We start from the raw sequence: 142,349 nt of genomic DNA, 5'->3' as shown, positions 1-142,349 counted from the left end.
GACATAAGACAGGTCCAACATCTTTGGAGTAAAATACATTATGGCTTTAAACTTTCTATAAAATATACCAAGTGTGGGAGTTTGATCAAGTTACTTAACTTTATAATGTTCTATTCAGGAAATTTCTCAGTTACAAATAATATGAACATGAGGTAGACTTTAAAACTGATTGCAAATTATTTTCATTCAGCAGTTTTGCTCATAAGATGTGATTTTATTGGTCATATTACCAAAAAGTGGAGCTTCCATGTGCAGAAATATGAAACTAGACCCCTACCTTCCACCTTACACAAAAATCGATTCAAAATGGACCAAAGCCCTAAATCTACAACCTGATACCATCAAATTAATAGAGAACATTGGAGAAACTCTGCAAGACATAGACATAGGCAAAGACTTCTTGGAAAAGACCCCAGAAGCACAGACAGTCAAAGCCAAAATTGACAAATGGGATTGCATAAAGCTGAGAAGCTTCTGCATTGCAAAAGAAACACTCAGCAAAGTTAAGAGGCAACTGACAAAATGTGAGAAAATATTTGCAAACACTGCAACAGATAAAGAGTTAACATCCAAAATCTACAAAGAGCTCAAGAAATTCAATAACAGAAAAATGAACAATTCAGATAAGAAATGGGAAAAGACCTGAAAAGGCATTTTCAGGAGAGAAAATTCAAATGACCAACAGATACTTGAAATAAAATGCACAGGATCTTGAGCCATCAGGGCAATGCAAATTAAAATCACAATGAGTTTTCATCTTACTCATTTAGAATGGCTCTCATACAGAAATCAACTCACAACAAATGCTGGCAAGGATGTGGGGAAAAAGGTGTCCTAATCTACTGTTGGTTAGAATATAAATATTTCTAGCCTGTGTAAAACATATGCAGATACCTCAGAAATCTACCATATGATACAGCTACCCCATTCCTGAGAATTTTCTCAAACCAAAAGAAATCAATATATGAAAGTGTTATCTGTACCCCCACATTCACTGCAGCTCAATTCACAATATCTAAGATATGTAATCAACCCAGATGTCCATCAGCTGTTGACTGGATAAAGAAATTATGGTATATACACAATATAACCTTGGCAACTCATGACTAGAGCCTAGGGGGATTACTGACACCATAAACAAGAGTGTCAAATTGTTAAGTCAACAACAGGAGACACTGTGTACTTACGTCTCATGTGGGATTTGTCCTTAATGTGTTGTCCAATGTGAAGTAATGCTATAACTAGTACTGAAACAGTATTTTACACTTTGTGTTTCTGTGTGGGTGTAAACTGATGAAATCTTTGCTTAATATATACTAAATCGATCTTCTGTATGTAAAGATAATTGAAAATGAATATGGATGTGAATGGAATGGGAGAGGGAGCGGGAGATGGGAGGGGTGTGAGTGGGAGGAAAATTATGGGGGGGAAGCCATTGTAATCCATGAACTGTACTTTGGAAATTTATATTTATTAAATAAAAAATATAGAGTATTACTAACCTGTAAAGAAATGAAATCCTGTCTTTTGGAACAAGATGGACACAACTGATCCAAGGTAACTAGTAGAGTACCTAAAATTTAATGTATTCAGGTGAAATGGACATCTTGAGATTCAGTGATTATTTACAGTCCTTGTCTCTTGCATTCTATTTGTTGAACTCTTTTACGTAATGTAGGGTTAACTTTATGATCATAAGTAAATTGAAAATAGATCTTTGTAAAAATCAAGAGTAGGAATGTGAGATGGACGAGGAAGAAGTGTTGGAGCTTTGGTAAGAAGTATCACTATGTTCCTAAATCTGTATATATGAAATACATGAAATGTATAACTTAAATAATTTTTAAGGTGGAGTTTGTTTCTTCACTTTTTGTTTCTGAGTGAATCATGTCACATTGATTGGCTTGGAGATCATTACTATTAGAATGCAAGTTAAAACAAAGTAGCTGAGTCTCAAGTTTTCTCATTGTGTGACAAAGCCTAGGCTGGGTAGGCTGCTTGATGAGAGGCATGTGTCCCAGTCTCTTATGTTATAGCAGTACACTGCAGACAATCCCTAGCATCAGAGCCTTCCAACTGAGTGAAAGTGCCTGAACATGAACGAGCCTATTTGAGACCCAATAAGGAACCAACCAGCTGGGGCTGCCCAAATCACTCACCCACAAAATCATGAGCTAAATAAATGGTTGCTTCAAGCTACCAAGCTTTATAGTATTTTGTTGCAAAGCAATAAATAATTCACACATAAAATCTGTGAGAATTCAGTTAGATGATTCAGCTAGTTTGTGAATGAAAGCATGGCAAGTGTAAAATTCTCCATAGTGATTTGTAATGTCTCAATGAAACTATATTGAATGACAGTCAATGGAAATACCTCATCTGGTTTTCAACAGTAAGAAATAAAGAATATTCCTTTTTAAGATTGTGAAGGAATCTATAGGTCATGCTAAGGGCTTGAAGCCATTTTTTTTCAGGCCAGAGTTTGATAACACAAACACAAAATCGGGTCAGATGAATTCCTTAAGACACAATTCTTATCTCTAATGCACATTTATTGAAGTTGAAATTTTGCAATACTGTATAATGCCAAACTAGAAAACATATAAAAATTGTATACACTGTAACTATTTGAATTTAAGACAAAAATTTTTAGGTTTCAACTTTGTCTTCTTAAAATTATCTAGACCAAACATTTGTATCAGTCCTTTTTCAATTCCAGAAAGCATTAATTTATTTTGGCATGAAAGCATTCATGGATGGGGCCAGCACTGTGATGCAGCAGGTTGATGCCTTGACCTGAAGCGCTGGCATCCCATCTGGGTGCTGGTTCTGGTCCTGGCTGCTCTTTTTCTGATCCAGCTCTCTGGTGTGGCCTCTGCACCCACCTGGGAGACCTGGAGGAAGCTCCTGGCTCCTGGCTTCGGATCAGCTCAGTTCTGGCCGTTGTGGCCATCTGGGGAATGAGCCAGCAAATAGAAGACCTTTCTCTCTCTGTCTCTTCTTCTCTCTGTAACTCTGTCTTTCAAATAAATAAAATAATAAATCTTTTAAAAACAGAAAGAAAATATTCATGGATGTCACTGGAGATCTATCTTTTATAAGTAAAATTCTATTTCTGGGAAAATAAAAGCCAAATACCAGAAAATATACCCCCAAACTATGTTTTGCAATAGAAATATTATATCAAAATATGTTATATACTATACATAGTTTGTTTTATAGTATGCATTTAATCACTGAAACTACAAATAAACACTAGAAATACAAAAAAATATTGCTTTGCTTTCTAGATAACAAATATTATTTTATCTAATATTTTATCTTATCTTATCTTAACTGTTCTGCCTCTTTCCTACCACATCAGTAAATTGAGAGTGTTTAAATAGGCTATCTTTTTCTTTTCTTTTTTAATTTTTTTTTGTTTGAAAGAGAGAGTGAGAAGAAAAAAGAGATACAGAGATATCTTCTATCTGCTGGCTCACTCCTCAAATGTCCACAACAGCCAGATCTGGGCCAGACAGAAGCCAGGAGCCAGGAACTCCATCTGGATCTCCTACATGAGTGACATAGGCTCAAGTACATGTGTTGTCTCCTGCTGCCACCCAGGAAGGTTAGCAGGGAATTGGATCAGAAGCAGCGCAGCCAGAATCAAGCACATGTAGGCTTCACAGTGGCAGGTTAAACTACCATGCCAAGATATCTACACTGAAGAAGGGTCTTCTTACTTTTTACTTTAAAGATTTACTTTAAAGATTCTATGATTTTTGACACAGTTTTCTATATTCTACTTAATATCCTTCAAATAAACTAGCCATTTAATTTAAAAATGCCACTCTCGTCACCTGTATATTTCTTATTTTCTTATAAAATTCTACACATAGGACTAATTCATTAAGTGACAATCTTCTTTGTGGCTCTGAGCAGTGAATAACCCAGACATCATTTTATGGTATCTATTTGATATAAGCCTCTTCCTGTCAGGAAAAGACAACCAAGAATGATTGTCACAGGCACCCCTTTAACCTTCATATTGATTCACCATCTTTGATTTATAAAGTATACCATGATTTTCAATTAATGTTATTCAGCTATATTTGATTGTTTCTGTGTTTGAAGATTTTCATTATTGATTTGTCTTAATGGAAATTACAAGGACCCAGTCTGTTTTATGCATTTTTAAGACATATGAATCAGTTTCTTACATTTAATTCTTAAGATATTTCTTTAATAGAACAAAAGATTATAAGACAATTTTCTTTAAATATTATTTCATGTTTTTTCATATAGATTTTGAATCTCATATTGAGTATCCTTTTAAAAGGTGAAACTTAAACTCCCTAACAGGAAGAGAATTCTAATAAAATACCAAGTCATTGGGATAGGCTCCTTAAGTGTCCCTAAAACTGACAATAGATTATGCCATGCACAGAGATAGGAGACCAGCTGCAGCATTGAATTAGAGCAGTCCAAAAACACTTATCAAAATCAAAGAACCATATTAACCACCCAGTTCACAACCTAGAATTCCCTTTATTAATGTAATGCCTTTTGCAACAAAATGAGTGCAACTGGAGACTATTATGCTTAGTGAAATAATCCAGTTCTAAAAAGACAAATATCATGTTTTCTCTGATATACGGTAGTTTACATAGAATACCAAAAAAAGAAAAACACACATGTATAAGAATGAAATTGGCATCTTATTATTTGATTATTGTTTTTAGCCTTTGTCTGTACTCCTGTGGAACATCAATCTTCCAGCTTTTTACTTATTGAACATTATGATTAAGGTGCATTAACTTTATGAATATAAAATAAATTGAAATTATGTTATCACAAAAATAAAGGAAATAAAAGAAAGAAATGAAGGAAGGACTTTAAGGGTAGAAGTATGGTTATCTTCTTAGGATCGTATCTATGAAATGCATGAAATCTGTTCTCTTTATATTAATAACAATTTTTTTAAAAAAATTAAAGATCCTGAGCCAAACAGGACAATACATGAATAAAATACAGTTTAATTTTTAAAAAATCTGCTTCAGATACTGTAGTATTCAGCTATAGCATCTTTGTTGCTACGAAGTTCCATTGAAGATTCAGATACTTACCTAAGTTTTAGAAACACTAATTTGGACAAATTATCAGAAGCTACAAGAAAGTGATCCATGAAATATAGGACACTGAGACTAAGCAGAAAAACAAGATCTTTATTAACATAATATCTTTGTATGGTCTCTTCAGAGAGAATTGAAGCAGTAAAAACTGAAAGACCATAGCAACCAGATGTTAAATAAGATTATAAATGAATAATTAAAGTATAACCATAGGCAATGTCTCAGTTCTTTTGTGCTGCTATGAAAATATACCTTACAGTGGGTAGTTTATTAGAAAAAGAAATTTATTTCTTACACTTGTGGAAGTTCAAGGTCACAGTACCAAAATGTTCAGGGTCTGGAGTGCCTTGCTCCTGCTCCAAGCCAGCAACTTGTTGCTGCATCTTCTGGAGAAGAAATGAGCTGTGTCCTCACATGGTGGAAGACAGAAGGAGAAGAGAGTCAAATGCTATATGAAGTCTCTTTTATTAGGGCCTTAATCCCATTCATGAGACAGCAGCCACAGGGCGTTGTTAGCTCTTGAAGGCCCACCTTGTAACACCATCACATTGATCTTTATTTTTTCATCTCTCAAGTTTTGGAGTGGACATATTCAAGCCGTAGTAGAGAGGTAATGAATATTAAGTAAAATAAATATTGATAAGAAATAAATTAGAGTTAGTAAAAGAATAAAAACAAGAGGTTCTTTTTAGAAGTAAAAATTTACATACAAACTTGCACAAACAAGGTACCATTCCCTTAATTATTCAAAATGATTATTAAATTATATTGTTGCTCTAGTCTTTAAAAATGGGGGCAATTATAATCTATTTGAAATAAAGGGCCATAATGTAATAATGTAATCACAGAATCCAAGTTCATCAAATCTATGCCACTCTGTTTTTTTGTTTTGTTTTAATATCTTTACCCTGAAAAGTCATCTAACACTGCATGTATAATTGTGTCTTATAATTACTGTCATACTCCTTTGTTGTGGTTGTTCAAATTTTTCTGTTAATGCCTTCTGATAAGATCAAGCAATCAATAGAACCATTGATTCTCAAATTAGAGTACATTGAATATTTTACAAAAGTTATTTCCACCTCCCTACTAACAACTCAAGATGGTAGGACAAACCTCTAACTATAATAAAATTGGGATTTTTTAACCATAATGTGAAAGTATTTAAAGTTGAACTTTTCCAAACTGCTACATGATTGTCATTGGCATAACACATACACACACACACACACAGGGTCAAGACAAGAACTATGGTCTTTTAGAACTTACACTTGCTAATGGTACACCATCACTTCTGTCATATTCTACAGATCACAAAGAAAAAGTGAATCAACATACCAGAAAACACCAAAAGAGAAATTATCAAAAGATAGTCAATGATAATATCATCAAGGCTTGCTACTGTGATGCTTTATTGTGAATGTTTCTGTAAGATCAGTCCTAAATAGGACTTTTACTAAAAGCTGAGGTCCACCAGTGTAAAATATACAGGGAAAATGCGTAAGAAATAGAGGGGCAAGAGTAACACAAGATATGTAACATAGAAATGTCATAAACAGGAACTCCACTGACGAATATTTTAGCCAGTGACCTGGTGAGCGTGAGGGGAAACTAATTTTCAGAAAGTGATGGTTCATACAGGAGGAAGATAGAAAAAGTGAAGAAAAATGCATGATATTGGTACTTGAAAATCAGATTATTGGCAAATCATTGCCTTGCTAAGTCCAAATTTAAAGCAAACAGAGAAACTTAAAAATCAGTTTTTAGACTTCAATGGCATATAATTCTTTTTTTTATTTCATAAATGTGAATTTACAAAGTACAACTTTTGTATTGTTGTGGCTTCCCTCCCCCCACAACCTCCCTCCCTCCCGTGGACCTCCCCTCTCCATCTCCCTCTCCCATCCCGCCCTTTATCAAGTTTCATTTTCAATTACCATCATATACTGAAGATCAACTTAGTATACACTAAGCAAGGGTTTCAACAGGCTACACTCACACAACCGCACAAGGTATAGGGTATTGTTCGACTAGTAGTGTTTTTACGTTTCATAGTAAAACACATTAAGGATAGAGATCCTACTTGGGGAGCATGTACCCAGTGACTCCCATTGTTGATTTAACAATTGGCACTCTTATTTATGATGTCAGCAATCACCCGAGACTCTTGCTATGAGCTGTCTAGGCTATGGAAGCCCCTTGAGTTCACCGACTCTGAACTTGTTTATTCAAGGCCGTGTCACAGTGGAGGTTCCTTCCTCCCTTCAGAGAAAGGCGCCTCTCTCCTTGATGGCCTGTTCCTTCTGCTGGGGTCTTGTTCACCAGAATCTTTCATTTAGATTGTTTTTTGCCACTGTGTCATGGCTTTCCATGCCTGTGAGACTCTCATGGACCTTTTAGCCAGATCCGAATGTCCCAAGGGTTGATTCTGAGGCAGGAGTGCTGTTTTGGGCATTTGCCATTCTATGAGTCTGCTGTGTGTCCTGCTTCCCCCGCAGGATCATTCTCTCCCTTTTAATTCTATCCTTCATTATTTGCTTACACTGGTCTTATTTGTGAAATCTCTTCGACACATACCCTATCTTTTTGATCGGTTGTGTATTTATACTTATCACATTACCAAGTGCGCTGGCATTGGTACATGCCTCCTGGATAAGATTGAGTTGAAATCCCCTGGCACATTTCTAGTTCACCATTGGAGGTAAGTCCGAGTGAGCATGTGCCAACCTATATATCTCCTCCCTCTCTTATTCCCACTCCTATGTTTAACAGAGATCACTTTTCTGTTAATTTTAAATGCCTAAGAATGATTGTGCATTGATTACAGAGTTCAACCAGTGGTCTTATGTAGAACAAATCGAGCAACAACACCACCAACAACAAAAATACTAAAAGGAATAAAATAGTAAGTTGTTCCTCAACAGTCAAGACAAGGGCTGATCATGTCATTGTCTCTCATAGTGCCCATTTCACTTCAATGGGTATCATTTTAGATGCTCGTTTAGTTGCCATCGATCAGGAAGAACATATGATATTTGTCCCTTTTGGACTGGCTTAATTCACTCAGCATGATGTTTTCCAGCTTCCTCCATTTTGTTGTAAATGCCTGGATTTCATTGTTTTTTACTGCTGTATAGTGTTCCATAGAGTGCATATCCCATATTTTCTTTATCCAGTCATCCGTTGATGGACATTTAGGTTGATTCCATGCCTTAGCTATTGTGAATTGAGCTGCAACAAATATCAAGGTGCAAATGGCTCTTTTTATCTCCCCTTTAACTCCATTTGGGTAAATTCCAAGGAGTGGGATGGCTGGGTCCTGTGGTAGTGCTATATTCAGGTTTCAGAGGACTCTCCAAACTGTCTTCCATAGTGGCCTTACCAGTTTGCATTCCCACCAACAGTGGATTAGTGTCGCTTTTTCCCCACATCCTCGATAGCATTTGTTGTTGGTTGATTTCTATGTGTAAGCCAGTCTAACCCGGGTGAGGTGAAACCTCATTGTGGTTTTGATCTGCATTTCCCTGATAGCTAGGGATCCTGAACATTTTTTCATGTGTCTGTTGGTCAATGGCATATAATTCTAAGATAAATCAATTGGAATGTTTTTCAAGTCAAATATTTATGCTTTTGGTCAAAAAAACATTACATAATAACCACACTTACCTAAATTGTTTACACAGTACTTAGACAAAGAGGTTTTCTCATATCTGTGTTTTTCAGTGGTCAGAATACTTGATACTGCTCCTTGTGCTCACAGAGGAAGGCTAGAAGACATTTTGTCCTGTGAAGTATACAGTGCATATCTTTTTGGCTCTTATTCCTTTCCTGAAATTCTTTGCCTCCTTCCTTTATACCAAAGATTTAGCTTGGGCCTTCACAAGCACTCCTGAAATCTCCTAGTGAGCTATTGCAAAGCAATAAGAACAAGAGAATCCATGAGAAAATGTAAGTGATAAAGACTGAGAAAATGCTCAGTGCTTACTACCACTGCCTTTCAAGTTTTACCTGACGTGAAATTCTTGCTCTACCATGATTTCTTAGGGCATTTCTTAAATTCATGTTCATAAGGAAGTTTTGGAATTTACAAATGGCCAAGGAGCCCTCATCTTGGTTCTGCAAGGTGGCCCATGATTGTATTAACTGACAGGTGATTTTTATTTATTTGTGCTTTGAGAGGCAAAGAGATAGAGACAGACACAGAATTCCCATTTACTGGTTCAGTCTCCAAACATCTATAATGTCTGGGATGGGCCAAAACAAGGAGTGGTAAACTCAATACAGATCTCCCACATGTGTTACAGGGACTCGAGTCATCACCTGTTGCCTCCCAGGGTCTGTTATTATAAAGAACCTGGAATCAGATGCCAAATGTTTATATTGAACTCAGGAATTCTGATATGGGATGTAGGTATCTCTATCAGCATCTTAACTGCTAAACCAAGTATTCAACCCAATAGGTAAATATTTGCATACATGGCAACCCTACCAAGGAGATGTAATTAGTAAAGCTTGCCAATGACGCGTATTTATAACTTTGACTGGAAACATAATTGAAATTTCTCTGTAATGTTGACTGGGAAATGGTGACATTTAGCTGTCATTCACTGTGCATTTTGGGAGGAAATTATGTGTGTTTTATTTTTTTTTTAACTTTTATTTAATGAGTGTAAATTTCCAAAGTACAGCTTATGGATTACAATAGCTTCCCCCCCATAACTTCCCTCCCACCCAAAGCCCTCCCCTCTCCCGCTCCTTCTCCCCTTCCATTCACATCAAGATTCATTTTCAATTATTTTTATATACAGAAGATCAATTTAGCATATATTAAGTAAACATTTCAACAGTTTGCACCCAAACAAATACACAAAATTAAAAACACTGTTTCCGTACTAGTTATAGCATTAAATACCAATGTACAGCACATTAAGGACAGAGATCCTACATGAGGAGTAAGTGCACAGTAACTCCCATTGTTGACTTAACAAAATGACACTCTTGTTTATGGCGTCAGTAATCACCAGAGGCTCCTGTCATGAGTTGCCAAGGCTATGGAGTCCTTTTGAGTTCGCTGACTTTGATCTTATTTAGACAAGGCCATAGTAAAAGTGGAAGTTCTCTCCTCCCTTCAGAGAAAGGTACCTCCTTCTTTGATGACCTGTTATTTCCACTGGGTTCTCACTCACAGAGATCTTTCATTTAGGTCTTTTTTTTTTTTTTTTTTTTTGCTACATTGTCTTGGCTTTCCATGCCTGAAATACTCTCAACGGTTTTTCAGCTGGATCCGAATGCCTTAAGGGCTGATTCTGAGGTCAGAGTGCTCTTTAGGACATTTGTTGTTCTATGAGTCTGCTGTGTATCCCACTTCCCATGTTGGACCGTTCTCTCCCATTTTTATTCTATCAATTAGTATTTGCAGACACGAATCTTGTTTATGTGATCCCTTTGACTCTTAGTCCTATAATTATGATCAATTGTGAACAGAAATTGATCACTTTGACTAGTGCAATGGCATTGGTACATGCCACCTTGAAGGGATTGAATTGGAATCCCCTGGCACGTTTCTAACTCTACCATTAGGGGCAAGTCTGATTGAGCATGTCCCAAAATGTACATCTCTTCCCTCTCTTATTCCCACTCTTATATTTAACAGGGATCACTTTTCAGTTAAGTTTCAACACCTAAGAATAATTGTGTGTTAATTACAGAGTTCAACCAATAGTATTAAGTGGAACAAAAACTACTAAAATGGATAAAGTATTAAGTTGTTCCTCAACAGTCAGGGCAAGGGTTGATCAAGTCACCGTTTCTCATAGTGTCCATTTCATTCAACAGGTTTCCTTTTTGGTGCTCGGTTAGTTGTCACTGATCAAACAACCCACTTAAGAGATGGGCCAAGGACCTCAATAGACATTTTTCAAAAGAGGAAATCCAAATGGCCAATAGACACATGAAAAAATGTTCAGGACCAATAGCCATCAGGGAAATGCAAATCAAAACCACAATGAGGTTTCACTTCACCCCAGTTAGAATGGCTCAAATACAGAAATCTACCAACAACAGATGCTGGCGAGGATGTGGGGAAAAAGGGACACTAACCCACTGTTGGTGGGAATGCAAACTGGTAAAGCCACTATGGAAGTCAGTCTGGAGAGTCCTCAGAAACCTGAATATAACCCTACCATACAACCCAGCCATCCCACTCCTTAGAATTTACCCAAAGGAAATTAAATTAGCAAACAAAAAAGCAGTCTGCATCTTAATGTTTATTGCAGCTCAATTCACAATAGCTAAGACCTGGAATCAACCTAAATGCCCATCAACAGTAGACTGGATAAAGCAATTATGGGATATGTACTCTGTAGAATACTATACAGCAGTGCGCTTTAGTAACAGGTTTGGATTGGAAGCTTTTGGAGTTAAGAAACATTGCCTAACATTTCTCTCTCTTTCATACAATATTGAATAAATGATCCATAAGTATTGGGTAATTGCTATAAATGTCTTCTTTCCTTCAGAATATTAATTGTATCCAATGGTGCTCAATTCAAATCAATTCAATTCAACAAACTGTATTGACAAGTTCTCACTGCATTGGCATGAGACTCATTTACAGCTTGAGCTTTCTGCCCCTAGGCAAATTCTAAAATATTTCCCCAAACTGAAAAGTAGCAGTGTCAGATACTTTGCCAGTCATCAGCAAGAGCTACGTTGGAATTAGCAAGACAAATGAAACAGCCTGGAGAGTCAAGCAAATACTCTTCTTGCTCTTCATTAGTTTCCACTTCTGGCATTCTTTCACTTCACTACTTGTCCAGGAAAACATAACTAAGCCAAGGTCCTAGATTGGCTAGAATTCCAGCCTCTGGCTAAGATTTGAAGAAAACTATCACACTTGAGTAGGTAACTGTGACTTATGTGGTGAGATCTCTGATCATTTATTATTTTCCTCCAGATTCTCTGTAATTTGTACATTCATGAATATAAATTATACGTGCAAATAATATGGTGCTTTAAAAAGTTCATGGAAAATGGCATTAGAGGGTAAGTTCATTGGATACAAAATGATATTGAAATCCATTCTTCTTCATATGCATTTTCATAAACTATTAAGACCCCTCATATGCAGGATTTCTCTTGTTTTGCACAAAATATCTTATATTTTAACTTTATTTCCTACAAACTGTTTCAAATACTCTTGTACATTCTTACTCCTAAGTAATCACTATGAAACCTAGTCAGTGATGATTCTGTGATGCAACTTTCTGAAAACTCTTCTGAAATTACTTCTACAACCAGTTTACGAGCTACACAAATTAGGCAAAATAAACGTTTCCTTTGTTATCAACCATGTAAGACAATCGGTTCCATTTCTCTACTATCACAGTTAATTTGTTATACTTAATGAATATTACCATGCTGGATTCTCTGCCTTATTCTATCACCTTGGTTGATAAAGAATTACTTATTTTGTAAAAAAATTATAACAACAACACAAAACTCTTCTCAATGGATTCAGATTTTGAACATGGCATCGTGTAGCTTTCAGTGCACACATATTTATTTACTATTAAACCCTCAGAAAGAGTTAAGGCCACGAGGAGAGTCAGAAGAGGTCACAAATTAAGCAGAACTGATACAAGTAAGAAAACAAAGAACATAACCAAGGAAAAAAATGAAAATGTATTCAGTATAGCACAAGCCAGCAAATACAGAAAGACCTACACCAATGAGTACACTGAAGATTCTTAGAATCAATATGATGAGATCTATTAAATCCATGACTAGCTGGGAGTCTCAAGAGAAAACTGAGTTGGTGCTCAGGTTATAAGTAGAAAATAGAAATAATTTCTCAGGGACTCACAGAAAGGTGACCTTGTGCAGGCAAATGGATAGACATGTGTCAATACAAGACTAGTCAGTGCAAGAATGTGAAAGTGGTAAGAAGGTTACAGTGGAAAAGAAAGGTCAGATTGATGCAGGGCACTTTTTGTAATGGAGACTAACAAGAGTCATTCCAGAACGTGTGGGAAGAATTATCCGAGGGCACCCAGAGCCAGGACTTTAGCTCTGTTCTCTCCTTCTGTGTTTGTAACCAGTGTGACCACACCACCCTATTTATACCACTGCTTGACGCTGTTATTCTCTTTCCATTTCCAGCATCAGGACCTGTCATATCCAGACTGGATAACTGTAATCTCCTCTCCCGTAGACTGCCCAGTGTGAGCAGATGCTGTGATAGCTCAAATTGTTATCTGTTACAATCAGAAAAAAGATACAGTATATGAAATACACTTTGGTAAGAGAAAATAAATCCCAGGTCCTTTTCTATGCCAAGTGAAGTGTGATATGAAAGCTTAGAGTATTAATAATTCTAACTTGACAAGACCTATGGTAAATAAAACCTCATATCTGAAGATCAGATAAATATTCTTAATTATGGCAAGAAGAAGATAAACATTAGTTGTACATAAATTTTCACATGGATGTTGAATCAGGGAGGTAATGAAAAGAAGTCATGTTCTGTAAACATTTATTTAGATTCTACCATATACATAGAGAAACATCAAGATAAATAAAATATCATTCCCACCATTGAGAAAACTCATTTTAATTGAAAAAAGAATGTCCAATGTGAAACTTGGCTCCAGATAACGGACAATAAAAATTTTATCAGCTAACCTCTGGAAAAAAAAAAAAAACCAGTGTATTTAGGCTTCTCTTTTCAAAGAAAAGATTGTATCAATGTAAGGCAAGAGCAAACAAAAAAAAAAACACAAAATGGATCTATTTTTGAAGAAATATCTCTCATTGTCTTATGTATGCTTTATCAAGGTAAGGAATGATCTAACACTCAATATGATGCAGGGCTAAGACATTTGGAGCAGATATGATGGTAAATATATATTAATCTTGAAGTAAGCAAATTCATTAATTAGATTAAAGTCTTCATTTAAGAAAACATTTTAAGTTAAACAAGTTTGATGTTTTTAATATACACAGATCTAGGAACAAAGTGATATTTCCCATCCCTCCCACCAGTGCTCCAACCCTTCTTCCTCCTCCCTCTCCCATTTCCACTCTTGATTTTTATAAATATCTATTTTCAGTTTACTTAATGATTGTAAAGTTAACCCTACACTAAGTAAAAGAGTTCAACAAATAGTATGAAGAAAAAAAAAAAAACTGTTCCTCAACAAAAGAGACAAGTACTGTAAACAATCATTGAATCTCAAAATGTCCATTTCAATCCCATACATTATATTTTATGTACTCTATCAGTTACCTCAGATCGAGGAATACATATGATAGCTATATTTTGGGAATGGCTTATTTCATTAAGTATAATGGTTTCCAGTTGCTTCTATCTTATTGCAAAATACAGAATTTCATTTTTTTCACTGCTGAATAGTACTCCATAGTGTATATATACCATAATTTCTTTTTCAGGTCAACAGTTGATGGACATCTGGATTAATTCCATGTCTTAGCTATTGTGAATTGTGCTTCGATGTACATAGGGGTACAGATAACTCTTTCATATGCTGATTTCTTTTGGTTTGGGTAAATTCCCTGGAGTGGGATGGCTGGATCATATGGTAGGTCTATATTCAGATTTCTGAGGTATCTACATACTGTGTTCCACAGTGGCGTCACCTGCTTACAATATCACCAACAGTGGATTAGAGTATCTTTTCATCCACATCCTTACCAGAATTTGTTGTTAGTTAATTTCTGTATGAGAGTCATTCTAAAGGGAGTGAAGTGAAACCTCACTGTGGTTCTGATTCTCATTTCCCTCATGAATAGTTATTGTGAGCATTTTATCAGTGCCAGTTGGTCATTTGAATTTTCTTTCTTGAAAAATATCTGTTCAAGTCCTTGGCCCATTTCTTCCCTGGATTGCTTTTTTGTTGTTGTTGTTGAATTCGAGGTCTTTATAGATTCTGAATGTTAACCCTTTATCTATTGCATTGTTTGCAACTATTTTCTTCCATTCTGTCCATTGCCTCTTCAATTTGCTGAGTGTTTCTTTTGCAATGTGGAAACTCATCAGAGCACATATTTTACACAGAATTTTCCTCTAGTTATTAGGAGCAAATACATTTCTTCAACAGTGAGCAAAGCATTGAAATACCAGACCTGCCACTTATTAGCTGTTTGACCTGGAAAAGTTTCAGAGACTCAAGCTTTTGTTCTTTTGCTTTCAAAAGGTAAAAGTAGCATCACCAATTCATTAGGAAAATGAAATGAGAAAAGAGTAGAACTGACCTCAGTTCCTGCTACAGTGAACACCGGTTATTATATTAATAACACACAGCACTTTCTGTTATGTTAATGAAAAACTGTGTAAAAGTCCTGTGCTCACCTGGCACTCAGGAAGTCTCTGCATCATTTACACTTGCATAGAGAACAAGCGCAGACACAGAAGTTTCCCTGACTGCTGTCTGTTCTGATTAGTCTTACTGAACTCCTCCCTTGCCACTCCCTTTCCCAAATTTTACATATTCTCCACTATCTCATAATACATGTTAATGTAAATTCTCACCTTGGAGTTTCTTCATTGATTCTTCTCTTCATTTTGAAGCAAATATCTCCACGCTCCTAACGCTGTTTTCACAATACTGAAGACAAAAGCAATGAAGAATGGAACTATTTCAAATCTTCTTGGTTGCATGGAGTCTGACTTCACTAAGAATTATTGGAAGGGACCCTATATCTTTTCCAGGATACTCTTGTATTGAAGATATCACTAGCAGTTGTCTTTGATCTTGGGAAAGGTATAATTCATATGTTAGTCACAGATTCTACATATGGAATATGAAGCTATCCATATATACCTTTGAAACACATAACAAATGTCAATTACCCTCTGTTTCTCTTACTGGGAAAAGATTTGTTTTTATCTTAAAACATGCTACCCTAATTATCAACCAGAAGTTCCACATCTAAAATTTTTTGTTATGAAAGGCATTCAGTATCGCACCTATGATGCCTACATCCCACGTTGGAGTACCTAGTTTCAACTCCTGGTTTCAGCTCCAGACTCCAGTTTTCTGTCAATGTAGACCCCAGGGGAGAAGCAGGCTACCACCCATATGGGAACCCTAGATTGTGTTCCTGACTCTTGGCTCCAGCCCTGGCCCAACCCCAGCCATTATAGGCATTTGTGGAATGTACTAGAGAGTTATAGTTTTCTCACTCTCTCTCTTTCTGTCCCTATATGTCTCTCATCAAAATAAGTAAAACTGAAGTGAATAAATACATATAATACTAATGAATCTAAAATTAATTCTCTTAGTCACAATTTATGACTGTTTATATATTTATCTTGTTCTATTTAATAATGCTATCTATTTTGGAACATCAAGGTCTACATTTTTTTTGATTCTTTATGCTTGTGATAAACACAGTAAGTTATTAAATTTCTGTGAATTTCATAGCACAAGAACTAGAACCATATTTTATTCAAGTCTTTGATGAAAATATTCAGAAAATTATCAAAATATATAATGAAAGAGATTTTAAATACAAAAAAATTCAGTGCTTTTATTTATGTATTCTGCCATGAATTTCCACCTTCATAGTAAAAATTGAGTTGTTATAGTAACTTAAAGAAGATTCAAAATTGAAGTTAATTTTATCTTGGTTGAAAATACTATATACAATAATTAAAATATACTATTATTTTAATATATATCCTAAAATAGCTCTATACAACCTAAATAACTAAAATTGATCATTATTTATTTTTTTTATTTGAAAAGCAGAGGTACATCAAGAGAGTACAGAGAGAGAGAGAGAGAAAGAGAGAGAGAGAGAAAGGGACCTTTCATCCACTGTTCACTCCCCAAATGGCTGCAAAGATCAAGGTTGTGCCAGGTAAAAGCTAGGAGCCAGAAGCTTCTTCCAGGTTTCCCATGTGGGTGGCAGGAGCCCAGGGACATAAGTCATCTTTGGCTGCTTTCTCAGGCACATTAGCAAGGAGCTGCATCAGAAGTGGAGCAGCTGGGACAGGAACTGGCACCCATATGTGATGTCAACACTGCAGGAGATGGCTTAACCTGCTGTGCCAAAGGGAGAGCACTCCAAAATAATCTTTCATTTATCATTGTTCACTATAACAAAATTCACTTTAAATTATGAATTAAAATAACCACTTTCCATTGTACTAATTTATGATTTTAATTCTTACATGATTAAAATTCATTATTATTTGATTAAAAACATTGGAAGGTGATAATTTAAGAACAATGATAATCATAGTGTGAGCTCTTTAGATGATGGCATCACATTATAGTTATTTACATACAACCCCTGGGAATTATCAATGTTTGTATTAAGAAACAGAGCCATTGGAAAAATACGACAGTTGCAAATTCCTCTTCCAAAAAAAAAGTCATTATTATGTGTTATAAAATGAAGATGCATTACACAAAACTATTGCAAAATAATTCTTGCTCAGAAGCACATTTGACATTTAATTATAACTAAATGGTATCATCTGAGAGAAGAGAGAAGTTAAAAGAACCAAAACAAACTTTTTATTTTGCAGATTAGGCCCAAATAGTCTGCCCCAAGTCCCCTAACAACTGAGTGACTTGAAAGTGGAGATTGTGCAGTGGCTTCAGCCTTCATTATCTGCATGGTATTCAGATGCATCGTTCGATTTATGGCCCCTTGCACTTAAACTTTCTGCCTGTAGGTATAGCTGTTCAACTTTGGAAATATTTCCTATCAAACAGGTTCCTCATGCTTCAGTTTTACATTTGCATGGCTATTAAAAAGTAATATATTTGTCATTCAGCATTCTTCATTGGTAGAACTCATAATACTGCCATTTAAATACACACTCTGTAGTAGTCAAAATATTTATTATAGAAAAGCCACTTTCTACTCCACTTTGTTATTATATTCATACATATATGAGGTTTTCTCCTAAGGCAAAAGAATTAGCAATTCTGATTGAGAGAACACAATTTAAAGACCATTTAAAATGATTTAACATTTTTTAATGTTCAGTTTTAATATGAAGGGAGAAAAAGTCATTCCCCCAAACTAGTACTTTAATTAGGGCAAATTGAGAATTTTGTTCTGGCTATTAGGAAAGAAGTTCCTCTAAATTGGCAATAATATTTTAAAAATTTTTGTTCACAAAATAAAGTCTCACAAAGGATGATAAGCTAGAAAATGGTCTAAATTCAAGAAAATGGCCTCTCTTTTTGTGTGTGCTTGTGTGTGTGTGTAGGTATGCATCTGTCCATTATCTTTCTCAGTGAGTTTCTTAGAGCTACTTCGTCAGTTGTTGTGAGTTGATCATGTATACAAAGTATGCATGAAATCATGTCCTTTAGTCTTGCACCAAAACGAAGTCAGTCAGTGACTTTCAACAGTGTTCTATGGACTGGCAGGTTGCCATCTGGAAAAACTGACAGCTCCCTTAGGCCCATGGCACAGCATGGCTGCAGATAACATTAGTAGTTGAAGGAGATGGAAATAAAAAACACAAGTTACTTGACACAAATGAAATGGCACAGCCAGTTAGCTTTTAAAGTGGCAAGGGAAAAAAAAAAAAGATCAGGAACCACTAGTCTTTTAAACAATTAAATTCAATATTCTTTTTCTCAAAATGACATTTAGAACTTAAGAAAGAGTGAAATAATAGGGCCAGCATTGTGGCACAATGAGTTAAGCTACCATTTGCTACAACAGCCTACCATATCAGAGAGTCTGTTCAAGTTTGGGCTACTTTGCTTTCAATCCAGTTTCCTGCCCATGCTCTTGAAAAGGTAGCAAAAGATGGTTCAAGTACTTGGGTCCTCTGCCACCAATGTGGGAGAACAGGGTGGAGTTTCTGGTCCAAACTGGGACATGCTTGGCTGTTGCAGCCATTTGGGGAGCGAACCAGCAGGTGGAAGATTCGCTAAATCTCTCGCTGACACTCTTGCTCTCATTCCTTCTCTCCCTCTTTCAAATACATTTATTTCAAAAACTTAAAATGAAAAGAGTGAAATTATTTATGTTTGAACTACTTAAAGGAGCATACTGATCATACTCAGTAATTTCTTAATGATGACTCATTTAAACTGATTAGCATAGATGTAGTCCAATATCATACCAAGAACTATGGATAGGGATGGGCGTTTGACGTTGGCTAATATGCTACTTGGGATGTCCATATCTCATATTAAAGTTCCTGGGTTCAAGTCTCAGCTCCGCTAACTTTCTGTTAGCATGTACCCTGGGAGCAGCAGGCAATGGCTCAAGTAATTAGGTCCCTGCCACTTACATGGGAGACCCAGATTGAATTCCTATTTCCAAGCTTTGGCATGGCCCAGGTCTAGCTGTTGGGGCTTTTACAGAGTAAAGCAATTGATGAGAGCTCTTTATTGTCTCCCTTATTTTCAAGTAAATAAATAAATATGCTTTTAAAGAAATCTTTTTTCCTTACAAAAAGAACGGTGGTTATATTATTTTTTCAATTCCATTGTTAAGGTACATAATAAGAATATGAATTCTGATTGCTTCATTGATTTTATACATAGTGTTTTATTTTTTGCACTTTCAAACAAGTATAATTTTTATGGACTGTTTTTCCTTAAAGATACAATGTAAAATTTAAATACTCCTCCTAAAATATTTTAAAGTAATTTGTATATGGAACATGAGATAATCAATTTTCTTAAATCAAAGAAAAGTCCTATAAAAACACAATTAAAAGTTCTACAAAGTACACAATGTAAACCTTGTAGTACTTCCTAACTAATAAATTTCATTATAAATTTGCTTATTTCCTGGACATGCAAAGTCATTCTCATGAATAATTTTTGTTTATATAGTTAAAATTAATCAAGCCAACAATCCCTCTTTGATTAAATTAAATGCTTGCTACAAATGAGATGGAAATAATGTAATGCATGAGTAATGTATTTTAACAAAATGTAGAGTATAGACATTATATCTGGGTACCGCTGTTAAAAAACCATGCTGCTGTTTTTTAGTACTTTAAAATTTGCAGGCCATTTTATAATCTATTGAGTACTGTGGTGTTTTAAAAGCTTAAAACTAATTATATTAGTTTTTTCCAGGATCTTATGGAATTAATAGTGTTTTATTTAATTTACAGAATTAAAAAAAGCATTATTAAAGTAACTTTTCTAAATTATTTAAGGAATAGGTAGAAACCAGAATCTAAGACAAGAATTTGCACTCCAAGTTTTAGTTCCGTCTAGTAGCTTTATCTTGCTGCTATGCTGTACTTATTCTGCACACATCTTACCAAGGTTCACAACATTATTGGTATCATATGATTTTCTAGCTATGGATGTGCAAACAGTAAATGACAAAAACCTAGAATTTCAAACTAAATCAGCACTTTGAGTGGCTGAGTCTTCTGCTTTCCTGGAAGCAACAAGATGTGAGGTAGTTGAGTTGTCTGGAGATAGTTGAAGCTAGTCTGGTGATGGTGGTGGGAAAGGAATAGAGTAATGAGTAAAGATATGAGCTCACTGAGTATGCAGAATTAGCAGTATTTGTCAACACACTGGATATGTTTCATAAGGAGAAAGATTTGGTGATTATTTTCCACAACTGTTAAGCTGAGATCAAAGAAATAAGTTGTTCAATAAAACCTAATAGGAGCTCATCCTGGGTAAGATGAGAAAGAATCATAGTTCCATAAAATAAATGTTACTGCTATTCTTGGTAAATCACTTTGCTAAGACTTACTTGAGGTGTTTCTACTTGCCCCATCCCTTTCTCCCACCACACACAGCTCTGTTGCTAGATTTCCTGCAAAGTCAATAATACTTGTTATAATAAGCATTGATAAGGAAATCAGCATCTTTAAATTCACATTTTAGTGCTTCTGCTAATTAGTTTTGTGATCTTTGTCAAATTCGTTTGACTAACTAGTCGATTTTCTTATTGAAACAATGAGGAAAGAGCAATAGATCTTTCCTTGGATGTTAAATTTGTGGGTATTTTACCCTGGAAACATTGGAAACTGTTACTATGGGAAAGAGGGGTGCTCTCCTGAGTTACAGAAGGAATGATCCGGTGGTTAAGAAGAAACAGAATTCAGATGCAGTAGAGCTGTCCACATCTGGCAAAGGTAAACTTCTTTCTGGCCTTGCCATTAGTGACCCAAAGGCCTCCACAGCTTCCACAACACTCTTGCCCTCTTTCACTCTGCCAAAGATCAAATGCTAGCCATCCAACCATTCAGTCTTGGCAGTGAAAATGAAAAACTGGGAACCATTTGTGTTGGGTCCAACACTTGCCATGCAAAAGATGCTAGGACCTGAGTTCTATAGGATGAATTCTCATCATCAAATTTTTCTCCATAGGTAGACTTATCACTACTGTGCACATAAACCCTGGAATAATCCTGTAAAACAAAGAACCCTTGTAATAAAATTCTCTCTCTCCAGTACTCAGACCACAGAGGTTTTCTGCTGTGCTGGAAACTTAGTTTGAGAAGAGCTCAAAGGAGGTAGAGCCCAAAAGCCTGCCATGGATGGCGATGTTGAACAACATGGTGGGTTGACCATAACAGATGAATGAAAAGTGCAAAAAACTGACAAAAATCTAAGGCACAGAAAAAAGGATCCTACAAAAAAGTCTGAACATTGAAAGTAAGAGTTCAATTTAAAAATGCCTATGTTACATAATATTTCCCAAAGACAGCCATGAAGATATTTAAATGTAGAAAGAGTGGAAATCACTATGTACTAGTATATGACTAATAGCTTTGCTCTATTCATCGCCTATTCAGTCAGTGGTTCTCTATCTGTCTTGTAAACACTTAACATCTTCAGTTCAGGGCAATGGTGTTTAAAGGGAAATTGAGGGCCCAGTGTTGTGAAGCAGCAGGTTAAGCAGCTTTCTGCAACACCAGCATCTCATGTCAACACCAGTTTGAGTCCCAGCTGCTCACTTCCAATCCAGCTCCCTGCTAGTGTGCCTTGGAAGGCAGTGGAAGCACTTGGGTGTAAATCTATGGGAAACCCAATGGAGTTTGGGGCTCCTGGCTTGAGCCTGGCCCAGCTCAAACTATAGTGCCATTTGGGGAGTAAGTCAGTGAACACATGTTTTCCCTCTGTGTTTCCTTCTCTCCCAGTCACTCTACATTTCAAATAAATAAAATAAATGTTTTTAAAAAGTGAGCAGGTTATAGACCATGCTATAGAATGAATGGCTGTGCCCCCCCAAAATTCAAATATTGAAACCCTAATCACTGTGGTATTTGGATTTAGGGCCTCTTGGATGTGATAGGGTTGAGATGAGATCATGAGAGTAGGGCCCCATGATGGGATTAGTGCCCATAAAAAGAGATTAGGGGATCCGAGTAGTCTGTCTCTATCATGTGAATGTAAAACAAGAAAGCAGCCAGCTGTTACCCAGGAAGAGGGCCCTCACCTGACCATGCTGGCACCCTAATTTGCACCTTCAGAACTGAGGAAATAAATGTTTATTGTTTAAGCTATCTAGTCTATGATATTCTGTTAAAGAAGCCTGAAGTGACTGTAATTTTTAAACTTTAGGTCAGATTTTTAAATAGTATCTATACTTTTCTATAACTCTGAGTCAAGGATGAAAATCACCATGTGTTTTGTTATGTTTAAAGATGTGAATTCCAAGTCCCCTCAATCTTTTACAGTGAAATGCTTAAACAGAGAAAGAATTCTGTAATCACACAGATCATAGTTATATTTCATTCTTGGCTTCAGAAATTAATAACTATTTAAGCTATCTGTATTTTAGCTTTGTCATCTGAAATCTGTTCTGAGCTAAAGTCAGGTTGTCCATACTGTTGCCCAAATATTTCTTTATAACTCCCCTCAACATGAGCATGCCTATCTTACAGTACCCAGCACTGTATTTAAGAATAAAACACCATTATCTCCCAAAACAGTTCTTGTAAGCACTGAATTGATCTGAAAAATTTAGGGAAAAAAGAAAACAAATGATCCAAAATATTTTCTCTTGCTCTCAGACATATAATTTATAAAATCAGCTATTGCTGTATTTCAATGTGACAGGTATAGCAACCTCAACTATGCAAATGCTAAAATAATCTTAAAACAATTATTTTAAATGAAATTAGTCAAGGGAACATGCTTCAAATGTATATATATATGTATATATATATATAAACATCTACATTTAAATATATAGGTATATTTAAAAAGACATTTCAAAAGATTTGTGTAAAACTAACATTAGAATGTAAGTTTAAGGGCCAATTTCAGCTTCAGTCTAACCCAACAAAAGCAGACATTTGGAGAACAAACTCATCTATAGGAGAACTCTCTCTCTCTGTATCTGTCTTTCTCCTTATCTTTCAAATGAAAATGTAAGTAGAAGTTTGAACAAATTTTAAAAGATCTATGGAAAGAATAGATAGTATTCCTTACATAAAGCTTACTATTCATTATAGCTAGCATAAAAGTAAAATCAAAGAATCCTCTGATTTTTCTGAAGAACTTTCAGAAAAATTCTAACTTCTTTTTTATAGAGTATTAATTTTTTTGGAATTCATGTATATGCACATTTTTGTATATGTGTACAACATAAATATACACTCATGTATGTGCATATATACATATATGTATGTATATATACACACACACACACACACACATATATATAGACATGTACTTATTTGTGTGGAAAAGAACAGAATGCCTGCTATATACATAAATGACCATGATATAACTTCCTTTCTGCTCTTACTTCTTGGTTATTACTTTCATGAATGCAGAAGGAGCAAGGCAATCCATTTGAGAGCTACAAATTCTTGTCTAAAGCATCTAAGTGTACAAGCAGCAGCATCCTCCAAGATGATGTTTCACACTCAGAGTTGAATTATAGTTTTCTTCTCTCTTTTCTAAAGATTTATTTATGTATTTGAAAGAGTTAGAGAGAGAGTGGGAAAGACAGAAACAGAGAGAGACACACACAGACAGAGATTTTCCATCAGCTGGTTCACTCCCCAAATAGCCACAAGGGCCAGAGCTGAGTCAGGCTGAAGTCAACAGCTTCATCAGGGTCTCCCATATGGATGGAAGGGGCCCAAATGCTTCAGCCATCCTCCATTGTTTTTCTCAGAAGGCCATCAGCAGGGAGTCTGGACATAAACCAGCACCCATATGGGATGCCTTGTCCCAGGCAACAACTTTTTTTTTTTTTTTTTTTGGACAGGTAGAGTTACAGACAGTGAGAGAGAGAGAGAGAGAGAGAGAGAGAAGGGTCTTCCTTCCATTGGTTCACACCCCAAATGGCTGCTACAGCCAGAGCTATGCCGATCCGAATCCAGGAGCCAGGTGCTTCTTCCTGGTCTCCCATGCGGGTGCAGGAGCCCAAGTACTTGGGCTAACCTCCCCTACTCTCCCCGGCCACAGAAAAGAGCTGGACTGGAAGAGGAGCAACCTGGACTAGAACCTGGAGCCCATATGAGATGCCGGCGCCGCAGGCTGAGGATTAACCAAGTGAGTCATGGCGCTGGCACCGCAGGTGACAATTTAACCTCTCATGCCACAACACCATCCCTGAATCATAGTTTTCTAATGTATATGCTTTGATAACTTTGTCAGGTACAGTTCTGAGCAAGATTTCTGATAGAAAAATGTCTAATAAACTCATGTTTAATGTTGGTATTCAGTTTTACTCAATGTTTTACTCCATTTTTTAAAATTGTTATCTATCTATTTCTTAATTTTTTTTTTATTTTTTGAGAGGCAGAGGAATAGAGGGATAGGCAGGCAGGCAGATGGAATCCATATATACTGTTTCAATTCTCAAATGACCAAATAGCTGGGGCTAAGCTAGGCCTATGCCAGAAGCTGTGAACTCAATCCAGGACCCTGACATAGATATCAGGGTCCCAGCTACCTGAACCATCATCACCCAATGCTTTCTAGAGTTCATATTACAAGAAAACTGGAATTGGGATCAGAGCCAGAACACGAAACTGGACACTCTGTTATGGGATGCAAGCATCCCAACTGGCATCTCACCTGCTATGAAAAATGCCTGCCCCACTGCTGTAACTTTGTTCAACAAAAGAGGAACATTCCTAGAACCAAAGAACATTATGCAATTTATGTCATATGCTAACATAAATAAGTATATTCAGAAAAACTGGAACTCCAGTGTTTCTTCATTTTGGAGAATTCCTCCACTATTAAATCATGTGTCCCATTTTAAAGAATGTTCCCACATATGATCTGTATTATTTGTATGTCCTATCTATAATCTATTAGAAATATTAATGTTGTTTAAGGATTAATGAAGTGTGATCCCTCTCACACTCTAACCCAGTAGTGTGCAGTTTTGGCTGCATATCAAATTTTCCTGGAGAACATTTAAAATCCCAAGGCAGACAGAAGCCATGTCCCATACGAATTATATCAGAATAGGTGGGGCCTATTTTTAAATCACCCTTAGTGATTCCCAAGACTGAGAAGCATTAGCTAATGTGACTTCACTCTGCTCACTTCCTAATCCCAACACTGCCTTCGTGAAGCAATTACTTCCATTTCCTGCCTTGATCAAGAAGAAAGAAGCAATAAGTCAATTGACAGGTAGTAGAGGTAATAGTACTTGGAAAGGTATTATCTTTGCTAAAATCAGCTGTAGATTATAGCGACTGACTTAGCTACTGATACAGTTAGGACTCTGGATAAACTGGATATTTTTCATATTTTATAGAGCACCAAATGTATCTGTTAATGAAAAATTTCAAAAATAATGCTCTATAATTTTATTTATTAATAATTCACATAATATATATAGTATACGCATGTATGTGCATTGTGTATTAACTTTGTACACTAAGTCTTTTTATTGTGGGCTAATCCCAGGAGGCTCACATGCTGTTGGCATGGGTGGGGTGACCATGCTCTTTGCAGGAAGTATCGGAGACAAGTTTCTGTGAACATATCTGCCTTATTAACGACCACACACACCTTTTAAAGGGCAGGCAGAAGGGGTGTAACTAATTCAGGGTAACACTAATTCTATAGGATAGAACCAATATTGGCACCACTATGCTTCTCCAGTCAGCTTGAAGATCACGTAGCTAGGAAAGCTTTCTAGGTGGTCCTAATAGCCTGGGCCACACGTGGAAGCTGTACCTGATTGACAATTACAGGGCTCTTTAACAGGGTATTGGGGTGGGAAAAATTGTCTGGGGCTCCCTCTGCCTGCCAGCAGTCAGGTTGTGGGGTCCCTCCCTTCCCAGGAGGCACGGTGTGTTATGCCCTCTCAACCTCCTGCCTGGGCAGGGCAGGCAGACTCCCCACCAGGTACAGTATCACCCACATTGTATCTACATTTATATTCTAGTTTTATCTAAGATACTAGAAAGTCTGAAAAGCAGCCTCTGGGCTGATTAGTTGTTGAGCATCACTGTTGTTTTTTTTGTTTTGTTTTGTTTTGTTTTGTTTTGTGTTTTTAAGATTTATTTCTTTATTTGACTGTTGAGGAACAGCTTACTATTTTATTCTTTTTAGTATTTTTTTTCTATGTAACACCATTGATTGAACTCCTTAACTAACACAGAATTATTCTTAGGTGTTTAAACCCAACTTAAAATTGATCCCTGTTAAAAAATAAGAGTGGGAATAAGAGAGGGAGGAGATGTACAGTTCGGCACACGCTCCCTCAAACTTGCTCCTAAGGGTAAATCTAAAAACTTGCCATGGGAATCCAAACCCCATTAAGTTGGCAGGTACCAATGCCACCTTACTAGTTAAAGTAATCAGTTTAAGTTCATAACTGATCATAATGATAGGATTAAGTGTCAAAGGGATTACATAAGTAAAACCAAGTGTCTACTAATAATAATTGCTAGAATTAAAAAGGATAAAACGATGCAACATGGGAAATGGGATACACAGCAGACTCATAGAATGACAAATGCCCTAAACAGAACCCTGGCCTCAGAATCAAGCCCTTAAAGCATTCACATCTGGTTAAAAAGCCTATGAGAGTATCTCAGGCAAGGAAAGCCAAGACACTGTGGCAAAAATGACCTAAATGAAAGATCTCTGTAAGATGTCGGTGGAAAGAAGGGGCCATCAAAGAAGGAGGTACCTTCCTCTGAAGGGAGGAGAGAACTTGCACTTTGATTATGGCCTTGTCTAAATAAGGTCGGAGTTTGTGAACTCAAGAGGCTTCCATAGCCTTGGCAACTCATGACAAGAGCCTTGGGTGATTACTGACATCATAAATAAGAGTGTCAATTGTTAAATCAACAACAGGAGTCACTGTGCACTTGCTCCCCATGTAGGACCTCTGTCCTTAATGTGTTGTACTATAAGAATTAACAGTAAAACTAATCTTCCAACAGTACTTTATACTTTGTGTGTCTGTGTGAGTGCAAACTATTGAAATCTTTACTTAGTATAGAGTTGATCTTGTATATATAAAAATAATTAAAAATGAATCTTAATGAAGAATGGTATGGGAGAGGGAGTAGGAGATGGGATGGTTTGTGGGTGGGAGGGTGGTTATGGGGCGAAGAACTGCTCTAATCCCAAAGCTATGCTTTTGAAATGTATATTTATTAACTAAAAGTTAATTCTATTAAAAAAAGAAGAAGAAGAAGAAGAAGAAAAGCAGAGTTAGAGAGAGGTAGAAGCAGAGAGAGAGAGAGGAAGAGCACGATATCTTTCATCTGCTGGTTCACTCCCCAAATGTCCGCAATGGCAGGAGCTGGGCCGATCCAAAGCCAGGAGCAAGGAACCAGGAGCTTCTTCCAGGTCTCCCACGCAGGTGCAGGGCCCAAGGACGTGGACCATTCTCTGCTGTTTTCCCAGGCCATAGCAGAGAGCTGGATCAGAAGTAGAGCAGCTAGAACTCAAACAGGCCCCATATGGGATGCCAGCACCACAGGCGGGCTTTACCAGCTATGCCACAGTGCTGGCCTGAGCATCACTTTCAACCTTAGCTTCTTAACCTCAGAGTTACTCAGTACAGAAACAAATTTTAACAGTCACACCAAAGTTTTGGAGGAAAGCATTAATGAAAAATAAATAAATAAATAAGGGAGTAACTTGAAACATGTAATGAGAAAAGAGATCAAAAGCTAGATATAGGGGCCCTTGCTGTGCCACAGTGGGTTAACGCCCTGGCCTGAAGCACCAGCATCCCATATGGGCTCCGGTTTGAGTCCTGGTTGCTCCTCTTCCGATCCTCCTCTCTACTGTGGCCTGGGAAAGCAGTAGAAGATGGCCCAAATCCTTGGGCCCCTGCACCCGCATGGTAGACCTGGAAGAAGCTCCTGGCTTCGGATCGGCACAGCTCTAGCCATTGCAGCCATCTGGGGAGTGAACCATCAGATGGAAGACCTCTCTCTCTCTGCCTCTGCTCTCTCTGTGTAACTCTGACTTTCAAATATGTAAATAAATCTTAAAAAAAAAGCTAGATATAAGTTTCTTTGTGTAAGTTGTCACTCCCACCTCTGTCCTGAGATGACAGTTTTCTAAGAAAACGGACCAGGTTAGTGATGTGGTGCAGCAGTTTAAGCTAAAGTCTGTGGGGCTGGCATTCCATATGGATGCTGGGTTGAATCCCCACTGTTCCACTTCCAGTCCAGCTCCCTGCTAATATGCCTGGAAAAATAGCTGAGGATGGCTCAAGTCCTTGGGCAACTGCACCCACATGGAAGACACGGAAGAAGCTCCTGGCTCCACAGCCTTTTGGGATTGAACCCATGGATGGAAGATCTCTCTCTCTCTCACTCTCTCTCTCTCTCTCACTCTACCTTTCAAATATATAATATCTTTTAGGAAAAAATGAAAGAAAAAGAAGAAAAAAAGAGGGAGACAGGAAGGAAGGAAGGAAGGAAGGAAGGAAGGAAGGAAGGAAGGAAGGAAGGAGGGAAGGAAGGAAGGGAGAAAGGGAGGGAGGGAGGGAGGAAAGAAGGAAGGGGACATTTGTTTTGTTATTGTGTAAAATTGAGTCTCAAGGAAGATCTCAGAGAGCCTCTTCTCTAGTCTGTATTCAAGCTTACATGATGGTCTCTGGTCTCCTTACCACAAGCCCTTTTCTTTACTTCATTTTTGGACTTTGACAGTGGTCATTACTTGTCTATAAGAAGTATCCCCACGTGTCTGTAACACAAGCTACAAAGAGATGTGAAGTGACTAACAAGACATTTGTCCAAACTTTCTCCCTGTGTGCTCTTATTTCTCTGTAGCCATGTAGTGAAAACACTGCTGCCTAGCATAGGAATTCTGTGCTTGAATATAATCAGATTCCCCTTTCCATGAGAAGAGAATAAGCTTAAACTTCTCAATATTTTTTGAATGTGCTACTATTATTAAATGTTTACTTTAATAGAATGTATCAGTCATGAGGGAGAAGAAAGAGAGGAAAATAACTCAAATGGTTAAGCTGCGTTGTTGTTTAGCACAAACAACAAAAACAGGAACCATTCAAATTTCCTTTTGCCAATTGGCAATTGATTATGAAATCTTGTTTTTTAACATAGTTTCTAGCTTCAATCTATTTCAGCTCAACAAATACGCAGTGTGCTAAAAGCTTAAGTATTAATAATAATTCTATTTTGAAAAAAGAAAAACATGCCCTGGGAATGCTTCCAGTATAGCAATGCATAAACCACTTCTTGGTGCAATGGAAAACTAAAGACGATTTAACTGCAGTGAAATGTAAAGACAAGTACTATTAAATGAATTGTTGACAAGAATTAGTGAATTTGAACATTCTAAGCTTCTGAATTCTCAAGGAAATACTGAACATGTAGCATTGTGGTACATTATTTTTCACAAGACCCAAATCCCTCATTTAACAGAATAGAGAAATCTTTTTCCATAAAAGTTCAATATACTTTATAAGTTAGCTGCCAGACAACTGCAGGATTGTGATAAGGAAGCCTGAGTTCTTTCTGTAAGCACATCACTTATTAATTTTCTACCAAGGAAAGCAAAGTGTGTCTTTCCTTACTTATTACATGATGATCCAAGACCAAATACTACCTTCCTTACTGACAAATCAATAGGCAATTAGTTGAGAGTGGGATCACCAAATGAAGGGGCTACTTAGTGTCTTGACAATTTAATCAAAGAGAAAACCCCAGCTTTTTACTAATATTTTCTTGTCAGTCCCTCACTAAAAAGCAGCATTTGCAGTCTGATTAAATTTTGGGTGTTGAGGTATATGGGTTTTGGAGAATTAAATTAACTCATGACCTACCAAAATGGGCCTTACTCTCTTTTGCTTTAGGGAAAGAAAAGTATACTATATTAAAAAAAAAAAAACAAAACAAAACAAAAACAAAAACAAAACAAAACAAAACAAAAAAAACCTGAAAGCGTAAGTGTAGAATACGGGAATAGTTCTGGCTGTCAGTCAATTGTTGAGTAAGTCTCTGGTCATATGCTCAGTTTACATTATCTAATATTTTGTGAAAAACAAGGAGAAAGATTGGAGAGTAGTTAATCTTGATGGAACAGATTCTAGTTCTGAAGGAAAATTCATCATAATTGAAGAGAATGTGGATCAAGGAGTAGTCATAGTTATAGCAGTTTAAAATTGTCTTTAAATTGACTTCATAGGGCTCATGCAGAAAAAGCTAAAGCAGAACATTGTATGAAGTATGAAACTGAATTTATTCCTACTCTCATAACCTTACTCCCCTCAGCAATATACTTATACAAAATATTGGTTAAGATTTACACATAAAGTGAACATAAAAGTAAATAAATAGACGAGGAGATTTGATGCCAGAAATAGATGGGCATAACTGCATTACATCACAAGAGGAGGGGTTTCATAGGCATATGGGGGTCTGCAATACATCAGAATTTGAGGAAATAACTTCTACTCCCAACATCCTCTCTTTTGCCAGGAGAGATGGCAGATAACGAAAGTTCTTCAAAATATTCATGCAAATTGGAATTAAAACATATACAAATATACAAAGTAATTTAAATTACACATAATGTCTTCCATGAACTTTTTGAAGTTCCCTCATGTAGCTGTCCTGAGAAGGGTTAAAATTATCCCAGCTCAAACTATATAGCTCAAGCAGAAAAAACCCATTTAACATTTGCAACACATGTTAAAAAATCGGTGGCAAAATGTACCGGTATTGTTCGATCTAAAATAATTATTTGTGGGGCCAGCGCCATGGCTCATTGGTTAATCCTCCACCTGCAGCACTGGCATCCCCTGTAGGTACCGGGTTCTAGTCCTGGTTGTTTCCCTTCCAGTCCAGCTCTCTGCTGTGGCCCGGGAAGACAGTGAAGGATGGCCCAAGTGCTTGGGCCCCTGTACCCGCATGGGAGACCAGGAAGAAGCACCTGGCTTCTGCCTTCGGATCGGTGTAGCTCCGGCCGTAGCAGCCATTTGGAGGGTGACCCAACATAAGGATGACCTTTCTCTGTCTCTCCCTCTCTCTCACTGTGTAACTCTACCTGTCAAATAAAAAAAAAATATTTGCAATGATGTGAAATTCTAATGGTCTCTCTTCTGTTCAAGACCGGAAATATAATAGAGAAGAAAGACTCTTACCTGTTTCATGAAACTACTGTCTCTGTGCATATGATTCTAAAGAATCAAATCTGGGGTACCTCTCCTATGAAAATTTGTTCCCAACAGTTGCAAACTAGTAGAGAAAAGAGGTCCACATTTTGGTTATTTCTAAAAATGTCATCACTGTCCTGAGGAGCTTTCTTGTCTGGACATTATCCCCTAACTTAACCGGCAGTCTCAATGGGCACACATGGTGCCATTTCAGCTACAATGACATGTCCTCTGCACTCAATACTTGATGAGTCTGAACTTCTTCATGCTGTCAAGTAGGCTACAGCAGGAACTGTCACCCAGGCAGTGAAACTGTTTTTGAGCAACTATCACAGAGGCCCATTATTCATCTAGTGACAGAGACTTGCGATGAATGTTTCTGAAATGACATTTCAGATGACAGGGGATGAAAATCCCCAAGTCAGAGACTGTAGTTCTTGGGTCTCCAGAGCAGCATTGATGTCAGTTAAACTGGATATGTGCAAAGACATTGCAACATGGGCAGCCCACAAATCAATTTATTATCACAGGCCATGAAACTCACTTGTGGCAAAATCAATACAGAATTTCAGGCTCCTTGATAAAGAATCCAAGACTATCTTACTTATTCTTTTACTTTGTAAATGTTACCTTTAAGTTCAATGGAAAAATGTGGGTGTCAGACTTTTTAAAATTTATGCAGTAAAAGTAATAACCTAACATTAGATGAGAAATCCATGATGTTTCCTGTGCATAGGAGCTTCAACAAAGCAACCTCATACTTGAATAGAGAGATAAAGATAGGTATTAATGACAAATGTGATTGATTGAAAATCACATGGATCCAAAATGGATAGGTTCTTTAAAGTAATATTTACATAAAAATGAAAATGTTGTGCTACTGTTTTATACCCATAAATTTCAAATATTTTAACCACCGCAAAATAGTTATAAAGCCCAAGGAAAACATATGATGGCGAGCACCAATTTCTGAGAGGAGGCTGGCATCATAATAATTAGTTTAAATAATAATAAAACTAGCAATAACTATTATGGGTCAACACTTATTTTGCCTACACAGTGCTAAATGTATATAAATATATAAAATGTATTTTTATATAACATACTGTGTATAAAAATATTTATCATATATATAAATCTTCATAATAACCAATGAGGTAGATACTGTTAATATCATTTTCAGAAGTAATTATGTAACAGATTTAAGTAACAGCACAAAAATGCAAAGTTAATAAGTAGTTGAGCTAAAACAGGAACCAAGGCAATCTAACACCGGAGCATGTGTTTATAGACAATATGGAATACTCAGGAAATTTGAGCCCTCCCAAGTCAACTATAAGATTTTGTATCTGAGCTCAAGAATTTTCCAGACATTGCCTAGAAAATGGCCAGACCCTCTTCTGATGACACCTGATACCACTTTCAAAAATGCTGCTGTAGCCATAATCATACTATATGTTAGCTTTGGAGCTCCCTAAAATTGCTCAAATGGCAATGAAGTTCACAATAGTGTTATTTAAAATAAAACATTTGTTTCTAGGACAAACACTATCACCAATTTAGCAAATTCCAGAGACAGAGACATTCCAAACAATTAGCATATAAGCCTTACTAACGTATATTTTGCAAGAAGTATATCCCGGTGGAAATTAGCTAAAACAAAAAGAAGATACCAATTTGCCTTCTTTTTTAACCTTGACAATTACACACACACACACACACACACACTCCAGCACTCCAGAAGCTAAATTCTAGGGTTGATTTGGCAGTGCTACACAAATTCCATTCCTCAAATTAATTTAATATTGATTTACTATTATGTTACTGCCTCTTTCGCTTTGAAACTTATGATGTAATTGCACTAGTTTGCTAAATTAAAAGCAGTTTTCACAGAGGCAGTGTTAGGAAACAGATGGATTCCTATTCCTGTTATCAGAAAGCACTTCCAATTTATTCTGGCATTCTGTAGAATGAATGGAGAACCAATATGAAAGTTGGAAAACCAAATCAACACACCTTCATGAGACCTCAACCTAGACCATGGTCAGCAAATTACCACAGAGCCAGAGAGCATATTGTCTTTGCCATCCTAAAAAGTGTACTAGGAGTATCAGAATAGTAGTATATCAAGAACTAACTGTACATATCGCTATATTCAAAGGTCTAGCTGTGTACTTAATAATATTGCTCCAAATTTCATAGAAATTCAAGCATTGTACATTAGTCTATTACCAAACAAATAATGTTTTAAATTTAGCTTCCTAGTCATAAATGGAGATTTAAAAAAACAAAAAGGATGCTAAGCTGAAATCAATTTCTGTATCATGTTTATAACTGCAAAGTTGAAACTGAGTTTAACTCAAACTCCTAAAGTCAAGAACATATTTACTCTGAGAAAAGCTATAGGAAGGGGCCAGTGCTGTGGCATAGTGGGCAAAGCCTCCGCCTGCAGCGCTAGCAAACCATATGGGCACTGGTTCATATCCTGGTTGCTCCTCTTTTGACCCAGCTCTGTGCTATGGCCTGAGAAAGTAGTTGAAGATGGCCTAAGTCCTTGGGCCCCCACACTCACATGGGAGACCCCGGAATAAGCTGCAGGCTCCTGGCTTCTGATCTGCGGAGCTCTGGCCATTGCAGCAATTTGGGGAGTTAACCAGCGGATGGAAAACTTTCTCTCTATCTCTCCTTCTTTCTGTCTGTAAATCTACCTGTCAAATAAATAAGAAAAGCTTTTAAAAAAAGTTATAGGTTTAGAAAACTGTATAAACTTGTTGCCATTTATGTTCCCAACTATTTAAGACAAGAACTAGTAATGCGCTTATTTTATTTTGTTTTGTTTTAGGTAAAAGGGCAAAGTACACGCATAGGGTAAATTCACTAGGATACACTTTCTTTCAATATGGGCATGAGCAACAAGATTATGAAAAATGAAGTAAAACATCTCTCATTGTGAAGGGATCTCAATTTATTATTAAAAGCCTAAATCAGACACATATTATAATATATATTCAATCTACAGTACCCACTTTTATATCGTATATTATAGAAATAACTGGGTAAAAGAAAAAGTACCATCACCTCATCCACTATTATTTTTAAGATTTATTTATTTATTTACTTGGAAGTCAGAGTTACACAAAGAGAGAAGGAGAGGCAGAGAGAGAGGGAGTCTTCCATCCTCTGGTTCACTTCCCATTTGGCCGCAACAGCCGGAGCTGTGCTGATCTGAAGCCAGGAGACTGGAGCTTCTTCCGGGTCTCCCATGCAGGGGCAGGGGCCCAAGGACATGGGCCATCTTGTACTGCTTTCTCAAGCCATAGCAGAGAGCTGGACTGGAAGTGGAGCAGCCAGGACTCAAACCGGAGCCCATATGGGATGCCGGCACTGCAGGGCAGCTTTACCTGATATGCCACAGCGCCGACCCCCACCTCATCAACTATTAAATGTAAGCACATACACATTGATGTTTATTTGCTTTCCTTTCTCCTTAGGTCCAGTATTCTTGACACCTCATCCCCAGATGCCCCCTGGTAAGGCACCATGATCAGGTGTGCAGGCCTCCTCCTATCTTCTACCCAGTTTGGTTTTCATTCTCTTCAGAGAAAATCTGCTTTAGCTTTTCCCAGAAAGGAAACTCACTTCTTTTGCCCACAGTCGTGGATTATTATTAAAAATTAAACCTGATCCAATGACATACTAACATAATTTCAATGTCCCTATTGCTATGTTCAAAATCAAATTCATTGGCAGGATCTGGGAAGAGAGATTGGGGAGACTGTGTAGGTTAAGGATCCTTGAAATTCTATGTGACCTCAAAATCTGACCACCAGAACCCAAAATTTCAATCATATTACTGACATAAAAATTTACTCCAAAATGATGTACATAACATATTCTTACATAAGCAGGACCTATCCAGAGAAATGCATATGAATTTCTTTAACACATATTTAGGATAAGTCAAAAAACTGTGTGTGAAAATTAGATTGAGATTTTAGCTAATTACAAGCAAAATTAGATTCAAGTATACATTATGTGACAACCAAAAACAACAAAAAATAAAGCCATTGTTCAATCATTTGGTTCATGTGTTTATTTGTTTCATAAAACAAATGGTGCTTAAATACTTATTACATATAGAAAGCTTACTTAGCATTGGGTATACAGTAGGAAATATTAGAGACATACTCATCCTGCCTTCCTGGAGTTTGTAGTTTATCAACAAAGGCAAACGATTAAATAGGTTATTGCAATATTATGTGGTAAGATAAGAAGCTCATGGGTTATGGATGCTCCAGGCTCTAGAAACTTGAGTCAAGCTGGAGAGTGGACTAAGCAAGAGTTATCTTAGGAAGGGAAGGGGGAAAAATGATCTGTGAAGTAGAAGCAGCCACTTACAGACCCAGAAGCTAGGGGGAGTTGGGCAATCAAGAAACTGAAAGTAAAACTCAATTGAATTATGGAGTGTGACCATGAAAGCAGAAAGAACCATAGAGAGAAGAGACCTGGAAAGAATTCGTAAGCAGAGTTCAAAAGTGCTACCTTTATCTGAAGAGTAACAGGAACCTTGTCAAAACTGTTTAAACACAAGTATGAAGTTGTGGGATAACATGATTACCATGTTTTATAAAAGCCATTTTATAAAAGCTTTATGAAGCTGGGATTAGTGTTGTTACACTCAATTAGGAAAAGGATGCCTTGACTATGATCCAAGTATAACAGAGAAACAAAGGTGAGATCCAACCCCTAAAATAAGAAAGAAAAAAAAAATTCCTTTCATTACCTCTGGAGACTTTTCTGTGTCCCAGATTTTGGATGGGAAAAGGAAATTTAAAGCACAAAACAAAAGCAAAACTAACTTATTCCAGGCACAGTACTGGGGTCCAGATTTATTTAAGGATATGCAAGCGAAAATCCTGAACTAATTTATTTTTAAACAGGACCCAGGCTAGTAAAAAGCATGGATTACCCATAAAAACAAAATAAAAGAAAAAAGAAGCAAATTGACTCTGTAATTTAAAAATGCTGTAATAACTGAAAGTTACATACATTTTTTAAATGGAAAACACACAATAAAAATAAATGGAGGCTGCATGCATAGTAATCTGTTGGTTTAGATTTCCAGAAAGTTTATATGAGAAAAATTCTTAAAAAGATGACAAAATATGTAGATTTAAAGTGACCAAAGAGATCATGAATAAATGTTTTCAAAGGGTAAGGTTAGAAACAAGATGGGACAAAGAACCAAAATGAATTTGTAGAAATGAAAAAATATCATTGCAATGACACAGTCATGAAAATGGAACTGAGAAAATTACTCATTATGTAGCACAGAAAAAATAAGAGGGAAAGTATGAAAGATCAGGCAAAAAACAGAAATTAGAGTGAAGAATTGCCACATGGATTCAATATATGGTCCAGAGAGAATTAAAAAAAAAAAATACATACATCAAAGCAACAGAAGAATGAATGAGAAAATTACTGGGAATTTTCCAGAAATGTCAAAAGTCAGAAATATTGGAAAACTACAAATCTCAACAGAATAATACATAAACATATGGTAAAATCCAAGCACATTTTAGGGAAACTACAATGGAAATCTAAAGAGCAACAAAATAAAAACACATATTATCTCCAAAGCAACAATTGCATTGAGAAGAGTCATCCCTAAAGCAACAGATGAAGCCAACTGAATACTTTTGACCCTCCATATCTACAAGTTCTCCATATGTTGATTCAATTAAGTCAACTTTGAACTGAAAATCATTGAAATAAATTTCAAAATTTCCAAAGATGCAAAACTTTAATTTGTGAAGCAACCAAGCGACTTATTGAATGCATGTAAAGTGAACTGAATTGTGGGCAGTGAATTAGGTATTATAAATAATCTAGCAATTTTTAAAAATGTATAAAAGAATGTGTGTAGAGCATTTGCAAATACTGTGTTATTTTATTTTGAGGACTTAAGCATTCATGGATCCTAATATCATCAGCATCTGGAAGAAGACATTCTTCTAGAAAGAATCCCTTCCAGATACTGAGGGACAACTCTGTGGTGTTCATTGTACTTCAGCTGTCATTGTAGAATCCAGAGCTCTATACATTGCCATAAAAACTGAACGCAAAATGTATTTTTGTGCCTTAAAAAATAAACAAGTTTGCTTGCATTTTTCATTCATATAAATTCATTAACGCAGCCACTAAATTTAAATCTGACAAAAGGAAATTAAACACAGTATGACAAGTTCTTACACAAGAAACAAAGGTGAGACTATTATGAAAAGTGGATGAATAAAATTTACAACTGGAAAGCATTAAAAACGTGGATCTAATATGCCAGATGAGAATACCATGCAAAATGAGAGTTTAATCAGAGTTAAAATGCTGAAAGGGCCATGTGTTCTTCACAAGATTGGCTGAAATGGTAAGCTCAGATTTAACCCAATTATGTAGATTAGAAAAATATAACCACTATAGGATGGAAATACATTATATGAGTGTAGCCTTCCAATAAGTAGAAAGGCATACAGAAAACAAATAAACATTAATCAAGGTAAATACAAGAAAGGAAGGGATAAGAAGTAGCAAAGGAAGTTCTCCATAAACAAAAGAAATAATATAATATAGAAGAATTAGTTTAGAATATATCAGTAATCATGAAAAATGAATTCAATGCATAACTTAAAATATAATAATTATGGGGCAGGCATTTGGCACATGGTTAATTCACCACTTGCAACACCCACATTCCATATCCATGTCCCAGAGTTCAAGTCCTGGCTCTGCTTTCAATTCATCAGCAGCAGGTGATAGCTCAAGTGCTTGCATCACTACCACCCCAGTGGAATATCCAGATTCAGTTCCAGGTCCCTGGCTTTGGCCTGGACTAGCCCTGATTGTTGTGGTCTCTCTCTTGCTCTCTCTTTCTGGTTAGGTCTCCCTCACTTTTCCCCAAACTTCTCTCTCTGCCTTTTGAATTAATTAACTAATTAAAGAATTCTCTACTGTCCAAGTAAAAACAATTTTTAACAAGGCAGAAATGATCAGACTGGATTTTTTTGATGACCAGTTTATAAGTGGCTCATTCAGACTTAATAGCACACATTTTTTAATAAGATTTATTTATGTGAAAGTCCGAGTTACAGAGAGTGAAACGTCCATCTGCTGGTTCACTACTCAGATGGCCACAACACACAGGGCTGGGCCAGGCCTGAGCCAGGAGCTTCATGCAGGCCTTCCATGTGGAGCTCTTGGACCATCTTCCTTCAGTTGCTTTCCCCAGGCTATTAGCAGGGAGCTGGATTGGAAGTGGAGCATCTGGGACCAATATGGAACCGGTGCCCATATAGATACCTGCTACGCCACAATGCCGGTGGGTGACAGACAGCACCCCCATGGCTTTTCAGTTTCTTTTCTGCAGACCCCAAACCCCTGTCCATTGAGAAACTTCTCAACCTTCTTCGGTCTTCCTCAACCTCCCTTCAGCTGTTAATCTTCCTCAACCAGCTCACCCTCAGAGGCCTATGCAAACTAGCTCAGCCCTGCCTAACACCCACTCACTCTCACCCCCAGCTGCCTTAACTATATAAACCTCGGTCTGTAAGAGAACACGGTTCTCTATGGTGCATTCTCTACCGACGCAGGTAGGGTCGCTGAATAATCCTGTTCTGGCTGGAGTCTGTGGTCTGCCTCCTCCTTGTGTTGCTCTTCTAACCTTATAACTGGCCTGCATCACAATGTTGAAAGCATAGAGTGAAAATCAGACATACACTAACAAAACAAAACGAAACAAAAACTAGAACAGGAATAGTAATAAAACAAAATAGACCTTCATTGAAAAGAAAAGGTCAAAGAGAAAGTATATCTAGTGTAACCAAAGAAACCAAGCCTAAAAATATAAAATTTCTGAACCTGGATGCTGAAAATGTGGCCCACCAAAACAAATAGAATGAAGGAAGGTGGAAATGTGCTCACAATCCTAATTGTGAGTCCTCATCTTATACAAATTGTCACACAAGTATACAAAATGTGCACGAAATTGTTCAGATTAGCTAAGTTTATTTAGGATGAAAAATAGCCTGTTTTTCCATAAACATAGAAATGGATAAGTAAATGAAGAAATATTTGTAAAACGCAAACTTAGCTTTTGCTAAAAAGGATAAATGAACACACCAATCTAAATGTCAGCATGATCAGTTTCAATCAAAATGTTGAAGAAAAATGCGTTCATTGTGCTATCTCCATAACTTTGGATGGCATAATATACATCATTCATGGATACATATGGAGATGAGGGAGGGAAAAGAAGAATACAGAAGAGCTTCTGAATAGTTGCTATGTCTAAAGAAAGTGAGGGCACTGACAAACCACAACATTCTCACTGAACCTTTTCATTGAATCTCAATTTGAACAAAAGGCATCAATTACCTTCATGTTCAGAAAACCTTACAGTATCAAGGAACTAAAGTTAAAATAAAAAATATTTTTAAATCCTTGCCTTTCCTAGGACTAATCTCAAATTAGCCAATGATTAAAAACTAGCCTATGTAATGAAATGCCTTAGGATTTACATTATTGCCTCAGAGGTTCTGGAGGTGTTTGGGAGGTGTCAAACTGATAACATCTTAATTCTGCTGAGAACAGTTCCACTTGCTTTGAAAGCACATCACATAGGTTGAAAATCTAATATTAAAACATTAATTTAAAGCAAAGTCAAAAACAGTAAATGTGTGTCCATTCAGTGTTTGGTTTCAGCATCCTGGCAAAAGATGAGAAATCAAAGATGGTCTCTTGTTTTCAGGTAGGCAGCTTGATCCTAACAGGTCTTCACTCTTCAACCTTCTCAGCTCAGCACAATCCTCAGGCTACCATCAACTTAGGCCCCCCTGGCCAAATAGGGAGTAAAGTAGCCTGAACCCAACCCTGAGAGATAAAATGCTCTTTGCACTGCATCTCCAAATAAAGCCTAGGTGCTAATGATTCACTAGAATTCATAAGACATGTAAAAAGTTCCAGTGTTTTAAAATCTGTCCCAATTAAAAAAGAAATTTTATGTGGCAGTGTAGTTCTGTCTACCTTGGCTCTGCAGAAGACTCAACTCGCAAGCGTCTCAATTAGGCACGTAAAGAACCAGGGATTCCTCATTTAATTACTTCAAGGTGGTGTTTTAGAGGTAAATTTTCATAATAGACTTTACATTATAGGACAGGAGGCTAGAAAATATTGATAGTGGTAGTCATGGAGGATAAACCAAAAATATGAATCTAAAGGGGTGGGATTGTGATGCCTTAACAAAGGGCACAGGAATAAGGGTCACAAGGAATTAATGAGCACAGAATATAGTAGAGCCTGAGCCATTATGAACAATATGGGGGTTTTCCTAGAACCACAGTATTCTAGGCAGAGCATTCAGTTCCTGGAATGGGTGATGTCTCTGTCCACATTTTAAAGATCTTTTCATATCAGAAAGTCACTCAAGATCATCCTGCCTTATTATTCTGAAGGGAAAAGGAAATTCATGTGATTAATAAAAATTCCCTACAGAAAATTAATGACATAGTGAAAAAAACTAGTTCAAACCAATACAGTCACAATGATTTTATTTCAAATTATTAATAGGATATGATTTTCCTTACATTTAATATACTAAGTACATGTTATACACAAATGGATTTGTTGGTAAATGAGGAATATATTTAATTACCTCTCATTACTGGTGAAGTGCCCATGTAAAAATAACAAAGTGTGACATGAAGGATAGTTCTTTCCAAAAAAAAGTCCCATCTTCAGGAAAATAAGAACTACTGTAAGTTTCACCTTTGTCAAATTCTGGATTTAAACAACTAAAATTAGAAGAAGTAAATCAGCTGTCTTAGTCTACTTGGGCTTCGTAACCTTAGACTTATAAGCAACATAAATTTGTTTCTCACATCTCTGGAGCCTAGGAGGTCCAAGATCAAGGCTCCTGCAGATTTGGTTTCCAGTGAAGTCCTGCTTCCAGGTGTGTAGTTAGAACTATACACTTCCTCCTTTTTATCACTAATCATTAACGTGCTATAGTTTTCCCTAATCAAAATAATACCTGAAGGACATTCGGTTATGTTTATCTATAATATGCATCTAGGCTGGCTGCTTACAATCCTCAATCTCTTTATGAACCTCTCCTTTTCTCTCTTGTCCCCACCACACAGCCCTGTTCCACATCAGCCCAGGAATCCTTCTCCCACTAGGACAGTAACCCTCCTGACAGGGCTGGACCTCTGGCCTCAGCACTCTGAGCCTGCTAACTTGGTCAGCTGCTCAGCTGGGATGTTCACTGTGCTGGAACCTGCTCCCTGCTGCTGCAGTGCTCTGTTCCTGCTAGCCTTTCTCCATCCCCACTTTGGTCCCTGTATAGCAATTTTACACACAAATGGCACGTTCTGCTTGCATCACATCAATGAGTAGTGATCTTTCCTTTCTCTGAATTTTCCCTTCATCGATTTGCTTTTCTTTTTAAAAAGGGAAGGGAAGATGAGGAGAAGAGAGGAGAGGAGAGGAGAGGAGAGGAGAGGAGAGGAGAGGAGAGGAGAGGAGAGGAGAGGAGAGGAGAGAAGGAGGGAGGGAGGAAGGGAAGGAGGAAGGAAGAGAGAAAGAGTAGGAAAGGGAAGAAAAGGAATGAAATGGAAAGAAAATAAAAAAGGAAGGGAGAAAAGGAAGGGAGAAAGGGAGGGAGGGAGGGAACGAGGGAGGGAGGGAAAGAAGAAAGGGAGGAAGGAAATCTCAGTCATCCTGTTGAAGCTGATACAATTTCCTATGCATCTCTGCACCCTGAGAAAACACAACACTCTGAGTTGCAACTGTAAATGCTTCCAGTAGTTTTCTATTACATTTCTAAATGTAAAAAAATTGTCAGGCGAAAAGTTCTTGTACTTTTTCTTCATGAAATATTTATTTTATTTGAGGAATCATGAAAATAATTCATTTGCTTACTAAGCATACACTGAGCATCTACTCTTTATAATGCTTCAGGCTGGGGACATGATGGGTTCCAGGACCATCACAGGAGGGTCATATAAATCAGTTCAAGAATTTAGGTGGTTCTCAAAACTAAGATATGTCAAAAACATCATATTATCAGAGTTAGTAGCAGAGATCATTATTATTGATCCCCTTACCATATTCCTAATAATTATGTAAGTTGTTTAGCTTGAAAAGAAATTCTTTTTATTTTTTTTTTTCAGAGAAACAGAGAGAGAGAGAGAGAGAGAGAGAGCGCGCATCCCCATCCATTAGTTCACTTCCCAGATGCCTATAATGGCCAGGGCAAGCACCAGAGCAGAGCAGAGAATGTAATTCAGCCTCCCATGTGGGAGTGTCAGCAACTCAATTAGTTGAGCTATCACCATTACCTATAAGGGCCTTCATTTAAATAATGCTTCTAAATTAACATTTCTACTTGTTAGAGAAATCTGTGTGTTTTGTTTTAGTTTGTTTTTTACTTTAAACAAGCCAGAAGTGCTTCTGCCTATACAAATCTATAATATGGCTTTGGTTAATGGTTGCAACTTTTTAAAACTATTTCTAAAGTAGAAAACCATACTCCATTAAAGCTAATTGCAGTATTGCAAGTAAAAGTTGGAATAGCTAAGACAAAATTAATATACATTAATCTGCCAAATTGTAATTCCTTATTCATCATAAAATCATAACGGTATATTGCGTGCACACTCCTAAACTTGTCATTAAATAATTTTATAGGGTGTTACAATATTTTTGATTGAAAAGTGTGAAGTCTATCATTTGTTCAAGAAAAGGCCTTAACAGTGTCCCCAAAATGGTAATGATATGAAAAAATCTATTGATACACTACATACATGAAAAAAAAAATGTTACTCCTTAAACACCTCACTTCTTAATTTTTCAAAGTATTCTGAAGTGAAATACTCAGTCTTTAAGAATGTAAAATCTCGGGGCTGGCAAAGTGGCTCACTTGATTAATCCTCCACCTGCTGCGCAGGCATCCCATATGGGCGCCAGGTTCTAGTCCAGGCTGCTCCTCTTCCAGTCCAGCTCTCTGCTGTGGCCTGGGAGGACAGTGGAGGATGGCCCAAGTGCTTGGGCCCCTGCTCCTGAATGGGAGACCAGGAGGAAGCATCTGGCTCCTGGATTCGGATAGGTGCAGCGCCGGCCATGGCGGCCATTTGGGGGGTGAACCAACGGAAGGAAGATCTTTCTCTCTGTCTCTCTCTCTCTCACTGTCTAACTCTATCTGTCAAATAAAAAAAAAAAAAAGAATGTAAAATCTAAAGTGTTGACAAGACAAAAGCAAGGTGTCATTATCTCCAATACTGGATGAGGAAACTGGCATTCAGAAAATTGTATTGATTACTGCAAGCTCACAAAGCTTTTGCATTTAATAAATCTCTAAGACCCTTGAGCACTTCTAGAAGACAGCCTAAAGTGTTTTCCAATATTCCATATTCTTTATGAATAGATGTCAATTAAATTCACTCCACACAAATTAATAAATATTCTCAGTTTTGACCATCCAAGAAGCTCAAGACTCCCCAGTTGTTTTTTTTTTTTTTATCAAGATGTTTTGAGGGATTCTACCAGGATACTTCAAAAAGTCCATGGAAAATAAAATTAAAAGATACATTTACTTTGGTGCAAAAATTTGAAACCCCTGTTTAATTTATTTATAATACACTTTCCATAAACTTTTTGAAAGCACTTCATTTGAATATGACTCAAAGATGAGATTCAGAGGAGCAAAGGCAACTAAAAATAAACTTGCCACAGTTTGTTCAAGATGCATATTGTTGAGCAGTTGAAATCTTCATGTTTCTTAAAGAAGTAATTATATAGCACTTACAGTGATATTAAATTTAGTATCATGCCATAAAATAAATAGTTATCATTCAATATGAAATATAGGTTGATAGAAAGATACTGAAATGGAGCTCATGAATTTTTCTTCTGAAGTAAATGATTCTGGATAAATAGAATGAATTTACTTAGATTATGTTATATTTATATAGAATGATGTGGGAATTATGTATGAGTATCTGTAGCTATAAATGAGGTAGCTTAGTGATTTGCAAGACAGAAATCAAGTGTTAGTGAGACTAATCTTAGAAGCCCTTTGTAAACTCTAAAATCTAACCATTGTGTTATTCTTATAATAAAGAATATTTATTTTCCAAACATGACTTTATAAATTGACAAGTTCAAGCTGTGAGAGATACAAATTTGTATAATCAAAGGACTTAGAATTCAATGAGGATGACCTTTCATGAGATAAAGGGAAAATAAATATAACCATCAGATGAGACCAAAAGCATCTAAGTTTACTGGAAGGACAGAGAATGGCCTAGAGTGACCACTTCCAGCTCTCAAAAAATGACATTGCTTCTGGGGCTCTGAGGAAGGTAAGGAATAAGATATTAAGGTAACAGGCAAAGAGTAAGACTTAATTTGTTTAAAAATCTGAATTTGTGTGGACTGATAAACTTGAGAAGATGCTAAGGAATATATTGAAAAGTAAGACTGAAAATATATATTCATTTTGACTCATATTTGAATGTCCTTAAGGACCTTGCAAAGGTGTTTGGCCTCAATTTACTAACATGGCTATTTAGGGAATAAGTAACACATCCTTAGAGTTATGCCTCAAGAAGAGTAGTCTGTCAGCAGAAATGAATATTAGATTGGAAAAGAAGCACGCTAAAAGTGGGGAAAGTACCTGGCTGCCACAATGAAACTTAAGATGAAAAGTAACAAGTTAGAACTTTACTTCTCAACTCTGCTCTGAAGTTCCTTCTGCTATTCCCCCTTGCCTCTATCAACGCTTTTCTTAGGTGTTCTCTTTTCCAAAAGAAAGAAAGTAACATCTGGAAATAGCATCATTTATAGCATTCTTAGGTGTGCATAGGATCTGGAAATCTTTAAAAGGCCATATTCAGGATCTCACCTTCAGAAATTTCAGTCAAGAATCTAGGGTAGTACTGATGGTATTTTCAACAATTCCCCAAGCAATTTTGGTGTGTGCGACCTGGAAGAATAATTTGAAAAAGTACTTCTTAAAGAATTTAAGGATTCAGAAAATTTTTCTTAATTGTGTGCTCCATTTAGGACACCTGTCAAAGATAATCAATTTCAAAAAGTTTTGAATTATCTGGTAAGTGAAAGTTAATTGTAATATGGACAAATTATTAATTCCATCATCACATAAAGTAAATACATAGATATATACTTACAAATTGCAAAGGCTTGGCATTCTAGCCTATGGCCTTAAAGAAAAATTTGCTTATTTTTTGTGAAAATCTAATTTTTTTTACATCATTGTTCTCCTTTTATCATTCTTCTCAGCAAAATAAATTATTGATGGAAGGCTTGGAAGTAGATGGAGTATACTTGGAAACAAAACCATTGGATAGTTTCTGTAATTTTTTTTTTTTTTTAATTTTTGACAGGCAGAGTGGACAGTGAGAGAGAGAGACCGAGAGAAAGGTCTTCCTTTTCCGTTGGTTCACCCTCCAATGGCCACCGCAGCCGGCGCGCTGCGGTGGGCGCACTGCGCCGAACCGAAGGCAGGAGCCAGGTGCTTCTCCTGGTCTCCCATGGGGTGCAGGGCCCAAGCACTTGGGCCATCCTCCACTGCACTCCCTGGCCACAGCAGAGAGCTGGCCTGGAAGAGGGGCAACCGGGACAGAATCCGGCACCCCGACCAGGACTAGAACCCGGTGTGCTGGCGCCGCAAGGCGGAGGATTAGCCTGTTGAGCCATGGCGCCAGCCTTCTGTGATTAATTTTAAAACAGTATTAGTAAGAAACCCCATGTCCCACCCCGTTGAATCTTGGCTGACCTTACTTAACTCATGCACACACACACACACACAAACATGTTGTGTTCAGGCCACATCCACAAAACCACATTCAGTGTTCAAGCCAGATCCCTTTAGCTTAATGCAATTACATTCCTTCAGCATGCACTTTCAAAAACAAAGGGGGCCTGGGAATTCCTGGCCTTCAAGCTCTTAGCCAATGTCTGTAACCAATGGCTGCCTTGTGTAGACTTAGAAAAGTCATGTCCCTCTGCTGAAATTGGGACAAATCATAACCCCTGATTTCCAATCCAGATCTTCCCTGTGGTATCAGGAGAAATTGTAGATTTTACCTGTAACCTCACTTTGCCTCCTTCTTTCTTCTTTCACCTCCTATTACTTTCATTTTATATGGACTTCTCCTGGGAGCACTTTGTCAATAAGCACAAATAGCTGGTATCTTGTCTCAGGGTATGAGTCTAAGGGACCCAGCCTAAGACAGTGTTGGCTATACTTTCAAATAACATCACCTCTGGGAGAAAAATAAAAGACAAGTGTTTCAACACTTTGGTGTTGTGATCAACAAATACTTTCTTTCTTAGAGCAGGCTTCTAATCCTTCAGTGAAAAGCAAGGATTTACTAGAGAAGTTTAAGTAGGGAAAGTGTGTTGTTCTATCTACCTACCTCCAGGTTACTTTCACCAGATTCAAAATCTTTCCATGATTTATTCCTATGGATGTATATTAAAGAAAGATTTTGTCAGAAACACAACCTATGCCAATTAAAGCTGAAAAGAGCTTAATATCTTTGATTTATTAGTCTTAGCATCTATCTATCCTGGAAGAGTGATAATCAAACATTGAAGAGGTAATGTCAGAATAGTCTGGCAGTGCTTAAAATTTTGCCTACAAACTTTCTTTTTTATTCAATATGGAGCAAATAAAAGTCTTCAGAGACATCTCATAAAAATATGTAGAAATCTTTTGGCTATAACTCCTAAAGGTACCATTTGATTTTAGTCAGCAGAATATAAGGAGACAATTTACATAGCACTTAAGCCTACCACTTGGAATGCCCACATCCCATGTTAGAATGCCAGGGTTTCAGTACTGGCTCTACTCTCTAGTCTGGCTCTCTGCAAATGTGTATCCAGGGAGGCAGTGCATAAAACATATGCTAGAAGATGATGGCTAATGCACATCCTGTGAGGCAGTGGCCATTGCTCCCATTTGGGACACGATGTTCAATGTCTGGATCCTAGTTTTGACCTGGCAGTCCTGCCTGCTGATGTCATTCAAGAAGTAATTCAGAAACTGGGATCTCTCTGTCTCTCTCTGTTTCTCTTTCTCTCTCCCCACTTCAAATAAGTGATAAAACTTGAAAGAATATAATTAAATCAAACTCTTACCGTGGTACAAATGTACTTCACAGAAAATTTTCTAATCAAACAGTCTACATCCTAGAAGTATATATGATAAATACAAACCTTTTAAATAGATCATTGTAAAAATTAAGAGTTGGGGGCCGCCACTGTGGCTTAGCAGGTAAAACCGCCACCTGTAGTGCCAGCATCCCGTATGGGCGCTGATTTGAGTTGTGGTTGCCCCACTTCTGATCCAGCTCTCTGCTGTGGCCAGGAAAAGCAGTAGAAGATGGTCCAAATCCTTGGGCCCCTGTTTAGACCCCTGGCTTACTTGTGTTTTTCTGCTACTTGGCTATGTCCTTTTAATTCCTGCCCCTTTCTTGAATGTTGGTCTTCTCAAATTTAGCTGCCATCGTACCACTGACTTTGTTCTGGCCCAAATGTAGACCCAACTAAACTTTCACAGAATCTACTGCATAGTATGTGCTTAGAGTTTTGCTCTTCTTAGCCCTGCACCCAATAACCCTGGCTACATGCTCCATAACTCTAATCTCCAATGAGACATTGTGCCATTGCTTAACATTCAAAAATAGTATTTCCTAGACTAAACTGTTATTGTCTTTTCTTTCTCTCTTTTTCTTCTTACTTTGTACAACTTGATCTTTCTATTCAATTGTAGCATGTTATCATCTATATTGACCTTTTTTAATTTATTTGACAGATAGAGTTAGACAGTGTAGGGGCCCAAGCACCTGGGCCATCCTCCACTGCCCTCCTGGGCCACAGCAGAGAGCTGGACTGGAAGAAGAGCAACCGGGACTAGAACCCGGTGCCCATATGAGATGTCGGTGCCGCAGGTGGAGTATTAACCAAGTGAGCTACGGCGCCAGCCCTGACTTTTTAACTATAACAGTTTTGTGTTATTTTAGTGGCCACTTTATAGCAAATAATGACATATCTTTAATGACATATCTTTAATATGACATATCTTTAAGTTATCAAAGTCTGTCATCAAGTGATAAAATACAGATTCACATATAGTTTAGTACATTTATATTTTTTTCTCTACTCCTTAATCGGACTTTATTGTGGTATTTTTATAGATTCTAATTCTCCACATTTCATAAACATCATATTACATTGTTATTACTTTTGGTTATATAGAATTTTTTCCGTCACATAATAAGAAGACTTTTGGTTTAAACATGTAATTTCTTTCTCCAGTGCTCTTCATTGTCTTGCATAGATGCAAATTTTCAATGGTATCACCTGCCTCCTGTCTGAAGGACATTCATCTACATTTCATGTAGAGTCAGTTGGTAATGAACATGTTCAGCTTTTATATTTCTGGAAGATTATTTTAGCTTAATTTTTAAATTAAAGTACTTTTGCTGGATGGCAGATTCTATGCTAGCAACTTTACATTGACCTAAAATATGTCTGTCCATTGCCATTTTATCTGCATCTACATTTTTATTTAGAGATCTCTTTACTTCATCCTTTGTATTTCTATAAATATCTTTTTTACAAATATGTATTTTTATAATGCACCTTTCTTCTGGCTACTTTTAAGACTTGTTTAAGTGATCAATTTCAGCTCACAATTGATAGACTGATAGGTCTAAGAGTCAAAGAGATCACACAAACAAGACAAGTATCTGCTAATACTAACTGATAGAATCAAAAAGGGAGAGAAGGATCCAACATGGGAAGTGGGATACACAGCAGACTCATAGGATGGCAGATGTCCTAAACAACACTCTGGCCTCAGAATCAGCCCTCAAGGCATTCAGATCTGGCTGAAGAGCCCATGAGAGTATAGCAGGCATGGAAAGCCAAGATATCATGGAAAAAAAAAAAAAAAGACCTAAATGAATGATCTCTGTGAGTGAGATCCCAGTGGAAAGAGTGGGGCCATCAAAGAAGGAGGTACCCTTCTCCGAAGGGAGGAGAGAACCTCCACTTTGACTATGACCCTATCGGAATAAGATCAAAGTCAGCGAACTCTAAAGGCTTCCATAGCCCTGGCAACTCATGACTAGAGCCTAGGGAGATTACTGACGCCATGAACAGGAGTGTCAAATTGTTAAGTCAGCAACAGGAGTCACTGTGTACTTACACCCCATGTGGGATCTATCCCTAATGTGTCGTCTAAAGCCAAGTGATGCTATGACTGGTACTGAAACAGTATTTTTATACTTTGCGTTTCTGTGTGGGCGCAGACTGATGAGGTCTTTGCTAATTATATACTGAAGTGATCTTCTGTATATAAAGAGAATTGGAAATGAAAAAAAAAAAAAAAAAAACCTGGTGTTAAAATGGAAATGGCGGCCGGTGCCGCGGCTCACTAGGCTAATCCTCCGCCTTGCGGCGCCGGCACACCGGGTTCTAGTCCCGGTCGGGGCACCGATCCTGTCCCGGTTGCCCCTCTTCCAGGCCAGCTCTCTGCTGTGGCCAGGGAGTGCAGTGGAGGATGGCCCAAGTCGTTGGGCCCTGCACCCCATGGGAGACCAGGATAAGCACCTGGCTCCTGCCATCGGAACAGCGCGGTGGGCTGGCTGCAGCGCGCCTACGGCGGCGGCCATTGGAGGGTGAACCAACGGCAAAAGGAAGACCTTTCTCTCTGTCTCTCTCTCTCACTGTCCACTCTGCCTGTAAAAAATAAAAAAAAATAAAAAAAAAATGGAAATGGCATAGAAAATTAATTAATTTGAAAAAAAAAATTATGTAGGATCTCTGTCTTTAATGTGCTGTACATTGCTATTTAATGCTATAATTAGTAATCCAATGGTAGTTTTTTCACTTTATGTTGCTATATGGGCAAAATGTTGAAATCTTTACCTAATATATACTAAACTGATCTTCTGTATACAAAGAGAATTGAAAATGAATCTTTGCATGAATGGAAGGGGAAAGGGAGCGGGAAAGGGGAGGGTTGCGGGCGGGAGGGAAGTTATGGGAGGGGGGAAGCCATTGTAACCCATAAGCTATACTTTTGAAATTTATATTCATTAAATAAAAGTTTAATAAAAAAAAAAAAGACTTGTTTTCCTTGTCACTGCTTTTAAGCCATGTGATTATGACATATTTGAAGTAGTTTTCTTCATGTTTCTTGTGATGGAGATTATTGTTCTTTTAGATGTGCAGGTGTGTAGTTTTCGCCAAATTTTAAAATTTACCTGCCATTAATCCTTCAGATATCTTTCTGAACCCTGTTACTGATATCCAAAGACTCCAAGTTCAATATATTAGGCAAACAAAACTGCCTTACAACTCACTGAAGTTTGTTTAAAATTTGTTTACAGTCTTTGTGTTTTTCCTCTTGAACACATTCTATTCCAATGTTTTCAAGTTTACTAATCTTCTGCAATATCTAATATGTCATTAATCTCATCCAGTGTTTTCTTCATCTCAGACATTATACTTTTAATTTCTAATAGTTTGATTTAGGGCAATTTAGTATCTTTGGCATCTCTACTTACCCTTTTCCAAATTTTTCTAGCATATTAAATATGCAAAATATACTCATAAAAATTATTTTAATATTAGGTATAAATTCTTCCATTCATGTCAATTCTAGCTCATGTTTGATTATTTAATTTTTATCTTCATTATTATGGACAAAATTTTCTTGTTTCTTCGCATGTCTAAAAAGCTTTAATTGGAAGAAAGCCATAGCAATTTTATTTTATTGTGTGTGGGATTTTTAAAATTTTTATTCTAGAGTTTTGTTTGTGGAGAAAGTTAAACTATTGAAAAAGAGTTTCATCTTCTCTGGCTTTGTTTCTATACTGTGTCATGAAAAATTAATGCAATATTTAATCTAGGTCGAATTTTCCCCATTCTAGAGCAAGACTTGTGAGAACTGTGTTCAGTGATCCACTTCCACTCTGGTTAGTAAGATTAGGCAAAACACATTAACTTTTCTGTCCTGTGATGATGGTTACTTCTGATCATCTTGCTTGGTTCTTTCCTCACCCTCAGCTAGTTCCCACAGGTTTACTTGCTAATTGGTGCTCATAAATGCTGCAAGAGAACTCTGCAGATCCTAGCAGTTTCTTGGTTAGAAAACTCCATCTTCTTTGAGACTCTGCCCTTTGAGCTTAAGCTACTTTGTCTGTTCAAAACTCTATCTACTCAACCCATGAAGGACCTTGAGCTCAGCCAGAGTTCCCTATCTTGTGCTACAGCCTTGAAAGCTGTGGATTACTACTCAGCTGGGAAAAAAGAAAAAAAAAAAAAAAGAAAGAAAGAAAGAAAGAAATTCTGTCTTTGGCAACAAAATGAATGCAGCTAGAAACCATTATACTTAGTGAAATAAGCCAGTCCCAAAAAGACAGATACCATATGTTTTCACTGATCTGCAATAACTAATAGAGCATCTGAAATATAATGTATTGTATTGAAATGGACATTTTGAGATTTGATGATTGTTTACAGCCCTTGTCTCTATTATTGAGGAATGGTATTTTTTTTTTCTTCATACTATTTATTGTACTTTTCACTTAGTGTAGAGTTGACTTTATGAGTATAAAGTAAACTGAAAGATGTTTGTAAAACTTGACAGGGGAACAAGAAAGAGAGAAGGTAGAAGTGTTGGAGTGTGGATGGGAAGGAGGGTAAGGTGGGAAGTATCACTATGGTCCTAAATTGTATATATGAAATACATGAGATTTGAGATTTGTTTAACTTACGTGAATTTAAAAAAAAAGGAAAAAGAGAAAGTTACTTTGGTCAGTAAAGTGTGGTAGTTGTTCTGTTATAAATTGTTGTCTTTCATTACCTAATTTCATCATCATTTCTTAAATTTCATGTTTCATTACTAAGTTGTTTGAGATAACAGGGTAAATTTGGTCCCCTTTACTCTACTTTAGTCAGAAGTCTTTAATGTTTTCTATTCCATATAACACACTAAATTAAACACTTCCTGGAATAAAGCAACGGCTCCTAAATAACTAGTATGCTAATGTCCATTGTCATAGAAATCACAGAAACTCAGAAAGCAAAATGACCTTCATGAGCTCTTAGTCATAAGGGTTCATAAATCCATTTTTATATCTATTTGTACAGCTTATTAATGTGTTAACTTTTTTTAAAGATTCATTTATTTATTTGAAAGTCAGAGTTACACAGAGAGAGAAGGAGAGGAAGAGAGAAGGAGAGGTCTTCCATCTGCTCGTTCACTCCCCTGTTGGCTGCAAGGGCCAGAACTGCGATGATCTGAAGCCAGGAGCCAGGAGATTCTTCCCGGTCTCCCACATGGGTGCAGGGGCCTAAGGACTTGGACCATCTTCTACTGCCCTCCCAGGTCACAGCAGAGAGCTGGATCAGAAGTGGAGCAGACAGGACTTGAACTGGTGCCCATATGGGATGCCAGCACAGAAGGCAGCAGATTTACCCACTATGCCACAGCACCAGCCCCTAATGTATTAACTTAAAAAATAGCCAGCAATACCACAAATTATATTAAATTTTGATGAATACATAAGACCTATTTTTCAGTACTGATAGAAAGATACTTTTACATGTATGTTTTTCATGAAAAATATAGAACCTAATTCATACTAATATCATTACATTTTAATTCATTTCACTGCTTCCTTTTGTAATCTGAGCTCAACTTTTAAGTGCTCTCAATTGTGGTACAATTCAGAGAATGTTTAGAAACATAATAGTCATGCATAAGTGTCTTACAAGTATCAAATAACTGAACCTCCTGAAAAGCAGGATAGTTTAGAAATGTTATAATAATGTCATAAAATATAAAAAGAAACATTACTTAATGAGTTTCATGCACAAATTATCATATTTAGTACACAATGGCAAAAATGGGAGAACTTCAGTTTGCTTTTTGTAACAATGGAAACCCTCCCTAGAAGTTAAATAAGGGATTTTTTGCCAGATTATTTGGTGAATTTAAATCAGGCAATTATCATTGAATCAGGTGCTGTTAACAACAAATATTTGTTATATAGCTGAATTTTTTTGTATGGCCTGTCAGAGGCAACTCAGGAGGATAATATCATTAATATTTGGGTTCTTTAATTTCTAGCAACTCATGTAAATAACAATAAATACAGACTATGTGATTAGCAGTTATTATTGCTTGTTCTTGCTTATATAAAAATTATGTTTTTAATTATCTCTTTCAATATGTGGCATCCCAGTTACATATCTGAAAAATGAGACTGACAACTTAAAAATTTGTTCAAGGCCATATACCTAGTGACTATTTAAAAGGTTATAGGAACCTGTTTTTTTCATCTCAGATGTCATCTTTCTTCTAAGGCATTGAGCTCCCTATTTAAAGACATAAGCATTCACTGCAAATTAGGATTTTGCAAGAACTTTCTTCATACACATACACACACACACACACACACGGAGAGGGAGAGAGGGAGAAAGAGAGAGGTAGAGGGAGAGAGAGAGAGTAAGCTAAGTACATAAGGTTACTTAAAAGTCCATGCAGAAATTGAATTAAAAGATAAATTTGGGTCAGGTGTTTAGAACAACAGGTTAAGCTAATATTTGAGAGACTTGTGTCCCATTAGAGGACCTGGGTTCAAGTCTTTCCTCCACGTTAGATTCCTGCTAATGCTTACAATGAAATGCAGCCAATGATGTCTCAAGTATTTGGGTCCCTGCCACCCATGTGGGAGACCCAGATGAAGTTTCTGGCTCCTCTTTTTGGCCTGCCCAAGCCCTAACTGTTTCTGGAATTTGGAGAATGAACCGGTGGATGCAAGCTCGCTTGCTCTCTCTCTCTCCCCCTCTCAAATAAATAAAAACTAACAAATATTTTGAAAGATGAGTTTATTTTGGTTCAAAACAGTTTGAAATTCATTCACAATATTTTCATAAAACACATTTTCCCTGAACTTTTTGGAAGACCTTTTAGGTTCTTGTATACTTACATGCTCATGTATTATGTAAACCCAAAATATACACAAAGAGTTCTAAAGCAAATATGAAAATATGAAGTTTTAAAATTTGAATAACTCTCCTCCCTCTATCATATTTTCTTGCACCCATAGAGTGTTTGTTCCCACTTTGTTGGCCAATGCTCAGAACAATGACGGTGCCAGTACTTCACTGTGCTCTGTGCTAGGGTTTTACTGTTACATTCAAATTTTATGGCAACTCCATTAGAAATTTGTGAGCTAAAATGCATGCCATCTCATATACAATGCTGGATAATAATTAAGACAGAAAAAGGACATTCAATAAAAACTGAAAGCTATATAGAGAATGGGCTTACATATGATCATGTATTAATATTGATTCATTAATTGTGACAAATGTGGAATTCTAATGTAAGATGTTAATAACAGAGGATTTAGAGCTGGGTTCCAAGGTAACCTTCTGTACTATCTTTAAACTATCTATGTGTGTGTATGCAAAATTATTATGAAATAAAGTTTATTAAATAAAATCAATCAGTGATTCTTATATGATTTCTTTAAATCAAAGTATTTCAGGTGAAGTACAAAAAGAGTGAATAGAAAATGCAAAACTCAGTAATTCTCTTTTAAATCCCCAGAAGAGATGTTTTAGAAGGCAAAGCGTATGTGAAAATACAAAACATAAAATAACAAAGATAAAAATGCCAAACATAAATCGCAAAGAAAAGTGATGAAGTATATGGGTAATTGAGAATCCTAATGGAGTATGCAAATGAAATACACCATAATACATGATAAGTCTGCAGGAGAAAAGTATTTTCTAGCTTCAAATGCATCTGGAGAATATCTATCAATGATCTTTATGGTATACCAGTTACAGAAAAGACCATATCTACAGCTATAGAGCAATGATCTTGGGTTGTATAATGAATTTCTACAAAGATTCAAGTAGGAAATACACTTTGAAAAATTATATTATCAAAGAAATAAGGCTTCCCTTGTACAACACCAAATGTTTTGAAACTCCAAATTCTGTAGCCACTCTACTTGTCCTTCATGTATGAGTTCAATAAAACATTTACAAATTTACATTTTGAAAAAGTAAAAAGACACTTTATGAAGTACAAAAGTATATCTTGACTTTTTAAAAGCTAAAATTGAATACTATGAGGTAGACATCCAAAGCAACATAGGTATAATATCAATATATTTAATACACATGATAGGAATCATATCTATAAAATGTCTAAAGTTATTGAAGGTTATAGATTCAATATTTTTAAAATAATAACAGGGTATAAAATATCAGACTACTAGCCGGTGCCGTGGCTCAATAGGCTAATCCTCTGCCTGCAGCACTGGCACACCGGATTCTGTCCCAGTCGCTCCTCTTCCTGTCCAGCTCTCTGCCATGGCCCGGGAGTGCAGTGGAGGATGGCCCAAGTCCTTCGGCCCTGCACCCGCATAGGAGACCAGGAGAAGCACCTGGCTCCTAGCTTCAGATCAGCGCTGTGCCCCAGCCACAGCGCTCTGGCCGCAGTGGCCACTGGGGGATGAACCAATGGAAAAGGAAGACCTTTCAATCTGTCTCTCTCTCTCTCTTTCACTGTCCACTCTGCCTGTCAAAAATAAATAAATAAATAAATAAATAAATAAATAAATAAATAAATAAAATATCAGACTACAGCAGTGACAAAGTGGTAAAGGCCTACCAATTGTTTGTCTAAGCAACAGTTAATAAATTTCTCCTTACTTTTTATATTTACTCAGCTGTAGATGGAAGAACAATTCTGAATTATATAAAAGTTTTGAATAATTTAGGTAGAGACATAAACAAGGTAATGAAAAGAAAATCTTAAAAACTCAAAAAACAACAAAGAGAAAGGAGGTAATGATATACAATATGTATTACATAATTATTTATTCACTCCACAAAACAACATAGCCAGCAGTTGATTTTTTTTTCCATTTTACATATAATGAAGCTGAAACATCAGCTAGTTCAATCTAAGTATCAATGGTCAGGCATGAAACCAGAATGTGAACTTTTGTGTGTATATGTCCATTTAATCATAGATTACTGCCAGGTATGAACATTTCTAAGCACAAAAATGAATGTGGAAGAGGACAAGTCTTGTTAACCTTAGCAGAGATAAAGAAGTAAGCACAGCAAATTCTATTGGGTGGGGTGAAGGCAATACATGTGATTGGGCCATTTGGTCACCTGATTTCTGGTTAACCAGGCTGGGCTTAGATCTGAAGCTTGAATTTATTGTACAAGATGGCCAGAACCTAAGGTGGCACTTAATGAGTAAGATGGCGCCCCAGATAACATGGTGCCAGTTTTACTACACACATCATCGCACATTTCTCCTATCTCATAAATGCACAGTGATAATGATCCCCAATGTAAAATAAAGACTTTAGGTTGTGTATCTACATAGGTTCATCATTTGTAACAAATGTACCACTCTGCTGGGGAATGTTGATAAGGAATGAGCAATGCATGTGTATGGGCAGGGAGTATATAGCATTAACATTCTGGAAGTAAAAAGTAACTAACTGGTTAATTATTGTCACAGATAAAATTGTAATAAGTATTGTATTTATTAAAGTGGAGAAATGATTAGGTGGACTAAGAAACAGGGCATATGAATAGATTGTATTTCTGTTGAAGATACAAACCAGTATTTATTCTGTTGGTATTGAGGAATAGTTTCAGAGCAACATTATACTGCGTAGAGGTGGATAAACACAGAGATTCACATATGCCAGGTGGAAGAGAAAGAGAGAAGCTATTTCATCTTTCGTTACCTAATGCACTGTGAAGAAGAGATTGTTCTAAGAGTAAAATCTCTTTGCCCCAAATCTATTTGTTTGCTCAAAGCCAAAGACTAATAAGAACATTTAATACATAACAAAAGATAACTTACAATGTACCTCAATATCTGAACTTGTATCAGAAACTAGAGGAACTGATCAATAATAGCAATACTAGCGGGGGCCAGTGCTATGGCTTAGTGGGTAAAGCTGCCACCTGCAGTGCCAGCATCTCATATGGCCGTCAGTTCAAATCCCGACTGCTCCACTTCCGATCCAGCTCTCTGTTATGGCCTGGGAAAGCAATAGAAGACGGTCCAAGTCCTTGGGCCCCTGAACCCACAGGGGAGACCAGAAAGAAGCTCCTGGCTCCTACTTCAGATAGGTGCAGCTCCAGCCATTGCAGCCAACTGGGAAGTGAACTAGTGGATGGAAGATTTCTCTCTCTCACTCTTTCTCTCACTGACTTTCTCTTAGGTAAGAAAATCTCAGCAAATTCTTCAACTTCCAAGAATAATAATAAGAAAAGAGATGGAAATTGAAAGAAAAACCAAAAAGGAAACAAGAGGGACTAATTTGAGAAATCTTTAAATAGGAATCCATATGGAGAAAACAGGGAAAAAAATAATCCTGGGAAAATATATTGTTTTTAATTTTCAAATACGCAATATGTAAATACTTACATAGGAAACTCCGCAGCTGGCAAAGAAGTCATGGTCTTGTAACATTTCTAATTTCAAGGGTGAGAAAATCGTTACAAAATCATCCAAACTAAAAATAACAGTTATCCAAAGAGAGGAAATACTTTTACTAATTTCTTTACAAAATTAAATCAGATTAAATGAGATAATTTAAAAGAATATATTGACTCAGAAAGTGTTCAACTCACGTTCTCTATGTAAAAAAGTAAGTAAAAGAGAATGATTATAATTATATTTGCATTTCTCTGAAGATTGCTTCACATATTTGTGAGCTGATTGGGCCTTTTCTAGGCAATGACTGTACAAACCTTGGCAACGTCACTAATAGCTTTTTATCTTTCTTGTAGAAGATTTTTATACTTTGTGAAAATGTTTGATATGTGTTGTAAACGGGACATGTTTTTACATTGCTTTTATTGTATCTTGTGATAAAAAAGTTGCATTTAGCAATTCTATTCTTTGTGAATTTTTTCCTAATTTAGCAAACTATTCTCTTTTTTAAGGTTGTAAAAATATTCTCTTACTTCCACTTTGACTATGACCCTATCGGAATAAGATCAAACTCGGCAAACTCTAAAGGCTTCCATAGCCCTGGCAACTCATGACTAGAGCCTAGGGAGATTACTGACGCCATGAACAGGAGTGTCAAATTGTTAAGTCAGCAACAGGAATCACTGTGTACTTACATCCCATGTGGGATCTGTCCTTAATGTGTTGTCTAATGTGCAGTGATGCTATAACTAGTACTGAAACAGTATTTTTACACTTTGTGTTTCTGTGTGGGTACAAACTGATGAGGTCTTTACTAATTATATACTGAATCGATCTTCTGTATATAAAGATAATTGGAAATGAAAAAAAAAAAAAAAACCTGGTGTTAAATTGGAAATGGCATAGAAAATTAATTAATTTAAAAAAATATATGTAGGATCTCTGTCTTTAATGTGCTGTACACTGTTATTTAATGCTAGTACTAGTACTAGTACTAGTACTCCAACAGTATTTTTTTCACTTTGTGTTGCTATATGGGGGCAAACTGTTGAAATCCTTACCTAATATATACTAGACTGATCTTCTGTATATAAAGAGAATTGAAAATGAATCTTGATGTGAATGGAAGGGGAGAGGGAGCGGGAAAGGGGAGGGTTGTGGGTGGGAGGGAAGTTATGGGAGGGGGGAAGCCATTGTAACCCATAAGCTGTACTTTGGAAATTTATATTCATTAAATAAAAGTTTAATAAATGAAAAAAAAACTTAAAAAAATATTCTCTTACATTGCCTCCTTAGGATTGTTGCTTTTTCTTTCATATTTAGTTCATTTTTAAGATTTATTCATTTATTTATTTGAAAGGTGATGAGAGAGAGGAAAGGTAGAACTTTCATTTTCTGTTTCAATTCAATTCCTCAAAAGGCTACAACAATTAAATCTGAGACAGGTCATACCCAGTGGCCAGGAACTCCATCCTAGTCTCTGACATGAGTAACAGTGCCCCAAAACTGGTGCTGTTTCTGAGACCTTCCTAGCTTTAATAGAAGGACGTCAGTTGGGAAGCAAAGCACCCAGTGCTAGAAACAGCACTCAGATATGGGGTGCTGGTATTAAAAACCATGGTCTAACCCACTTAGCCTCAATGGCACCTGAATTTTAGTTTGGCGCATGCTATAAATAAGAAATTTTATACCCTTCTTTTTAAAAAGAAAATTGAGATGATCGCTCATTCTGGGACAACACGTTAAAAAGTTTTTTTCTCCATTGAGCCATTTAAATGTAATATGTTTTTACAAGTGTGTTTTTGCACGAGCACACACATATTTGTATGAATCTGTCTTTGATGTCTCCATTCTGCTCAATCTGCTTGTAAATTTCTACAATACTCTACTCTCTGATTATTACTAAATTCTTCTAAATTATCTTAGATACACTTGGTTCTTTCCTCTTTTGTATTCTTTTGATTAAATATGCACAGCAACACAGACACACTATTGATTTTCAGAAGTATTGCATTAAATCTAAAGATTAATTTTTGAAAGCATTTTTATTCTTCATTGTTGAATATTTCAATCTATGATCCTCCATTCATGCAAATTTTTAAAATATTTTAATTAGATTTTAAATCTTCTAAATAAATTTTTGTATAGCTTTTGATTCATAAATTTCTAGATAGCTTGTATTTGATACTTGAAATGAGGTTTACTTTTTCTCATTTTTAACCTTAGGAAATTTGTATACAGTACTTTTTATGTATAATTATTTAATATTTCCAACAGTCTGGATTAAAAATATTCTTCCATTAATTTTAATCGTGTATCTATATATACTATTAAATTGTCTTAATTTACAAGGACAATGCAAATAATGACTAGTCTGTGGTTGATCATTTTGTTTTCAATGAACATGCTTTACTTCTTTGCTTCTCTACTGGATATTCAAAATAGGAAAACACTATGGTTACACTCATTTCTTTCTTGTTCCTCACACAAAAAGAATGTTGTTCAACATTTTGCTATAAAATATTATGCTTACTGAATCGTTATATAGGTCACTTTTATCATACTAAAATAATAAAATAGTAAAAAAAAATTCCTTCAAACTAACACTGAAGCCAAAAAGTGTAATGGCCAGTCATATTTTTGACATAAAAGAAAAAATAAAATGATATTGTTGCTATAGTTACCACTTTAAAAATAGATTGTTGAACCACTTTAAATAATAGATTGTTGAAAACTGTTTTCATATTAATTGGCTTTCTAGGATAGAGTTGACATATGTCTGGAGAGCATAACTGTTAAGTATAGGTTACAGTGGCTATTGAATTTTTTTTTTTCAAATTAAAGTCTGTTCTCTCCAGGAAGAATAACTTAAGTCTGTGTGATTCCTAAAGTGAAACCATTATGGGAAATAGAAATTCTACTTGACTGATAAAAAAATTTGAGTGTGCTACTATTAAGTGGTGACTATATCAAAATTTGTATCCTTAACAACATGTAAAGAATCTTCATGTGTCCAGATCATTCTTTAGATACTTTTGGCAAGAATATTTGTTATCTCCCATTGGTATTTTCCATGTTTTGGGAGTATTCATGGAAACAAGTTAAACAAGTTGGTTATATAGAAACAAATAAAAACTTTTTGGAATAATGGTAAAGGAAAATAATTTGCTTCCAGCTTCTACATGTCTTAAATTCAATTCCCGTGATACTGTATTCCAGGGAATTTCCTTCCCATAAATATTTTATATTGGTTATTAAGTCTTTATTTTAAGATTGATTTATTTGAAAGGTAGAGTTAAGGGGCGGGCAGGCAGGGACAGAGGAAGAGACATAGACAGAGAATTTCCATTGTCTGATGCACTCCCCAAAGGGCCCCAAAACCAGGGCAGGGCCAATCCGAAGTCAGGAACCGAGAGCTTATCCTGGATCTCCTACATGAATGCAGACACCCAAGGAATAGTGCCATCCTACACTGCTTTTCCAGGTGTGTTAGCAGGGATCTGGATCAGAAGCAGAATAGCATTTTTTTTTCTTTTTACTATTTGTTGAACTCTTTTATTTAGTGTAGAGTTAACTATATGATTAATAAGTAAACTGAAAATAGATCTTTGTAAAAATTGAGTGGGCATTGAGAGGGAGGAGGAAGAAGGGTTGGAGCATGTGTGGGAGGGAGGGTGGGGGGGGAAGTATCACTATGTTCATAATCTGTATATATGAAATACATGATTCTTGTATAACTTAAATAAAATTTTAATAAATAAAAATATTTAAAAAGACCTAATAAAAAGCAATCCTATGGATTTTATATTAGTGTTTTAACTTACAAATTATAACATGTAGTAAAAGTAAAAGAAAATGTATATAATTTAAGCACTTTTGAAATATATATTGATGAAACAGTATCAAGAGAATTTCTACTTAAATAATTGACTTAACTGTGGAAGACAGTATGGCGATACCTCAAAAATCTCAATATAGACCTACCATATGACCCAGCCACCCCACTCCTGGGAATTTACCCAAAGGAAATGAACTCAGCATATGAAAAAGTTATCTGTACCCACATGTTTATTGCAGTTCAATTCACAATAACTAAGATATGGAATCAACCTGGTGTCTATCGACTGAACATTGGATAAAGAAATTATGGGATATGTACACTATGGAATACTATGCAATGGTAAAAAAAAAGGAAGAAAGAAAAAGAAATCCTATAGTTTGCAACAAAATGGATTCAACTAAAAAACATTATGCTTAGTGAAAAAGCCAGTTCCAAAAAAAAACAGATCCCATATTTTCTCCCTGATCTGTGGTAACTAATAGAACATCTAACAGGTAATTTATAGAAGTGAAATAGACACTTTGAGGTGCAATGACTTTGAACAGTCCTTGTCTTGACTGTTGAGGAACAGCTTTTTTTATACTATCTGTTGAACTCTATTTAGTGTAGGGCTAATCTTATTTGAATAAAGTTAATTGAATATAGATCTTAGTAAAATATAATAAGAATGGGAATAGGAGAGGGAAGAGGAAGGATGGGAGTGGCAATGGGGGGAAGCTTAGGGTGGGAAGAACCACCATGTTCCTAAATTTCTGTTTCTGAAATGCATGAACTTTATATATCTTAAATGGAAAAAAAAAAGTTTTAAAAAAAAGAAGAAGAAGTTGGCCTCCAGGACTTGAAATAGCATCCATATGGATTCTAGCATCACAGGTGCAGGCTTAACCAGATATTCCACAATTCCGGCTCAATACTAATTCTTTACAGAAATCTCATCTCAATTTTCAATTTGAGATGTATACTTGATTTTATGCATTCATTGAATTGTCTTATAATCTGTAAGTAAATCATGATATAGTGTATGCTGGTGCTGAATAGCCAAATCTCATATGTTACTTTCAGTTTAACAAAAAAAAAAAAAAAAAAGTACCGTTTATTTGAATGAAATAAGTCTGGAATGTGATGGAACCCATATTAGTTCACTTATTTTGCTTAAGTATAATAATCTCAAAAAAGCCTTTTAAAAAATGCAATATTCTGTGGGCCGGCGCTGTGCCGCAGCGGGTTAATGCCCTGGCCTGAAGCTCTGGCATCCCATATGGACGCCGGTTCTAGTCCCAGCTGCTCCACTTCCGATCTAGCTCTCTGCTGTGGCCTGGGCAAGCAGTAGAAGATGGCCCAAGTCCTTGGACCCCTGCACCTGCATGAGAAAATTGGAAGAAGCTTTTGTCTCCTGGCTTTGGATCGGCGCAATTCCGGCCGTGGTGGCCAATTGGGGAGTGAACCATCGGATGGAAGACCTTTCTCTCTCTCTCTGCCTCTCCTGTCTCTGTGTAACTCTGATTTTTGAATAAATAAATCTTTTAAAAAATTAAATATTCTGGGGCCATTGTTGTGGTGTATGCAGTGGGTTTAGCCAGCACCTCTTATGCCAGCATCCCATTTAGGGAGCAGTTTGTGTCCCCGCTTCTCTGCCTCCAATCCAGCTCCATTCTAAAGTCCTAGGAAAAGCAACAGAAGATGACCTAAGTGGTTGGGCCCCTGCCACCTATGTGGGAGAACTGAATGAAGCTCTTGGATCCTACCTTCGATCCACTCCAGCTCTGGCTGATTATTATTCTCTTGTAACTTTCTACCTTCTATGACTACTGCATCCAAAATCTTGAATTACAATTACCCGTAGCTAGAATCCCTGCCAACTGTTCAGTTTGTTTAGACCTCTATTTTTTTTAAAGATTTATTTATTTATTTGAAAGTCAGAGTTATACAGAGATAGGAGATGCAGAGAGAGAGAGAGGTCCTCCATCTGCTGGTTCACTCTCCAATTGGCCACAATGGCTGGAACTGTGCCAACCCAAAGCCAGGAGCCAGCAGCCAGGAGCTTCTTCCAGGTCTCTCACACAAGTGCAGGGGATCCAAGGACTTGGGCCATCTTCTACTACTTTCCCAGGCCATAGCAGAGAGCTGAATTGGAAGTGGAGCAGCCGGGACTTGAACTGGTGTCCATATGGGATGCTGGCACTGCTGGCAGAGAGGTCTTACCCATTATGCCACAGCGCCGGCCCCATAGACCTCAATTGAAGGTGACTTCCTGAAGTTGTAGCATCTTTTAAACAAGTGCCAAGGATTTCTGCACTTCATTTTGTTTAATTAAAGCAGCCAGTGTTTAAACTAGAGATTTTACCCATCAAGGGTTTTTCTACCTGATCTTTTAAAGTACCACACTGTATAAATATTCTCTTCAATAGCATCAGTTCTTTGGTGACCCCCACCATTCTCAAATAAGAAGTAAACAGCATTTAAAATGTGTGAATTAGAGTAAGTATTCATAAACTTTGGTTTAGTATTAGAAGTAGTAACATTTCTTCCTTCCTACTAACAGTTATTGTCTTTCAGGCTCAGAGATTTCCCTGTTTGGATGTTCAATCTACAAAATACCCATGATCACTATGCCCTGAAAACTCAATCCATTATTAGGTATCACTCTTCTTTGAAAATGAATTAGTCACTAAAACTTTTGCATTTATTTACTTATGTATTTTTTTTTTTATTTGACAGGTAGAGTTAGACAGTGAGAGAGAGAGAGAAAGAGAGAAAGGTCTTCCTTCCGTTGGTTCACTCCCCAAATGGCCACCACAGCCGGTGCTGTGCTGATCCAAAGCCAGGAACCAGGTACTTCTTCCTGGTCTCCCTTGAGGGTGCAGGGTCCAAGCACCTGGGCCATTCTCCACTGCCCTCCTGGGCCACAGCAGGGAGCTGGACTGGAAGAGGAGCAACTGGGACCAGAACCCGGCACCCACATGGGATGCTGGCACCGCAGGTAGAGGACTAATCAAGTGAGCCACGGCACCGGCCAACTTTTTATTTATTTAGTTAGTTAGTTAGTTAGTTAGTTAGTTTGACAGGCAGAGTTAGTGAGAGCAAGAGCGACAGAGAGAAAGGTCTTCCTTTTCCGGTTGGTTCACCCCCCAAGTGACAGCTACAGCCGGCACGTTGCGGCCGGCGCACTGCGTAGATCTGAAGCCAGGAGCCAGGTGCTTCCTCCTGGTCTCCCATGCAGGTGCAGGGCTCAAGAACCTGGGCCATCCTCCACTGCACTCCCAGGCCACAGCAGAGAGCTGGACTGGAAGAGGAGCAACCGGGACAGAATCCGGCACCCCGACCGGGACTAGAACCCAGGGTGCTGGCTCCCCAGTCGGAGGATTAGCCTAGTGAGTTGCGGCGCTGGCCTTTGCATTTATTAAGTAAATTTAATTCCCCCTCAATTTCTGCTCGTTCGTCCTAATTATGGCCTCTGGAATTGTATATTAGGCCTAAGCAGTTAATTTCTTTTATAACATATCTCCCTTTATTTAGTGACAGCCATCATGATATCCTAAATCTTCAATCTAAACACCAAGTGTGCATCCATATTTTCTCACTGCTTGTGGAAAATATAATTGACAAGACAGAAATGTGCCAGGTTGTCTGCATTCAGAAATATGAGTCCCTGCAACTGTATCAAGAGTGGATTTTCTCAATCAATGCCATTTCTCAATCACTGCCATATCTTGTCTCTGTTATTGATTCTGCTTCTATTAGGAAAGCATCATGCATATTCTCTTTTTTCTAGTTTACTGGTATATAACTAACTCCCACACTTACATTTCTTTCACCCTTACCAAAATTCTCTCCACTTTCTTCTATCTGTGCTTTTAAATAGTATTCAGTTTCCCTAATAATATTCTTTTTATTGTTTCCCATGAAGAAAACTACTATTTTTCCAGTGCAATCATCCTTTTTCTTTAAATTTTTAGTCAGCTACATAGTTCTCTAAAATATTCTGCATTTTAATTTAATCCCATCAATTTCCTCTCTCTTTTTCCATTTTAGTGCAAAACTCTTTCTATTGACTGGCAAGTTTCTTTTTAAACACATTCTTTTTCAAGGTATGATATAGTCCATCATAATTTTGTGAATTTTGCTACTTCATGGGATGAATCTTGTTTTCTGAAACACTATACACAACTTCAGGTAAAGCATGATTGAGCAACAAAGCATACCAAGGTGATAGTATTTCACATTCCTGACACCAGAGTTACAGATGACTTCCATTGAAGAGATAGTAATTGTAAACTCAGCAGTAACAGAAGAAATTGTAAGTGAGAAATTAGTAATTTGAACCAAGCAGGTATGCTTTGTTTCAAAACAACCAAATACCAGCAATGTTGAAGCCATGAATAGATTGATTTTCTTTCTAAATGTAGGTTTGAATGAGTTGCTTGTAATCAGAAATGACTTTCTCCCAAAAGAGCTACTCTTGGATGTGGCAGCTTCTTTAGGCAAATCAGTCCACAGCTTACAGCTAACCTATCTTACATATGAAACATGGTAAAATTCCAAAAACTGATAACAAATTAATTGTCCTATCACTAATTTAGTAAATAAAACAAAAATAAGTAGAAATTATTTTGTTAGCTAATATTGGAGAACAAAATTGGCATGTAGTCTATTTTCTCATGACTAATAACACAATGTTTTGAAGCCATACAACCCTACTTCAAATATGTTTATTTAGCATCAAAATCATCAAGGAGCCAATAAAGGACACTTCGTAATGAGTAACTATGCACCATTCTCAACTACGGGGTAGCATAGCCCATCACTGACTGCGGAGGCAGAGAGACTCTGCAGTCCATTATGATTTCAGAGGGAAGAGAAATAGAATATTTCATACTCATTAAAGCTTTTCCATACTCATGTTTCTAATGCAATCTTGATTACTCGCCTCCAGCATAGCATATAGAACAAAGCACTCAATAAATGCCAGTTTTATTTCCCATTCTACCTCACTCTGATGAGAACTCAAATCCATCCTACTTGCCAAAGAACAAGTTTGAGATTACGGTTTTACATTAAAGGCTAAGCTTTAGTCTTATAGTCCTCATGCAAAGATCTTGCAGCTATTTGCCTTGATGGCAATAACTATTAACACAACCTAGATTTCCACTTCTAAAAATATTTTTAATTTATTGGTTGAGAGACATAAAAAGACAAAGACAGAGCTACTTTGGGCTGGCTCATTCTCCAAAAATAAGGCACCATTTTAGAGGACAGAGTTCTTGGCTGGGCTGAGGTTGAAGCCAACAGGAGCTGGAAACACAATCCAGGTATCCTATGTGGGTAGAAGGGATTATTTGAGTTGAAACAACTTCCTCCCAGGGTCTGCATTTGTAGAAATCTGGAGTCAGGAGCTAAAGGCAGGTATTGAATACACTTACCCTCATATGGGTTGTAAGCATCTTATCCAACAGGTCAAATGCCTGCCCCCATTCAAACCTAGATTTCTGATGCTATATGCAATGCCTGTATTTTTCCATCGCAGACTGAGATAACTAAGATTTTATTCTAAGTTGACAAAAATCTCATAAATGTTCGATAGACTCCATTCATGTGTGTACTTCTTTTAAAAGATTATTTATTGATTGATTTGAGAGACAGATAAATAGAGCTTCCATCTGCTGATTCATACCCCAGATGCCCACAATGGCTCAAGCTGAGAGTCAGACACTAAATTCAGTTCTCCCACATGGGTGGCAGGAACCCGATTACTTGAGTCATCCCACAGCCTCCCAGGATCTACATGGTGGGAAGCTTAAATTAGGAGTCAGTGTCAGTAATGAAACCCAAGTACTCCAATATGGAACATAGATGTCTTAACCACTATTCTGAATACCCACTATCTATCATTTGTTTGACATTCCAATGTTAGCATCTATTACAGTTCCTCCAATCTCTTGCAGATCTAATGCCAACTCCTTCAACTCACCCTTCCTGTTAAGACAAAATACTATGTTTCCACAATAAGCCATTAAATATATTACCCAAACCCATCATGTGCAAAATACATATGTGCATAAATGATCATACTCAAGAACATATACAAGGAAACATATATATACTTGCATAAATATGCATTGTGCATATACTCATGTTTTAATATAAAGCTACTTCAGAAAGTTTGTTGAATATGCATATTATGAAAAGATTTTAAATGGATTAATACATTTTGGTACTAAAATAAACTTAGTTTTATTTCCAGCTTTCCACAAATTTTTGAAGTATCCTCATATTTACATATACACATTCACTTCTTTTCTTAAAAACGTAGTTATCATGTACTGTATTGTAATTATCATTTAGAGGAAGTCTAAGATTTAAAAATAAATAGTTGTTTTAAATCTGCTGACCCTTAGAAGTGGTCCTGGAACACGACCAAAGGCAAACCCACACTAGGCTTCACAATAAATAATGCTGCTTGTCATTTTTTTTTAATAACTGGAATTGATTGTGCCCTTGAAAACAAACAATAATGATGCCACGTTTCCACAAATGGCAAATGTATGCAAACTTGTTGGTTCAACTTGAGTGAAATTTAGCTTTTGTATTTTTATATTATGTAGACATAAAAGTGTCCTAGCTTCTATGAAAGTTCTTTAAAAAAAAGTTAACTCTCTTGCTATATATCTGATAAATGCAATGCCATCAGAATAAAAGCCTTTTGAATATTTTACATAGATTCAGCCATCTGTTACATAGAACACTGTGATCTCTCTTAATCCATGAATTTAATCTGAATTGTTTTAGAAATAAGTAACTGTCACATATTTAAACAAGAAGCTCAGCACCAGTGGCACAAATAAGCAGAGGAAAAGTGCTGGAAAGCAGTAGGACCACTCCAAGTGTGTCTCAGCTAAGACAATGGCAGGGATTTACGAAAGGGCTCTGTCAGTCTGGAGCCTTCCAAAGATGGAGTCAAAACGCATCTATCTTCCTGGCAGAAAGAACATGGAACAGCTCAGAGTAAGGGGGTAGAGAGGGACTGGGCATGTTGTGGACTGGAGAGTGCACGCCCCATTGAAAAACAGTTTAAAAATACACATTTGTGCAATTTACACACAAACACAAGCACAATGACACATACTGATTGCTCTGATAGAACAAAGCACATCAGTAAACCAGATACAATAAACTTCCAACAAAATTTAGAAGCAAAACCATGTGGGAAAAATACGGTTTCAACAGCAAAGACATAAATTCTTCTCTAAATTGGAATTAGTAAAATGTCAATGGAGCAATATAGTCTATCAGATTGTGATAGGAAATTAATGATGAAAATTCTGTCACTTACCGTACAGAAATAAAAAATCAGAGAAAATATTTAAAAACTGGGTACCAAAATGTTTGTAAAAGTTATTTTGTGATTTGATGCAGAAAAATAAATATTATAGAACTAAAATCTACTTTATGAAATATAAACACATTTTTTTCATTAGGGATGATTTCTATGCACATAAAAAGAACATTATAAAAATATTTAGAAATTGTGATGTCATATCAAAGAGTTTTTGTAAGAACAATTATTTTTTTTCACTTATTTGACAGGTAGAGTTAGACAGTGAGAGAGAGAGACAGAGAGAAAGGTCTTCCTTCCATTGGTTCACCCCCCACATGGCCACTGTGGCCAGCGCACAGCGCCTATCTGAAGCCAGGAGTCAGGTGCTTCCTCCTGGTCTTCCACGCAGGTGCAGGTGCCCAGTCACCTGGGCCATCCTCCACTACCTTCCCGGGCCACAGCAGAGAGCTGGACTGCAAGAGGAGCAACCGGGACTAGAACCCAGAGCCCATATGGGATGCTGGCACCGCAGGCAGAGGATTAGCCAAGTGAGCCACAGTGCCGGCCCCTGTAAGAACAATTATATCATGACACAAGTAGGCATGACTCTGTGTGTATGCATATACATATATTCTGCAACTCTATGAGAAGATCTATCAAAAAGATATAAAGATAACCATTATTTGTATCCCTCAATTAAGAATATGAATTATTTTCTAGGTCACAGATTAAAATAGAAGATAAAACTTTGTAAATGGGGCTGGGATTGTGGCACAAGTTTAAGCCACCTGTTATGACACCAATACTGCATATGTGTGTGCCAGTTTGAGTTATTCTCCACTCTGATTCAGTTTCTGCTAATGCACATAGAAAAGCAGCAGATGATAGCCCAAGTATTTGGGCCCTGGTCATTCACACTGGGGACCCAGTGGAGTTCCCACTCCTGGCTCCTGCCATTTCAGTAGTGAATCAGCAGATGGATGATTCTCTCTCTCTCCCTCCCTCCCTCTCACCCCCACCGCCTGTCTCTCCCTTTCTCTTTCAAGTAAAATTTAAAGCCTTTTTAAAAATTGTAAAGTTTTAATTATGATGGAAATAAAAATGGAATATTTTAAAGCCTGTAGCAGTAGTTTTTGGGTAACACTTGAGAGCCAAGTTTCAACAAACTAAACATTTAACATTATTTCCTAGATGAAGAAGTAAGCCTTTGAAAGATAAGAAGCAATTTTAAGTTCATACCACAAGTAGGGGAAATGACTTGAACTGAAAAATGTATTTTGGTGTGAGAAGTTGACCAGAGGTTAAACAGAAACTTGGGAGGCCCGCATCTCTTATCAGACTGTCTGGTTCAAGCTCTGGTTCCATCAAGGCAGAGACGATGGCTTAAGTACTTTAGTTCCTGCCACCCCCGTGGTACACATAGGTGGAGTTCTGGGCTCCTGTCTCTGACCTGGCTCCTGTGGATATTTGGGGGGTGAATCAGCAGATAGAAGATCTCTATCTCTCTGTCTTTCTTCCTCACCATTTTACTATCTTTCAAATAATATAAAAACAAATAATGGGCTGGTGCTGTGGTGTAGCAGGTAAAGCTGCCACCTCTACTACTGGCATCCCATACGGGTGTTAGTTTGAGTCCCGGCTGCTCCGCTTCCGATCCTGCTCTCTGCTATGGCCTGGGAAGGCAGTGGAAGATGGCCCCAGTCCTTGGGCCCCTGCACCCACATGGGAGACCCAGAAGAAGCTCCTGGCTCCTGGCTTTGGATCGGCTCAGCTCTGGCCTTTGGGGTCAGTTAGGGAGTGAACCAGCGGATGAAAAATCTCTCTCTTTCTCTCACTGCCTCTCCTCTATCTGTGTAACTTTGACTTTCAAATAAATAAATCTTAAAAAAAATAACAATTTAAAAGTAATTTTCCTAATTTCAAAGAATAGGATTTTACTTTGAATGTGTTATAATTTTGTGTTTGGTATTCATTGTAGTAACTGCTTTCTGTGGTACATTTATTTTTTTCTTTGTCCTAGGTTGAACTAAATTAGCAATCATTAGCTTAAGATAATAGTAATCATTTTTGGTTGTTATATGTTTTCTATTGTAGGTCTAATTAATTGGACTTGATTTGACTCAATATCTTGTCATATTTGATAAATCTTCAAGCTTTATAGAGTAACTGTATTTCTGAAATAATTACATAGAAATAATTAACTTTGGAACCTCAAACCAATGTTTAGTGATAGGATTATACATGTGCTGATGAGGAATGGAAAGATTGCTTTCTCTGGGGATAGATAAGTCCGATTCAATGGGAAATTCCTCACCTTTTTTGTGCGGAAGCAAAGAAAATTTAATTGTACAAATTATGTAGTTGAAAATTGAAACCAGTTTTCCCTCTCAGATCACTTTTATTTTTAGAATTCATATTTGGCCGGCGCCGCGGCTCACTAGGCTAATCCTCCGCCTTGCGGCGCCGGTCCACCGGGTTCTAGTCCCGGTTGGGGTGCTGGATTCTATCCCGGTTGCCCCTCTTCCAGGCCAGCTCTCTGCTGTGGCCAGGGAGTGCAGTGGAGGATGGCCCAAGTCCTTGGGCCCTGCACCCCATGGGAGACCAGGAGAAGCACCTGGCTCCTGCCATCGGATCGGCGCGGTGCGCCGGCCGCAGCGGCCATTGGAGGGTGAACCAATGGCAAAAAGGAAGACCTTTCTCTCTGTCTCTCTCTCACTGTCCACTCTGCCTGTCAAAAAATAAAAAAAAATAAAATAAAAAAAAAGAATTCATATTTGGAGCCAGATACAAAGAATTTATTTTCTTTATTCCAATGCTTTGCAAATAATCACCTGAGTATATATTCCTTTTTATAACATGATTGTTGACTTCCAGTGCTTAAAATGGTCCTTCAATAATACTCTATTACTCTTGAATTAAACCTCAAGATCTCCAATGACATATATTTTTTTACCTTTACCAAACTAAAATCAGGCTTATTGAGCACATATAAATTTCTCCTTCAAATTCTTTGAGAAGAGCTAGCAATGAAGAGGGAAAATATATACTTGGTTTGACAGAATACTAAATTTTAGTAATCTATAGGATTTTATGAATTTTAGATAAAAGCAATAGCATCTAATTATGTGAGAATGATTTTACAAATGCATCAATGTATTGCATTGCAATTTTGCATGAGTACACTTAAGTTGTGCTAACTTTTCTTGCTATTCTTCTTGTATTTGTTCAATTAAGATATGAGTAACAGCACTCCCACACCCAAAGGAAAAAAAAATTGTAATTTTCACCATGCCTTTCCTTATCACAGGTCAAAAACAGTTAATGTGTTATAATAGTTTATTTCCAGTTTTGCTAATCATCTCAGAGTCTTATAAATTGTTTCAGAGTCGACATCCAGAACTTTCTAAGTGGAATTTTAGAAACTTAAATATATACAAGTACCCATACTCATACATACACACATACCTGCCTTGGCATGTGAGGTTTGTGTGTGTGTATCCTGCAATGCCTCTTGAGAACTCTTCTGTGAAGATTAACTGGCTTAATTTCCAAAGTACTGAAACAAATATAAACACTTTATATTTTGCACAGGTAATTGCTGCATAATTTTAGAATGCCTTTTTTTTTAATAATCACAACCTAATCAGAGTGCATTTTTCTCTCTTAGGTCCATGCATTTAAATAGAATTAAGGAAGGGAGTAAATGGGTTCAATCTCACATTAAAAACCACATTACATGCACATTCAGGTGTGTAATTTACTAATCAGAGGAGGAGGTCCAAACTCAGAGAATCCCTCTAGGAAAAGGAGCCAGATGGATAGAAGTTACTTCCCTCTTTCCACTGTTTGTTGTTTCCATAATCTTGCACTGCAAGTCTACATGAACTTAGAGATTTGAGGTTGATTTATTTGTTAGAGTGTGATTAATTGCATTTGTACTCTAGCTCTATCTGCCTTTTCCATTAGTAATTATCTCTATAACAAATTTTGCTTCTCCAGAGACCAGAGTGCTAAAAAACAAAATATGTGTTCTATTGGTACATGTCCCATATTTAAAAGAATTTCTTTTTTTAAGCATTCAATATTTTCCTTCAAAATAATTTTTTAAGATGTATTGATTTATTTAAAAGGCATTTTGCAGATAGAGGGAAATATGTCTCCCATGTTGGCACAGGGGTCCAAGGACTTGGGCCATCATCTGCTGCTTTCCCAGGGACATTAGCAGAGAGCTGCACTGGAAGTAGAGCAGCGGGACTCAAACAGGCACTCATACGTGATGTCAACACAGCAAGTGGCAGCTTCACCAGCAGCGCCACAACACCGGCCCCTAAAAAAAGTTATTTTAACTTATTAGTTTCGATACTTTTAATCATAGTATAGTTTCAACCTTGTTAAATGAGTTATCTTATTAATTTAAAAATAATTTCCTACCACATAACAATTTAACATTTGAAGATGTTTTCTCCTACTATATAACACATGGAAAAAGATCTTCAACTCCTGACACTCCTGACTCTGATTTCCTTCTATTGCTTATCCCAGCAGGCAGCAATTGATGATTCAAGTAGTTAGGTGTCTGCTTCCCATGTGGGAGGCCCACATTGAATTCTGGGCTCCTGGTTTTGGTCTGGCCCAGTCGTGGTGGTTGCAAGCATTTGGGAATTGAACCAGCATATGGGACTCTCTGCTGTCTCTGGCTCTCTCTGTTTTTCTCTCTGCCTTTATAATAAAATTGAATAAATAAAAAAAAATTTAAAGCATTAGGTTAAAAACATAGAGCCTTAAAATAAAATATTTGTTATTCAATAAATATCCATTTGTATTTTATAAAAATGCTATTCATATTTTATAAAATAATGATTTTAAAGCATTTGGAGAACAAGTGTTCATTTATTATTTATTTATCAATAATACAACCAGAGGATCATTTTAGATAGTTCAGAAATGATTTTCTCTTTGAATGGCAACGGCAGTGAATGAAATTCTTGATTATATTTCCCTCCTTTGGGTACTGTGTGCTGTTGTTATCATTTGCTGCATAGAAATATAACTGCAAAACAGCTCCTACCCAATAATTATGTTTGTGATCTATAGTGTAGTAACAAATTTTAATATGAAGGAAGATAAAAAAAACAGGGCCAATATTTCATGTATCTGTATGATTTAAAAATTCCTATAAAAAAGGGGTAAGAATATAAACATAAGAAGGAGCAAATACAAATGTAAAAGGAAGAAGGAAGTAATTTAATACATAGAAAAGACTTGTGAAAGAAAGAAAAATTGAGCTTGACCAGAATCAGAAGTTCACTTCGTCTAGGTTAAAGACCTTTAGCATTTCTGGGAGCTCATACCCTCTCTTAGACTAATTCTGAATGAGGAAGATATGTATGCATGCATACACTCATATACAGATACATACATATACTCATACAATTAATACACTTTGAACTTCTATTTTTAATAATATAATCTCCTAAACACTGTGGGTATTTCAGATAATAACAATGAATCATTAAGATAGAATGAAAGGCCAGGGCCACCGCTCACTTGGCTAATCTTCCACCTGCGGCGCCGGCAACCTGAGTTTTAGTCCCTATCGGGGTGCCGGATTCTGTCCTGGTTGCCCCTCTTTCAGTCCAGCTCTCTGCTGTGGCCCAGGAGTGCAGGGGAGGATGGCCCAAATCCTTGGGCCCTGCACCCACATGGGAGACCAGTAGGAAGCACCTGGCTCCCGGCTGTGGATCAGCACAATGCGCTAGCCGCAGTTGCCATTTTGGGGGTGAACCAACGGAAGGGAAGACCTTTCTCTCTGTCTCTCTCTCTCACACTGTCTAAATCAGCCTGTCAAAAAAAAAAAAAAAAGATAGAATGCAAGAAAACCTAAGATGTAAAGTTGAAGTGGGTGATAGTTTTCAAGGATATCCACTTGACCTAGACAAAAATTTTAGGGCAATGTGCAAGCTTATGGAGTGATTTAGGTGTGTAACTTTTATATTATTTAATTTATTCTTGCTCTTTCAGTTAAAGCTATAAATACTATAATAAAAGTTTCCATCTTAATAACTCATTTATTCTGGGATTTTATAGAAAATTATGGCTCTCACCCACTGTTCTCCAGAGGACATTGTTTCTTTTATGCCATAAACAAAGGATTGCTTCTTCATTGCTAGATCTCAGAAGAAAAAGAAACTGGTCTTCTAAGGTCATGGTTTAATAATAGTCAAGGAAAAGATATTAGCTAAAGGAATTGCGGCTCTTTGTTAAAAGTTTTTCAACTTTGCAAAGTTTCTTTTTAAAAGTATCTTTTAACTGCTAGCTAAATCTGTACCATTTCTTTAAAAAGTCTAAAAATTTCCAATTGACATAAATTTGGAAAGTCTAGAGAAATCTTTTTAAGTCTTTATATTAATAGATAAACTCAATTATATTTTACTATTGTAAAGCATTATTTTAGAATTCTTTAGCATTAATATTCATCAAGGTAAGAGAAATAAATTATTAGACCTTTATCTGTATCTTTATTATCCAGTCAAATATAATTTTAAAAAACCTGTGATAATCTCTTCTGAGAATTAGCAGGTTCTTAGAATCTGGCTGATTCATGCTAATAAATGGCGACATTTATAACTTTCTAAAATATGTTTCAACCTTCATATTGGTATTTTATGTGATAAAACCATATACAATCATTTTCCAGAGTGTAACTTAGAGGTCGTCAATGGTGTTCTGTTAAAAGCTTAATAATTACTTCTCAGGGAAGATGTACAGACTTTTATGTTTACTTATTCATTTGGAGTTAATACTTTTACCATAACTAATTTCATGCCACCAATTCACCTCACTGGACTTGTAGTTGGAAACTGATGTACATGCTTCCCAAGTCAGCATGCTCTGCTTTCAACACTCTGCAGGGTTATTTTACCAAAAACGTACATAAGTCACTGTCAATAACCTAATAGCATCTTAGTTATCACTAAGAAAAAATAATGCTGCCAATAAAACCAAGACAAATTGTTTTTCTTATCATCCAATTAGTTTTTAATTTTTCACTTATTGGAAAAACTCTTTTAAAACACCCTCAGGCCCCAGAAGGGTCTCCTATCTTCTATTAAACTTCAGAGAGAGAGAGAGAGAGAAAACCAGTTCTGGATATACTATTACAGTCTAGAGACAATAAAACTAAGTTGTGGCCTGGTGAAATCTTGGTTGTCTTGAACTCTACTTGTCTTATGTAAAATTCAGTCCAGGTATGTTAGGGCTTGTGGTTTACAGAGAAGAGTTGATATAAAGGGACTGAATAGACTGGGCTTGGGAGGTTCATGGTAAGATGGGAGCAATTGCCTAGATATCATCCTAGTAACTGCTGGGTTTCTCCCTTGGTAGAGTTACGAGCATCAGGAGTTAAATTCAAAGCAATTGTAATACATCATATCATGATTTCAGAGCTATTGAAAGCTGAACAATAAAATTATGAAATCAGTCAGACATCATATACTGAATACAATATTAGTGATAGCTAATAAGGAGGGAGCATGAATATATAAGACTCTCTGCAAAGCTCTACACTTTATGCATTGTAAGGATACTTCAGGAACTTCCAGTTTCTGTTCTAGTGTGTAAAAAGCTTGGAAGCCATCCCTTTGACCTTCACCAAGAAAGAAGCTGAGCAAGCTAAAAATCAAGAGCTCTTCATTGATCCACCTGAGAAATGAGATCAGAGGGCCAACCATTGCCTCAACAATGAAGAAAAGGCAAATATTGAGAAATACAACTCAGGGGCAAAAACCCTATGCGGACCAATACTAGGACAGGAAAGTTTAAACTGTAATTGATGAATTGCAGGAGGCTCAGTGTGGATAAGTTGGAAAATTAAAAACTTAGGAGGATCTTGTATAAAAGCCCTCCTATACTTTCTTGTTTTACCCCCAAGAGCATATCAAAAAGAAAGCAGGAGAAAGGTAAGACAGAAAGGTGAAGGAATGTAAAGAAAGAACAGATAGAAAAAGAAAGGAAGGAAGATAATAAACTGTGCAAAACCAAATCTGCTTCTGGTTCCAAACACAATGTTGAAAAATTAGATTGAGAGATGTACAGGGTAACTGCAGCATTATGGAAAAACAGCAGAGACTTTTAGGGTGACAACTTTTAAGCAACTCAGTCAACACTCTTGTTTAGACAAATCATTTCATGACTAGCAACATCACTTATTTTTTGTAGAACAATACTTCCATATATTCAAAAGAAATTACAGTAAGAAGGAAAATCTAGAACTCATTTCTGTTCTTTATTTCTACTGTAGCAAATAACCATGTGATTCAGATTGTAAAACAAAAAGTGATGACTAGGTAAATAGTAATATTTTTGTCATAGTTACTTTTGCAACCTTAAAATCTAAGAGAAATCAGAGACTGAGGGAATGAAACCACAAATGAGAAATAGAAAACTCCACACTGACTCCATAAAATTGAGGTCTCTGGAAAGCAATTTAATGTGAAGGACATTTAGAATCTTGATTAAAGTCATCATTTACTGAGCAGCACAGATAACATTATATCAGTGAGTTCAGGTTCACCATCAGCCACATTTGAACAACCCTGCCTTCAGGGGCATTTTAAACTCTATTCAGTTATGCCCTAAAACAGTTTCAGTATCCACACTTCAAAATTATGATGATGAATATTTGAAAACAGAAAAAAAGGTGTATGGCACACTGATAGAAGAATTCAAAATACTGCACTCAACTTCAAACCAATGAGAACAAACTACAATGTCCCCAAGGAATTGCCTAGAATAGCAGACAAAATAGCAGAAATAGTGTTGAGGGAACAAAAAGATTTTCTAGAAGATTTTTGATTGCTTTATTTTATTTATTTCACTTGCATTAACAATTTTTTGATGTTTAAAATACACAAAAGTATTGTAGGCTTTTATTATTTTCATCTTATCCTCCATTAAGAATTCTGTTTTTGTTATTGAAATGTTAGACATCTGCAGGAAAACAAATATAAAAATATATGAGTGCCCAAGACAGATGCCAACATTTTGCCCTCTTACTAAGTAAAAATAAATTTTAACAACAAAAATACAAATATATTAATATAAGCTTCATTTTTGTTTGGACATGCAACTATTTCCAAGGATATCATAAAGTTACTTCAAGTTAGGTGAAGCCAGTTAAAGTAACAATTTCAATGAAAGACTAATGTCTAAATGATGAGGGAAGAAGAGGGAAGCATTATTGGTTGGAAAAAATTGATATTATAAAATAAAACACTACAATTTTTTAAACCAGGTTAAACACACATGGTTTATCATTCAAATCATACTTTTTGAAGCACAGTTTTCTGAAAACCATATTTATAAAAATGACTAAATGTTTATTAACTGATTGTGTTACTTTCAAAGTCTGTATTAAATAGACCAGTCACCAAGATGCAAATAAAGGACTGCACTTAGCTCATGAATAACATGGCTCCAGTGCCAGCTAAAAGCTTGGCATTGTGTAGAAACTGCATCCATCACTGCCACATCTAAACATGGTTAAAGAGCAGATAAATAGATTCATGAATCTGTATGGATCTTGATAGTCCATATATTTCTACCCCCCAACCCTTACCAAGCTGCTCTCTTACTATGCCCTAGGGATAAATGCCTAATTCTTTCCAAATTGATCTCACAGAAGTAAGAGTACAATGGTGGCTTGCCAGAGGTGGGGAGGGGAGGATTGAGCACAGTGATATAGAAATACTGAATATACAGCCAAAGTTGTGACCTAGTGGTAAAGCCACCTCCTATGACACTAGCATCCCATTAACGGTGCTGCTTCATGTCCCTGCTAATGGCCTAAGCAAAGCATGGAAGATGGTCCAAGTGTTTGGGCTCCTTCTACCCATGTGGGAGACCTGTTAGAAGCTCTTGACTCCTGGCTTTGGACTGGCCCAGTCCCAGCTGTTGTGGCCATTTTGGGAGTGAAGAAACGAATGGAAGATCTCTCTTTCTCCCTCTCTCTCTCTCCTTCTCTCTCTCTCTCTCTCTCTCTCTCTCTCTCTGTAACTCTACCTTTCAGATGATTATAATATATCTTAAAAAATAAATGTTGATTAATGGGTACTTAGTAATAGTTAGGAATGAACAGTGCTGGGATTCTAGTACACTGGAGCATGACTATAGATAACCATAATGTACTTTTTAAATATCTTTAAAAAATAGAGAAAGGACTTTGATTGTCTTCACTACAAAGAAATGTTGAACATTCTAGGAGACAGACATATTTAACCTGGCTGTACATTGTAAATGTATATACATATTGAAACATGATGCAGTAACCCATAAATATGTATAATTTCTATGTCAGCTAAATTTTTAAAAATTTGTTGTTATTGCAACTGGTATGATGGTACAATGGGTTAAACCACTGCCTGCAATCTGGCATAACAAAGTCAATAAAATTTGTATCTAAATGCATCTTTTTGTAACTTGTAAAGAAACTCATTTCAAGGTTTACATTATGACCTAAGAACAGCCATGACACTCTTCAAATGAGCTTAGTTATTTTAGAACTTCAGTCTAACACTCTCCCAACTAAACTATTTTGGCTCTGCCCAGAGCTTAGTTATTTTAACTGTCAAACTTTGGCCACAGTTGTGTGAATATACTGAGCCTAGATACAAAGGAATGTGCAGAAAGACTAAGCTTCTATTGACTTGAAAAAAAAAAAAAATCGCCCTGTCTTCTCAGGAAATCTGGGTAGAAATGTTTTTCCACAGAAAGAAAAACATGAAGTCAAGGCAGACAGGACTCTCCTTCAGGGAACAGAGGTACCAAAAACTGTGCTAGGAAGGGTATTATTTAAATATTAAGCAATCAATACATCATGGCACCCATTGATCAGAATAAATATTTCACAATCAGAATGTACTAGCTACACACACTACTAACTGTACTAATGGACACCAGTTGTCACTCAGTCCAGATCATTAGTACTAGGATAACAAAGGGAAGAAAACAGACATCAGTCCAGCCAATATCCAAGGACAGTGGGATTAATGAACATTCACTAATACAATCAATTTTTCACAAAAATTGATCCCTGAAACACTCGCCTAAATCATTTTAGGTGCCGGTTAATACTGTAAGTTTCCCAGTCTTAGACCTTTAAAATGAGAACTTTGTTGGACCTCTCCCAAGCCCTACACATTCTGGATAAACAAGTATACTATACTATACATTCAACTTAATGCATGCGTTTAGCAATAAGGTTTTCAGGGATGTTTTCTAGGTAGAGAGGAGCAATTGACATTGTTTATGCAGAGCTAATATAACCATTACAAAACCAAATAGGACAGGAGCACGTAAGTCTAGGAATGAGTTAAAGTGATGAGAATGTAGTACATAGTACTCTCTGAGTAAATTATATTGAACTCTATGAATTATCTGCTCAGTGTGATATGTTTCCTACATTTCTAGGGAAGGACATAGGCTAATTAAAATTTGACTACTTAATCAATTACAAGGCTATAACCAATGCAGATAATTTAAACTCAGGCTCTTCCTAATCCTCTTAAAACTGTAAAACGTATAACATCATTCATTAGAAATCCCTCTACTCCTTCCCTCCATATCTTGCAGACAAGAACTTTCAAGTCTTTGATGATATTTGTCCATTATTCATATTGGACATAGAAAGAAGATTCCCTAGAAATCCTATTTCTCTTGTGACTTCATACATGTCAAATAACACCATAGATGTAAATTCAAGTTTTTCATGTTTTCTGATATGGACAAGCCTTTGTAGAAAAGAAAAGGTGTATAGGTATGCAAGTGATTAGTCCCCAGTGTGAAAATACTAATTATGAAATTTCTTTGGGTTATATAATCAGCTTTCAATACCTGGGCAATGGTTATATTTCTAGCCTTCTTTTCTAACATATCAGCTCTATTTGATGATCCAAGGAATGCACTTCTAAAGAATATTTTATACCGATAACTATCCCTAGATGACACCATTCACTACTTTACTTCATAAATGCATTATCTCTGGGCCCTGCACCAGCATGGGAGACCAGGAGAAAGCACCTGGCTCCTGGCTTCCAAACGGCGCAGCGCGCCAGCTGTAGAGGCCATTTAGGGGGTGGACCAACGGAAGGAAGACCTTTCTCTCTGTCTCTCTCACTCACTGTCTAATAAATGTATTATCTCTCCTTGTTCAAACCATTAGTGGAGTATTTATTGGTAATGGCTTTTAACAGTATAGGATCAAAAAAATTTGAAAATAATTATATGGTTCCACATGCTAAGGCAGCACTGACAACGTAAGGGTACTTTAAAAACTCATAGCAAAATAGAATTAAAAGACAAGCTTATTCCAGTGCAAAAATTTTATACCAATGCAGACAAGTATAATGAATTTTATAAGAGATAATCATTTATTTTCTATTTCATATTACAAATTATATTATATTATCTGTTTTGTAACATTTTAATGTATCATAATCTTAATTTGTGTAATCTCTTTGAAATATGTAAGTGCATTGGGTTTCTAAATACATGAATGAACCTGCCTTTATTATTGTCCTGTTTAAATGGTAAAAAGAAAAAATGTGTGCTTCATAAACAGTGTTAGGAATACATGCTTCATCTGTTCAGTGTGCAGTAATTTTCTTATCCCATAATTGTGCACTTTAATATTTAGCTTTAATATTTAGAATGTAGCAGCTACTTTTATTTACTTATTAATTCTTTGATTTTGTTTACAGTAAACATTCATACATTCATCCACTAAACATATCTAAGCGCTTACCAGAATGCTAGATTCTGAAGATCCAGGAAAATTATTGGTAAGGACCAACTTCTCTCTTTTCATCACAATAGGAGTAACATTGATCTTTAAACACTAAGACTTTCACTTGCCCGTCCAAAACAATGTGCTGAATATTACCTAGTTTCATGGTGTGTAGGCCTTGGACATATTCTAGATGATAGGATCACATATCTATGATATTTCTACGCCCATTTTTATTTCTTCAACAAATGACAAATTCTGAATATGTTTAGGGAATTCAAACTTGGTCTCTAGTTTGTCTAGTCTTTTACATTATACAGTATTGATATAGTCTATGCAGTATTCATATTTATGAAGTACTTACATGTATCCTGCTTTTGGAATGTGGACTTTCTTATATTTTACCAATGACTTGCAAAATCTAGTTTAGAACAATTCATTACCCTTAGCGTTGAAGTATGAGCTGGTGAGCACAAAAGATACTGTACTGTCAATAATTTTGTTGGTGGTGGTGGTAGTTAAACAAGTTATTCTATTAAAATCAGTGATCCATTCTTAAAAAAGAAAGATATAAACTTATTTTAGAATGAAATTCCTAAATTCTAAAATTTTGATATTTGGAAATCTGGGGAGAATACTTAACACATTGCACAAGGTGACAAAAAGTACTTACATTTGTGCTTAAGCACTAGGAAAATTACAGGATTTTAAAGTAACTGCAAGATACTGTATTTGTACAGATTGTGGTACCATCATTAATATCATCACATAGTTTGTAGCCTCTGCTACAAACTTTTTGAGAATGAAAGATAAAAGTCAAACACTGTAGTATCATGAAGATTGATGTCGAAAACCTCCCTGTGCTTCAGCAACAGGGATACAGCCAGAGGCAAGCATTGTCATGCTCAAGGAACAAGCTGGCCAAAGCTCCTGGGGAACTGTCTGTATTTCAAGGCAAACTGCAGACATTACAAGATGGAGTTTTATGGCTATTCCTTTCATTTCATTCTTGACTCTTCCTTCTCAAATTTGCACATGGGACAATCACCAAAAAAATGCTTTTCCTTCCTACAACTATTACACAAAACCCTACTGCTTCCCTGGAGAAATCTCCACTTCCTTTCCAAAATAGGAAGCTGTTTCTCTGTTCCTTATCTACACATTAAGCCTTCAGGACTTCAGTAGGGTGGGCATGAATAGTGAATGCTGCCCAGACTTGAAGGTTTGAAGTGGAGCACTGGCTTCACCCATGAGCAGAACTTCCTGATGGGCTGTCATTGAATAACACATCATTTCCATATACATTTATTATCTCACAGAACACAAAGTTTAATCTCATCTGAAGATTTTACAAGAGCAGAGGGGAGAGAGCAAAAACTGCAGCATCAATAGCTTCTCAAAGACATTTCCATTTGAAGGACACATATAATAGGCAAAAATAGGCAAGTCTAGCAGTAATATCATCTTTGTGAAGGTACTGAGGCTTCTAAAATATTATATATTCAGAAACTGGAAGTAGGTGGTCATAAATCATGTAAACCCCTATATCTGATATAAGGAAGTGTTTGACAAGAGAAAGGTAACCCCTGTTTATGCAGGATTTGGTAGCATAAGTTGTGGAGTTTGCCCTCAATCAGAAGATCTGGGCCCGCGCCGCGGCTCACTAGGCTAATCCTCCGCCTTACGGCGCCGGCACACCGGGTTCTAGTCCTGGTCGGGGCACCGATCCTGTCCCGGTTGCCCCTCTTCCAGGCCAGCTCTCTGCTGTGGCCAGGGAGTGCAGTGGAAGATGGCCCAAGTCTTTGGGCCCTGCACCCCATGGGAGACCAGGATAAGCACCTGGCTCCTGCCACTGAATCAGCGCAGTGCACCGGCCGCAGCGCGCTACCGTGGTGGCCATTGGAGGGTGAACCAACAGCAAAAGGAAGACCTTTCTCTCTGTCTCTCTCTCACTGTCCACTCTGCCTGTCAAAAATAAAAAAATAAAATAAAATAAAAAAAAGAAGATCTGAGGAAGCATTGAATGATTTCAGAAGCTCATCAGCATCACCATCATCATCATCATCTTCATCATTATAATCTCTTCTCCTGCTCCCTCTCTTCCTATACATTCCCTCCATATAGCAAGAACTTAGTCTTTACAAGGCACACTTAAGCACTACACATCAATTTGCTCATGTAATACCCTTAATTACCCACCAAGATAAGTATGATTTTATCCTTAAGTAAATTCATAATGAGTCTATTGCTTATGGAATTCACGTTATCAAACAATGCCAGAATTGTTACTAATGTTGCCATGAAACCCCAGGCACGTTCCCACCAGGTTCCCTTCAAAAACAGGTTCTGTGGGGCCCAGGATACTTACTAACATAGTTTATTTCTTAGCAAAATCTCAAATTTGAGCTTCTGTTTCCTGGATTGTTCTCCTGTGTCTGAGTTACTAGGAAGACTGGAATAGCCTGGTTTAGCACCTGCCTTTAGGAAAATAGGAGTTATGGAGAAGAGTATTTCCATACAGGAATTTTTTTCAAAATGTCTGACAGTCCACAAAATGTGCAAGTTCCCAAAGATATCACATAAACAACAAAAATGGCAATATATTTTTTTTCAAAAAAAGAGTGGGAAAGTGTGAAAAAGACGTATATTAGGAATCTAGTGATTCAGGAGGGGATCCTAAATTGACCACATAGTAACTATGTGACTTCAAAAAGGTTCTGATTTTTAAAAAGAAGCCATTTTGTATTCTGGAGTCTAAGGTGGAATTTGCCTGGGGTAAGCCTTTCATGTGAATATTCAGTTATGCATTTGTAAAACAAGGGCCTGTGGCTGTTATTTTAGAAAATATGAAGACAAAAAGTAACTGCTTGTACACAAGACTAGAGTCTAGAAAATCTGTTTCATAAATAAGATGTCACAATGGTCTTTCTTCTGCTCTGTGAAAATAATTACAATAACCTTATTTTAACTACTCGTAGTGCCTTGAATTGGGTTTGTTCAGGCGAAGGCTGGATCTCAAGTGAAGCAAGAACAGTGAGTAAGCCACAGCACTTGGGAGACATTTAAGTTATGCTATTTTGCCTTGTAATCCTGTCAGGCTATCCTACAGTTTTAATTAATTCTTTCCAACCTAGGGCCGGCATCCAGTGTGTCATTGTGATTAAAGAGAAAATCCTGGGCCCACCCTTAGGGCAAAGCTACTGAGGGCCTACGGGTGCAGCTGAGTAGCATTTGCCAGATGGTCAGGGGAGCCACTGTCCCTGTCACAGCAAAAGGACAGGTGACAAGCACCAGCCAGGATAAGACAGATCCTTGCTGTAATGTGGCAGGAATAACTCAGAGAGGAACTGGAACATCTGTGCTCACCAAAACAGAGCTGACTTGGGTGGTGCCCTTCAAGAACTTTGTACCATCTTTTTGTATCACCATCTCTCTGCATCCCTTCCAGATTCAGTAAACTCTGCAGCGAGCTGTTTGTGGTCCCCACCCTGCAACGGCTTGCATCTCACACAGGAGCAGAGCCAGGGTTGAGGGGTTTAGGTCCACAGCCCAGCCCAGAGCCCCTGCAGGTGTACCACAGTGAGCGCAACCACTTCTGGGCTGCAAGTCTGGAGGAAGCAGAACTCTCCTGCTGGGTGTGGGATTCAGCTGAAATCAGACAATAGCTCCACTGTTTCTTCCTTATCTGATTTCCCCCCTTTCTCCTGGAGAAACTCCTTAACAAATCACTTGCACCTGAATCTTTGCTTCAGGGTCTACTTTAGGACTTGGCTGGAAGTGGTTAGGAGACTGACCCATTACCAAAACTTTAGTGACCTTGGATTCACTTAAAGGCTCTCAGCATAACAATGGGCTTCACCATGGTGTCTACTTCACACTCCTCCAAAGTTCACGTTAGGGAATTCCCTGCTGCTGTGAATGAAATAATCATTGTTTGATCTACTTAACTGTTTCATAGGAACAAAAAGAGTCTATAACTGTAAAGTAAGTACCAGTTTTTAATTAGAAATTTTACAAATGCAAATATTTAAATATTTTAAAATTTGTCCACATGATTTATTTAAAAATGAGACTTGAGAAAATGATTTTCAAAATCTGAAAAAAATTAAAACCCCAGTCTAACTTTTATGGTATTTACCGTACATGAGTTTTTATTAATTATTATTATTATCATCATCCTACTCCTTTGCTGTTCATCCAGCTTTCTGCTAACATTCCTGGGAGGCAGCAGATTATGCTCACGTGCTTGTTCCCCTTCCACCCACGTGGCAGAACCTGATGGAGTTCCTGTCTCCTGTCTTTAGCCTGGCCCAGTCAAGGGTGATTCAGGTTTTGGGGGAGTAATTGGCATATGGAAGGTTCCCCACCACCACTTTTCTTTCTCTTCTTTCCTTCCTTTCAATCTGCCTTTCAAATAAACAAATAACCATCTATATGTAGTAATTATTTTTTGTTTTTTAAGCAAATGAGGAAAATTAAATACTTTGTGCAACTGAACTTTAGAATACTATCCTAAACATAACACCTTCCTTCTTTCTTCTTTCTCTCTTCATATACAGTATCAGAAGCCTATTAAATATAGATTTGTTGAGTCACATACTACCCTTCTTTTCAATTCATTGGTTTGCTATTACTCATTATCAATTAAATTATTGGCAAAATGTTTTCATTTTAACATTGTAAACACCCAGTACTTTGTGAATGAATGTGCACCATAAATATTTTAATATTACTAAATTATGACAAAATAATGTCATGATTGTATGATATTGTAAAATGTATGATATTGTAAATTTTCGTCATCCTGGAAGGATTAATAGACACTGTTAAAAGCTGTCAAGTTAAAAAAGAAAAAAGAAAAAAAAAACAATGGAATGTTATAAATGAGGATGTTTAACAACCCAACAAGTTGTTCCTACATTTTGAAAGTGGTTATCAAGGCAGTTAAGAATTATCTTGGTGTCCCCGTATTCCTCTAGTATGGAGTCAGAAGGAAAGGCATTGTATCACTACATGTAGTATTAAAAGTCTAATTCCCTTACACCTGTGATGCTTAACATTTAATATCACTAACTGTGATATTAACTACAAGCTCTCTCCACTTGTGGCATTAGAAGTTACTGGCCAATGGTGGTACCAGAAAATGTATTTGCTGGCTTCAGCAGCAGCTCCTGCTGTTCCTGAAAATAACATTTCCTAGACTGCCAAAACAGCACATGGCCCAGTGACGGATATAGTGGACTTGACAATTAAGCCATCTGCTTGCTGGCTTCTCTGATTTTTCTGCTTCTCGGACTGCATTGCTACACAGCTTCAGCATGGCTGCCAGTTAGAAGAAAGACCTGACAGAGAAACTAATCTCCACCAAAGTTCTTAGATGATTTTAAGTAACAACTTCCCAGGCTGAAAGGGAAAGATCTGTACACGGTATCCTTTGCTAGGACCACTAATTCTTGGAAGAGATATAAAGTATATTTATTAGGATGATCCAGATAGGAAACGAACTGTGCTGGGAATGCAAATAAAGATTCTTGGAGGACAAAAACCACTGAATCACTTAGATAAAATCTGACTGGTGAGAAATGTCTGTCTGCCACAAGGAGCAATTTCCAACCATCTATGACTGGAGGAAATAGTCTGCAAGATAATTCCTTTTATTTTCTGCACCAAATCTTGAGAAATATGCTTGCTTTGTTCACCTGCCACCCCTCCTTCATATGCTTGCTTTGTTCTATAGACTTGCTGAGAGTTTGCCATAGGATCCTAGAAATCGAATTTAATATATCTCATCATTTTTGCTAGAATTATTAAGCTGATCATCTTTTTTATTTTTCACATTTAAAAGATTTCTGCAGCCCTAATTCCCTAATTGTTTCCACAGAAAAGGCTGGCAGCCTTGGATGCATTTTAGAGTAGTAGCTATACATTGGAATCCAGTAATATTGTGTGGTGAATTTACATTAATTTACAGATTAACATAGAATTACCATTTTCTGTTATTTTTTTATCCTCTTAACAAAGAAACAGTCCACTGGATTTGGTAAACTACTGCAACTTCAGTTATTGTTTGAAAATTTGGGAATATTTATAAAATACTTAATCTCCAGGATATGATACGGGTAGATATGTTCAAAGGACAAAAAGTATTGTAAATATTGTCTGATTTGGAAAAAAAATGGAAATGTTGACATTTTGTTGACAGCACATAATTCGTGAGCACCCACTTGGTTTAAAAGTTAGCCTAAGATTGAGAGATATAATAAATTGGACATAGGTGTCTCCCACCTAAATAAGCTATACAAAATGGACATGGAGATAAAATACAATCAAAATGCAAGGCTGGAAAAGTGAAGAAATAAAGTTTAATTTCTCTGCTTTTTTGTCACATTCAGGATGGCATATCTCATGTTCATATTCAATATGGTGAAAAACCTTGCTTACTGATAACACTATAAGGCCGTCTTTGTTAAACAGATTTTCAATAGATTCTAGAGTTTTTGATAGGAAAATTGAGTTACCCAATTGAGATTTGTCAAATACCATGGCAATAGCTGAAGTAGATCATTAGCAATGTACTCTAAATATCTAACTCAAGCAGATGGTATGAAAAATTAGAGAATGAAAAAATATATTATTCCAGTACATACTGTATAACACTGTCATGGTAGAATTAATAGCAATAATGACACCTAATAATTAGTGTGTTACACTCTAAGTACTTGAAAAGAGAAGCATCATGTAAGTAAGTATGTATGTCACCATCCTAAATGTGAGGCTCTTATTTATTTTCCAGTTTACCTGAGTACCACTTCTTTGACTGTATTTGTTTAATCTAGGTGGATTGTCTAGTTCAGTGTGCCACCTGATTCCTTCTTGTCATTATCATTTTTAAAGTAAAGATTTATCATACAAATTGATCTGTTGCTGACAGTTTTCAATAAACCTCTCACTTAAAAGGTTTTTAACATCTAAATCAAAATATCCAAACACTTGATTAACTCATAAATTATACCAAAAAGACCAACATTACTGCTCAAAAGAGTAAATGCACCCCACAATCCTTCAAAAATTGTGGATAAAAGATTTACAAAATATTTCCTAAATCTCCTCAAGGCCTAGCAAGTTCTGTAAAAGCTCCAAAGCCATATTTTTGCAGCAGTTTCCATGGACCCAGAAGGCATCAAGATATATTAAAATTCCATAATAAAATACCATTATTTCCCCCTGGTTAACTTCTGGGACTCACCTGATTCAAATATAAATAAGGGCATTAGATTTAAAGCTTTTCCATTGTTGCAGAAAATGCTATTATTATCGGGTATACAAATACTAAGACTTTGCAAGTTTCTTTGTATTTTTATTCTAATTAGGTTTTAGAAGATTGTTTATTGTATCTGTTTGGAGGAATGTGTTTCATGCTGTGTCCTTCATTAAAAAGATTAAGTACTTGATCAATTCTTAACCTCTTAGTGGGTCTCATTAGTTTGGTAATTTATTCATCAAAAATACACTCTGAGATATGCTGGGATTGAAGAGCTGGTGTTGATCCAAGAAAACCTGCTGTGTGGTGCCATGAACCTCATCACTTAGTGGCTGCTTGCACAAGAGGGAGCAGATTCCTCTGTAGTGGGAGTTTTACAGACATACTTGTGTCTTTCTGCTACCAACTCAAGTAAAATCTTCTGAGGTTTCCCACCTGTAAACCTTTTGGATATAAAAATGCTGTGAAGGAGTAGCACGTGGAGAGCCAAATTTGCAGATGCCAATAATTTCAGTAACTGTTTGAAATGATCATTTCCTTTTAAATGGATTACTTTTAGAATAAAGGAATATTAAGTAGAATCATTCTCAATCTAAGGAATTTTATTAAACCTGAATCCATCTTAAAAATTTAAATATATCAAATTTCCCCTCAATTTGATAAAGGAGGTATGCATTTTATATATGATTGTGTGTTATGTATGTGTATATATGTATACAGAGAAAGACAAAGCAAATATGTTACAAATTCAGTGGAAGATTAAAATTCATATGCATACTTTTAATTAAGATGTACTGTTTGGGGTCTCTTTAATCTGAAAGCCCATACAGTCAAAACTAAATCTATATCACTCATATGCCTACATGTGCACATATACACATATATCATTTAAGTGTACTTGAGACTTATTTTATTCTGTGGGATCTTATTTATTAACAATCTCAAATCTAAGCTTCTCTAATGATGAATCCAAATTTTACCATTCTATCATAACTGAGTGCTGTGTGGTCCTTAAAATGCTATTCAGCTCAGAAGCATTATTTTTTAGTATGCAATTAATCTTTTCCCTTCTCATTTCAGCAGACACATGCCCATCTGCTCCTCATTATTCTTACTAGTTTAGCAAGACAAGGAAAATGCCTGGTCTGATTCAAGCCTCACCTTGAATAAAATCTGAGAATGTTTTTGGTTTTTATATACAATAAAGAGTCAAGGAAAGAGAGACCTGAGAGGAAAAGAGGAAGAAAAGGAAGAATAATGGAAGGCAAAGTCAAAGAGAAAACCATTATTCAGGCTTTCACAATTGTGGGATCTGAAAATCAGTGTCTTAGCCAGGGAGAGGACAACAAGCCAAAGGTGGAATGGTTTGCAACTGAGGTATTTTTGCAATCAGGGAAGTCTTTGTTACAGTGGAAGTGTCCATCCTTGATTCTAGCTAATTCCACAGGGACAAACAGTTCTTACCTTAGCTAATCATTCATGAGACAAGGAATGGGCAGTTTTCTGGGACTGTCTGGTTTTGTTGGCAGGTTCAGGCAAAAGGAGGAAAGTCCTGTGTTTACCTTGCCATAGCCAAATAAGGAGCCATCTGTAAATCTTACAGGAGTTATGAGAAAGAAATAACAGGGGCTCAATGGGAAGGGTGGTTTTTTGAGCTAAGTGATTACATTTTAGAAAACAAGATATTGGGAGATTTCTTAACCATTACTATTTTCTTTCTTTTTTTTTTTTTTTATTTGACAGGTAGAGTTATAACAGTGAGAGAGAAAGAGAGAGAGAGAGACAGAGAGAAAGGTCTTCCTTCCGTTGGTTCACCCCCAAAATGGCCGCCATGGCCTGTACTACACCGATCCGAAGCCAGGAGCCAGGTGCTTATTCACAGTCTCTGATGCATGTGCAGGGAACCGAGGACTTGGGCCATCCTCCACTGACCTCCCGGGCCACAGCAGAGAGCTGGACTGGAAGAGGAGCAACCGGGACTAGAACCGGGAGCCCATATGGGATGCCGGTGCCGCAGTCAGAGGATTAACCAAGTGAACCAGGTGCCGGCCCTAACCATTACTATTTTCTAAAGTTAGGAGCTGAGTCAAAATTCAACATCATCAGCAGAAAGCTAGAGAAGAAAAAGGAAAAAAAAATTAGACTTTCTATGACCATCACATTCTCCATGTTGTTTGAACAAAATATTTAATTTAGAAATAAAAACTTTTACTTCAAGAATCTTCATAAATACTTAAATCTCTGTTAAATTTTTAAGTTTTTATTTCTAAATTTTAACTTTAATTTGATCTTATGTTTCTTTCATATTTTATAGAGAAATCCATTGTATATCTGTAACCACAAGAAAATGAAAGCATTACGCTGTGACATTTACAGAACATTACACACATACACACACACACACACATAGACAACCTAATTTACTAAAGATACTTTGTGATTAATGATAAATTAATGATAGAGTGTTTGGTATACCAGTGAAGATACCTGTTAGGATACCTACCCAGTGTTTGGGTTTAAGTCTTGCTTAGCTTCCAATATGGCTTCTTGCTAATGCATACCATTGGAGGCAGCAGGTGATGTCTCAAATAGCTGTGAGTATCTGCAACCCACAAGAGAGACTCAGACTGAGTTCAGGTTTCTTACTTCAGCCTGGTCCATCCTCTGTCTCTTGTGTTCAACTGAAGCATGGATTTGTAGATATCTCTGTCTGCCTCTCTGGTTTTCTCTGTTTCTGTCCTAATCTTAGTATATCTCTTTGAAAGAGAGAAAGAGAGAGAGAAATGAAGAAGGAGAAAAAAAGAAGAGGAGGAGGAGGAGGAATAAGAGGAAGAAGGAGGAAAAGAGGAAGAAGAAAGAGGAAGAAGGATCAGGGAATGAAAAGGAGGAGGAATAGAGAGGAAAAAAGAGGAGAGGAGAAGAGTGGAGAGGAGATGAGATGAGAGGAGAGATGAAGGGCAGGAGGAAGGAAGGAATGAAAAAGGATGGATGGATTAAACCTTCATAGCCATGGAAAGGTTATATCAATCAAACAACCCAATCAAAAAAACCCCAAATGAAAAGAAATTAGTCTCAAAAATTTTTTCTTGGAATATAGGAGTAGAATTCAGATTGCCCAGACTCCTAATGTAGTTTTCATAGCATTTCATTATGCTATGGTCACATTTTGGAACTTAATGAAAATATTCTCTTAATTAGATCAGATTTAATTAGAATGGAAAGGTAATAAGATAGCAAAAAGCTACTTGTGGTTACAATATTAAAATAAATCTAAAAATCAGCAATACTACTGGAAAATGCATCAAAGAAAAAAATGCAATCAAGCTATCAATAAAAACAATGACAAGATAACATCAAGCAAATGGTACCTGCACCATTAACAGATAAACATCACCTTCAATTTCCTTAGTGTGTACTTTTAAAGTTAATTCAGTTCTACCTAACGTTAACAATAGCTAACTACCGTAAAATGGAGGATCTGAAATGAAGTCACATTGACAATAATTGGAAAACAGCTAATGTTGATCCAATTGTCTCTAATGCTGATCTGCTTTACTCAAGCAAAGGAAGATCAAGAGTGTTCTTGTCATAACAATTTCATTTCAAATGTGGTTTCTTGGTAATTTCTGGAAGCTGAAAGTCTACAGCAAACAAACAAATTGTTTTTTTTCTTCATTATAGGAAGCCATTTATTGCAAGATCACACCTGGTCAATAGCAAGAAACAAAAAGGAATAAAAAATCTTAGAATTCTCTGCATTGTGCCCTTTATCATTGATTTTACCATTCCTCCACTCATAGATTTTCTAGAAATCTGTGCATTAGAGAAAAAAAGAGAAATATTGTTTAAAAATCAACATATATAGAAATGCAAAATATCAGTGTAGCTGGTAGAAATAGAACATTAATTCATTGTGAGAATATCATGTTTTCATATAAATGATAAAAAAGATTAATCCTTGTTTTCTTCTCTTATTAAATGAAATAAATAACATCCAACTGATCTACAACAGCAACTTATATGAAAGAAAAAAAATGGGGGTTCAACTGAGAACTAAAAGCACCATACTTTCCTATTCCTATGCTACTCAATTTTGGGACAAAGAATAAGCCCTCTTTTGTGCTAAACAGTCTAACAGAGACCCATAAAAATAACCTCGCTATTTTCAAAATCAAACTCCTGTACCTGGATAACATGATGGTGAACTGCAAATATAGTTTTCTTGCCAGCATGCACTGGAAGCTCTTCATCTTGCTGTGCCCGCCAATCCTATTCACAAACTCTACTAATCCCAATCAGAATCTTATTTCAAGACCAACCCAGTTTGTTCCCAAAACCCTTCAAAGTGTCCAGCCAAAGCCCAAAACATCATATATACCCTACCCAGATTTCTAACTTTTGAAATACAGCCAAGATATTGTCAAGGGTTATGCTCCCCACTGCTCTAAGTCTAATTAAATTAGTTTTATGAAATAAACTTATTTTCTTGGTGATATTTTTAGAGTTGCCTCCTAGCTTAGCAATAGGGTTTACCATTTTTAAAAGAAGGAAGGGGAGAGGGAGCGGGAGAGGGGAGGGTTGCGGGTGGGAGGGAAGTTATGGGGGGGGGAAGCCATTGTAATCCATAAGCTGTACACTGGAAATTTATATTCATTAAATAAAAGTTAAAAAAAAAAAGATCTAATTCTCAATTCTTTGCATTGGCAATTCATGGTTTTTTACATTTTAAACAGTGTTAAAGTATTTTCAACTCAAAAATTGTAAGATTTTTCAAATTTATAGACTTTAAAGTATGTTTATGCACATTATTTTAAACTTATAATTTATGTTTTATTATAAACAAATTTAGAATATCAAATTAACAATGGTGAAATCATGGTCAAGAAATAATTCGTATGCTAAATTTTTGGAATGGAAGTTGAATGAATTTTTCACTATTTTGGGAAGGTCCTGACATAATCTGTTGAAAAAAAAATGACATATGAATGAAAACTGCAGCTAACAATGAAAGAAACTGAATGACCTATTTGTGCATATCTCCAAAAGAACTACAGACAGCAGGTATTTGGTAAGTTATAAAGAGATTCCAGAATCCATTAAAATGTAAGCTCTACAGAACAAGGACTTAGACTGTTTTATTCATTAATGTATCCCAAATGTCTACACAAATGCTTGCCATGTAACTCAACAAATACTTGGTGAATGAATGAATAAATCAGTCAGAAACTTAGCTGAGATAATAAAATGTTAAGAATCTATACACATAAATTAGCCCTATGTTCTCTATCTTGAGCCCTGTACTTTGTCAAATCCTCTTGTGGTCTTCTTCCAGTCACGTACCTTCTCACAGAACAAGGATACCTTGGGCAAATGGGATAAGAGACTGTGGCAGTCCTCAGGGAGCATGCAGAGGCATTCCATACCCAAACATACCTTAAATCATTTCCAAGGACTGCAAAAGCTTTTTCTCAAGAAATAAAATGTGAGGTCTGAGGACAGGAATCTGTCAATGAGACATTTTAAGTAGTTAGACACAGGGCATGTGCATGTCTTTGAACGTCAAAGGTAAGCATTTGCCTGATGATCATTTAGCCTGGTGGATGAGTCTAACTCTTAGTAAGTTGAGTTAAACTGCACATAAGCTTAAAGAAATATTCCTGCATCCTTTTAATAAATTTCCCTGGTTTCCTGTGCCTAATGATGGAAGACCTTAGGCACCACTGATGAGAGCTTCTCCAGTAGAACTCAAACAACCTTCAATGTGCTGATCACCTCAACAGAGTCTTGAAAGTACAGATTTCCTGAAGCCATCCCAGAGCCTCATGCTAATTATAGGTGTGGAGTGGGAGAGAAGGATGTGGACTATGTTTATGATTAGCGTTCATTCCAGATGATTCTGAGTCCTATGACCTCTGGTTTGCATCTTGAGAAATACTATTCTAAACAAATACTGAAAAAACACCATTCCAAAATAACACGTATTTTACTTGTATTTAGCTTGTATCTTAGGTAAGAGGAGATATCACAAATATTCTTGAGGCTAATCCATGCCTAATCAGTTTATCAGTGCAATCTACCACGTCAGAATTGAAAGCCAAATCCTGGGTTAAAACAAGGAATGTATCTCTGTGGAAGCTTATCCTCGGACATATCAAAATTACAGGAACCTTCTTTTTCTCTTACTGTACTGTCTGTAGAGTACTAAAAAGTAAAGTTAGAAATCAGGGTATAGGTTTTTGTAAGCAGGGTAGAGGTCCAACTCTGAGGATAAAGGAGGAGATAACAACTTTTAACAAATATTTAGTAGCTGGCACTTTTCTAAATTGTGCTGTATTTAGTTATAATACCAACAGTGAACACAAAGCACAAAACTATAGGATCTGCATGCTCCTGAAGTTTTCTGATTTTGGTCTCTAATTCAGGTTTTCAAGTCAAGTCATTCCAATCAGGGGTATATTTTGGTTCAAAACTCAATGTAAGGACGGCGCCACAACTGACTATGCTAATCCTCTGCCTGCGGCATCAGCACCCTGGATTCTAGTGCCGGTTGGGGCACCGGATTCTGTCCCGGTTGCTCCTCTTGCAGTCCAGCTCTCTGCTGTGGCCCAGGAAGGCAGTGAAGGATGGCCCAGATCCCTTGGGCCCTGCACCCGCATGGGAGACCAGGAGGAAGCACCTGGCTCCTGGCTTCGGATTGGCACAGTGCACCGGCCGCAATGTGCCGGCCATAGCGGCCACTTGGGGAGTGAAGGAACTGAAAAAGGAAAACCTTTCTGTCTCTCTCTCTCATTGTCTAACTCTAATTCTGCCTGTCCAAAAAAAAAAAAAAAAAAAAAACCTCAATCCTGGGTAGTGATGTAAGTCTTTCATTACTGCGGAAACATTACATAATAAGACTCTACTCTGTTAAGTGTATCCTATCTATTTTGTTTGTTCTGCTTTCTCCAGTTTCATGACAATATAAAAATTGTTAGCAAAGTAGATTATCTGAAAGTATAGTGAAAATTGTTTTACCCCTGACACACCTTTATTTAAACTTCTGATTCATTCTTTTATATTTTTATGTAAATTTATTAGATAAAAGTTCAATGTGTTTTTTAAGAACTTGAGATTTTTATGTTTTGAATATTTTCTTTTAGAAACAATAAAGGTATAAATCTCTCAAAAATATTCAACACTCCATTCTCCACCCTACAGAAATATTTATCCTCCTCCTAGTTGCAAATCTTACTTGTACTTAATTCTCAGTTTACATGCTAAGCTAAACTTTCCTAGAGTTTTTTCCTATTATCAAAAAGGAAGTAGAATGCCTTTGCTCAACTGGACTTGCCTTTTTCTCCTCCAACCCGCCAAAATGACATAGTGTTAGGTACTTAGATATTTAAATAGTTAATATGTTCAGACTAAATTTGTATAATTTGAGTGAGCCTATAGACAAACACCTATCACAACATATGAACTCTGCCTACCAATCTTTAAATTTCTTACACATTTTACAGTGAGACATAGGCCATTTTCTCCAGTTGGAAGAAAAATAAAACCTTTAGTGACTGAAAATTATGCTTTGTGGAGTCAACATTGTGATATATAGAGTTAAACCACAGTCTGTGATGCCAGCACATCCCATATGGCTGACTGTTCAAGTTCCGATTGCTCCACTTCTGATCTAGTTCCCTGCTAATAGTCTAGGAAGGCAGTGGAGCATGATGTAAGGGCTTGGGCCTCTGCACCCACATGGGAGACCTAGAAGAAGTTCCTGGTTTCTGGCTTTGGCCTGGTCTAGCCCAGGTTGCTGTGGTCACTTGGGAAGTCGGCCGGCAAATGGAAGATTCTCTTTCTCTCTCTATAACACTGACATGAAAATACATAATACTAGTGTCTGCAAATACTAACTGATAGAAAAAAAAGAGGAGAGAACGATCCAACATGGGAAGCAGAATACACAGCAGACTCATAGAACAACAAATGTCCTAAACAGAACTCTGGCCTCAGAATCAGCTCTTAAGGCACTCGGATCTGGCTGAAGAGCCCGTGAGAGTATTTTAGGCATGGAAAGCCAAGACACTCTGGCAAAAAAAAAAAAAAAAAAAAACAAACAAACACCATAAATGAAAGAGCTCTGTGAGTGAGAACCCAGTGGAAAGATTGGGCCATCAAAGAAGGAGGTACCTTTCTCTGAAGGGAGGAGAGAACTTCCACTTTGACTATGACCTTGTTTAAATAAGATTGGAGTCGACGAACTCAAAAGGCTTCCATAGCCTTGGTAACTCATGACAAGAGCCTAGGGTGATTACTGACACCATAAACAAGAGCGTCAATTGTTAAGTCAACAACAGGAATCACTGTGCACTTACTCCTCATGTAGGATCTCTGTCCTTAACGTATTGTTCAATGTGAAGTAATGCTATAACTAGTACTCAAACAGTATTTTACACTTTGTGTTTCTGTGTGGGTGCAAACTGTTGAAATCTTTACTTAATATATAATAAATTGATCTTCTGTATATAAAGATAATTGAAAATGAATCTTGATGTGAATGGAAGGGGAGAGGGGAGGGTTGCGGGTGGGAGGAAAGTTATGGGGGGGGAAACCTGTACTTTGGAAATTTATATTTATTAAATAAAAGTGAAAAAAAAGAAAATACATAATAAATCTTTTTTTTAAAGTGCTTGTGTTGTCAGCACATTATATTATATTCTTCAGTCTACTTTCAAGAACTTCATTAATTGGTGTACAAATGCTATATCAGTATGTCCATCACACAAATGTCATGGGTTCTAGTTTGTATTATATAACTTATGTCTTAATTTAAGGAATGTGAACATGTAAGGCAAATAGAAAATGAATATCTAGAATTAGCAATCATGGATTCAATTGTTGTTTTCAAGAATACATTTAAGTAGACAAATGCAGGTTTTAACTGATTATTTACAGTGTCAAACCATTGAAAGAACTGTCAAATAATTTCTGGTGTTTGGTACACTCAGGTTTCTGGTAAGTATTAGTCATATCTCTGACTTAGGGAAGGTTTCTGCTTAATTATGTATATTTTTGACTTGAAGATATGAACACAAAATAGACTTTCTTACTAAAGTCTTAGAGGTATTCCTTCCAATAATAAAAAAAAAATGTCTTTTATATCAGGCATAATTAACATCAAATGTGGAAATAACTTTACTGGAATCTTGGTTAATAATACTTTCGGCTATGTGAAGTTTGCTCAAGCCTAGCGGAATATCTTAGATGCTGAAAATAATTTAGATAGCATAATCTCACTTTAACTCATTTTAACATAGATATGATTGAAATACAACCTGAAAAGAGGTGCAAAAACTATCAGAAGTACATACAATCTGGGCTCCTCCAAATATAGTATAACTATTTCAGCTGTACATAGTTTCTGGTTCATAAGTCAAATTTCAAGGAGTCTTTTTAGATCTGTGAAAAAATGTATTGTCAAGGATATAGGGCTAGGATGAAGCTTCGTGCTTCAATTTTCTGACTAAACCATCTGTTCTTAACACTCTAAGTACTTGAATCACAACTATGATATTATTAGGAATTAAAATTTTCCATTTATTCCCAAGGACATCATTTCACTCAGAAATCTGATAGTAAGAATGTTATAGTCTCTCTTTCATTTAAAAAAAATTGACAAAGGAAATTGTAGCAGGCACTTTGCTTAGTTTTCCATCCATGATGAAAGCTATTTGAATATTGTTCTTGAAATAAAACCAAATTATATACTTCGGTAAACAGCCAGTATTTTCAACAATTCTTTCATATTTCCATATGCAACGTATTCTTTTGCAGGTATTTTTTTTAGGTATGACTTCACCAAGGGTAATGTGATAAAAGAAAAAAAAATCAGTTATTTTTATAGCCAAAGTTAGTTTATTGAAGAGGTGACTGAGATTTTTTTAAAGTGTTGTAAGCAGCTGAAATACTGAAAATGTGGATAAGTAGGTTCCAGATTTTTTGACATCAGAATATTCTAAAAGCTATATCAGTCAATAAGGAAAAAAGTAGAAAGGTAACAGAAATTATTAAAATTTTAGTTTCTACATAGTTAATGAATTAATGTGATGCTCCAGTCACTGCTCACATTTAATATAAAAGCTCTGATCATTTAATGAGATGCTGTGAACAAATTAATTTGACTATATCCTTCATCCACACTGATAGTCATAAAGTGTAGTTATGTTGTTTTCTGTTTCTTAAGGTTAAAACCTGTAATGTTCTCCTAAGTGGCATGTGTTAGAACTAATAGCCCCCTTATGCCCCTGTGTTTTTAGAAGATAATTCAATACTAAATATTGTTATAATGAAATTATGTCTAACATTCATAGTGAAAGTAATAGACATTCATTTTATTAAACAGGTACTAGACTTCCAAGAAGTTAAATACCTACTTCCTACTGTTGACGGCCTCTTACAATAGTTTGATAAACATAATATTTTTGGATATCAGACACTAAAATAGTTCTGATTCTGTACAGCTTTAATATGACTCAGAAACATCTGTCATTAGTGACTGCCAGTGCTGGGAGATTGTTAGTACTATGATATCATCTTTTACTATAAGAGTCATCCATGACTTAACCTTATTTAATGGAAAAATTACACTGAATTTGCTAAAGCATGTTATGCTACACGTTTTTACAAGAACATATTTAGGCTAGGAAAGGTGATATTCACTGCGCTTGTTTCTTCACATCACTCAGTTCTGCTTAGTTGTTTAGTCATCTGATCTAAAATAGCATCCATGCACTCCTATATCCACCTGCATCCATTCCTCTACCCTGCTTTAAATTCCCCTATAGCATTTAGTGCCACCCAAACTAGTACTTTTTGATTTGAGATCCTTTCTCCCTCAACTAGAATGAAACGATGAGAAATGTGTTTTTTGAACCCTGTAACCCAAATTATATAACATTATTATGTATATAGAGATCACTCAATAAACTTTTTTTATAAATGAATGCATAAACTCTGCAAAATATTTATTTAAAAAATTTGCATTTCTCAGTTTATAAAGAGAATAGTGGAGTTAGCCTATAAAATCTCACTTTTATTTTGCAAGTAGGTAATCATATTTTCTCTTGGTAACCTGTATACCACAAGCATTGATTGGTTATATCTAAACTATCTCTCTGGAAATGATAATGAAGCTTTGATTAAAGATAGCTGAAATTCAGAAAAATGCAGGTGCACTAATATTATACAGCCAATTCGCATTGTCTGGTTCAGTGATGTTTAAAGTAAACTGCTGCCTCTGAAAATATCAAATGAAGTGGTTGCGTAATTTACTGTGGTTGCTGCTATTGATGATTAACCCAGATCTTCCCTACCAGTGGGCACACTGGTCCCATAGCTGCTGTGCATATTGCTAAAAGCAAGCCAGATACCTCTTATCCAGAGAATTGTGCTCAGCAAAACAGTCTCAGGAGACTATTTCTTTCCCACAAGATTAGCTACTGACTGACAATTAGATATCCCAAAAGGTGGTCCCCATTGTCTCAAGATGAGAACCTCTCTGGCTCTGTACTTTGGGTTTTAGTGTGTTCTTTATAGGGTAAGGCTAAATCTAGTCTCCTCCCGAGGCCACACTCTTCTTTCACTTTTATTCCTCTGCCATGTCTTGCTTTTCTCACTTTCTGTGTCCTGAGACTAGCTGCCAATAAATAAACCACTGGAGCAAGAATCACGAGGGAAAGTTTGAGCCAGTACCTCTACTTAACATTTTTGACTGAGTTTAAGTGTTTTGCATATTGCTCTAAAGTTTACATGCATTCGTATATATACATGCATATGTATTTATTTACATGATTATTTTAAGTCCTCTATGATAAGAATTGATTCAAAGCATATGAACGAGTTAGACCCATAGGCTAGAAGCAGATGGAGAATAAATCAGGTCTGATGCTAAATCCAGACCATTTGTCTTGTACAACAAAATAACAATTAACTGAAATTTGCCAAAGGATTTCATGTACAATGCTAGAAGTAAAATAATCTTACCTTTCTAGTGAACTAGTGTTATGTTTGCATACATATACATCTAAATGTATATATAAATGACATATAGAACATTTTAATAATCTTAAATTATTAATTTAAATTGTTATTATTTTAATATAGAATATTTTAATTACCAGTTCATCAGACAATAATTTAATCTGTAAATATCCTCTGTTTAGTTTGTTTGTAAATGATCAACCACCTGGAATTTGGATTCTTGGACTGTAAACCACTAGAGCAGTGCCCTGGGGTACATTGTCAGGTGGCTACATCAATTAACAAGTGAGAATATTGGAATGGTATACTCCTATATATATATCTCCAGGCTTGATTCTGGTGAATTTTCTGGGACAATTACTTTAAGTTAATGCATATTAAATTGTTGTATGTTAGAATTCATAGGGCGACCTTTCCCAAAATAAAAATATCTGAATCTACCATTTGTGTCTGATAGAATGTATCAAGATTATGGCAAATCAGGGTTTCTTTTTTAAAACATGTTGTATAGAGGAGTCTAGATGTGCATCCACAACTGAGAATTATATCCTATGGTGATTGTATAATCAAAGATTATGCATGCAAAGTTCCTGTGGAACAGAGGATTGGTAGAACTCTGTCCATTCAATCCTACTTAGCAGTATGTATTCAATGTGTTCTCTAAATTCCATATTCCCTTCTTTATCTACAATAGTGGTTCTCAGTGGGGAAGCTCAGTAGGGGGTTTGGAACCTCCTAAGTACATTTGACAGTGTCTTGTGACATTTTGGATTGTCCCTTCTATAAGGGTGTTAACTTAATGATAAGATTCTGATAAATACCCTGCAATGACAATATAGTGCCCATATATCAAAGAAAGAATCCTGTAGCTCAAAATATCAATGATCCCTATGATGAAAAAGTCTGATTTCTAAAAACAGTTATTTCAGAGGTTTATCTTTAAAGTAACAACAATAATATGTCTAGTCAATATCTTTCTTAAAGTACTATGTATATCAGAATGATTTAAAGGAAATATAGTCCAACCCTAATAAAACAGGTGATGCCAAATTAATATGAAATTTATTACTTTTTCAATTTTGTTTATGAAATTCAAGCTTTTAAACATTTAAAATGATGATGCTTAAGAGATGTACTTTCAAAAGTCGCTGGTTTGACCAAAAGAAAAATAATATTTTGATTCCTCAAATTCTCTAGAGTATACTTCTATTCAGGGTCATCTCTTTGAATTGATTCAAGATAGAAATAGTAAAAGCCACTTAGAATGAAGCCTAGATAGAAAGTTTCCAACATAAGACTCTTCAATGTGTTCTCAAGTAATCTTTACAGGAGATAATAGGTTCAGGTTCCAGCAAGAAATCAATCCATTCATTATTGTGGTAGTGAATTTACACCACCTGCTGTTGTCAACTCTTCTTCCTTTTTAAAGATTACAGATCTCAACTGTATGCATAATTATTGCATGTTTTCAACCTGCCCTTTTGCAGAACTCTGCTGCCTAACTTTATTCTACTTCCCCAGTAAAAATTCTGGTCTCAAAGGTAGCAAGTCCCAAAATGATACATAATTTATGTATCTTTGCCCCTTACCCCTTACAAAACCATGCTAACGTGATTCATGTACTTTTAATGAGATTTTTAATCAACCAACTTTCACTCTGCTTCCCCATCACAACAATAAACAAGAAGCATACAAACTTGGCACAAACTGGATAAATCTACTCTACCTTGCAGATCATTAGTGAAAACTCATTAGGGCAAAACTTGAGACATCTGAAGACTTCTCTAGGAATCCAGATCCTACATCTCATGACTAACCCTATTTCCTATAGCTTTTCTTTCTTTATTTATTTTTAAGATTTTATTTACTTATTTGAGTGGTAGAGTTATAGACAGAGAGAGGAAAAGGCAGAGAGAAAGGTCTTCCATCTGCTGGTTCACTCCCCAGATGGCTGCAACAGCTGGAGCTGGGTCCATGCAAAGCCAGGAGCCAGGGCCTACACTCCTAGGAAATAAGATACAGCCTATTGCTTCTGGGTTGCAAACCTATTACCAGCACGTTACTGGGAAATGTAACCCAACTGCATTTGTATATCTAAAAATATTGAAACACAGAAAAGGTACAATAAAAGATAATAGATAATGGGAAATTTCCAGCTAGATTATAAACTTCTGGAACCACCATCATACACATAGTCTGTCATTGATCAACATATCTCTATGCTCTGCATGACTATATATTCATAGACATTCAAAATTTGTTCACCTTGTATAACTAGAACTTTGAACTTGTGGATCAGCAACTCCACATTTATCCTCACTGTGGCCCCTGGTATTCCTTTTACTCACTGCTTCTGCAGTATGAATTTTTACAATAGGGGTAATCATGTATTTTCCTTTGAATGAACGATTTCTCTTCCTCAAGGTCCATTTTGTCTCATATTGTAAAATTCCCTCCTTCTTTAAGACTTAATTATATTCCATTCTCTATATATATACTTTATTTTCTTTATTCATCCATTGATAGACATTTAGGATGTTTCCACATTTTTTGGCTACTGTAACTATCGCTGCAATGTTCACAGGAGGGCTAGTATTTCTTTGAGATCTTGATTTACATTCTTTTGGATATATACCCTGTATTATTTCATTTTCTATTGCTGTAGCCAAATGCCTAAGACTGGATGCCTTAAAAAGAAAAGAGTATTATGTAGTGAACAGTTCTGGAGGCTCAAGAGCAGGGCACCAAAATCCATTCATCTCTGGTGTGGACACTCTTGGCTGCCTTACAGCCTGGCAAATGACATCATGGTAGGAGTGTGTGCAATCATGAGAACTGCATGGCAAGGATATCATATCATGAAATGACAACGACAAGACAGGAAAGATTCAGGAGCCAGGATCACTTTCTTATAACAGCTAACTTTCATAGGAACTAAAAGAGGTCCGATAAGAACTACGTTAATCTTTTCTAAGGGAGGCACTCCTGGTAATCTAATCATCTTACATTAGGCCTTATCTCTTAAATGTTCCACTGCCCAGAATTGCTACACTAAGGATCAAGCCTCCAGCACATGTAGGTTTTGGTAACAAACTCAAATCCTATCCAAAACACAGCATGTTCAGAAGTGGGACTGCAGACCCATATGGTAGTTCTAATTAATTCAACCTACTTTTATTTGATTAGGTTAAGTTTGGTGAATTTGAATTGAGCTGAAAAGCAAAGAGTAAGAGAGCAAAAGAGAGAGAGAGAATCTTCCATCTGTTGGTTCACTCCCAAATGACTGCTACAACAGTTGGGGGTCAGGGCTGGACCAGGTAAAGTCAAGAGCCAGCGACTCCATCTGAGTCACCCATATGATTGACATGAACTCAAATAGTTGAGCCATCATTTGCTTCTCCCCAGACACTAGTAGTGAGTTGAGTCTAAAGTGGAGTAATAAAACCAGCACTCTGAAATGCAATGCAAGCATCCCAGGGAACTGAGACTACCCCCGGGGTGGTGTCAGAAGAAAACACATAGGGAGAAATCTAGGGTAACATCAGTGAGTGACCTGGTGGAAATCAGGTGTTCCACCACTTTCAGAGCTAATAAATACTCCCCCTCTCTGGTGTTGACTGAGGTCAGCTGGAGAATCTGCATTTCTACTTCAACCTGGGTACAATGAAATGGGGCTTCCATTTTCCCTACAAAAATGCAGCCACAGAAAGCCAAATAAGACAAAAGATTTAATAAGATCAGGAATCTAGTATGTGATATTTTACAAATACAACTTTTAATGGAAGGTCATATTTCATACCAAGAACCAATAGGATCTCAGAGAGAGATCTCAATTACTAACATGAGCAAATACCATATCAACAAGAATAGGACATTCAAAGGAAAATAGAGAAATACTATGAACACACATACATCAGACAAGATCACAAAATGGATCAATTCCTTAAAAGTACAAACAATTACACTCACCTAATGTAAATGATCATTTGATTACATCATTATCTATTAACGATAATTAATTAACAAATTAAAATCTCCAGGAAAAGAAATTCCCAGACTCAGATGAATTACTGGGGAATGCCACAATGTGTTTAAAGAAGGAAGACAAAATATTTTCCCACTAAGAATAGGAATGTCATATAAATGTCCACTGAATCTCAATATAGTGCTGAAGTTATTGTAATGGGTGAAAAAACAAAAGAAGGAGCACATGGGTAAACCAAAAAATAAGAATTTATAGCTTATGTGATTGTCTACATAGAAATTTCTAAGAAATTTTTTAAAAATGTTTCAAGAACTAATAACTGAGTTCAGCAACGTTACAAGGATACAAAACCAATCTAAACAAATCAATTATGTATTTATGCCCTAGCATTGAATATGGAAATAAGAATTTGAAGATATTATAAAACTTAAAATCTTGCAAAATTAAAGCATAAATATAAAAAATGCATTGGATCTATATACTAACATTATATTGATGAAATAGAAACAAATAAAAGAATACCCAAATAAATGGGGAGACATATCATGTTCAAACTTAAGAAACTCAGTATAGTAATGATAATACTATTATAAAAATATTATAATATAATATTACATATATATATATACACACACACAAGAAAAGAACTAGAATAGAAGGATTTTGAAAATGAATAATAGGCACTGGCTCTGTGGCATAGCGGGTAAAGCTGCCGTCTGCAGTGCCAGCATCCCATATGAATGCCGGTTCGAGTCTCAGTTGCTCCACCACCGATACAGCTCTCTATTATGGTCTGGGAAAGCAGTAGAAAATGGCACAAGTCCTTGGGCCCCTGCAACCTTTTGGGAGACCCGGAAGAAGTTCCAGTGTCCTGGTTTCAGATCGGCTCAGCTCTGGCCGCTGCAGCCAACTGGGGAGTGAACCAGTAAATGGAAGACTTCTCTCTCTCTCTACCTCTCCTTCTCTCTGTGTAACTCTGACTTTCAAGTAAATAAATAAATCTTTAAAAAAAGAAAGTGAATAATAAAGAGAAGAGTATTCTAATTCAAAAACATTAGATAGTTAAAGTACACAATAACGTGCGTTATTGCTTGGAGATAGATATATAAACTAATGGAATGGAATGGAAAATCTGGAAATAAGATGTAAAGCAATGTTCCTGATTGATTCTTAAAAAGATTTATTTATTCATCTGCAAGGCAGAGTTACAGAGAGAAAGAGAGAAACGGAGATAAAGACCTTCTATCTCCTGGCTCACTCTCCAAATGGCTCCAAAGTCAGGAGACAGGTGCTTCCTCCAGGCCTTCTAACAGAGCGAGGGCCTAAGCACTTGGCTAATCTTCCACTGCTTTCCTAGATGCAGTAGCAGGGAGCAGGATTGTAGTGGAGCAACCAGGACTGGAACTGGCTCCCCTACAGGATGTCAGCACTACAGGTGGCGACTTCACTCTCTATACCACAGTGCTGGCCCCTCCTGATTTATTCTTGACAAGTATGTAAATCAATTCAATGCAGGAAGATAATTATAATGGAACTGAGATATTTGAACATCTTTAGGCAAAAAATAAATAAAAATGACCTTACTATAAGTTTTAAATTTTATACAAAATTAACTCAAAATGGATCATAGTCTAAAGTGCAATATATATAACTATAAAGCTTTTAGAGAGAATTCTGGGAATTCATTGAAATCCAACACTTTATAAACTTGATACCCAAAGCATGATTCATAAACAGAAAATCTGATAAAATAACTTTGTCAAAATGAATATTTTTTGTCCTACAAATGACTCTATAAAAACATAAAATGAAATGCAACAGAAAAGAAAAACATTTGTAGCTTAAATTCCATGACAAGGAGTAGCATCTAGAAAACATAAATAATTCTCACAAAAAATATGGGAAAAAAGCCATCTAATTAGAAAAAAGACATAAGACATGAAGAGACAGTTCATCGAAGAATATGTACATATCATAAATGAGTACATAAAACTTTATTTAACATCATTAGTTATTAGAGTAGTGCAATCAAAATCACAAGTAGACATGACCACATACCTATCACAATGACTTAAATAAGTAAAAAGAGAAACAACAAATGCTGGTGAAGGTGGAGAAAATGTAATTTATTAATTTCTTGCAAAATTAAAATGGTACCATTATTTTGAAAAAACAGTTTGGCATTTGCTTAAAAAATTAAGCACATAATTATCATATGACCCAGCAATTGAATTCTCAGGCATTTATCTCAGAAAAATAAGAACTTATGTTCATGTAACAGTCTGCAGAAATCTCCATGAATATATTAAATGGGGAAAAAAACAAGCCATCCCATCAGGTATCTCACACTGTGAATTTCCGTTTATATAACATTTTGTAATGACAAATTTATGCAGATGGAGAACAGACCAATAGTTGCAAGTGGCTACGATGAGGGAGTGGTAGTCGCTACATTACAGAAACAGGAGGAATCAGAAATGTGCTGTGTCTTGACTATATTAATGCAAATATTCTGTTTGTGGTCTTGTGCTAAAGTTTTGAAGATATTATCACTGAGGGTAATTGGGTAAAGGAGAGGTGGAATCTCTATTATTACTTCTGACTGGCTGTGAATCTATAATTATCTCAAAATAAAAGTTTAATTAACAAAAAGGGTGGCCTTCAGAGAATCTGAATTATGAATGAAAACAGCTCAATTTCCTAAAATAAAGATAAAATTATCATGAAACTCAGAATTAGTAAAAAGATAGTTTCATAGATTTTTTTAAGAATCCCCAATCTAATGAACATCATTGTAGGCAATTGTCCTTCTAATAAGCAAAATTCATATTGCAGTCCGTAGCAACAGCCTTTGCTAATTTGATTACAATGAGAAATTCTTCACAACACATTCTTTTAATAATAACTAGTCCTGTAAATGTGCAATGTCTTATGTGATATTTATACATGAGCTGGGGAGGAGATACACCACCCCTAGCTTTGTATCTGAACTTTTAGAATAGTTACCAGAAATAAAGGACAGAATTCAGAGCAATATATTGATATCTGATAAGGGAAAAGGACAAAGTTTAAAATGCAGATGCATAGTGCTTTTCTTTCTCCTAAGGGGTTCAAAATGCTTTTTTAACATAACCAAATTAATTTTTCAATTTTAAAATGAATAATAAATGTACATATTTGAGGGTTACATTGTGTCATTTCTTTTTTTTTTTTTTTTTTTTTTGACAGGCAGAGTGGACAGTGAGAGAGAGAGACAGAGACAGAGACAGAGAGAAAGGTCTTCCTTTTGCCGTTGGTTCACCCTCCAATGGCCACCGCGGCCGGCGTGCTGCGGCCGGCACATAGCGCTGACCCAATGGCAGGAGCCAGGTGCTTCTCCTGGTCTCCCATGGGGTGCAGGGCCCAAGCACTTGGGCCATCCTCCACTGCACTCCCTGGCCACAGCAGAGAGCTGGCCTGGAAGAGGAGCAACCGGAACAGAATCCGGCGCCCCCACCGGGACTAGAACCTGGTGTACCGGCACCACAGGTGGAGGATGAGCCTATTGAGCCATGTCGCCAGCCCACATTGTGTCATTTCAATACATGTATACAACGTGTACTGACATAATCAGGATAATAAATATTTCCCCTTTTTTGGCATTACTTTATCATTACAGGTTTGGAACTTCTTAATTCTTTTTGTCCATAAAATATATACTACATTGTTATGAACCACATTCACTTCTTTGTGCTCTTTAACACTAGAAACTTATTCCTTTGGTCTAACTTTCATTTGATACCTCTAACCCAGCAACCCTCCCTCCCATTATCCAGTAATCATCATTCTGTGTTCAGATTGACATTTAATTGTTTTGGTTTTTTTAGCTTCCACATACATGAGGGAGAAATGTGGTATGTGCCTTTCTGTGTCTCTGTGTCTCTGTGTCTCTCATTCACTTAACATGAAATATTTAGTTCCCTTTATTTTTGTCTCATTTTAAGATAGCAAAGTTATGTATCAGCTATATTTCATCTATGCACACTACAAAAAGAAAGCATGATTTTTTTCCTGAGTATTACAGTTTGAAAAAAAATTGCTGTTTCATGACATATCTTGTAAATGTGCTACCAATAATATTTAGTTAATAAAACTGTTAGCATTCCTGTACTTTGCAAGAGAATAGCTTACTAAACAAAGAAGGCTGATGTTCTATGAATATACATATTGAAATAAATAATAACTCAGTAACAGAGACAATAACCACAACTGAAACATCAGAAAGGACTGATGGAGAATACCAAGTGGGGGATGAGTAGAAATAACTTCCCCACATGCTCTTAAGAAACAAAATCGAATTCATCTTTGTTTCAAACCAGTATTCACAAAAGGAAAACTATATTGTCACTTTGACAAAAAGCATTTATCTAAAAGAACATTATAGATGTTTGCACAAGGCAAAGCAAATGAAAATTGTTTAACTACACCCAGAATTTACTTTGTCAACATGAAATAAATTGTCTTTGATGACAAGTCATCATGGTAGTTTTGAATCAAATGTGTGTATTAAAACTGCTGTTATGTGCCTGAAAGTGCTATAGTACTTTTTTTCAATCTATTGAAAAAAGGACATTTAACTTATTATTGAACACTACAAAGAAATGGTTAATATTTTCACATAAATTAAGCAATATACATTGTAATTGTAAATACTTAAATCTTGTTGTTGTTGTTGTACACAAGACTTTTAACAGATGAGGTGTGGCCATCAGTGGATGGATTTAGGGTGAATAAAAATGGAACAGCGTTATTTCGAGGGAGGAGCAGCAAGGTTAGGCATGAGATGGCATCTGTGAAGTGCCCACTTTCACCACGTGGACTCAAAGTGCTTAGGTGCAACACTGTAGACTGCAGAGTGTCTGTCTCCATCCGACCGAGCTGAGCAGGCGTGGATCTGTGAGCCCCTGACACTGTCCAGTAGGGCACTGCTACTCAGTAGTCGCAGTAGTGTGCTTCTAGAACTGCCTGAGCAGCTCCGGCATGGGGACCACATGTCCCATGTGTAGGCGGCAGGGTCCTATTTGCCTTGAGTCAATCAACTAGGGACAGCTGCTTAGGTGAGAATCATGCTGTGGCCAGTCTCGTGCCACTAGGGCTGATTAGAAGCAGTGTCACAAGGTCCTCTATGCAAACTATGCATGTTTTGCTTAGTGTTGGGCCTGGCGGTGCTTGGCTAGTGGTGCTCCTTCACTGCCAGGCAGGCAACCTGCCTTCCTGCCTTTCTTCCTGCCCCACCACGACACCTCTCTGACCCCTTCTTCTGGACCTGCAGCAGGTCTGGAGGAATGGGGCTCAGATCCTCTCCAGCAAGTGGGTAGCCGTGCTACAGGCAGCAGGCCCATTCTCCTTGGTGTTTCAGAGATCTCTTTTGGCTGGGGTTCCTGCAAGGCTCCTTGTGACCAGCAGTTTGCCCTCTTCAATCTGCTGCCTTAGGGCACTGTAGTCATCAATGTGGCCAATAACATGGCGGCCGTGCTCATTGGCAAAACAGCCATCAGTGGCATCACCCTCCAGCTGGGGAGGGTTCTTCGTGAGAGAAGTACACGAATTCAGCTCGTTTTTCTTGTTGAAAATGGCAGTTTCTGAGGCAGAATCAGAGGAAGGAGAGCTGGGGAAGACGAGAGCTGGAGCATTCATCCAAACATCCCAAACTGGAGGGGAAGCAGCTGAATCTTGGAAGATGGGCTGTTTGTTTCCAGGGTCAGTGTTGCTGGCGAAGTTCTGGTTCATGTAAGAGGAGCCAAGGCTGGCTTTGCCAACACCACTGTCCAACTGCAACTCCAGCCGTAGTCGCAGACAGTTGTTCACCCGGACTCTCTGGTCCAGCTGCCCTCTCAGAGCTCGTGTCTCTGCCACGAGGCAACTCAAGTCACTGCTCGAAGGGACTTGGTGACAGCTATCCAGGCCAAAAGCTTTTAGCCCCCTCTTAGAATTGCCATAAAGTGCTTCAGAGATCTGTAGCTCGGAGTAAATACTTAAATCTTAAATTATCAACCTACCTATTATAATTTATCAAGCATATTTTCCTCTATGCCCCTTTTCCATGATCTCTAGTCTAAAGCCTTATTATGAAGTATTATTTGAAATAATTTTAGGGGGAACAACCAAAAGAAAATGAGTTATTTTTCTTATTTGTTCATGAGATTTATTCCATTTATAAGTCAAACTCATTCAAGTATAAAACTTGCAGATGATCCTGATTCTTACAAACCCATAGTAAGCACAGGTTCTTCAAAAAGCTCACAGAAAAGTGAGTTATAAGACAATTTTATTTTGGTGTTAAATTTTCCATGAGCTTTTTGAAGACCCCTTGTATGACAGTACTTTGAAAAAATTCATGAATAATGGAATTTAAAGGAGGTTTATTTGGTGGCAAAAGCGCTGCAATCCATCCATAGTCATATTAAGTGAGAAAAGCATTTAATACCCCTAATCTAACTAACATCACAGTTTAGCAACACAATGCACTGTATAGCATTAATGATTTACTTTCATGATCATGTGACTGACTGGGAGCAGCAGCTCATTGCTGCCACTGCCTGGTGCTCTGGGAGTTTGGTACTGCATCTTGTGAGCTTGAAAAAAGATGGAAACTCAAAATTTCAAGTATGATTTCTACTGAATCTGCATTGTTTCACATCATCATAATTCAAAGAAAAACATACCAAACCTTCCTAAATTGTAGATTGTCTGGAATTGAAATTCCCCACATTTAAAATATCTTTCAGATTTTTTTTTTTTTTTTTTTTTGAGATTGAGAGAGAGAGAAAGAAAGTGCTCCTATTCACTGGTTTAGTTCCCAAGTGTCTACAATGACCTGAGCTGGGCCAGAATAGAGCCAGGAACCTGGAATTCAATCCAGGTCTTCATATGTGCGACAGCAACCCAATGACTTGAACCATCACTACTGAATCCCATGATCTGCATTAACAGGAAGCTGGAATTAGGAGCAGGAGCCAGGAATCTAATCCAGGTTCTTCAATACAGGCAATCAGTATCTTAACCACTGGTCTAAATGCTGTTCTGGCTTTTGATTTTGTCAGCGATAGCTTCAGTATTCAAGCTTCGTATATATATATATACAAAAAGTAAAAGTTTTACATATATATAAAACTATTTTATTTTGCTGAGCAAAAAAATCTCTAAACAAATGTACAGAGATCAATTTATGTATTATATGAAATTATTTTCAAAATAGCTGTAAATACATATAAGATCTTAATAATCAGAGGATAATCTTTTCTAAATTAATCTATACACATAAATGAACTAAATTATACCTATTACCTATTTTTGTGTATTTATACCAATAGCTTTCTCCTTGTTATATTTCTCATATCTCTAGTTCTGTCCCTGCCTTGAATTTGAATACTACCCTCTGTCACAAGCATCTCCTCATTTGTCATTAAACCCAGTTCTAAAAACACAAATTGCCACTTTTCTCTCAAATTACAAAAAAGTTAAGTAAAATTAGACTGGGCTCTCAGCAGAGAGCACATCATTTTTAGCTGGCTCATATCAATCCGTTACCAAATCTTTCACCCAGGTTTAATATGTTTACAGAATCTAATTCAATGGACGAAATGATATAGACAATGAGGTGAAATACCACTTATGAGATACAACATTTTATTCACTGTCTGGAAGACAAAGCTCCAATTGGAAGTTTAAAAATAGAGTATTATCTCTGCTGATTAAAATTCTGAACAACCACTAGGTTTTCACACTGAAAGATAAGTCCAGAACAACTGAAAATCACTATTTCTATGGAAAAAGCTCAAAGAACAAAGCATCCACATACAGGGAGAAATTGAGCCTGATTATACCCGCTAAAGTGAAAAGGGGAAATAATTCCAAATCTTACACAAAGAAAGTATGTGGTCAGATAAGTAGAACTGCTGGCAAAAACCATTTCATCAACCATTCTTGCTAAGATGTTTATGTGACTTCCGAGAAACAAGGTAGTTTTCAAAGATTCAATTGCTTCCGCTGTGAGTGGCAACAGCTAGTCATATCCTGATGTATCACAGAACAGACAGGAGCTAAGACCAACACAAAAGGAAGAGGAAAAAAAAAATAATAAGGAAGCACTGATGATCAAACAGTTGTTCACAGCAGAGATTTTTTAAAATCCCCTTCTGCATCTAAGCAATAGGAAGACTCCTAACAATGCACGACAAAACTGCAAAAATTGTTTACCTTGAAACAAAAAAAGAGGATCATTCATTTCAAAGCAAAACTGCAGTGCACAGCATTCTACAGCAAAACTCAAATAACCATGTAAGCATTAAAGAAAAATTCCTTTGCACAATAGGAAGAAAAAAAATACTAGCTAGAGAGTTCTACTTTTGGCCTACTAAGTCTAAGCATGTATTTAAAGGCAAGAGAACTTTGAGGAGAAGAAAAATTAAAAAGCAGAGGCCAGCAATATTTGACAAGAGGTAAATTCTTTAATCCAGTTCCTGTAAGATTCCATTTAGATTTCCACATGAGACATAAACAACCTTGGAAATGGTTTTCAAAAATCATTAGGTCTACAAAATTTATGTGCAGCTTGCAAAATTTGCATTGACCAGGTCTACATGTAACAATTTGCTTTTACTTCTTTTTATTCTACCTAACCAATTCTAACATCTATAGTTTTCCACGTAGAACACTCACATACAGTTTTTTTTTTGCACACAATGAATTGATAGAATGTTACTGATTCAGTATACATAAAATAACAATAAATTGCAGCTTATACAAGTATGTATGTATATTTAAATGTACACATGTATTTATGTACTAGAGAATCAGTTAATGCTCAAATGAGTATAAAATATTATATATAAAATGTTCCATTGATATGTATAGTTATGATTATGTAAGCATATATACATTTTGTATATGTATACATTTTCTACATATATGAATATATACATAAGTGTTTACAAGAGTACTGTGCAGAAATTGTAGAAAAAGCAAAGTAAAAAGTTTATTTTGATACAAAAGTTGTTGAAATCTATACATAGTTCTTTCATAATACAATTTTTCCAGAAACTTTTTTGAAGATCCTTTATGTGCACAAATTTCAAAATGTTTTACACAAAAATAAACTTATCTTTAATTATACAATTTTACAACTTTTAAAGTAGCCTTATATGCATATTTATGCAGAAAGAGGGAGAGAAAGAAAGCATTCAAGATCAATAAATAGCACAAATCCGTTTACTTCCTTAATTATGTCCATCAGGATTCTACATACACATGTCATACATACAGCATACATCCAGCAACATTTTAAATATTTTAAATTTTCTATTTGTAGCTCCTGCTTCCTGATTGGTAATGCCTTATAAATAAATTCTTGTCATTTATTGTTGGCTTCTCTAAAACCAGACAACGAGGATACTAAGATAAATTAGTAGTAAGAATGAAATAGTATTTTGAAATACCTCTAATTAATTTTTCTCTATCAATTTTCTGTATATCACTCCACTGTGAATATATATATGGTATACCTCCCTGTTTAAAACTAGTCATTTACTTCCAATCAGAAGTTGTAAGTTCAGCTTCGTTTATGCCAAAAATCACTTGTAATCTAAGTATATGAGTGGGAATAGCAATTTCAGAGGAACTGTGTAGCAACTTATTACTGATGTATAATATAAAACAAATATTCTTCAAAATATCTGGGTACATTTAGATTATTAAACTATTAATTTTAAGAACTTGAATCCATTGTTAACTAAGTACACATTGCTGGATGTAGAGGCTAGAGGCAAACATTTCTTTAAAATATTTATTGAAAACCTTTCAAAAATCATTATGTTAAGATGATAATTCTGATCAGCAATAATGTTCAGCACTCAAGGACTTACTTACCTTAAACTTAAGTGCATCAGCTCATTTCATTTTCACTATAACTTTGTGATATGAATATTATTAAGTCTAAACATATTTAAAAAACTCATTTTCAAAATTATGTTGCAGATACACACACAAACATAAACACACACACACACGCAAGTCTCACCTTCAACAAGTAAGTAATTTGTTATTATCCAAAACATTTTATCTTATTTCAGTGTCTACTTGTTTGTACCTAACAAATGCAGATATATATTTCTAGACAGAAACAGACTATCCTAACTAAGGTAACAAAATATATTCAGTCTCCCATTGTGAAAACTTACTGGATGTGCTAAGTCAGGATTAGATACTACATAACCTTCTATCTGGGTCTGGAAGCTGTCTCTGAATTCACTCTGATTCTATTTAAATTTACCACATGTTAAGTTTTGAAATATGTGTACATCTGTGAAATCATCACTACAGTAAAAATAATGCACAAATCCCTCATCTTTGAAATCCCCTCATGTCCATCACCCCGCCCCCAACAATTTCCTCATGTACTTCATAGTTTCTCTTTCCGATTTCTCCTTGCCCATCCATGCATAGCCAACTATTGATTGTTTTTGTTCACAATTTCACCATTCTTTTTCATGTTTGGTATTCTAATAGGTATACAGTGGTATCTTATTGTGATTTTAATTTGTATTTCCAAAATAACAAATGGTAGGGAGCATTATTTCATACTCATATGCTAGTATGTATCTGTAAAATATAAAGTAAAAGGTTTTTTTTTCCCTCATTTTTGAATTGTTTTCTTATTATTGCCTACATATTTGTAATGAGAATTTTTTTATATTTTGATAAAATTCTTTTATTATTAGGTGTTCTGCTATTATATAAGATTTCCTATTTCATTGTGCAACTATTAGTACCAAACAGAAATACCATTAATTTTAGGGATCTTGTCTCCTGTAATCTTGTTAATCTCATTTATTAGCTCTAAAAATACTTTTTTTAAGATTCCATAAGACCTTCTTACATATGTGGGCAGCCACAGGCAGTCGCCCTTTTTGTTTACACTTAAACATATGGATGGAGACATCAGGGCACAGACAAAAGGCTAAGGAGGTTCCAGGAAGAGGCAGAAAAAACTGTATCTCACTACTAAACTTCTCACAAGAGATGATGTCGATAATCAGTCACACCTGAAACCTGCATTTATCACCTAGGTGTTTTATTATACCCTTGTAATCAATGATTGATAACATTTTGCAATCTGTTAAGTGGAAGAACCTTATAGGGAACTCTTTGTAACCTCAAAAGTCTTTTGGATATGTAAATCTTTTGTGTGCCTTCTTGTGTACAACTGGTCATGTTTAAATACTTCTGGACTTGTTGAATAAATGAGCCTTGATCAGGATTTGTCTTGGCTCCATTCTTTGCATCCTTGTCCCATATTCCCACTCTCAGTTTCAGGAAACCCGTTTCTTTGTGCTGCAGGCTGGCACAACATAAATGATTATTTTCTCAGCAAATATATATTTGCATCTTTCTTTCCAAATGAGAGAGTAGACATTCTTTGTTCTGAATCATGTTTCCTCATTAAGTAAGACATTGGTTGTAGGTATTATTAGTGATATCTTTTTCTGGGTTAAAAACTTTTTTTTTTATTTTAGCAGAATCAGTTTTTCTTTATTTTTGATTAATTTAATTTTGTCATTTTGTTGTGAGATGCTTTTGCTGTATCTGTTGCAATGGTAATATAGTTTGTTTTAAATTTGTCAATATAGGGGCGGGCGCCATGGCTCACTTGGTTAATCCTCCGCCTGCGCGCCAGCATCCCATATGGGTGCCGGGTTCTAGTCCCGGTTGCTCCTCTTCCAGCCCAGCTCTCTGCTGTGGCCTGGGAGGGCAGTGGAGGATGGCCCAGGTGCTTGGGCCCCTGCATCTGCATGGGAGACCAAGGAGAAGCACTGGCTCCTGGCTTCAGATGGGCGCAGCACCAGCTGTAGCGGCTATTTGGGGAGTGAACCAACAGAAGGAATGATATCGGACAAGACCCCCTAAAATTCACACTAAAATGTGGCCCCTTAAAGTTCCATAGAAATACTAACCGGGGTGCCACATGTACTACCAGAATTTGGGGTGCCTTACGTTTTTACCACGGGCTTATTACTAAATCCCCGATATTAATAAGCCCAAGAGGGTTCTTGCCTAATATTTAGAGAAGAATTCTAAATACCGGCACAGATAAACGAGGCAGCATGGTACGTTTTAAGCTTTTATTTAGTGAGAAAGGTGCATAGGAGAGTAACAGCTTTATTTAGGAGAGAGAAGTGAATGGGGGTTCACACCAAGCACCAGGAATCAGCCACATGGATGAGCATCTAGGCCAGGAAGCCTAGAGCACATGGCCCGAAGGCCATGCGCCCTGGAGGCGTGGGGCTACAGCAAGCCCCTTCCTAGCAAGGCGCCAGGGAAAAAGAGCAGGCTGGGCACACTGTGCCCCAGGCTTTTAACCCACTCCAAAGGGGAGTGATCAATTAACCTGATTGGCTGGTGGGCACCCCGGTAAGGCCAGGTAGGGGAATGAGGCCACACAAGGGCGTGGCAAAGGCATCAGGTAGGAGCATGAGGTCACACAGGGGCATGATCTTCCAGTTCACACATCCGATCAACTCCAACCTGTATGCCTGCCTACTTCACCTTGAGACCCACAACAGTATTTTTGCTTGCTTATGCTTAATGTTTGAGCTATATATTCAATTTCTTCATAGATGCCTGGCTATTTAGACTACTATTTTCTTCTTTAATGAAGGATGGTGATTTTTATCTTTCAAAGAACTTATCCATTTTATTAAAGTGTTCACATATATTTGGATATACATTTTAATTTCTATAAAATATATAGTTCCAGCTGCTCTGTAATTCTATTATTAGCATTATTATTATTTATTTTTTCCCAAAGATACCTTTTGTTTAAGGAATACAACTTCATGCATTTCATCAATACAACTTTAGGAACATTACAATTCTTCCCACCATACCTGCCCTCCCACCCACACTCCCACCCCCTCCTATTCTCAGTCTTATTTACTAAGATCTATTTTCAACTAACTTTATACCCAGAAGATTAACTCTATACTAAGTAAAGTGTTCAACAAATTACATGGAAAAAAAAAAAAAAAAAAAAAAAAAAACCTGTTCCTTCCTCAATAGTCAAGACAAAGGCTATTCAAAGTCAGAGAATAGCCCTTGAATTTGATTTCACTTCTTTGTTTTTTTCCTTTAAGAATTCTTTTTTTTTTTTTTTTGAGAAATTTAATTAACTTTAAAGAAGAACCTAGGAGGCTGACGCTGCGGCTCACTTGGCTAATCCTCCGCCTGCTGCGCCCACACACTGGGTTCTAGTCCTGGTTGGGGCGCCAAATTCTGTCCCGGTTGCTCCTCTTCCAGTCCAGCTCTCTGCTGTGGCCCAGGAAGGCAGTGGAGGATGGCCCAAGTGCTTGGGCCCTGCACCCGTATGGGAGACCAGGAGGAAGCACCTGGCTCCTGGCTTCGGATGGGCACAGTGTGCTGGCCGTAGCAGCCATTTGGGGGATGAACCAATGGAAGGAAGACCTTTCTCTCTCTTTCTCTATCTCTAACTTTGCCTGTCAAAAAAAAAAAAAAAGAACTTAAGAATGATACATCATCTTTTGTGAACACTTAGACATAACTTATGAGACATAAGAATATCCTCCACTTAATACACTAAAACGAAGTAAATCTTTGAAAGCAAGTAGTTCTGTCATTCTTGATATTAATAAATTGTGTTTTTTCTTTTGGTTTCTTGATCATACTAGCTAAACAATCACCAAAACTATTGATCTGAGAGCACTAGGTATTTGTTTCTATGAATATATGTGTGTGTGCACACACTATCATCAATTTGATGTAATCTCACTCTTGTCCTTATTGATTGGATTTAACCACATACATTGGTCCATTTGGTCTTCTTTTCTTGTTCATAGGGTAGAACAAAAGGTCATTTACTTGTGTCCCTCCTTTTGGTCTAATAAGTGTTTAGTGCTATAAATTCCACCCTAAATACCATTTCAGATGCCTAAAACAAATGTTGTGATATGTATCAGAAAATCCATGTCACTATCCCTGTGTGGATTTGACATGAGTATTAAGAAGGAAGAAGTTAGGTAACATGGTTCATACCTATAGTTTAATTTTACTCTAATCAAGCAAGGTTTTCATCAGTTGTCATAAGTAGATTTTATTGTCAAATTTTGAGAATTTACAGCTAAACAATATATATTGGTTATGACGCTCTCCTTTTTTGAAGTCCTAAACTAACACTTTTTATTTATGTAACATTTTCTATGTGTCTGACATTATGATAACTATTTCATACGTATTTTAGTTAATCTTCATGAACACAAATATAAACATGTTCCAGACCAAAGCTTGTCCTCTTCCCCATAAGGCTAAATTGTTTTCTTTCTCTCCTTTACTCTCCTTTCTGCCATAAACATGGTCTGTGTCATCTAAATTAGAATAAACATTTCTTCCAATTTCAAAGAATAGGCGCAGAAATGAAAAGATGTTTACTTCCTGCTTACATGAACGTCACTACTAAAATACCCCATTGTTGGGATAGCTGATACCTAAGGCTGAGCTAATGTGTTGATCTGCTTCTGGAATGGATAATTTATTTTGTCTTTCTGGCCAGTCTGTTATGTTCATATGACTATTCCTTTCTACTAGTGTCCACTATATACTTGCTCCCCAGTGCAACTCTGCTGCAAAGTTCAAAATTTCCATACAGCTATTCTTTGCCTATCTATAACTATGGAGCACTCCTACTATTCAAGTCTAAACCTAGGGGGCACACATATTATTCCATCTCCATAGTAACCTTTCTCCAAGTCGTATTTAAATCTTACAAATCAGATCTACTCATCTATTTTAACAGCCTTTTTGAAGCGTTAATAATATGCCAAAAATTTATGTATTTGACATAAGTGGATAAGTTTGAACATACACACACTCCCATGAAACCATCACTACAATCAAAGTAATAGATATGTCCTTTTAGTTCCAAAAGTTCTCTTGTGCTCGCCCCATACTCCCACCATTTTTGGTGGTAAGAACACATCCCTTGACATATATTTTCTTAACAAATGTTGTGTACAATTCAGCATTTTTAATTACAGATGCCTTGTTATAGAGCACATCTCTAGAACTTATTCATCTTTTACAACTGAATTGTCACTATTTCCTTATTTTGATGCCACCCATTCTGTTTCCATTTCCCTTTTTCCCTTTGAATAATGCATTTTTATGATTCAATTTAATCACATTTGTTGTCTCATCATAGTTTTTGTTTTAAGTTGTTGCCATAGAACTTACTATGCACATCTGTAACTTACCTGAGTGTATTTTAAGAAGTTATTGTGTTACTTCATACATTGTACCTAACTTTGGTGAGTAGTCTAAGCTATTATTGCTATTCTTTTTTCCTTTTCTTTTTTATTTTATTTTATTTTATTTTATTTTTTTGACAGGCAGAGTGGACAGTGAGAGAGAGAGACAGAGAGAAAGGTCTTCCTTTTGCCGTTGGTTCACCCTCCAATGGCCGCCGCGGTAGCGCGCTGCGGCCGGCGCACCGCGCTGTTCCGATGGCAGGAGCCAGGTGCTTATCCTGGTCTCCCATGGGGTGCAGGACCCAAGGACTTGGGCCATCCTCCACTGCACTCCCTAGCCACAGCAGAGAGCTGGCCTGGAAGAGGGGCAACCGGGACAGGATCGGTGCCCCGACCGGGACTAGAACCCGATGTGCCGGCGCCGCAAGGTCTTTTTTCCTTTTCAATACTTTAAAGATTGTGCTCCATTCTTGCTTGTATCATTGCCCAAAGTAATCTGCTGTCATTCATTTCTATTCCAATTTATTTGATATCTAATTTTTCTACCTTTTAAAGTATTTCTTCTTTACCTCCTTTATCATTTATTTTAAGCAATCTGATTAAGAAATTAGGTATATACATATATGTATATATGCATATTTTCATACTACTTGTGTTCTTGCTTCATTGATGTATCCTTTCTACAGAATTGCACTTATTCTTGGCTATTGCAAGATCCATTGATGATCTTGGCTTTTGTTTAATTTTTGAGTGCACGTGTTTCATTATGGATTTTCCTGTTGCTCTCCTCGTTTCCAATTATTCTTCTGTAATGTATAATTTGTTATTAATCTAACCCAGTGGATTTATTTCATGTCAGATATTAAAGCTTTCATTTCTATAAACTGGATTTGGGATGCTTTTATATTTCCATGTTCTTGTTTATCATTTCCAATATATCACCCAGGCTGTTTAACATATACATATTTTAGACATATAATAGATACAAATATATTAGAAACATATTATCTTCAAATATAATTTCTGCATGCCTGCTAGTTTTTTAATTGGGTATCAATTGTGATGAATTTTATTCTGAAAGATATTGATTATTTTTATATCCGCCATGGTATTTTTAGCATGAGATTTTGGTTCTGAGATGCAGTTAATTTTAAAACAATTTGATCCTTCTAGGTGTTACTACACATGACCAAAGAATCATTTAATCTAGGACTAACTATCCGCTTCCAGATGATAAAACCTTTTTTCATGTGCTAACCAGTACTCCCTGAGTTAAAAGGTTTTCTACTCTGGCTGAGGTGAAGAAATACCGTTCTTAGCTTTGTGTGAGCTGTGTGTTGTGTTCTCTCACTCCTTCCATGTAGTTCTTTCCCACCTCAGGTGTTTCCTGACATGGAAAGTCTAATAAGTACTCAACTAAATGTTTGAGGAAATCCTCTACAAATCTGTGGAGTTCTCTCTCTACTCAACTACTTTCTCCTCTTTCATATTCCATCTTAGAAACTCTGATCTCCGTGGCTTCCCTGAACCCTCACCTTGATCTTTTTTTAATTCAGGGAGACAGAAACTCTTTATCTGGATCCAGTCCCTCCTATCCTGACCGCATTCCACAGTGTGAAACTTCCTCTATGTGGTAAGATGAGAAATCCATAGATCTCTCCTTGTGTGTATTTTGTCTTTCAAGAATCACTACCTTTAATTCCTTGAGGTATGATGGCCTAAAATTTGTTGTTCAGTATAATCCTTCCTCTTGTTTAGTTGCTTTAAGAAGGAGGAAAAAATACAGATATTGTAATTCCATCTCTAATGGAAGCAGAAAAAAATACATTCACTTTATTATTTAAATTTTTTAATTGTTTCATTTATTAGAAAGAGAGAGAGAGAGAAGGAGAGAGAGAGAGAGAGAAAAAGGTGCCATCCATCTTCTGGTTCACTCCCCAAATGCCCACAAAGTCAGTGCTGGGTCAGACCAAAGCCAAGAGTCTGGAATTCATTCTGAGTCTCTCACATAGGTGGCAAGAATCCAAGTACTTGAGCCATCATCTGCCTCCCAGGGTGTGCATAAGCAGGAAGTTGTATAGAAGAGGATTTGGAATTCAAATAGGAGGATCAAAGGCTCTAATAGGAGCTGTGGGCATCCCAAGTGATATCTTAGCTGTTGTGCCAAATGTCTGCCATCACTTACCTTTTTAAATAGTGGAACTATATTGTATATGTCATTTTGCACCTTTTCCTTTGCTTTTATAAAATTTGAGATTAAATCATGTTTATTGACTTTTTTCGAACACAATTCTTTAATGAGATTATTTCCTCTATCTTTTCTAAAGGGCATAAATTTGTGTTACAGGACTTTAAAATGTTCATGAATATGTGGAATTATAAGATGTACAAGTAGTATGTACTTTTAGCCTAGTGATTAGGACATTGGTTAAGACACATTCCATAATGTGAGTTCAAGAATTCAAGTCTTGCCTTTGGCTTCTTTTTTTTTTTTTTTTTTTTTTTTGACAGGCAGAGTGGACAGTGAGAGAGAGAGACAGAGAGAAAGGTCTTCCTTTTGCCGTTGGTTCACCCTCCAATGGCCGCCGCGGCTGGCGCTGCGACCTGCGCATCGCGCTGATCTGATGGCAGGAGCCAGGTGCTTCTCCTGGTCTCCCATGGGGTGCAGGGCCCAAGCACTTGGGCCATCCTCCACTGCACTCCCTGGCCACAGCAGAGAGCTGGCCTGGAAGAGGGGCAACCGGGACAGGATCAGTGCCCCGACTGGGACTAGAACCCGGTGTGCCGGCGCCGCAAGGCGGAGGATTAGCCTAGTGAGCCGCGGCGCTGGTCGCCTTTGGCTTTTGATCTTAGAATTCTACTATTGTATATCCAAGGATGCAGAAGTGACGGTTTGAGTCATTGGATTCTTGCCACCAATAATAGAAACTTGGATTGTGTAAATGGGCCTGTCAATGTTTGCATTACCTGGGGGTAGAAAAATAAAAATATTTTTAAAAAACTATGGGGGCTGGCATTGTGGCACAGTGGGTTAAAACCCTAGAAGGCAGCTCCAGCATCCCATACAGACACCAGTTTGAGTCCTGGCTACTCCATTTCCTAACCAGCACCTTGCTAGTGGCCTGGGAAAGCAGCAGAAATGGTCCAAGGGTTTAGGCTTCTGCAACCATGTGGGAGACCCAGAAGGCATTCCTGGCTCCTGGCTTCTTATCAGCTTAGCTCTGGATTTTGCAGCCATTTGGGTAGTGAGACAGCAGATTGAAGACCTCTCTCTCACTGTCTCTACCTCTCTCTCTGAAACTCTGTATTTCAAAGAAATAAAATAAATCCTTAAAAAAAAGCTATGAAAATAATGGTGGGCAAATTTTACATATAAATTTACTGAGACATTTCTGAGAACAACTATGACCAATAAATGAAGAGCAATTTCTCATTTCCACTAAAATCAGTGAGTGGGAGTTTAAGGTAGACTTGCTTTCCAGGACAAAATCAGTTTGGCACATTCATGATTAAGACCTAATAAGTTAGAGTTGCACAGACTAAAAACTGAAGGAATGGTATAATCCACTTATAATCCACTTCATTTCACGGACAACAATCTTTAAATCCATTAGTACTTTTTTTTAAGATTTTATTTATTTATTTGAGAGGTAGAGTTATAGATAGTGAAAGGTAGAGAAAGAGAGAAAAGTCTTCCATCTGCTGGTTCACTCCCTAAATGGCCTCAATGGCTGGAGCTGAGCTGGCTTGAAGTCCGGAGCCAAGAACCAGGAGCTTCTTCTGGGTCTCCCACAGGGATGCAGGGGCCCAAGCACTTAAAGCCATCTTCTACTGCTTTCCCAGACTATAACAGAAACCGGATCAGAGGTGGAGCAGCTGGGAGTAGAACTAGTGCCCATATGGGATGCTGGAGCTGCAGGCAGAGGATTAACCCACTGCCCCACAGCACTGCCCCCAATTAGCACTTCTTCCATGCATTAATAATATAGTATGTCAGAATTGTAAAGATGAAGTCAGGCATTAATCCACTACTTCAAGTGTGAACCATGTAAGAGATTTTACATCACAGAGGAGATAGTTCAATTGATATATTTAAAAACATACAACATATCTATAGTACACATTAATGATGATCTTGTGACATCAGAATAGCTCAGATATTTTATTTGAAAACATTTATTTAGCATATCTATCATCTATCTAGCTAGCTATCTATCCACCCATCATCTATAATCGACATACCTACCTACCTATGTATTTCTCCTATTATTTGCTGTATTTGATGTCTCATTCCCTGGATTTGAAGGCAATTTACATCACTTATTAATTGCATGCCTTTTTGGAAGTGACCTAATTTCTTTGTGCTTTACTATATGAATCATTCCCCTCCATAAAGAAGAAAACACATGGAAGTCTATAACACAACACTTACTCTATTTCCACAGCAATTGTTAGCTACTAATTTCTGTTTCTACCGAAATCTTAATCTTAATCATTTCTCTTTTTCTGTGATTTTTTTTTTCTATTTAGCCAGTGTGAAGCCAGAGCTCAAACACAGGTGCTTTTTTTTGTTTTATTTTCCTTCAACCTCACTTAAAACAAAATAATATAATGTGAGCATATTTTATTAAAGTCTTTAAAAAACAGAAAGGCATTATATCACAGCACCGCTCACCAAACCTTTTAAAACACTGAGATATAACTGGTCATAAAATTCTGTAATTCATTCTAGCCTCTAAGAATTCCTCAAATGTAGATCAGGGCAGCTGTTTAGATTCTCTTTCCTATCTCCCAGCTCCCTGTACCCACACACAAATCCTGCTAATTTCTCTTATAGAGCAGTCTAGCTTCAGCCCACTCTTCCTTCTCTGCCTCACATTCTTGACTAAATAGGTTTATTTGATATATTTCTAAACAATTCCTGAGGTGGATTCTGTAGTTACCTTTTAACTAATTTTAAACTTATAGAAGGCAGGAGAAACAGAATACAGGAAGAGAGAAATAAGGAAGGAACAAAGGGCGGAGGGTAAGAGAAGAAAGTCTTAGGAAATCAGTCTGCTTAGGTATTAGGAAATCTCTCCACTTGCTACAACACAGATACTGTGACTTCTTGCAAAAGGCACCTAGCTCAAAATGATCTTTTTCACTGATTAAATAATTTAATCTGAAACTTTCTATGTTAATTGTCATCAGAGTGCCAAGATGCTGATCTTCTGCCAAAATTACTAATTATGTGTGAGTTTGCAGCAGACAGAACTAGATAATCTTGCCTTTCCTGAGCAGCTCATTACAAGGTAGCTGGATTATCTGACCTTTGAGGTCCTTTTTCAATCCTGAGACATTAAAAGACTGAGACTTTCTCCTGTATTTACAAGCCTACAGAAAGTTGGGGATTTTTATTAGGTTCTATAAAGACTCACTGCAAAATGCTAAATGCTGAATTCTAGACATTTCACTCAAATAGATTCATATGCAAATATTAGCAGAGATGCAACCAGCCTGTATTTATTGACTTGCTGACCATTATCTACGTAGTCTGCTCTGAAATATCCATTACCATATTTTCCAAAGAGTTCAAAGTGCAAAGGCCATTTAAGTTCAGAATTATCTATGCGTCAGTGTGTTTGTCTAACCAATTTAGCAAAAGATCATTTGGAGGCTTAACATGGTTCTTACAACACAATGTCTCTCCTTGAATTCACCTCTCAACATAAAAATAAAGATACATTCACCTGCTTTATCTTGCCCCAGTTAGGATTCCACAAACACTGCAGTATTCCAGCTCACTACATTTATTTATGTATTTTCCTGGGGCTTTTTTCACTAACTGCTCATATTTTTTCTTTGCTTTGTTATTTTGTGCCCTGTGGCATAGCTCAGTCAATCAATTATGGCAGTCAGGGCTGATGCTGCAGGATTCAAACAAAGGCCCACTAGCAACAAAGAGAAACAATGCAAGAGCAAGCTGAGTGTCACTGGATCAGCTGATCACTTCATGATTGAATTGTTTTTAAATGTATGTCAATTCAAGAACAGGGCTCAGAGATATATATTTGAGGAATAAAAGAAAGACAGAGGTGTGATTTAAAAATGGGTTTCTATATAACAGTGCTGAGCTGACCTTGCATTGAAAGACAGAGGATGGGGTAAAGCTATACGGAAGTGTGAGCAGTATGAATAAGTGCTGTTTAGAGGAAGCTGTTTTAATACCCTTGCTAAAGCTGAACAACTCCAAGAGACAAAGCTCTGAAAAATGCACGCCTTTCCCTGTGATGATCCTTTTATCTTTCTATTCCTGCCAAATGAAAAAAAAAAAAAAGCATTTACAGGGCAAACAGGCATCTGGGCCTTTCTTTTCCTCAAATATGAGAAATATTCCTTATTTAGAATTTAACTAGTAAAGCATTCCCCATAGGATAATTTCCCTCTTCCCCAGTTTAAAAATGAAAAGGGATTGAAGGTTATAAAGTGCAAAGCTGGAATTCCTTATAGAAATAATATATTTTGTTTTTTCAATGAATGAACTCACTTTTGGCTCAAAGGCAACTGAAGGGTGCTGAAAATGAAAGAGTTTATAGTGAGATAGTCATGGGTCAAACCTAGATGACAGTAGGTAGAAATGGGATAGTAGGTAAGCAAAAGCAAGCACTCAGCCTGCAATGACTCCCATCCTTTTTTAGCTCTGCTTCTCTACAGACGATATGCATTATATTAATAATACAAAGCCTACTCTATAACCCGAGAATTCTACAGTAGCAACTCATTGTATATAAAATAGGAAAACTGACATTTATTTAATATGCACATTGTGTCAGAGAGTGTGCTAAATACTTCCACTTTTAGTGTCAGTCAATTTTCTTAACAATTCTTCCTGGCAGCCTCCACCTTCCTTGCTTCAAGAAATTCTATCCTGGAGTTTGTTACAGGCCAATTGCACTTGGTTTTTAAGTGTCAAAGTGAGAAGTGACAACATATTTGGTTAAAGCCGAAGGTCTTCTTTCTCAGTGATTCACAAGTGTTGGAGTAAATCAGAAAACTTCGGAGTGCTTATACAAACACAGGTTGTTGTGGCCAGCATTGTGGCATTCCTGGTCTCTCCACTTCTAAGCCATCTCCCTGTTAATCTGCCTGAAAAAGCATTGGAAGATGGCTGAAGTCCTTAGGCCCTTGGCACTCAAAAGAAGCTCTTGGCTCCTACCTTTGGTCTGGCCTATTCCTGGCTGTTGCAGACATTTGGGGAGTGTACCAGGAGACTGAAGATCTCTCTGTCTCTCTCAACTCTGCCTTTCAAATAAGAAAATAAAAATCTTAAAAAAACAGATAGCTGAGCCCCAGATCCAGAGTTCTGTTCAGTAGACCTGAAGTATCTCAATAACATGCATTTCCAACAATGGCTCAGCAATGCTAATGCTGTTGGTTTGAGGAATATGTTTTGAGAACCAATGATCTATACTGTGCTGCTTCTCATTAGAAAGAAATACTTGGGGTATTTTTCATTTTACTGCTGAGAAGAATTGCTCTTCAAGACAGATGTTTGATAATAATTTAAAAGATGAAATGCCATACTGATATATTAAATGTAGTTCTCATTTCTTATGCATCTAGAAATTACATGCTACTGCAATGAAAATAATTAATAAAATATATCCTATCCTCTAAGAATTCACCAACTAACTGAGATAACAGTCATAGATTAAGACTTATATTTATCATTAACAAGGCAAACAGACTTAAATGCCTCAGCAGAAAATGCTTTAAAAATGTATTTTGGGAATATGAGGTAGGAAATTTTGTCTTTAATAAACATAAAGTTCTCACACTCAATTTCTTTCACTTTTTCGTCATTTCCTCCCATCTCTTGTCTTTAGTTTAATACAAATTTACTCTATTTTTGGGGTAACTTCTTCAAATTCCACTTCTAGCTAACTAAAAAAAATCAGGCTTCCACATCAAACATGCCAGGAAAATTGCATTGGGGAAATTCACCACAACATCCTAATTGCAAGATTCACAGATCTGAAGACAGCTCCTCTGTTTCAGTAACACTGGATACTGGTGATGAGGCTCTTCCCTGGTTACATGCACTTTGGCTCAACCACCACCAACTTCTCCCAGCTCCACCCACTTGACCTGGTCAGCTTTCCCTCTTTTTCTTACAGAACCACTGCTCCCTCCAGCTAGTCTTTGAAATTGCTGATCTCTTGGCCGTCTTTTTACCTTCTCCACCCCATGAGGAAGTGATTTTTATTGAAATCCCAAGTCTTCTCATCTTATTTATAACCCCACCACCCAAAAATAAGCCATTAAATTCTATTTGCCAAAAGGCAAGCAAGGCTCCTGATCAGCTGGTCTACTTTTCCCTCTCATCTCTCTGTTCACTCGACTTTCCCTTCTGAAAGCTGCATTTAAAGCTGAGATGGTACTAACTGAATGGAAATATGTACAGGTCCTAAACTACACCACACTATGCTGTGCTCTAAGTCTTTTTATAATAATTGTCTCTTTCTAAAAGTCCTATCAAAGAACTCTTCAGCTCCAATATCACCTTTCCTAGAAAGTGTATTCTGTGAAACACAGATACTTATTCACTGAAAGACCCTGAAAAATTCCTTGCCCTTTCTATTCACTATCAGTAAAACCAGGATAATCATACTTTATTGAATTCTTATGCTCTAGACTGAGCATGGCCTGACCACCTGCATTTCATAAGTACTGTCATGAGACTGTTTTACCTACCTCCTAGTCTGTGGTGGGAATCTCCAGCATTCAAGAATTTTCCTGCTTCTCCAACTCACATTTGTTTGGGTGATAATAAAGAGGAAGTCAGCTACCTAACTTTTACCAGCAAGCACAAAATGGAAATGCAGGTCCCCAAAAGAGTAGAAATATCAATCTCCCTTCCCTGTGGTTACCATGCCGAACCACAGCCTCCCTAGGGATTTGCAGCTTCCACTTTGAGGACACTAGGTACATGGTATTAGGGCTGAATGAGAAGCAAGTCTACTGTAGCACTGCCAGGCTGGTAGATGCTACATTTTTTCCCTATTCTCAAGGGGCTGGCGTAGCACACTCATTCCCTCAACCTCAGCAAAGCTGTGCCCTGGCCTCCTCCACAGGTAGAGAGTTATGATGGCAAGTGGACCTTCTCCAAATTCTTGTGTTAGGAAAGGAGGGTGGACAGGAATGTAGGCATGAACTGGTAGAGAATCCCTTCTACAGAGAGGATGCAGGAGGTGAGAAGTCAGGTGAGTCAGAGAGTCTAGTTTATCCTCTTTTTTAAAGCAATTGAATAGGAAAAAAAAATATTAACAACAACCTTTAGACCACTGTACATCAAGGAAGTAAGGGTAATAATTCCTGAAACAGAAGACAAAAAACAAGGAGATATCTGTGATTTTCTCATCTTAATATATACAGAAAGTTTCAAACTGTGGAGTGGGGCCAGGAGCGCAGCAGAGTATCTGTCTCTCTGAAGTAAGACTAAGCTGAGAGCTCAGAAAAGACAAGGAGACCAGAGTTCACAAGGCAGAGTGTGAGAGGAGAGAAAGCTGAACAGAGAGACAACTCTAGAGGTTTGCCAAGTATTCCTTAAAGCATTCAGTTGAGTACTGACTAGACTTTCCATGCCGAGAAACACCTGGGTAGAAATGAACTATATGGAAGATGGGAGGATCCAGGGAACACTGGTCACCTTTCACACAAAGCTGAAAACAGTTATCTCTGCCTCAGCCAGAGTGGAAAACTACATAACTCAGGGAACATCCACTTTGTTATCAACCTTGGTCCATCAGAAGAGAGAAACCATGAAAATTTGGACAGGAGAATGTAATTTAAAAATAATAAGGTATGGCAAGGGATCATAAAAGATGGAAATTCACAACCTGGCCTTAATAGTACTGGAAAAAGACATTCTTGCAAAGGTGTCTCACCAGGAGTGCTGGTAGGCTGTCAGTGCAAGATGCCAGGTACTGCGTGCTGCTGCCTGCTAGGCTCTGCAGGTGTCAGGCGCTGGATCTGAGTATGTTGTAGAAGCCAGAGACTGGTGAAATCTTCTACACTGCAGAAACTTGCAGAGGGGTCCAGTGGATCCTGCCCGTGACCCCTTTTCTCCTGCAATGTGCCTCTTGCGCCCTCTATTGACAACTTGAGCATCACACCCATTGACAAAGGGAACATTTTAAACAGACCAGGCTCATTTTCAACAGAGTAGGCTGTATTTGTAAAGTTAGAATTGAGAGGATGTATGTCAATAGCAGGCACATATTCATAGCTATTTAACAATTTAAAAGTCAATTAAAAATATATTCAACACCAAAACATTTTGCATAAAAGAAAAAAAAAGAAAAAAAATGGAAATACCACTAAATGAGCCCTAAAAGAAGACTGGATAAAAACAATGTGACGGCTGGCGCCGCGGCTCAATAGGCTAATCCTCCGCCTTGTGGCGCTGGCACACTGGGTTCTAGTCCTGGTCGGGGCACCAATTCTGTCCCGGTTGCCCTTTTTCCAAGCCAGCTCTCTGCTGTGGCCAGGGAGTGCAGTGGAGGATGGCCCAAGTGCTTGGGCCCTGCACCCCATGGGAGACCAGGAGAAGCACCTGGCTCCTGCCATCAGATTAGTGTGGTGCGCCGGCCGCAGCGCGCCAACCGTGGCAGCCATTGGAGGGTGAACCAATGGCAAAAAGGAAGACCTTTCTCTCTGTCTCTCTCACTGTCCACTCTGCCTGTAAGAAAAAAAAAAAAAAAAAAAAAAAAACAATGTGACAACTATACATAAAGTCTTGCTCTACAACAAGGAAGATATAGCATAATATATGTTATAATCTATAAAAATTATCTTGAGCAAAATAAGGGCACAAATCCATGCATATTGCAAGGTTCCAATTTCATAAAGTTATAGAACAGGCAAAACTAACCTTTGTGCATAAAATAATAGTGACAGAATCAGGAACAAGCAGAATGGATGAAACTTAAGTGGACATGGACACAAGGGGGCTGTTTAGTTCACTATTAGGAATAAATATTTTAATTGAATTTTGGTTAAATGACTATACAGAGAGATATATTTCAAAACCCACCATACAGCACACTTAATATGTATGTGTGTGTTTTACTAAATATAAATCAATAATTTTCACAATTTTTAACTCAGATATGGAAATTGTACATATCTATGGGATACTAGATTATGTTTTAATGCATGTATACATGTGTAATGTCCAATTAGGGTATATATTCTCAAGTATTTTCCATTTTTTATGGTGAAACATTAAAATCTTTTCTTCTAATTTTTTCTTTTAGAGAAACATAAACTACATTATCATTATCTACACTCACCCTACTGTGCAATTGTTCAAACTAGGTATATATTGTTTTAGAAACAAAACCCTGTATATATGAAATACATGAAACTTGTATAACTTAAATAAAATTTTAAAAAGAAATAAAACCATGTATATATTTCATCTATTCCTTAATAAAAAAATTCTGACATAACTTTTGTTTGACTTAATTTTATTTTAATTTAAGTAATATGATTTCCTGATTCAAAATACAAATGAGTAAATTGTTTTAAAATGATCAAATAATTATAGCCTGATTCATACTGGCAGTTATTGCTAATTTCCAGTAACTTTTATACTAATGAAAACAAAGAAAGTTGGGATATGTGTGTAAACAATTTTTATTTCTGTTGAAAGGTATATGTTTTAGCCTTCAAACAATACAGAGTAAAAATATTTTCTGACAAATAAATAAAAGATTATGGAAAATATAGAGCAAGGTAGAACATGGGTCACACTTTTATATATTTCTTCTGTTAATGAGACACAATATGAATCACAAAAGTTTAGTTATTGTGACCTACATAACACACTATCACCAAGGGGAATAAAAATTATTTTAATATATCTGAAGGTGTAGTCAAAAAAAAGTTCTTTAAAAATTGCTAAGCCAATAGCTTTGAATAATTATATAGAGTTAATATATCAGAAATAGATTCAGCATAACTTTACAATGCAATGTTATTACCATTAGAATTCCAGGAATCTATCCAGCATATGTTTTTAGAAGGAAATGCAAGGCAGTCGCTATGTTCAACTACCTTTACTAATGGGCAAATTGGCAAGAAATACTTTTTGTGGGCAGTCAAACCAGGTAAAGATCACATTTTATGATATAATGAAATGAGAATTAAAGATTAGAACTGAGAATCTTAATCTTGAATTTACCATTTTTCACAGCTTCTGAGACAGCAGGTAGTAATGTCATCAGAGTCATGCTATAGATAAATGGCACCTCATATATCTTCTGTGTGTTTGAAAATCAGAGTTACAGAGAAGGGGAGAAAGAGAGAGAGATTTTCCATCTAATGGTTCACTCCCTAGATGGCCGCAATCAAAACTGGGAGCCAGGAACGTCTTTGGGTCTCCCACATGTGTGCAAGGGACCAAGCACTTGGGCCATCTTCTACTGCTTTCCCAGGCCATTAGCAAGAAACTGGATCTGAAGTGGAGCAGGTGGAACGCGAACCAGTGCCCACATGGGATGCTGGCATTGAAGGTGGCAGCTTTACTGGTTATGCCCCAACACAGTTCCCTCTACCCCCAATTTATTGCCTTGTAATCAAAGACAGATATATTTGAGAAGTGAAGTTACACTATAATTAAATAACAAAATAAAAAATGTGTATCATCTGTAACCCTATATTGTCAGCATAGAAATTGTTCACAAGAGTACTTGTGTTCTGTGAAGAACAAAGCAAGTTTCTATTATGTCCATGTGTCATTTGTCATTTATTTTGCTTTCTATACCATTGTTTTTAAGAGATTATAGCAAAAGTTGAAGATGTGTGTGTGTGTGTGTGTGTATTCTAAAAGATTTAATTATTTATTTTGAGAGTCAGAGTTATGTAGAGGAAGAGAGAGGGACAGAAATCTTCCATCCACTGGTTTGCTCCCTAGATAACTGCAACAGCCAGGGCTGGCTCAGGTCTATAACAGGAGCCAGGAACTTCATCCTGGTTTCCCATGTGGATGTCAGAAACCCAAATACTTGGGCCATCTGCTGCTGTTTCTCTAGGCTTCAGCAGGGAGCTGGATAGGAAGGGGAGCATCCGGGACACGAACTGGCACTCATCTGGGTTGCTGGTGTCACAGGTGGTGCTTTATTCATTCAGTCACAACTCTGACCTCTGAAGACATCTATATTGATCTCTTATAATTGAAGGTTAATTAAGTAAAATGCAAAGTAGGTTTTGCACAAAAGATTGAGCAGAATGAACATTTTGTTTTTAATTTTCAATAGAAGTTTTCAAGTATTTGGGAAACCACGTGAAAGGTATTTATATAAAAAAAGACATGGCCCTATAGTTTCTCATATTACTAAAATACTTGCTTGTGTTTTTTATTCTTATTCTTAGTAAAATAGATTGTAAAATGCATACTTTTACTCCTAACAGAATGTTTCCTCTACTAAAGTTAACTTACTTTCTTAAAGCACAATTTAACTTGTGAGATTAAACAAAACTCTGTATTGCAAATTTTCCATAGAAAAAATCATATATAATATTTTATATTTTTATATTTATATCATCTTAATGTCCTCTGCATCATCTTACTATACCAGTTTTACCCAAAGGTAATATACTGAATATTGAGCCTTCAGATGATATTACGAGATAAAATAGTATTCTAAAGGAAATCAAAATATTATATTGGTACTGGAATTCAATATTTCAGGATTTATATCCATATGTTTTGAGTAAATAGGACTTCATATTAAATTTATTCATCTACTATAAATTCAAAGATGAATATTTTGGCATAAATTATCTTTTTTCCTATAGTCCTATATAACTACATTTAAATCAATGATTTCTGCCTTTTTTATATTTCCTCTTGTGAAATCATTCATTCATAGAGAGGAATACAATTTATTATAAGCATGTTCTTATTAATTTTGTTTGGAATTGCATACATACAACAATCTGCATCCATTTAAAGAACAAATTAGATCAGTCTCCTGAGTGGTATACAGCTGTAAAGTGATAGTCATGAATAAGATATAGAATATTTCCATCACTGTAAAAGATTCAGTGCATTTCCCTTGATGGGCAAAGCCTCTTCTATGTGTGAACCAATCATCTATTTGTTCATAGTTACTACCAGTTGGTGATTAACGTAAACAAATAGAACCAATAACATGTATCTTTTGTTAGAGTCCTTTTATTTAGAGAAATGCTTTAGTGATTCACATAGTATCATGTTTATTCTTTCACATTGCAGTGAAACATTAGTTTGGTTCTTCTACATTTTGTTTATCCATTTATTTGTTAATGAACACTTGAGATAAATTCAATTTTTTGGCTATATTGAACACAATTGCTATGAAAGTCTGTATTTATTCTTATCTGCTGTTAGTAATACCTAGGAATAGCACAGTTAAGTCATATAGTAAATAAAATCTCAACATTTTAAGGAATCGTCAAATACTTTCCCTACGTGATAATGTGATTTTGTGTTGCCATTATCAGTAAGAGCTACAGTTACTCCACATTTTAACCATTTGACATTGTAAGTCATTTTATTTTGATTCTATCTAATTGATAGTAGTTTTAATTTTTTAAGGATTTTACTTTTTTTATTTATTTGAGAGGTAGAGTTATAGACAGTGAGAGGAAGAGACAGACAGAGAAAGAAGTCTTCCATCTGCTGATTTGCTCCCCAAATGGCTGCAAAACTAGAGCTGCACTGATCTGAAGCCAGAAGCCAGGAGCTTCTTCTGGGCCTCCCATGTGCATGCAGGAACCCAAGCACTTGTGCCATCTTCCACTGCCTTCCCAGGTCATAGCAGAGAGCTGGATTGGAAAAGGAGCAGCCAAAGGATTAATCTAGTGCGCCACAGTGCTGGCTCCAAGTAGTTTTAATTTTCATTTCTTTGGTGTCTAATGATGTTGAATATCTTTCTCTGTGATTATTGGTCATTTATACATTTTTTATTGTGAAAAACCTGTTCAAATAATTTGTGTATATTTTTCACAAGACATTTTTTCATATTTTAACTGAGTTGTCAGAATTCATTAAATATCCTGGATACAAATCCATTGTCGTACTATATGAAAATATTTACTTTGCACAATTTTTTTTTGTTTTCTATTTTCATTTTAAGGAAGTGTTTTGAAGAGAAAAGATGTCATGACATCTTTTGTGAAAATCAATTGCTAAGATGTGCATAGATCTGTTTCCAAACTCTATTTCATTGCTCTTTATACATATTTTCCCCAGTAATACACCATTTTATTTCCATTCTTCATTGTAAAAGTTGCATAAGTTATTACAAATTCTAACGAATTGTAGAATCAGGTTATCGATGTCTGCTGAAATCTTTTAAACTTTTATTTAATAAATAAAAATTTTGAAAGTACAACTTTTAGATTATAGTGATCCCCCCATAACCTTCCTCTCACCCACAAACTATTCTTTCTTTCTGCAACTTTCTTCTCTCCCATGTTCTATCCACAAATCTAACCCCTCTGATCTGAACTCTCAGCTCCATCTCCTCAGTTCAGAAAGCTGGATTCCCTCGGCTTGCAACTGTCCCAGACATTCTTTCTGGGCAATAAGCAATGGCAATCAGAGAGCTCCCATCAGGGGATGCACCTCACTTCTAAAAAATCTCTTAGGAATCATAGTTCAGTGCATGTTTGGTGTCTTAAAAACCATTATTTCACACATTTTGTGTTAGTTCTGTCAGCTGATCCACAAGGGATAATACATTGTGTCCGTGTTTCCACATCTTAGTCTGAAGCAGAAGTCTCAATCTACTTTTTAGGCTTATTATACCCATAAATTGATGCTAACTCATGCTATTCATCTCAGGAGATTTAATCTCTTTGGTCATTCTGAGTATTTACATTCCAGTGATTACATGAAGTTATCTTTTTTTGAATAAAAATGTCAAAGTAGATGAAAAATGTAAAGTGTTATCTACTTCAAATGGTCTCATTTTATTATGAGATGGTAAATAGCCTTTTGTTTTCCTCGTTTCAGCATAAATACTGAGCTAATTGTTCTCCCGTGCCAGCTTAGATTAAGTGTTTGGGAAACTCTTGCGTTATAGAATAGATGTCTAATTGAAGTGGGCTGATAAATACCTTTGTTGAACACATCAATTTATCTTTTCTTTAAGTGGATATACTTATTAGGATATAATCTATATGGAATGCTTGGACCAAATCAGTGGAAAGTTATTATCTATAGTTCTAACTCCTGTATATACTATTTATTTATTTCATTAGCATAAATTTTTAGGAAAACTATATTTTCATTTTAACCAGGAAATATTTTACCTAGAATTCTGAGTAAAATAAAACCTGGAGACACTGGATTAAGTAAGGAAGAGGAGACAAGCTATAAGGTTCACTTAGGAAAAATAGTAATGTTCTCAGGAAACTCTTTTTCTAAATTAAGCAACAAAATATAGGGAAGCTCAGAGAGTACTCGTGGGCCAAAAAACGTGAAGATTGCACACCCAGACAAAAACAAATGAATGTGAAATACAATGAAAAGTTATTGACATGGTCCTAAATGTGGTTTTCAAAACAATTCAGTAGCACTGCTCAAATTTAAGTCTTACGCCTTTAATTAGTCAATTATTAACTTAACCATTAAGTTGGTGTTGCCTATGTCTGATTCTGCGACTCATTTTTTAATTTCTTAGTAGAAATATGAAATATTTAGTGGATATATCAAGATCTTCCTCTGCAATAGCATAATATTTACCTTTGAAAATAAATAATTTAAATGCTATATAAAATATTCTTATGGCATTGGATATGTAACTCTGGCACAGAATAATAAATGAGCTTTCTAAATAATTTTTCATATAGTTATCTCACAAAGTAGAGATCAGTAGTTAACTTATGAAAAATCTTCACTTCCTTCCCCAGAGAGTTATAGAGCTTACAAAATATTCTCCTGGGCACCATGCTTTATAGTTTCTGAATGTAATTAATCTTCCAAATAGGAATATCCTGCTAAAGGCATCCAGTAGAGTTGGTATCTTTCTTTTGAAAATATATTATTTGACCATTAAGTTAAATGTGTGATTGCCCAGGAGATTAACTGGGTTTTCCTTTCTTTTCCCAGTAGTATCACCCCAACATCTCATTAAGGAAATGAAAAGAAGTTAGCTGTGTGACTACTTTCTATTGTGTGTGTACCATGGAGAAACATGTATCAGATATAATTTGTATTTTCAAGGTGAATACAGAGTGGTATTTTTAAATGCTGTTTATATTTACAAATATATTCATACCAAGTGGCTGTATAGTTAACTCTCAGAAAAGGGCTGATAAAATCAGTTTGGTAAATGTTGTCTTTACTTTTCAATGACTTTGGATATTGTGTCACGTGGGACATTGTGTTCTTCTGGAAATGGTGTCCTCCCATGTTCCTCAAATGCTCAAAATGCTTTCTGAAGTTCTCAAAATACTTTTTGAAAAATCCTTCAGCCTTCTCCCCAGTTACGTATTGAGTTCCCTCCACCAGGCATTATATTTCCCAGTACCTGATTTTCAGCTCATATTTGCTAAATATTCTTCATGTAATTTTCATATTCCTTGAAGCTTATTATTTGTGAGAAACTTTAATAAATATCAAAATCTTATTAGTTACATTGTGTGAAGAGAGATGGAGATACACTCTAGAGTAGAGGTTCATGAAAATTAAAATGAAACAAAAAATGCAGGTTTGTGTAGATCCGGAGAGTATAATTCTAATCTAAATATCAAGGAAGACTTTGCAGAACAGAAAAACATAAGATCAAGTTTGAAGCATATGTAAGATTTTAACAAGAATACAACAAAACTTCAGGCAGATAGAAGAGAATCTCTAAATATAAAAAATCATGTAAGTACAGAGTTTAATGTGGTAACCATAAATAGTATGATGAGATTCTAGTGGAGAATAAAGTTGTAAGGAAGTGAGATGTTAGACATCATAAGTGTCGGCCTAAGAAAGCTGGGCTTGGGGCCACTGCTGTGCCTCACTTGGTTAATCCTCCGCCTGCGGTGCCGGCATCCCATATGGGCGCTGGGTTCTAGTCCCAGTTGCTCCTCTTCCAGTCCAGCTCTCTGCTGTGGCCCTGGAGGGCAGTGGACGAAGGCACAAGTGCTTGGACACCTTCACCTGTGTGGTAGACCAGGAAGAAGCACCTGGCTCCTGGCTTCAGAACGGTGCAGTGCAAGCCATAGTGGCCATGTGGGGGCTGAACCAATGGAAGGAAGACCTTTCTCTCTGTCTTTCTTTCTCACTGTCTAACTCTATGTGTCAAATAAATGAAAAGAAAAAGAAATAGAAAGCTGGCCTGTATTTTGTAGATTGCACAGATTCACACAGGTACCTCCATATTATGGGCCTTTGACAGACATTACAATTCTTGTGTAAGGATGGAAAAGAAATCAAAATAACACTTGTTATTTTGTTTTTTTTTTTCTTTTTTTAATTTTTATTCAATAAATATAAATTTCCAAAGTACAACTTTTGGATTATAGCGGCTTTTTCCTCCCATAACCTCCCTCCCACCTGCAACCATCCCATCTCCCACTCCCTCTCCCATCCCATTCACATCAAAATTCATTTTCAATTATCTTTATATACAGAAGATCAATTTAGTATATACTAAGTAAAGATTTCAACAGTTTGCACCCACACAGAAACACAAAGTATAAAGTACTGTTTGATTACTAGTTATACCATTAATTCACATAGTACAGCACATTAATTCACAGAGTACAACACAGAGATCCTACCTGGGGAGTAAGTGTACAGTGACTCCTGTTGTTGATTTAACAATTGACACTCTTTTTATGGCGTCAGTAATCACCGGAGGCTCTTGTCATGAGTTGCCAAGGCTATGGAAGCCTTTTGAGTTCGCCAACTGTGATCTTATTTAGACAAGGGTCATAGTCAAAGTGGAAGTTCTCTCCTCCCTTCAGAGAAAGGTACCTCCTTCTTTGATGGCCCGTTCTTTCCACTAGGATCTCACTTGCAGAGATCTTTCATTTAGGGTTTTTTTGTTTTGTTTTGTTTTGTTTTTGCCAGAGTGTCTTGGCTTTCCATGCCTGAGATACTCTCCTGGGCTTTTCAGTTGGATCAGAATGCCTTAAGGGCTGATTCTGAGGTGAGTGCTGTTTAGGACATCAGTCATTCTATCAGTCTGCTGTGTATCCCGTTTCCCATGTTGGATTGTTCTCTCCTTTTTAATTCTACCAGTTAGTATTAGCAGACACTAGTCTTGTTTATGTGATCCCTTTGACTCTTAATCCTATCATTATAATCAATTATGAATTGAAACTGATCACTTTGTCTAGTGCGATGGCATTGGTACATGCCACCTTGATGGGATTGGATTGGAATCCGCTGGCACGTTTCTAACTCTACCATTAGTAGCAAGTCCGATTGAGCATGTGCCAAACTGTACATCTCTTCCCTCTCTTATTCCCACTCATATTTAACAGGGATCATTTTTCAGTTAAATTTAAACGCCTAAGAAAATTGTGTGTTAATTACAGAGTTCAGCCAATGGTATTAATTAGAACAAAAAATACTAAAAGGAATATAATAGTAAGATGTTCCTCGACAGTCAGGTCAAGGGCCCATCAAGTCATTGTTTCTCATAGTGTCCATTTCACTTCAACCGGTTTCCTTTTAGGTGCTCGGTTAGTTGTCACCAATTAGGGAGAACATATGATATTTGTCCCTTTGGGACTGGCTTAATTCACTCAGGATGATGTTTTCCAGTTTCCTCCATTTTGTTGCAAATGACTGGATTTTGAGTAACAATCAACGTCCTTGGTGCTTCCACTTATTTTAACACATTTAAACTCTGCCTTCATTCTATGTTAAAGTGTGATATGTGTTTTACATCAGTGGGAATAGCACTCATAAATGTTTTATACCGTATTCTAAGTCACATAAGTAATAAGTGTGTAGCTTAAGTTGGATTTATAGATCATGTGAACTATAAGGAAACTCTAACAGTAATTCAAGCACAAGATGAGGAGAATTACAACCAGGTTTGTTGTGAGGAATTTGAGGAGGTAAATGATGTGAAGACATTGCAGGAATTTCATGGATGATCCTTCAGGGATGAGGAACAGTTAGCAGGTGCTAAAACATCTCTCATGTCGTTACTGTTACCATCTCAAATAATGGAGAAGATGCAAGTTCTGCCAAATCCCTGATGCTATTGACCAATTTATTTCTCCTCTTGGAGCATAGGATGACACTTTGAAATATTTGTAGAAAATGGAATTAAAAGATGTTCAACTTGGTCCAAAAAAACTTTTTGAACTCCATGCATAAGAAAGTTTGGAGTAGTTTTTGTGAAGATAAAAATTATTTATAGTTTGGAACTGCATTTGACTAAAAGTGCCACTCAATAAAGTAAATTATTACTATTATCAAACAGCTGTTTAGTTTTTCATCCATTCTCCACTCTAATGTAGAGGGACCTATATTAGATTCAGAAAACCACAAATCTAGTTGTCTATCCATATTCCTCCATAATGGACATTTAAAAGGTTTTAGAATATACATGATGCCTTCTTGTACTTATTAAATATTTTTACTTGTCATGTAGATAAGCCACAAAAGTAAATAAACTAATTGTGTAGAAATGGCAGAGGAGAACTGACACCCTCTCACCTTTAGGTTTTAACTTATAGGCAATTAGAGAAAATGAACCGAAAACCAACAAAGAATCATGGACACATTAGTGATGAGACAGGGAGATGGCCGTCAATCTCAAGGCAGAAAGGATTCCGATAAATTTGTACCTGAAGATGTGTATTAGATCTGGGGCAGAAATGGGAGTCGCCTTCTCCCTGACTACATCAGCATTTGTTTATGACATATCAGCTTATATCTGTTAGAACGACTTTTAGCAAAAGAACAAAAGATGACAAACGTTGGTAAGGATATGGAAAAAAAGTAACCTTTGTATACTCTTACTGAGGATATAAACTAATGCAGACATTATAAGAAACAATATGGTCATTTCTCAAAAAATTAAAAATTAGAAACTGGTATGATCTTGCAATCCCACTGTCATATTCCTAGAAAATGAAATCAGTATGACAAGAAGGCTTCCCTCAAATTCATTGTAGAATTACTCACCATAGCCAAGACATGGAATCAATAAAAGTACCCATTTGTGATTCAATAGATAAAGAAAATGTGTTATGTATATACAACAGAATATTATTGAGCCTTAAAAGAAAGAAAGAGGTCCTGTCATTTTCAATAACAAACATAAATAACTTGTAAGGCTAATTATGCTAAGTGAATTAAGACAATCACTGAAAAACAGATAATTTCATATATAGATGAAATGTAAAAAAGTCAGACATACAAAAGTAGAGAATAAAATTGTGATTACCAGGCATTGAGAGCTATGGGAGATGTTGGTCAAAAGGAACAAATTTCCAGTTAGACAAGAAAAATATTTTTTTGTACCGTGTGGTGACTATTCTTAATAATAATTTATTGTATATTGGGACTTGCTAAGAGTAGAATTTAAATGTTCTCACCACAAAATAA

General features: G+C 36.6%; 1 pseudogene; it reads right to left on the bottom strand.

Annotated features, from left to right (window-relative positions):
- Window positions 1–21,194: 21,194 nt before the first annotated feature.
- On the bottom strand, window positions 21,195–110,836 carry LOC133766336 (peptidyl-prolyl cis-trans isomerase A-like; annotated as a pseudogene).
- Window positions 110,837–142,349: the final 31,513 nt, after the last annotated feature.

Source organism: Lepus europaeus, chromosome 9 (assembly GCF_033115175.1).
Source record: "Lepus europaeus isolate LE1 chromosome 9, mLepTim1.pri, whole genome shotgun sequence".
Taxonomy (NCBI): Eukaryota; Metazoa; Chordata; class Mammalia; order Lagomorpha; family Leporidae; genus Lepus; species Lepus europaeus.
Note: the sequence above shows the minus strand (reverse complement) of the source record. Positions and strands in the feature narration are given on the sequence as shown.